The sequence below is a fragment of the Urocitellus parryii genome, chromosome 8 (genome assembly GCF_045843805.1).
Source record: "Urocitellus parryii isolate mUroPar1 chromosome 8, mUroPar1.hap1, whole genome shotgun sequence".
Lineage (NCBI taxonomy): Eukaryota > Metazoa > Chordata > Mammalia > Rodentia > Sciuridae > Urocitellus > Urocitellus parryii.
The window spans coordinates 86,269,166-86,413,344 of record NC_135538.1 but is presented as its reverse complement, the minus strand read 5'-3'; the positions used below and the strand labels follow the sequence as shown (position 1 = coordinate 86,413,344).

At 33.1% G+C, this 144,179-nt stretch overlaps 1 protein-coding gene and 1 pseudogene across 6 annotated transcripts; one reads left to right on the top strand and one right to left on the bottom strand.

Moving 5' to 3' along the window:
* Positions 1-5,093: 5,093 nt before the first annotated feature.
* LOC113184603 (glyceraldehyde-3-phosphate dehydrogenase-like) lies at positions 5,094-6,051 on the bottom strand (annotated as a pseudogene).
* A 24,756-nt stretch (positions 6,052-30,807) lies between these two features.
* Fam135a (family with sequence similarity 135 member A) lies at positions 30,808-139,257 on the top strand. Of its 6 annotated transcripts, none has more exons than XM_077801727.1 (24): positions 30,808-31,081; positions 32,680-32,768; positions 39,537-39,610; positions 41,543-41,658; positions 41,785-41,900; positions 57,211-57,290; positions 76,230-76,369; positions 76,529-76,599; positions 78,081-78,254; positions 81,872-81,998; positions 82,863-83,016; positions 86,512-86,589; positions 89,207-89,256; positions 94,704-94,859; positions 112,363-112,436; positions 113,901-114,055; positions 114,855-116,631; positions 118,419-118,579; positions 121,270-121,361; positions 121,849-121,946; positions 123,131-123,282; positions 125,225-125,335; positions 135,709-135,822; positions 137,843-139,257. In XM_077801727.1, the coding sequence occupies exons 5-24, from the start codon at positions 41,824-41,826 to the stop codon at positions 138,046-138,048; spliced, it is 4,047 nt and encodes a 1,348-aa protein (XP_077657853.1). In that variant the 5' UTR covers positions 30,808-31,081; positions 32,680-32,768; positions 39,537-39,610; positions 41,543-41,658; positions 41,785-41,823; the 3' UTR covers positions 138,049-139,257. The 6 variants fall into 6 exon arrangements, with proteins under 6 accessions (XP_077657853.1, XP_077657850.1, XP_077657852.1 ...); XM_077801724.1 differs by having other exon boundaries at positions 114,267-116,631; XM_077801726.1 differs by lacking the exon at positions 32,680-32,768 and having other exon boundaries at positions 114,267-116,631.
* Positions 139,258-144,179: the final 4,922 nt, after the last annotated feature.

Here is a 144,179-nt window from a genome sequence, read left to right as displayed (position 1 = left end):
CTTTTGTGACTGACTTCACTCACCATGTTCTCAAGACTTATCAATGTTTTAGCATGTATTAGAACTTCACTCCTTTTCATGGCTGAAAATATTCCATTGAAATGCATATGCCACATTTTGGATCCATTCATCATTTGATGAGCATTTGCATTATTTCCACCTTTTGATTGTTATGAATAATACTATTATCTGAGTCTCTGTTTTCAAATTTGGAGTCAAATATTTAGGAATAGAATCAACAGGTTATTGGTATTCCTATGCTTAACTTTTTTAAAAACTACCAAATTGTTTTTCACTGCAGCTCCACAATTTTACATTCCTACAAGGAATGCACAAACATTCCAATTTCTCCTTGCCAACTCTTGCTATTTGAATATATATATATATATATATATATATATATATATATATATATATATATATATATCCATGCTTGATGGTGTGAAGTGATACGCTACAATCATTTACTCATAACAATGGGTTTGGTCAATGACAGACAGCATATATGTTAGTGGCTCCATAAAGTTATAATGGGAGCTGAAAATTCCCATCCTCTAGGGAAGCCCTAGTTATAGCGCAACACATCACTCACATGTCATGCTATTGCTGGTGTAAACAACCCTATTGCACTGCCAGTCATATAAAAGCATAGCATGTATAATTACATACAGAATATGATCCTTGATACTGATAATAAATGGCTATGCTACTGGTTTATGTGTTTACAATATTTTACTTTTTATCATTATTTTAGAGTATATTCCTATTTTTGTTTACTATAAGACAATATGCTATATAATACTGGCAGCAGCTTCATAGATCTTGTTTACTGCATCTCTTGATTGCTTTAAGAGGCCATGTGGAGTGATTGACCTATACCATCTGTGCTGTGTAAGTGTACTCTATAATGTTCACACAGTGAAATCACCTAATGATGAATAGCTCTTAATATAAGCACGTTGATAAGTAATGCATGACTATAATTCATTGTGCCTTTTATTTGCATTTCCCTAAAACCTGAAGATGTTAAGCATTTTTGCTTATGTTTATTGTCAATTGCTTTCTATGAAGATATTTCTGTTGGAATCCTTTGCCCACTTGTGATTGAATCGGCTTTTTATTATTGAGTTTTATGAGTTCTTTATAGATTCTGGACATTAGTCTCTTATTGTACATATGATTTTCAAATATTTTTCCTATCCTGTGTGTTATATTTTCATTTCTTAATGTATTTTTTAAAAATTTTTACCTTTATTTTATTTGCTTATTTTTATGTGGTACCAGGGATTGAACCCAGTGCCTCACACATGCTAGGCAAGCACTCTACCACTGAGCCACAACCCGGGCTCCTCTTAATGTAATTCTTTGTAGCACAATTTTTGTTGATTTTATGTAGTTTAATTTGCTATTCTTTCACAACTTTTGCTTTTGATGTCATATCTAAGGAACTATTGTTTAACTCAAAGTCACAAAGATTTACTCCCTTTTTTCTAGTAATTGGATTATCTTAGCTTTTACATTAGGTTGAGAGTGTAGGAGGTGAAGTCTGGGAGATAGGCTGAGGTTGGATCATGCAAGCTCTTGTGTACCATTAAAGAGTTAGAAATTAGTCTAATTGTGTAGATAAGAATTGGAGGAACTAAGCAAAGAAATAACAGTCAGTGGATATGATGAGAAACAGTCATATTCAGCCTATATGAGGTAGAACCAAGGGGGCTTGCTAAAGAATCTGAAATACAGGAACTAAAACAAGAATTAAATCCATAAATTTTTGGTACTTAAATTGTAAAACCTAAGAAAAGTTGCAAATTTCCAAACAGCCTTAAAATTAAATTTAAAAAAATTGTTTCCTCTCCTCCTGCCCGGGGCCCATGGGAATTTGCCATCATAGGATCAGTCTGTACTTCCAACAATTCTACCCTCACCATGCCTCTGCTGATAATAATGCATATTTTATTGTACCAGTGTGCTATGCAAACAAGGTAAAAGGTAGTTATTCTTGTTCCAGGAAAGAAGAAAAATATCAACTATTTTACCATATCCATCAGAGAACTTTTCACTAAATAGTTCAGTGTTTCTGATGTCAGATATGTCTGGGGGTACCACCTCCATCCACAGCCTCTGTCTCTGAAAACTACCTTTCCCTTATTCTCATCCAATGAACCAGTCCAGACAGCCATGCTTGTACCATGTAATATCAATCTCTACCCCCAAGGCAACAAGTGATGGGATCAGGATTGTCCATGACTGGCTAGTTTATTGACAGATTAAAGAACTGATTGACAAAACCAAGCACAAACTATGGTTGCAGCAAACAGAAACTAACAGGTAACAGGGGAAGACCAGGCCACTATAAAGTCAGGAGAAGATGGCAGACCAAAAAGCAGTAAGAGAGCATGCAGACTTAGAATTCAACAATCTGATGGTTTTAGGTGGGTGTCTTGAAACCAGAATTCCTGTATTAGACGCTCTCCTACACCATTTAAAATATAATGTCAAGGTGGGGTTGTGGCTCAGCAGTAGTGCACTCGCCTAGCACATGCGAGGCGCTGGGTTCGATCCTCAGTACCACATACAAATAAATAAAATAAAGGTATTATGTCCAACTACAACCAAAAATAATACTAAAAAATAAGACATAATTTCATTTACAATATCATGAAAGGCCTGGCCATATTGTGGCCTCTGATGAATATTGGTGACAAAGTGATCTATCTTTTCCATTTCAAAGAAACAAAGATTCCATCCCAGAGTATAAGTCTATCAAAATAACTTGAGACTCTCAAGGTCATAAAACCTTCTTTCACTCTAGGAAAGGGAAGAAGGTGAAAAAGTATAACTCCTGTTTTCAAAATTCCTAACTGGTATTCCATGCTGCTTAACACTGCCATGATGGCCACCAAACTGAGAGTGGAAACAGAAAAAAAAAAAAAAAAAAAAAAGTATTTTCCTGACCAATTTTGTTTGAATCATCACTAATTTCCTAGCTGAGATCAGAATCTATTTGGTGATAAGATGAAGTATTTGAGAGTTATAAGTGTGTTATCACAATGAGCTATATTGTGAAGACAAAATAAAAAGAAAATGTGAAGGGTTATCATTAGAAATGTGTGGGAGCCTGATAAGGAAAAGGGAGCCTGGAATGTGACAAAGCCTACAGATATATTTAACCAACTGTAGCAAAACCCAACTAGCAGCTATTCTGAGCACCAAAAGATCTAAAATAGAATCAAGGAAATATGACACATCTTAACTATATATTCACATGTATATACATTTATCTATGAAGTATACCTTATATATACATGTGTATGAATGCATAAAGAGAGTTAAAAGAAGACACACCAACTGTTAATGACTATGATAACCACTAGAAAAGCAACTGGGGGTTGTACATAGGCAGAGGGGACTTGGGCTTTATTTATAATGTCTGATTTTTTTCTTTTATAGAAAGAGTATATTATTCATGAATTACTGATACAATTATTGTTTTGAATGTGTCCCATAGATTTCATGTGTTGGAAACTTAATCCCCCAAAGTCACATGTTAATGGTATTTGAAAGGTGGGACCTTTGGGAGATGATTGGGAGATGAATGGGATCAATTAATTCATGGATTCATAGCTTATCTCTGGAGTGCTTTTGTTATAAAAACCATCTTTCTGGTTTGCTTGCTTTGTCTCATCATTTGATACCTTATTCCATGCTATGAAGCAGGAAGAAGGCCGCACCAGATGCCTGGACTTTTTTAGCCTCCAGAATCATAAGTTGAATAAACTTCTTTTCATTATAAATTACCCACTCTGTGGCATTCAGTTATACCAAAAGAAAGCAAACTAAAGCAAAAACTAAACATACTTTTAATTATTTAAAAAAATATGAAGAAAGGCTTTAAAAGGAAAAAAGCAACATAAAGTGAAAATAGTTATAAAAGACAAGAGTGTGATGTTATCCAGTTTGCCAACCTGTGAATCTATGAAAACTGTGGCTTAAGGCTTACAGATCCAAGCTACCAATTTCTGACACAAAACTTAAAAATTCCTTCCATCAGCTGTTTCATTGAAATGAGAAGGGATAAGAACTGGCTAAATGGCTAAATGGCAAACTGTGTTAGATAATGCCAGATTTCTTTAGAGTCCATTTTTCAACAAGAAATGAACTGTTCTGTGCTCTTTCTCATCTGACCTTAATAATATCTGACAGATATCCGTGTTAGTAAGTTGGTAGTTGTTGAAACAGTAGTACTGATAAGGAACAGTACTTGGGGCTGGGGATGTGGCTCAAGCGGTAGCGCGCTTGCCTGGCATGCGTGCGGCCCGGGTTCGATCCTCAGCACCACATACCAACAAAGATGTTGTGTCTGCCGAGAACTAAAAAATAAATATTAAAAATTCTCAAAAAAAAAAAAAAAAGGAACAGTACAAACACTCAAAGCCTAAGGTGTCTCTATGGAATAAGTTATCCATGGACAAACAGGAAGCAACAAATAATGGGTGGCCTATTCTAAGAATTGCTCTTAAAGCACAACCTAAAACTGAAATATCAAATAATTATCCATCTTGCCATTTCACAATTACCCCAGCCAAACCATCTTAAGTTATTTATCACATAACTGAAATTTCTAACATCAAACCAAAAAGTTTCCCAACCACTTATCAGAATACTAATCATACTTTGAAAACATTGTAAAAAAATGATACAACAAAAAAAAAGAATAGTGAGAAATTCAGTTGCTTGGTTGCCAGATATCTCAAAGCTGTCCAAAATTATGACCTAATCTAAAATGTTCTAGAAGACAATATAAAATTATATTTATTTATATTCCTTACAGACATCTTGCTTGTCTGCTTGAACGTATCCAGAAGGATAAAACAAAAAATGGAAGGGATGGGACAGCTGGGTGAGGTGGGTTTCATTGGTGGTACATGACAAAGTAGGGCTCTGGAATCTACTCCCTCTTCAGAGGGTCTGGAATGAAAACCAAAGAGGGGAGATTCTTAGAGTGTTGTGGGACTGAGCTGGGGCACAAATGCCCCAGCAACTGAAGGGCTTTTCCTCTCATGTTCTTGCTGAAGCTGGTGATCTAGGGGCTCTTACTCCTTGGAGGCCAGTTGAACCATAAAGTCAACCATTCTGCCACTTGTGGACAAATTCATTGTCATCTGAGGAAATAAGTTTAACAAAATTGTCACTGAGGGCCATGCAAGGACCAGCACTGAGGGTGGAAGCATGGGTGTCACAGAAGACAACCTGTTCCTTGGTATAGCCCAAAATGTACTAAAGGGGGGCCCTCCAATGCCTGATTCACCACCTTCTTGATTTCATCATTTCTCCAGATGGCAGCTCAGAACCATAACAGATACATTGTGCATAGGCACACAGAAGGCTATGCCGGTGAGCTTCCCATCAAGTACAGAAATGACCTTACCCACAGCCTCAGCTATACAAGTGGACACAGGGATAATGATCTGGGCAGCTCCACAGCTATCACAATACAGTTCCTCAGAGGTGCCATCCAGGGTCCTCTGAGTGGCGGTAATAACATAGACTGTGGTCATGAGTCCCTCCACAATGCCAAAGTTGTCATGAATGTGCTTGTCCAGGGAGGCTAAGTAGTTGATAGTGCAGGACAATCTTGATTGCTGACAATCTTGGGTAGTTGTTGAATTTCTCATGGTTCACACCATCACAAACATGGGTTAATTTTATGGGCTAAATGGTTAGGCTGCAGTACCCCAGAGGCATCAACAGAAGGGGGAGAAATTGTGATCTTTTTAGCTCCACACTTCAAAGAAACCCTGGTCTTCTCCATGGCAATAAAGATATCAGTGGACTCCACACAACATATTCAACACCAGCCTCACTGTGTTTGATAGGGTCTTGCTCCTGGAAAATAGAGATGGGCTTTCCTGATGACAAGCTTCTCATTTTTCAGCTTTGTGCTATCGAATTTGTCATGAATCAAATCATACTAGAACATGTAGACCATGTACTTAAGTTTAGTTAAGGGATCCTTAATGGTGACAATACCATGTTGCAAGAGTTGAAGGCAGCCCTAATGCCTAGGCATCTGATATGACCTTATCTGTTTTCTCTAAACTTCACCATGTGTCTCAGGGATGTGGCTGGCAGAGCACAAGAAGACTGTCAAACAGAGAGGAGCAAAAAGCCAAAAGCAAAATTTGAGACATTTTGGAACTAAAATTAAAAGGCTATTCTAAAAAAAAAACATATAAAATGATAGAGAAATCTTTAAAATATCTAGGAGAAAGAATATAAAAGAAAATTTTTGTGAGAATTCCATTTTCTTCTGTTTTTGAGGGGGAAGGAAAGAACAAATAATTGAAGACACAATTTTAAAAGCACTTTTTTCAGTGTGCTTTTGTGTATATTACTGAATCACTGTGAATAGGTTTATGAACTTCTGATTGATTCTCCATTAATAACTACAGATTCTTTTAAAGTACCTCATGGGTCCAATTACATCCATGTGCACAATGGCTAGAAGCAGCCTAGGAATGGTGCTGCAGGCCCCAAGGCAAATGGCACTAAGTGAACTATGTGAGAATTAAGCCCATGACCTTGATCTCTGCTAGGCTATAGTCAGAGTTAATAATCAACAAATAATCGCTCTAATAATAGCAATTTTCAAGAATAACAATGAATAAAATACCCCAGAAAGTAAAATGTAATACATATTATTAAAAACTTGGACAGAAAATAAAGTATAAAGTAAATGTCTATCTCCAAATCACGTCCAAAATACTTACTTTGGACTTTTAAAATTTTCTTCCAAAATACTTAATGTTGCTATTGTTTTTAAACCTTAGATGGCTTTTAACAAAATATTAAATGAATTTTTTAAATCGTATTGCTTGTAATTTAAGTCTCTATTCTTTCAAAAGGTAATCTGTAACAAAATCAGTATATAAGACTGTAAGTTAAAAGTTCATTGCTATGGAAACTATAATAAGCTATTTATCAGAGAGAATTGTGTATGCTAAGAAAGGAAAAAGTTGGTAACTAATGAACAGATAAGCTAAGTTTTCGTTAGCTTCTGTATCAGCTGATACAAAAAAAAATAAAATTAACCACAGTGTTCAACACAAACAGCAATATTCAGCTGCAGTAACAGTGGTTCTCCCTTCAGTAGATGTCACGGTGAATGGAAGATGACAAATCGGGAGTGAAGACCTTTGATGGGTTAATTTTATGGGCTAAATGGTTAGGATGCAGTACCCCAGTATTTGGTCAATCATCAATCTGGAAGTTTCTGTCCCTGCTGTTTTGTGAGTCTTCTTACTGACTGAAGTACACCAGGTATAGATTTGAGACAATTGCAGAGTCTGTTGAGTGGAAAAAGACAGAACTGTTACACAATTTGAGGTTGGTTATTTCCATGAAAAATAAAATACAAAAAATAAGAGAAATTAATCATTTGACACAACTTCCTTGGAATATAAAGAATGACCCTACGAAGGTATTAATAGTATAAAAAGAGTTCCCCCTAAATAGTCACAAAATAATTTGAAAAACATGTAAGGAATGCAATATCAAATTAAAAATAAATCAGTGAACAGATTGTCTTCAATCTGTTGGGGGATATATTTAGCATATTTTATAATTAAATGAGCTGACTTTTTAAAGTTGTTTTGAGAGTGTAAACAACTACTTTCCTAAGAAGACTGAATTGCACTCATTATATGCACTTTTGATCATACAGATGCTGTTATGTACTGTTGAGAGACTATGATAATTTTCCTACTATAGTGTATCAATAGTTTTTAATAATACGGTTACAATCCCATTGAGGCTGTATTTTTTCATTCAGTTTCTAAACATCAAACTATTTCAAACTGTCTTTATAACTAGTGCCCTAGACCTGTACTATTGCTATTTATTCATAACAATGATGATTAGTGTTTATTTAGCATCTTAAATTTTATTGGCTTTGTATTTATTTTTATTGGCAAAATCCACAGAACTATGAACTAAGGAGGCACTTAGCTCTGATGAAAGATACTAAGGTTACAGAAATTCAAATTCTATCCTAGAATTTAAAGAGTCCTCACTCATGTATGTTAAACATACAAATTCCCAGGCAAGGAGAATTCCCAAACGGAGCTCTGGAATCTGCATTTAAAACAAGAACTTAGGGTGTTCCTTAAACTTCAAGTTGAAAATTACTGATCAACAGCCTCATTCACACATGATGAAACTGAGCCCCTGAGAGGGTGAATGACTTACCCCAGGTCACATAGCTAGATAATGACAGTGTAAAACTGATGTAGCCTAACTCTCAGGTCTGTGCTTGTCCCACCCTCCTGCCCTATTTAGACTGCCCTCCTCTAGACTTCTTGCAACAGGGGAGGTCATATCTCTAGTACTGTCATGAAAGAAAGTTCACAGACAATATTCTATACATGCTGTAGAACAAAAACTTTCTTTCTGAATTTCATTTTCTTATCTATAAAAAGAGTGGGCTAAACCTATACACTATGCAGTATTATCTTGGGAACTGCGATACTGTATGATCAGTTTTTCACTAGCTCTAGCACATGGTAGATACTCAATAAGCATTATAGTATTTTTACTAAGTACTTATAAATGGTGAAAGGGTCATTGAGATTATAATTATATACATGCTAAAATAGAATTACCAGTACCTCCCATCCCCAGAGTGCTGTAGAAATTACAAAGCATGGTAGCTAGATGATGTAAGTAAGATTTAGGAGAACATCTATGTATACAAGGGATCAAACAGAAGAAATGTAAAGTTTTAGCAAAAGAAGTAAGAAACATTAACATAACCACTATGATTCAATTTACAAAGGTTAAAAAACATGAACAAATAAAATTGTATACTTTGAAAATGCACAGTTAAGAGGAAAAACTATAATGCAAAGTCAGAAATTAATGAACAAAACACCAGCAATACCGAGCAGGTTGTTGTGAGGAAAGGCACATGGGGCTGCTGGGGTGCTGACCACATTCTACTTCTTAACCCGAATGGAAGTTATATTGGTGTTCCCTTTAAAATAATGTGTTTATCTTTTCCTTTTGCACATTTCTACTGTGTATGTATACTTCATAATAAAGCTTTTTCAATGTTTCTTAAAAGATATATTTAGTAGATAAATTCCAAAAATTCCCATTATAGACATGTGATGTGCCCCTCCACACAGACTACTAATATAATAGAGTATAGCTGTGCGACAGATTTATGTAAATATTTATCCATGTCCTGGCTCAGAGGACTCACACCCTGAAGCTGTTATGATGTTTAATTGGAAGGCATTTGATCAGAGGTTGCCAGGATCCATTCAGCACCACATATATCATCAACCTAATTCCATACAACTTACTAGTTTGGTGCTGATTATATTCTAAATCATCATAGTCTTAAAAATAGTCATGTTTTCTTGTTCCAACAATGTTTTCAACCATGGTTTCTATGGTTCCCAACCACAAATGTAGAAATAATATGTGTTCTAAAAGGGAAGATGGGTGATTTTCTGAATTCTACTAGGCTAGACGTTGTCATTTTGCTACTGTGAGAATATCCCTTTATCTATTTTGATCAAGTTCTGTATGCATAACTTGAAGACTAAAATAAAACTGTAGCCAAGATATTAAAGATGAAAATGACTATAGTTTATTATTCTGTGATTTTGAATTCATTAGCACTATTTTGATACCTACATTAAACTGCTTTGGCTGGTTTATATATGTGTGTTGTATCAATATGGTATAAAATAATTAGAAACTTAAAAACAATTTGTTTTAGAGTTGATGGCAACTGCTTCTTAAATTTAAATTCTGAAAATGTTTTCTGAAACAAGAAAATGGACCTGATTTATCAATATACTACTTTTAAATTACATAATTGGATTAGTTTTAATGAAAAACGTTACCCAAACAGAAGTCTAATTTATTTATTATTTTTAAACATATTTTTAGTTGTCAATGGACCTTTATTTTATTTATTTATATGCGGAGCTGAAAATTGAACCCAGTGCCTCACACAGGTTAGGCAAGCTCTCTACCACTGAGCTACAACCCCAGCCCAGGAGTATAATTTATATAAACAATTTAAAGAATAACAACAAAACAGACACTCATGTACCCACCTCATAGCTTAAGAATTAGGATGAACCAAAACCTGTGATTTCCTTTCTCCCCTACAAAAAGCAAACATTGTTCTGTATTTTGTGAACATCATTCCATGCAGGTTTACCATATGTATGTGGTACATGCAATTATATATATTATTTAGTTTGATATGTTTTAAGCTTTATTAAAAAAAACCATGTAGTAGTATTCTTTGATAACTTTTTATTCAGCATTATATATGAAAATTAAAATGTCAAGACATGTATATCCACTTCATTCTTTCTGAAGGCCATTTATTCAATTTATACTATAAAATTTTCATTCTTATATTCACACAGAGGCGTTTAAGTTGTTAGAATTTTTTCTTTTTTCTATTCAAATAATGATGTAAAAGTCATTTTTAGACATATCTTTTGGTTTTGATGTGCAAATTTTCCTATAGAATGAATATCAAGAGTGGAATTCCTAAATTATAAGTATGTAAGTCTTCAAATGCCTAAATATAATTTTCATCCTACTTATTTAGTTAATCTAAGAATTCTGATGAAAAAAAGAGAAGAAGTTAATGGAGAGCTATTTATTCCATGATCACAGATAGGAAGACTCAATATTATCAAGATTTCTATTCTGTCTAATTTGAGTTTCAAAGTTATCCTAATAAAATTCTCAGCAAGTTTTAGTTTTGGAATATTTGCAATCAAATTCTAAAATTTATGCAGAGAGGCAAGAAACAGCAACACAATATTAATGTGGGAGAATAAAATTGGAAAACGAACACTACCCAACTTCAAAATTTAAAGCTACAATAATCAAGACAAAAAGGTACTTGGGTGAAATAGACAAGTCAATGGAACAGAACAGAGTGTCCAAAAATAGATACACATAAATAGTTAATTAATCCTTGACAAAGGAACAAGGCAACACATACACACCATTCTGACTTCCATCTGCAAGTGCTTCTGTTTTTTTGCTGGAATGGTTTCTTTGGCTACCAGTGGCCACTCAGTGTGAACATGCAACAGGTTGCAAAAATTAAGGAATTAATGCCCTTCAGGAGCAGTCCTCAACCAACATCTGCTTGGAAGATAGTAGATAAATACTATGACACCTTCACCTTTGACATGAGATCCTCTGTGTTTTCAAGAAGACATAGCCATGCCCCAGATTTCAACAGGGAAGCAAAGAGGTAAACTCCACTCAGAATCCTAAATAGAAAACTGACACAGGATCTCACTCTCTCTTCTGCCCTCACTGCCCCCCTCACTCAATTAATGCATGCAAAATTGGGACATGTTTCCTGACTCTCTTTCTTTCCTCTTTTTTCCTCTTCCCCTGTGCCTTTTCATTCTGGAAAGCAGGAAATCTTTTAAATTTCCCCTTATCTTTGTTCCACTGTTGGAAAGCAAGCCTTTTGACTTCACTACCATTGACTGAAGAGATTCTTTTGATACAAGGAGAACTACATTGCTAAGTCATCCAAGCAGTCCTTGATTTCATAAAATTCTATCTCAAAGTTTGTCATATGCATTTATTTATTTATTTATTTATTTATTTATTTATTTATTTAGGTGTGTGTGTGTCTGTGGTGCTGGAGATTGAACCTAGGGCTCTGTTCATGTGTGGCAAGCACTCTAACAACTGAGCTATATTCCCAGCCCTTTCTTGAATTTTATAAGGTATCACTTGTCTTTATCTTTTTGTTGTTTCTGAAACATCTGTTTCACTGGTGGAAATTTAGATATTGAAGAAAAGTGAAGAGGAAAAAATAAACAAATAGAAGTCAAATGAATAATAAGGAATTTCAGGATCTGTTCCTAGAAAGATAGTTCACTTTTAAACAAATGATTTTATAAAGATTTAAAGAAACCAAAGGCAATTTGGCTTTTCTGAAGGAAAAAAGGCAGGGGGGAGGGGTGGTAGTGCTGAAAAAGCAACAAATGATCAAAAAAGAGATGAAGAGAGAACAGATGAAATAAGTTTATGGACTTGGGAATGAATAAAAGAATAAGATGAAACTACCACAAAGGTGAATTCTCATTAGAACAAACAAAAGGTAAAATGGAGTAAATAAAAATATAGTTGGAGACAAAAAAGACAGTTTGGAGGAAATAACATAAAATGAAATAAGAACAAAGATGGCAAGAAAAAAGCTGGCAAATATGGACAACATAAAAATAATCTCTATTTTGGAAGAAAATAATACACAAAATGGGAAAAAAATTAAAATATATAACTATAAGATTAAAATCAATAGATTACAAAGAATTTACTTCACTAACACCCAGAAAAAAATTGATGAGGACTAATTAATAAGACATATATTGGAAAATGGATCTGGGGCAGCAGGTGGCAGGAACTATACAGATAAGAAATAAGGAGCACACAATTTAAGACAACAAAATAGGAGGGAAAGAACAGAAGAAAATGAATTGAAGAGATATTTAGGATCCTGGCATTTGGAAGGCCAGTATAGTGTGGTTAAGAGGCCTTGTGGTTAAACTGCCTTGGTTTAGATCCATCTCTACCCTTTACTACCTATGTGATATAAGGAAGTTATTGTGCCTCCTGTGCTTCCATTTTCTTAATTTTAAAATAGCGATAATAATATCAAATTATGTAATACATAGATTGTGGAGATTAAATAATACATTTTGTCCTCTTGGAGGGAAAAATACCTTGTCTATATCCAGCACTATTAGTTACTATTAATTCCACAGAGTAAGAGAAAGGAAAGACACAAAAATGATTCATAGGTTTTAGGATTGAACAAACCCAGTACCATTTACCTAATAAGGAGAATACAGGAACAAAGATGATTTTTAAAATTCTGGGTTATAATTGATTTATTTTGAATATATTAGGATTTAGTTATCTTCAAGAAGATAGGTAAAGACATCCAGTAGGCACCACAGAACTCAGGAGAGCAGTCAGAGCTGGAGGCGAATGCAGATGTCCTTAACAGTGAGTATTGGGTAAGAACTCCTTTGTGATATAAACAATGAAAAAAGAAAAAAAAAACCTAACAGAACCTATGAGACATCTTCCTTTATGAAGGAGTACAGGGATCCTTAGAAAATAATGAAGAGAAAAATGGCAGACAAGGACACTAGAGAGCCTGTGGTCAGGAATATGGGTGAATGAATCAGCTTCATGAAGAAGAGGACACTTCCTTAACTAAGAGCAAAAGAGAATTGTAAGAGCACGTGTGGAAGCAGATACATTTGTAGACTGTAGTAGGTAAGTTAAAAGCATTCCCATTTAGTGCTTTGGTTTCATTTATAAAGTAAGAAAAAGCTATCTGCAGCCAAATGTAAGAAATCAGTGTGGCAGTGGGAGTTACAAGTATCCCCTTTCAAAAACAAAAACAAAAAAAAATTAAGCCACAATGATGATCCAACAAATACTGAATGAAGAGTATACACAGTAAGTACAATAAGTCAAAAGATCACTTTTGCAGTTTTTGTCAGCACAAAAATGTAGTGTCCTGAATGTAGAAGCAGGATGGTTAGGATGGTCTAGGATGAAGGATCTAAGGCATGATATGGCATGAAAAATTTATAGCGTATCTATTTTTGCCATTAAAAAGAGGGGAGAAAATAAATGTAGTTCATTTCTAGAATTACCTGAAGTATAATATTGGCTCATGAGATTGAATACCTGGACCCTGCCTCACGTCCCTATTGTTTGCTCAAAGATTTTAATCCTATAATAAAATCTCTCACAGCATACACTGAAAAGTATTTCCTACAATTTTTAAAAAACGAATGAAAAGGAAGCTTGAATATGCTGATTAACAGTGTAATCTAGTTATTGGAAAAAGAATGGCTGAAATATTATTGTTTCAATATCCTTCCAGCTTACTCTAAAAGATTGCATAACTGATTACATTACAAGCTATATAAAGTACAAGACTAAGTCAAAGAAATAGTCATCTCATAACCTGAGTTTTCAGTTGCAAAATAAAGTTTTGGAAGATTATTTTTATCCCCCAATTGAATATAGCTTGAAATTTTTATACAATGCACTATTAGCATAACAGGCATTTCAGAATTAATGCAAATAAATATACTTTTGTTCAATTTTGTCATCAAGAAGTTTGCTGGAAGTTCTTTTAAGTTAAAAAAGGCAGTTTCTTCAGTGATCATTTCAAAGACATGATTTATTAAATATCTCAACCATTATTCACAAAACATTACAGCATTAATGTAAAGCTCCCTAAAAGAGAATGATTACGTTCCCAATTTCCAAGGAGACAGTTGTCAATATAAAAAATATATGTAGGAAAGGGGCTGTGAATCCAGCTTAGTGGTAGAGAACTTGCCTAGCATGTGCAAGGCCCCATATTCAATGCCTAGTATCACAAAAAAAAAAAATAAATAAAAATAAAGTTAGAAAAATGTGTCAGTAAATGAGAGTCAGTATGATCAAATTGAAGCAAAGGAAGTAAGAATGGAAAAGAAAGTGATAAAGGAAGAATTAATGTAAGAATAGTGAGATGCATTTTATAAATAAAATTTATGTTGAAAATTTTTCAGAATAAGCAAGGATTCTAGGCACAAATGACAATTAGCCAGCCAGCCTCCCACCAGACAAAACTGGAAAATGGCTGAAATGTATTTCAGCAGCAGCACATCTTAGAGTGCTTTCCTTCACTTCTTCCTTTATCTGACATTCTTTCTCAAAAGTGGTCAAGTAAAAAGAGTCAAAGGCCACTAAAAAAAGAATCCATGATAAGACAAACATAGGTGTTCTGTGCCTAAAGGGAAAAAAGGGAAATGTAGGTCTTAATGGGCTATTAAGAAAATAGTTAGACTTGAGAGGGAAAGAACCTTATTCCTTAACACTTTCCATCATGATACTATTTTGTGATATTTTATTACTTCAGGATCCTCTTTTTACAATCATCTAGGTTAGATGTAGGTATAAATGATTTTCACAATAGTGTTCTTAGTAGATACATATCAAAATAAATGAATAGCTCTCTAATAACTAGTCATATAAATGGCATCTTTGTGACATAATACTAAGAGAAACTTGTTGTAATTTAAAGTAAAAATATGACTTTTTTAATCCTAGAGTAACCCATTCATCCTCAGTATTTAGATCTTTCAAACTACCAACACTTTTTTCTCAAACCAATGCAATCAATCCTTGGTTATTATTTGAATTTAAGAAAGTTACACGACAAAGAGAATATAGTTTATCATTATATTTGAAGGTGAGAATATAAAAATCTATTGAAAACCTAGCAAAGGGTGGACTCTGTTTTACTTTCAATATCTTACTGAGTGCCTGGGTATCTAAAACTCCCTATATTCTCAACTTCGACTATACATACTATTTTAACAATTATTTAGGTTCTTTTGTTCAAAGTTTTTAGATTTTTCCATATCAGGATTCTCTAGATTCCATTGTGTTATTTCCTGTTATGAAGTTATTCAAAGTAGTTTTTTATTGTTGTCTTTCAAAGGGAGACAGGCTGACCAGTGGTACTTGGGGTTATTTCACAATACCAGTTCCTTCCTGTATACACATTCACATGCACCCACACTGGCCCTACATAAGAAGATAAAGTTGACAACTCTTTGAAATCTTCAGACTATCCTTTCTTTTTGTCCTTTTTTTGGGGGGGGAGTAATTCCTCCCATTCAATTATCCTGCATTCTGTCCTTTTCCTTCTTCCTTACAAAGGGCCTGGTGTCAGTCACAGCTCCTCAAGTTCCTGAGTTACAGTGGCCTACTTCTGCAGACACAGATGTACTTAGTAGCAAAGCAAAGGAAAGAAGCAGACTTGCTTCTCAGCTGACAGGGCAATCTTTCTGGCACACCAGTCATTCTCCTTCTTACAAGTTACATCCTGTCTGTAGCTGGACTGGCCCAACAACAAGGTTGTTATTGGCTATGACTAAACTCCCTGAAAAGAGTATTTGTTGGAATGGAGTGGCAGGAAAAGAGGGTGTAAAATAGGAAGATAGGTTCTCAAAAGAGTTTAAAATGCAACCTGTCAAAATTCTGTACCATATGCTGTCCAATAAATCCTTTATTTTTTAACTATTATTTTGTTCTAAAAGAGCAATAATAGCATATGTTAGAAAAGAGAACACTTACTTCAGGAAAATATAAAGTTATATATTATTAAATTGCCAACAAAAAGCATGTTGAGGTTATTTCATACAAACTTCATTAAGTCTAATGAAATACTAAATATATACAATGACATTTAAACATGAAATGGGTGACTGGGTGGAGTTGAAAATGTGTCACTCAAATATTCTACATTGTTTGTTCTTACATACATGTCATGCATCAGAGAACTAATCACCTTATTCAGAATGAAATGACTTTTAATAACATTTGTAGAATCATTTTTTTCTAGCCAGAACAATTATTTATTGTTGAAGAGATGAAAAGTCGCTCTAATTTGCTAATATTTATTTTCTCCAGAAAAGAACCAGAAAGATTGGCCTTAAACTTAAAATGTCAACACTTGGCACTTTAGCATTCGAAATTAAGTAACTATATTGACTGACCAGTGATATTTTTAAAATTTATATTCTAGCTATGTGTACAGGTGGTTGGTTTCAGCAAAATCATAAAAAGTATACCAAAGGGAGCTACCGAGTCTTCATTACAAAATGCTGTTCCCAAATAATTTTGAACCATATGGCAGAATTTTATACAGATGACTAAATTTGCTGTCATGTTTGATTATTGTTAATAGTAAAACCAACATGAAAAGCTAGACTTTAGGCTCTAATACCTTAGAAACATGAATTTTATATGAAACTATATAAAGATACCTTAAAGTATCCTTCCTTTTAAACCAATCAACAAACAAAAGAGAAAGATCAGAGATGCAGGGAAGAAATAATACTGAGTGACATTCCATACCAGCTAGACACTGAGACAGATGCTTCATTTACCTTAGGTCATTTAATATTATATGTCTATCTGAAGATCATGAAGGTGTATAATTCGTTTTTCTAAGCCAGTATAACTTGACTCACATCTTCTTAATGCAAAGATTATTTGCTCTGCTCTGTTTTTTTTTTTTTTTTTTTGCACAGACTTTTTCTCCTTTAAAAGTTTTATTTACTGAATCACCAACTGCCTCAGGCTTGTTGTAGTGTAGTCTGAAACACTGGTTTAGTACTTCCACTTACCTTTCAAAATATTTCCAATACAGGCTACTCATTCAGTGTTCCAGGTGACATATGAGTCATTTTCCTCTTCCAGTCAACCAAGCAGGATATCAAAGGCTCCTTTATCTTTCTGGGTGGATACAGAGTCACTAAGCTTAAATATGCCTTTTGCCAATAGACTTGAGGGTTGGGTTTAGTTATTAACTTCACAAGCCTCCACCCAGCTAACTATTCTAGGAAATAATTTGGTGAGTCAGGTGTTTTTATATTCATATTTTAGCAACCAGTAATCTGCCTTAAGTGCTGTGGCTGAAAGCTGAATGCCCTGGAAATTTTGCCATCACATTTCCATTACTTCAAAAGCTCTGTGCCTAACAGATGAAAAGATGCATTGTCAATAGAATCATTTTTGTACATTTGTTTCATTTTAAAATAACATTGTTTTGTTATAAAAGGTCAAGAACTATTTGTTCATTTTGAATTTAATGAAACTTTGATCTGTTATCATCAAACACAGAGCAAGCATCCTAACTTTGGGAGAATGGAAGTGGGCAATCCTAATTGAGTCTTTGATGACTAAATATTACTGAAAAATGAGCCACTCCTCACCAGTTAGAAGAATTGCTTGCACTGTGACCATATGCTTTTCTCTCTGCTAACAGAAAAGACTAGACTCACTAGTATGTTTCCTTTTATCAGCCTGTGGTGTGGCCATGCCAAATAGTGAGACATATACCTGATCCAAAGGAGAACTTGGAAGGTGGAGAAGAGATAGCAAGGAAGAGACATAGCAAGTTGGGCACCTCCCCTGTTTAAACAGGAGCAAATATAATAGGTTCTGATCTACATGGGAGGTAATGACATTACTGATTCATAAAATGACATGAACAGAATTAAATTTGCTAAGGCTCAAAACATAAAGGATGTCTTCTTCAGGGAAAAAATTCTGAAAATCAAATAATAGTTTATTTTGTATTATATTCTTTCCATGCAATAGCTGCTAAGCCAAGCACCTTATATGCTTTTATTCACAACAAAGCTCACAACAATGTTGCCATTATTTCATATTTTACAACTGAAGAAATTTAGGACACTAACTTGTCCAGAGTTGCACAGATGAGCCAAAATTTAGATGATCTGTTTTGTTTGTTTTTAAGAGGCAGACTATGAATTCAGGTTTCTTTTCCTTTGAAAAACCAAAACTACTGAAGAGTTTATTATTTCGCCTATATAGTAACTAAAAGAAAAGTAATGTGATTGGCATGTAGCCTGCACATCTAAGCTCACAATAAGTTTTATTATATATGTTATGTATATATATATATATATATGTGTGTGTGTGTATACACATATCTAATTTGTTTTAACATAAAATTACCTTTTCAAAAAAGTCACTAAATTATAACATTTTCAAAGTAAACATTCCAAGATGATGAGAAATAACTCCATCAAAATGTAGCTAAAACTCAAGGACTAGGATGTAGTTCAGTGGCAGAGCACATGCCTAGTATGCACTAGGCCTTGGGTTTAATCTCTAGAACCACCAAAGAGTAAAAATAAAGATATGAGTTTAGCCAAAACTCATATGTAGGCAAAATCAAGATTCAGTTCCAAAGCAGTGATCCCACTGAAAATCATGAAAGAAAAAAAAGACAAAATACTCAGATTTGACAAAGATGAATTGGGATTTTGCCTTTGGAACTGAATCATGATTTTGTCGTCTTGATTTCACCTGAGAAGAGCTGGAATCTAACAAGCAAATAGGGAGCAAGAAAAGATCATACATGGGAATTTTTTAATGTAGTTCAGGAAGTGGCACCAATCACTTCCATAAACATCTCACTAATTTGAACTTGGTTATATGATTGTTTTGTAATATACAGTATATGGTATAAATATACAGTATAATATACAATATATGATACAGTACTGTTTATCATCCTGCATTAGAACCTAAAACTCCACAACAGCTGGGGTTTTGTCTTTTTTTCCCCACAGCTGTAATTTCTCAGTGCCTGCAACAAATAAACAATTTTTAATAAATATTTGTACATTGCCCCAATTATTATTATTATTTTTATAATAAAAAGATGTATTAAACTGATGTCAGGACATAATTTAACTGTTCTATTATTGTTCTGTGTCTAAAAAGCCTTAAAATAATAGATTAACTCTTTGAGAATTAAAGAATTTTATTTTCCTTTTTATCTAAGAGGCCCAAATTTTTAATTAAACATTACTGCTGACACAAATTATTAATTGTTTTATTAAATAAGATAAAAAACCAGGTACAATTATTAAAGCCTGATTTGTGCAAGGTACTATTGAGATAAATAGAAAAGCAACAGTAGGCTGGAGATATAGCTCAGTGGTAGAATTCTTGCCTAGCATGCATAAGAACTTGAGTGCAATCTCCAGCATCACAAAAGAAAGACAAGCAAAGTTGTTTTCTGTGTAAAAGGAATTTTAACACTAAAATTTATCCCAGAAAAACTCCATGTAAGATGAATACCTTCCTATACCAGAATAGTACATATGAGGCATTTCTGACTACTTTAGACAAAATATTTAGATTTCAAAAACTAAGGCCATAGATAGAATTGATTAGACCAACCTACGATCATATCTACCTTATATATTATCTCTTGCTTAATGTAATATTGTGAGGAAAAAAATCAAGATTAATAAAAGGCATGAAAGCAATAAACTGAATGGACCTAAGATTATCTTACACAGGATACTCACAGACTAGTGGAATCTATGATATAGCCCCTTTTCACAATAAAAAAGAAGAAACCAAGTACTAGAGTGCTTACACGTCTTGCCTAGTTTCACAGACTTAATGACTGCCCTTGGATTTTAATCCGTTCTCTAGATTATTAATTGAATAATCCTTTCATTTTGCCAAAATATACAGTAGAATACACCCCCTTGGACTATATGAAATACAGGTTGAGCATCCCTAGTTAAAAAATATGAAATCTGAAATGCTCCAAAGTCTGAAACTTTTTGAGCACTAACATGACACCACCACTGGATAATTCATACCATGAAATTGCTTCACATACAATATTATTTTTAAAATTGTATAAAATTATCTTCAGGTCATATATGTAATATATATATGTATGTATATACATATATATATGGTATGTGTGAAAAAATTAGTGAACAAAACTACTAGAATACACATTCTTTTCAAATGTACAGATTTATTGGAAAAAGACACAAATATCATCATCAAATTATTATTTAAAATTGGAAAGAAGAAAAGACCTTAAAAGCAGGCAGAAGGAAAAACTACCCATTACATAACTAGGAATAAAGATAACAGCAGATTTCTTGTTGGAAACAATGCAAACAAGGAAACTAGGAAACTATGGAGTAGAATGCATAAAAGATTGAAAGAATGGTCAGTCCAGAGTTCTATACCCTATGAAAATGTGTTTTAAAAACTAAGGAAAAATAATAACATTTTCAGATATACAAAAAGTGAAAGTATATATAAGAAGCGCACTTGTACTATAAGAATTTTAAAGTTTAAGAGTAAAAATAATACCAGATGAAAATCTGGAGCAACATAAAGACACACAGAATACTGAAAATGATAATTATGTAGATAAATACAAAGATTTATCATATATTTACATTTAAATTTCTTTTAAAAACAATTGACTAAAACAAATAAGAACAATGCACTGTGAAGTTTAAAATACATGTAAAAGTTGGTCAGGCAAGGTGTTACATCTCTCAGCAAATCAAGATAGAAGAAGATAGGCATGGTATCACATGTCTTGGAGTCCCAGCTACTTGGGTGGCAGAAGGATCACTTGAGCCCAGGAGTTTGGAGACAACCTAGACAACATAGTGAATTTTTGTTTATTTTGGTGCTGAGTTGTTTTTCTAGTACCTTTCTTAAAAAAAAACAAAACATTTTTTATTCTAATTTGTTATATATGACAGCAGAATATATTATATATTACATTTCATGTTACATATATAGAGCACAATTTTTCACCTCTCTGCTTGTATACAAAGTATATTTACACCATTTGTGTCTTCTTCATATATGTACTTAGGGTAGTGATATCCATCTCATTCCACCATCTTTTTTTACTCCCTTGTCCCCTCCCTCTTCCACCTCCCTCCCCTTTCCCCTATCCACAGTTTGTCTAATCTTCCCATGTTCCCACTCCCAACCCCACTATGAATCAGTACCTCCTTAAATCAGAGAAAATATTTAGCATTTGGTTTTTGGGGATTCACTAACTTCACTTAGCATTATCTTCTCCAACTTCATCTATTTACCTGAAAATGTAATGATTTTATTCTCTTTCATTGCTTAGTAATATTCCATTGTATATAATTACTACATTTTCTTTATCCATTCATCTACTGAAGGGCATCTAGGTTGGTTCCACAGTTTAGCTAAGGTGAATTGTGCTGCAATAAACATTGATGTGGTTGTGTCCCTGTAGTATGCTGTTTTTAAGTCCTTTGGGTATAGACCAAGAAGTGGGATAGCTGGGTCAAAAGGTGGTTCCATTCCAAGTTTTCCAAGGAATCTCCATACTGTTTTCCATATTGGCTGCACCATTTTGTAGTTCCACCAGCAATGTATGAGTGTGCCTTTTCCCCCACATCCTCGCCAATGCTTATTGTTGTTTGTATTCTTGACAGCTGCCATTCTGACTGAAGTGAGATGAAATCTTAGATTAGTTTTGATTTGCATTTCTCTAATTGCTAGAGATGTTGAAAATTTTTTCATATATTTGATTATTGATTGTATATCACCTTCTGAGAAGTGTCTGTTCAGTTCCTTGGCCCATTTATTGATTGGGTTATTTGTTTTGGAGTTCAGCTTTTTGAGTTCTTTATATACCTTAGAGATTAGTGCTCTATCTGATGTGCAAGTAGTAAAAATTTGTTCCTAAGCTGTAGACTCTCTATTCACCTTACTGATTGTTTCTTTTGTTGAGAAGCATTTTAGACTCTGTTTAGAAAAAAATAGAAAAGAGCCTCTTCAGCCTGAATAAGGACATCTCCAAAAATGCTTTCAGGTAACATGGTGAGAGATTAAATACTTTCCTTCTAAGATAAATAATAAAACAAGGATTACACTATTTTTATTTAAGTAAGTATGAGCAATAAAGCAATTAAAAGAAACAAAAAGCAAAACTGTCTTTATTTACAATGTTATTATCTATGTGGAATCTAATGGCATATATGGAGAAAGTTATTAAAATCTTTGGTTTTCATAAAGTTGCAGGATATAATATCAATATAAAAACAATAATATTTCTATATAGTTACAACAACAATTGGAATGTAAATAATAGATTTACAAAAACATCAAAATATGAAATTCTTATAGATAAATCTAACAAGAGATATGTGAGACCTATACAATAACACATCAAAATATTGCTGAGAGGAATTAAAGGAGACTTGAATGAAATATACAATAATGAGTTTGAACATTTATATTGCCAATATGTCAAATCTCCTCAAGTTGATCTATAAATTCAATGCAATTCCAATCAAAATCCTAGCAGATTTTTTAAATGTAGAAACTAACAAACTCATCCTAAAATTCACAGGAAATTGCAAAAGAGATTTCATAGCCAAAATAACTTTGAAAAAGAACCTGATTCTAACATAAAGCTACTGAAAGACAGTATAGGATTAGCATAAATATACATAAATAGATCAATGGAACAGAGTCCTGTGTCCAGAAATAGACATGATATATTGATTTTCAATAAAGATACAAAAGCAATTCAAAAGATAAAAGATTTGGGGTTTTTTGTTTATTTTTACAACAAATGATGCTAGAAAAAAATGGATTTCCTAATGCAAAAAAAAATAATACCTTCAATGCAATTATATACAATTAACTTAAATAGACTTTAGTTTTAAATACTAAAGCTTCAATCATAAAAGCATAAAATCTTTGTGATGTTGGGTTAGACAAAGAACCTATTAGATGACTCCAAAAGCACAATCCATAAAGAAGAAAACTGGCAAATCAGACTCCATCGAAATTAAGAACTTCTGCTCTCCTAAAGACACTATTGAAAATGCAAAGATTAGGGGAAAATAATTGCAAACTACATATCTGTAAAAGGAAGTGTATTTGAAATATGTAAAAAAAAACCCCTTCAAACCTCAGTAACAAGAAAACAACCCAAAAACAAAATGTACAAAAGATTTAAGCAATTACCTCCCAAAGTTATATGGATGAAAATAAATTTGAAAAAATGCTCCATATTGGTAGTCATTACAGAAATGCAAATTTAAACCACATGAGACACTACTACATACTTAATAGGATAGCTAACATGCTGACAAGGTTATAAAGCAACCAAAACTCTCATACAGTATAAATTACTACAATCTCTGGGGAAATAATTTGACAGTTTTTTAAAGAAATTAAACATAAACCTACCATATGATCCAGCCATTCTATTCTTAGATATTTATGTATCTATGAGAAATAAAAAGTATGTGTCTATAGAAGTACCTGTAAAAATATTCAAATCAGTTTTATTTGAAATAATTCCAAACTGGAAACCACCCAAAGATACATAATCAGGTAAATGAATAATCAAATTGTGGTACAATGGGCCACTATCCAATAATAAAAAGGAGTGAACTATTATTATATTCACCAACATGGATGAATCTCAAAATAATTGTACTGAATGGAAGAAGTTAGGCCAAAAATATGCACTGTTATGATTCTAGTCATATAAAATTCTAGAAAATGAAAACTAACCTGTAGTTTAAAGGAAGGGTTCACTGCTTGAAAAGGATAGGCATAGACAGGGAAGAAGCAGAAGGTGGAGATTACAAAGGGGCTCTAGGAAATTTTTCATGGTCATAGTATGTTCATTAACTTGGTTGTTGTGATGGTTTTATGGGAAGAACACATTTAATTGTATATGTTAAAAAAGTACAGTTTTATATCATTTATATCTAAATCAAGTTACTTTTAATATCTAAAGTAGCTTTACATAAAACACCTGTAAATTTTCCCCCAACTTTATTGAGGTATAATTGACACATAAAAATTGTATATATTTAAAGCATATAATTGTACATTAACCTTATATAATCACCTTTCTGTGGGGGCATAGTGAAAATACTTATGATCTACTCTCTTAGAAAGTTGCAATAATACATTATTAACTGTAGTTACCATGACATACATTATATATATCAAGTTTTCAGAACGTGTGCCTCGTAACTAAAAGCAAAATTGGAAAATGTTGGTCAAGGGCACATGTAAATTTTCCAGGTATAAATTTCAATCTCAGCAATATGAAATCATTTTAAGTCACCATAAAACATGAGTAGAAAAATTTAAATGGGTAACAACAAAATTCTCTATCAAATGCTAATTTTTGTATTCTCTATGGTGATGATACAACACAAAAAGAGAATCAATTGCCAAGAATATTTTCCCATAACCTGTAAAGCAAGCACCTGGGCATATTTCCTCTTCAAAAAGTTTCTACAAATACAATCACCCAAAAGCTAATGATTTGCCCTCTACTCAAATTGCTTTAAATTGCCCTTTTTTTGCTGAATAAATTGAGAAAGTGATTAAATTGCCTTTAAAGACATAATACAAATAAATATTTGATGCATGTATTTTATAATACGAACTTTTTTCTCTCTTTACCCAAATAAATTAGCAACTGATATATATTTTAAAATAAAGCTAAGAATAAACAAATTTGATAGGTAACCATGGAGGACACAAAGTATGATGAACTAGAATATAGAAACATGATTTCATTGTTGTTTCTTCTGTCTGCTATGTTCTCACCAATGGTTCCAATGCAAAAATTAAGTGGAAAGATTTTTTTTCTTCTGGATTTTAAAACATGTAAGGCTAATTTTTCTCTCTCTATTGGTCTGCAAACTGACATAGGAGTTTAGAATTGTATGTCTAATTTTTTGAGGGAGGGGATTTCAGCATTAGTTACAGATATCTATTTAAAATTCAACCAAGCTATTAATCTATCATTACTTCTCATTACTGAGGAATATTCAGAAATGTGTACCTTTTCTTTTGTAAAATATCTTTGCAATAAGCAATTTCACAACATCTCCATGAAACAGCTTATGATGATAACCATCTTACAGATAAGGAAACTAGAAATAAAGTTATACAAATTTATGAATTTACAGATATTAGTGGATATTTCAATATTTTTATCATGTGCTCAATTCATGAAGTGACTAAAAACAAGAACATAACTTTTTGTGTGTGTGTGTGGTGCTGGGGATTGAATCCAGGGCCGAATTGTGTGAATATACTATGTATACAAACAGAGATATGAAAAACTGTGCTCTATGTGTGTAATAAGAATTGTAATGCATTCCACTGTCATATATAAATAAAAAAAGAATGTAAATTTTTATCAAAATTATCCTACAATTGAAAAAGAACATTGAATTTGATGTTTTATAATCCTAAACAACCATGAAAAGTGACTTATATAAAAATGACAATAGTTTGATTTGCTAAGGGGAAAATTTTTATTTTATGCAGATATCAATTCAGGCTTAAACTTATGTTTAAATAATAATTAAAAACTGTTAAAAGATAATTTGATTATTCAGACAATATAAACAAATGAGCCCAGTAAGAGCCATCTGTTTCAGAGGCAGTATGGTGGCATAGTTTCTGGATCAGGGAGACCTGGACTAGAACCCCAGTCTACCACTTACTGGCAATAAGAGCATGCTCAGTTTATTCATTTTTACAGGAAGTTTATAATGCCTATCTGGTTGAAATCTTGTGAGGAGCAGAGATAATACACATAGAGAATTAAAACTAGCACCTAGCAGATGAGAAGGGTTTGATAAATGTTTACTATTATTAGGATCCAAAAACTGGAAGATATTATAATAGCTTATGAATCAGTTTTATTCGACCTTTACTTGCTTTCTTTTTACTGTAAAATACAGACTTAAAAATGACAAGTTTCCTTCATTTCCATTCATACTGTGTCTTAAATCCTTTCTTCCACCTTACCAGAAGAAATTTTCCACCTTTTGTCAAAGACTGACTTTTCCTTACATTTGAAAATCATTTTGAAACAAGTATTTGGAAAGAAAACTCAAACAGGACATGAAATGGAACAGATGGGAGAAAATAATAAGGGAAGCATCTAATATGGCTGTGAAGTCCAGGGTCTAATAAGTGGGAGAGATAACGTTGCAGAAACTAGAACTTGGGAAGAGAAAAAGATCTTGTGTGTGAAGGAGAAAGGAGAACATGATGAGTCCAATTTAGGATATGTTGAACTTTCAGCAGGATATCTAAATGAAACAGTCTTATGTGAAGCTTAAGATAAATAACTGGAGTTGACTTAAAGATCAAGAATCCAGATAATATGTGAGTTGTTAGAAGAGAGAATTAGTTGTCCTAATGTGTTTGCTATCACAAATAAAGTGATAACTACTATATATTCCACATTTTAAAACCATGATAAGTTTCAGACATATACAGAAAGAATAATTTCAGAAGTCATTTCTTGCTGTCACTTGATACTAGATAATTAAATTTCATAGGAATGACTCACAGGGTTGATGGTGGGAGGAATATTTTCTGTCTGACAGGCTCACTCTCAATGATCCAAACAGAAACTCTGTCACTGGGAAACCTGGGTAATCTGAGCTGCAAATTAAGAAGTTACTGTCCCTTTTCACTCTGTATAGCAAAAACTAATCTGAAGTTTAATCCATTATGCATGAGTAGGGTTTTCTGTAATATTTTATTAAAGACTATGGCATATGATATATGCATTATAAAAAATTATATTATTTAATACAGATTCAATTTTCCATTAATATATATGCAATAAGATCAAGTTGAGAATACCTAATTTAAAAAGTCTTCTTTTTTATCCCTCACTAAGCTCTCCAGCCTCCAACTACCAACCAGAAGCAACCAATATCATCAGTTTAAAAACAAAAACAAAAATACATTTTCTTTTTTGAACACTATTATAAGGAAGAAAATTTGGTAAATAAGTTTTATATCATAGTCCTTCCAGAAAGGCCATGGCTATTAAGTCATGAACTAATATTACAACATTAAGTTATGAAGTAATACATTTGTCTTTCTGGTTCATAGCTGTTACTAATCTATGAAGGAAGTCCTATAATGAAACTCTGTTTTGCTCAATCTTGTATTTGTTATTAAAGTAATATAACTTCCTGAGAATTTTTACTCTTAAGTACTGTGGGCAGTCACCTATGAATCTTCAAATGATTAAATCTTTTTAATCTTTATATGGAAACAAGTTACTTCCCTAAGAAGCAGGATTAATATTTTATTAACACTTGTTATAGTTTGGATCTGGGAGTCTCCAAAATCTCATGTGTTAAAGGATTGGTTCCTTACCTGTGGGGCTGGATGGAAGGTGGTGGACACATTAAGAGGTAGGCCTAGAAAAAAGAAGCAAGGTCATTGGAGATGTGTCCTTAAAAGGGTTATTGAAAACCCCTCCCCACACACATACACACACTCCCAATGAAGTAAGCAGCTTTCCTCCACCATGAGCTCCCTTACCATGATGTTTTGCCTTAGCATGGGCCCAAAGAGATGGACCAAGTGATCATGGACTGAAACCATAAGCCAAAATAAACCTTTCCTTCTACAGACTGATCTATCTCAGGTAATTTTTGAGGGAAAGCCAACTAACAAAATACTTTCAATAACTTATTTATTAGAGAATATTCAAAATTTTCCCAAAAACAATTCAGAATTCCATATATTAAATGCTAAAAAGAATCATATTGTTGGAAAAAGTTGTGAATAATTTTGAATACATCTTATTTCTAACTTAAATTTCACAGTTGACAGTAACCATATTTACAACAGGAATATTTGGAAAAAAATCAAAAAGCAGGGTTATTTATTTAGTGAATTAATGTCTATCAACTGACAAATATGAGGCATCTTTCCATAAGACTATTTGCAAATTTACAATATTAATTTCTTCTACTATCTGAATATTCAGCTGAGTAGATATTATGCAACTGTGAAGGAGAGATATAACCTGATCTTCAGTTTAAGAAAATACAACAGTTCGATTAAAAAACATTCTATGCTAAAGTTTGATATACAAGATAGAAAGGATTCCAAAGCTTACATCCTTTGTGCACTCAAAACCTGGATGGAAATTGCCACATGTGACCTAAGACTTAGCTTAATGTTCATTAAATGTGAAACAAAAATAATTATTAGCAGCATTAAAGAGGATGCAAAACCCAGGAAGATACATTGGAAAAAAATTTGGAATCACGAAATTTCTAAAGGAATTTAAATTATATTTAACTTATTCTCATTACATATGAGAGAAAACAGACTGACAAAGTGAAGAGATTCTCAATGTTACATAGTGTGATGCAGAAACAAGAACTAGAACCCAGGTAATCTGACAATGAGATCAATGCAAGCTATATTCTCTGCGTTTACTTCAGGAGACAAAATTTTTCTCATTTGCTTTAAGAGATTGATTTTTATTTTTCCATTGATGGAATTCCCAGGAAGTCTTGCCTAAATGCCTAGGTTAATTTCAAGTGCTACTCTTCTAGATTCCCAAACAACCTCTTCCCAAACATGCCTACTTCAATTTAACCCTTTTAGCACAACTAAATGACATTTTATGTTCCTGTCTCCCCCTATGAAATTGCAAACTTCCTGAAAGCTAAGATTGACTCAATCTTGATTGTACTCTTCAGTAACTAGCACAGTGTTTGGTACACATTTTTAACAACAACAAAAAAAATATAGTAGTTGAATTGATCTGACTCCTTCAAAAGATCACCATGATCCTTATCCACTTTTTAACCTAATATCCCCAAACAGTGGCATGCATCAAAGTGCTCTTGGTTTGAATTCAGGGTAAAGATCAGTTTCCCACTGAACAGCTTTTGTTCAAGCCCTTTTTTTCTCCTCATCCCAATCACCACATATCTCACTTCAGTAACTCTCCGGAGTAATTTTTCTTCTGGAAGTCTTTCCTGACTCATGACTTCTCTTCAATCTAAATTGGACCAATGCTTCTCCTCTGAGCTTGAATAGCTCTCTGTACATATCTGTGCATACATCAGGCCTACATACATCCAATAAGACAAGTATGCAAACACTCCACTCCACCCAAGTTCTTTTATTCATGTTGGTTTCCTCCAAGATTACTACAGTGCCTCCACATAGTAGATGATTTAAACATGTGATTTGAATGAAGGGAATATGGAACAGGGAAATAATCTTGGGACAGGGTCTATTTTAGGGATGCATGCACGTTTAAATGCAAATAATTGGTTAAGTATACTTTCTTAGGAGACAGTTGGAACCCAAATAGAAAAGAATCTTTCGATTTTGAGGATACAGTTCAAATCACAAAACAAGCAATAAAAGCCCTTATATAGAGAGGATAGTAAAATGAAAAAGGCCTATAAAAGAAGCGATAAACTAGGAACCTGAAAAGCAAGCCATTATGCAAATCCTAATAGAATGGCTATCATAAAATAACGGGGCACTTTCAATCACCTTAAAAATTCATCCAAAGATGAAGAAAAATCAAAGGTTAAATTAAAAAAAACCTTGCTAAGGTGCAAGAGAATAATGTTGGTTACTTCCAAATAAATGTACAAAGCTTTTTCCTTCTAATTAATTTTCACTGTAGTAATATATAAATAATATTTACCATTTTAACTACATATAAGTGCACAGTTCAGGGGCATTGTCTATTCGCACTGTTGGGCAATCATCACCACTATCCATCTTCCTAACTCATTTTTAACACGCAAGCCATAGCCACAATTTTCTTAACTTTGCTTTAGTCACATACTGAGCTTTACGCACCAACAAAATATTCTGCTGGGTAAAGTTCACGAACAGAAGAATGAAATAAATTAATGGGCTATAACTCAAATTCTGTTCATGGAATTTGAGAGCCAAGGCTTCCTTCAAGGGCCCCCTCCCACCCCTCTGTACGTCATCAACCAAGAAAATACATCAGCACCCACACCTAGCCAAAAACACAAAGGAGTCCCTAAAGGCAGCTGTCCCGAGCTAGGAGAAATCCCCCGCAGCTTCCTTTCCTATTGCACAAATTTGAGTAGCGCAGACACAGGGCTGCCTTCCCAGCACTGTTAGGAAGTAGTAAAGACAGAAAAAGAGAAAGAATAATGTGAGAAAAAGCTAAAATCTTAGTACTCCTCTCCTTTGCCCTCTCTGATTTCCTTTTTCCACCAGTCTTCAACCTGGTTTCAACAAACCCAAGATGAGCCCATTTACTAAAGCTCGCGCTTTTTATTGACGCAAACTTCCCATTCTCGCGGGAACTTGGGAGTGGGAGTCGGGAAGGCGAACAAATCTCTCGAAATCTCAGTTGGCTCCAGAGCTGGTGCGCCGCTGAGGATTCCGAGGGGCGGGGCGCGGAGCTTGGAAGGGGCGGAGCCTGGCTTCAGAGAGGGGTGGGAAGAGGCGGGAGGGGAAGGTGAGAGAGGACGGGGGCGGGACCGCGCGGCCTGAGACCTGTTGATCGCAGGTATTGCCCGCCTGGCCGGCTCTCTTGGGACTGAGACGACTGCGCATGCTCGCTGGCGGCTCTGGGCCAGTAGCCGAGCGGCGGTGACGAACCGGCTCCTCGGTTGCGGTTGTTGCGGTTGCTGCGATGGCGTTGTGAGTGGGCCCCGGGCGGAATGGTGCTGACCCGGGTAGGGACGTCTTCTTCCAGCTGGACACCGAGCTCTTCCATCCAACAGAAGAGAGAAGAGGTGGAGACGGTTGAGAGGTAAGCCCCTCTCTCCTCTGGGTCCTGTCGCTCCCGACACTCACGACCCCTCCCTCGGTCCCTCTTTCCCAGGGGCCAGGCAGGAAGCGGCCTCCTTCTCTTCGTCCTCTTCTCGCCCGCTCCGGCCTCTCTACCGGCTGCTCGCTGTCGGACGCAGCCCCGGGCCGGGTGAAGGTCGGTAGGGACGGCGGTTCTGGGCACTCTCCGGCAAGCCAAGGGGCCGCAGCGCTTAGCTCTGCGGGCACTCCCTGTCGCCCTGCCCCTGCCGTACGTTCCTCTGCTGGTTCTTCCTGAACCTCACGCCTCTGGTGCCCTAGCCTTCTCCTGCCCTTCGCCCCTGGCTCCATCTTCGCCTCTCTATCTCGCCTTTATCCCCCATTCATGGTTCTGCTCTTTCATCCCGTGCCCACTTGCCTTTTCGCTCCGGTGGTGTTTGGTCCCGGAGGCAATGCATATTTTTTGCTCCCCTCAGTTTTTTCCCTTTCCTTGTGCATCCTTGGTCTGCTTCTTTCCTACAGGGAGCTCCTGGCCCTCGCCCACCAGGTTTCTAGCTCTGTTACCTCCGTAATTTCTATCTTGACTTTCTTTTCCTCTTACTTTCCTTCTTTGGTACTTCTTCTTATGGTTTGTTGTTGCTGTTGTGTTTTGAGTTTTTTTGCATCGCTTTACGCTAGAGTTCATTCCATCCCGCCCCACCACCACCACCACATTACCTTCAGAGGCCCTCAATTCCTTAGCTCTTTTGGTACCCTACTTCACTGCTAGTATTGTCCCTGTCCTTCCATTCTATTCCATCCTGGCCCCATTTCTAGCCTCTAATCTTGATTTTTTTTCCTTTAAAACTCTTTAATATTTTTTTGTATAGGTTGAAACTCTTCGTTTGTTTCAGTTTTTTAAAAATTCTTGAAGAGTTCTAACATGCCCTTCTAGTCTCTTCTGCATTTTTCCTAAGCTCAGTAGCTACTCAGTATTCTTAGTTCAGTTTTCAAGTTAATGAAATTTCTTCATCTTTCTCCACCAGCTGGAAATATCATCAGAAGAGTACACCTATTGTTAGACTTACTGATTGAAGCTTTAATTTTTAAAAATTGTTTTTACTTGTCATACCTACAGAAGCAATTCCAGCACAGACGTCATGAAACTATGAAAAGTTAAAAATTTTTAAAGGCTGACCTACAAATGCACTCTTAAATTTTAGAAATTTCAGTATCCTCCAGTAAATATAGATGTCCAAGAGCAAACCTTGAATGGAATTTAACAATTTTTTACAAGTTTATTATTAATTCTGTTTTATATGTTGCTATTGCAATGGGTTACATTTTTCTGAGTGTCACTGTTCTCCTTAATAAATGTGTACAATTTCTGCTAACTTAAAAATAGAAGTAGTGTGCTTACTGAAGGAGAAATACTCAAGAACAGAAGTATTAAATTCTTGAGTTGGCAAAAGAATTTCCTAAACAGTTTTGAAAGTTTTCCCTCATTTTATTATGATCAAGATTTGATTTTAATAAAACTTCTCTATGAATAGTGGTATAGTATCTTATTTTGAAGGGATCTGCTGAAATAATTATTTTCAGTGAAGTTTGCCTTTATTTTAGGGTTGAAGATCAACTGGATTATGTATTTCATTCTGGAAATCCAAAGCAGTCCACAAACAGTAAATTCTTCCTTATGTTATCTATGTCAGGTAGGAATTAAATTTTTTGTTTCTACTTTAAGAAGGGTAATACCAAGGCAAGGGAGTGTATTTCTTGTTCAAGGTGACTTGGAGGTAAAAGGAGGTTTTGATGTTATAAAGGGCACTTTTTTTTTTTTTAGAAGAACAGAGCAATTATTTGGTATGATAAGAGTTGTTGAGATATCTGATTTTTCAGATGCAGATAAAGATTACTGCTCTTTCTGAAGATGCCTGCTCCTTTTAAAGGTATAAATGCAAGGTTTTTTTTTCATTTTTAGGTAAATGTTTATTTTTTAAAAAATTAATACCTACAGATTATGTATTGGAATGAGTTAATTCTGTGCTCTTAGAAATTAAAGTAAGAATTCATGGTGTATAGCAGGCACAGGGCTAGATGTCAGAAGACTTGAACTCATGATGACTCATGACATTGGTTTGTAGAAGACACTTATCCTCTATACCTTAATGTCTCCACCTTGTAAAAGGTGGATATTAAAGTTGGCTATCCAGTGACCTCTTCATAGCAAAGACCTAATCATTTAAACATGCTTTGGACCTTCATAGACAAAAGTTCCTATGTAAATACTTAAATTTTTGCCTCTGATTTTAAATTATATAGTAGGAATATATTGACTGCTTAAATCCTTTTAAAATCCAGTTGAAGCTTTAGATTTTTTTTTTATTTCAGATTTCTGTAAAAAATGTTGTAGACTACTAGTGAATTATGGATTAGCTTAGTTCAGTCAATGTTTATATACAGTGAGACAGACACTGCAGCATTCAATATGTAAAACAGATAATGCTCCTTGTTTGCCAGGAGTTAGTACTGAAAGGAACAATAAAAGTTATCTTTGGCTATCTTTTTAAGTGTTGGTTGTCTTGTATTTTCATTTTGTTCTCTGTAAATACAGATCCTTGAGAGTAGGTAGGTGTGTTTCAAAAGTATCTTATTCCTAGAGCACTGCCCTATGTGTCAACCAAAATTCTAAATCTGTGTATTACTTCCATATAACTGTTCACGTGAAAGTTTGCACTTTAAAATGTAAAATTAATTACATTAGGTAGAAAATTGTGTGTTGGGGGTACTTAAGGAATAGAAAGGATAAAGACTTTGCTTTGATTCCGGGTATTGAGGAAAAACTACTCAAGAGTTTTGTGATATGTACATGTGTTTATTCAAATAAATGAGTGGAGATGGGGCATATAGATTTGAAGTGAATAGCTTTTTGTTGTTGTTGTTTTGCGTACCCAGGAAAAAGGTTTAGAGATGAATAGGAATGAGAAGCAGAGTAATAATATGAGAAGAAAACATTCTTAATGAAACTAGCGGTTTTTTGAAACAAGTTGGTTTCAGCATTTTATTTTTAAGGATTGGCAGGTTTTAACAGGTATATGCTTGGTTATCAAAGATATACTAAATTAAAATAAAAATTAGTCTCTTTTCTTAACAAAAATATAATAGTGTTAGACAAATTATACCATTAAAAATTGAACTCATGATGACTTGTCCTTTTTTATTATTTACTTACTGTATGAGCTTGCATGAATTACATAAACTTTATGCTTCTTAGTTTCCTCTCCTATAAAATGGAGTAATATTAGCTCTTTCAGAGAGTTAAATGAAATAGCATACTAAAAGCTATTGGTCTAAGAGTTGGTAGACCAACAAGTTTTAAGTACCTATGTTTGCTTTTTATTTTATATTACTATTTGATCTATATTTGGAATTACCAGTAGAGAAACATACATCTTTTAAAAATATAATTTGTATATCAAGCTGTTCTCATTATCTCATTATTCTCATTCTCATTATCTCCTACTTGACTTTATGAAGTATTAATCAGGAAATCATTTTGAGAAAAATTGTAGCATATTTCCTTTTGTGGAATTACATCTCTAGATATAGACCATTCAGAATAGTGTTTTTAAATTATGTTTGCCAATATAGAAGTCTACCAATGGCATTTTGGTACATTTCTGTTAAGTTTTATGAAATGTCCTTTTACTATAGTTCTTAATTTAAACTAGAATTAGCATTTTTATATTGAATCCCATGATGTTTCCTTATGGGATGAAAGTTCATTATTCATGATTGTTTTTTCAGTGATGGTAACCAACATGCATTCTTCTTTTGCTGGGGGGGCGGGTGTGGGTACTAGGGGTTGAACTCAGGGCCACTGAGCCACATCCCCAGCTCTATTTTGTATTATACTTAGAGACAGGGTCTCACTGAGTTGTTTAGTGCCTCACTTTTGTTGAGGCTGGCTTTGAACTCGTGATCCTCTTGCCTTAAGCCTCCTGAGCTGCTGGGATTAGGTGTTACTCTTTGATGTTTTCAAATTGCCAGTAAGTCAGGCTTACTTGGAAATGTATTGTCTGTAAATGTCTAAGCAATAAAGTCAGGGCATATTGGCAATCACTGTTTAAGACCTTGGAAGCTTATGTACCCTTTACCATTATTTTCATATTTTGGAATTGAGAACCCCAGATATTTAGACTACCTTTGTCCTTACACAGGTTTTCATTAAGACATAAAATTGTTTTTCCCCCTCAGGTGATTTAGTTTAAAATGTAAGCTGCTACTAGTCCCTTTATGTAAAATTAATAACTATTTTGTTGACATGTAATAGCAACATAAAATGAAAATGTGATAGGCCCCATTTTGGTAGAAGAATTTTGAAATGTTCTATGATTGTGAGCCAGGGAAATGCTAGTGAAATCAGTAGAAAAATGTCTTTGAGTAGGTAGTTGAAAAAAATCATTGTTGGGCTGGGGTTGTTGCTCAGACTGTAAAGCACTTGCCTTAGGTGAGAGGCACTGGGTTCGATCCTCAACACTACATAAAAATAAATAAAGGTATTGTGTCCATCTATGACTAAAAATATTTTTTTAAAAAATATTCATTGTCTATTTTTCCCAGCACATTAAAAAGATCTCAATTGAAGCCAATCCAAAATATTCATTGTCTATTTTTTCCCTAGTTAACCCAGCATCTAAAAAGATTGAAGCCAACCTTCTTCTTTTAAGGTCCTCTAGCCTATAAATGAAAGTATTTTAAAATCATGCAATTGAAATAATAAACTGTTTACTTGAGTTGCATTATTTTGAATAGACATTTCTTTGCATGGAATCCTAAAAACTAAGATAAAAATCACAGTGTCAGCTATTTATTGAGTACCATGAACCAAGGGCAATGATTAATGCTTTATGTATATTAGTTCTTTAAGCTTTATCTTTTGAGTTAAGAATCATAAGTATTATTTGCATTTGAAAAAAATGAGACTTGCTTATATCGTCTGAACTAGAATTCAGATCTGTCTAATGTCAGACTTACTGGTAGACTTGAGAAAATATGGAAAACATATCCAGAAAACATTGTTTCTTAGAATATTTTTCATGAAGTGGATTATAATTTTTTTTTTTAATTCTGATTCTGAGCTTTGTTTTCTGTTGAGATAACCAATAAGAAGAAATATTTTGAGCATTGCTGGACAGATCCTAGCAACAGAAGATAGCTTGTGGTTCTTTCTAAGTTTCTCTTCCTGTTAATGGAAATAACTATGTTTTGGTAATTTTGAGAGGTAGCTTTTATTAAGTGTCACATAATGAGCAATAAAAGTTTTTCCTCTTTTTCTTTACTTTATTCTTACATGTTAAGTGAACCATGGAAATACTCTGAGAGATTACTATGATTCCTTTTGTATTATGTTTAAAAATTGTTTTTTTTCCTATAAGATTTTTATGGTATTAACACAGTTATCCAATATTGAGAATGCTTACTTCTTAATGCAGATGTAGTTCTAAAATTGGTAACAGTGTATTTGCCTTTCAGTAGACAGCTGTTTAAACAAAAATCTTAAAGAAATTGGAAGAGACAAAGCCATTAAAACTATAGTTTTGATATGTGTCTGTAAGTTGTGAGAAATTAGGATTTTATAATTTAGAAATAGTGTTTTTTACATGACAAATTGAATATAGCTATCATTTTTTGTCATTAATGTTGCATTCTGACTTCAATTTTTCTTTGAATAGCCCTTTTTTTTATGGCTTGATGGTCATTATATCTACTTCCTAGAGTAGTTCAAGTGTGAATTTCAGAATTTTGCAAGTACAAATAAAGACTCTTGAGTTTTTTGTCCTTTTTTAAATTTACTTACTGTATGAGCTTGCATGAATTACATAAACTTTATGCTTCTTAGTTTCCTCTCCTATAAAATGGAGTAATATTAGCTCTTTCAGAGAGTTAAATGAAATAGCATACTAAAAGCTATTGGTCTAAGAGTTGGTAGGCCAACAAGTTTTAAGTACCTATGTTTGCTCTTTATTTTATATTACTATTTGATCTATATTTGGTATTACCAATAGAGAAACATACATCTTTTAAAAATATAATTTGTATATCAAGCTGTTCTCATTATCTTTCCTTTGGAAGAGCAACCTTCTGCCTCAGTCTCAGAAGAATTTAGTATTCTCTTCTTAAATATTTCTGTAATTTATGCAACATAGCGTACGGCTGGTGAAATGAACTATATCCAAAGCTCATTTTGGTAAATAAGGAGCAGCAGCAAGTTTCTAGAAAGGTAATTTTCCTTACTATATGTGTCCCCTTTACCGTAATGATTCTGAAAAGTTTAGTTTTGCTGTGGATCACTTTTTAAGTGACAGCTAAGTGTGTTATACATGTGAATGACTGTGGGGAAAAAAAAGTTAAAAGCCATCTGAATGGTGGTGATTTTCAGAGTCAGGTACCTGACAGGTGGCTTGACCATTTGCAGGAGCATATAATCTAATGACTGAGCATATTTAGCTCCCACAGAAAGGAGCTTACAAGGATGGGTAGGGTGTCATGGCCTCAGCCAACCAAAAATGGACCAAAATATAAATTGAAAAGTAAGACTGTAGCTCAGCTATTCAGACTAAACTAATTAATGCAGACTTAACCAACTTAGGTGGCCAGAATTTACACCAGATATTTGCCCACTTAGGGTATATAGTTTTCATATCCTATTTCCTGCTACCGCAGGTTTGCCACCTTGTAAGTTACACAGTTATAGTCTTTTCAGGTTAGCTTGTAATTTGACAAAAATAATTCTGTCAAAAATATAACAGGATTTTTGTTTGTTTCCATTTAGTTCTGTGACAGTAATTAGATATGTTCCATATGCCGCCTTTTTCTTTTTTTTTCTGTGCACATAACGTGTTTTAATGAAGCACATCTTCATCTCTCATTTTAATAACCACTGTCATGAAATTATATGAAACAGTAGGCATTGGTGAGATGGCAGCATCCTTAATCTAAAGTATAGCACTAGATACTTTATTTTGTTAAGAAGAATTCCTTTGGGAAGAGTGCTAATTGGATGTTGGGTATTGAAGCAGGTGACTGCAAGGCCCCACATTTCTTCTGTCCTATTTCTTTCCACCTTCGCCTATCCACTAGTCAAATTCTTGCCTATATAAATACAACAAAGAACCACCAACACATCCAGTGTTGTGGCACTTTTCATATACTTTTCTGGTGGGTGTGGGATTTTTGTGGACATCTGTTTCTGCAGGTTATTGTAGACAACAGTTTTGTCCATTGTTTTGCTTCCACACAGTGGATCACTAGTATTCCAGTAGTGTGTTTCCATGTTGGCTGGTATGAAATGACTAAGCTGGTGCCATATATTTAAGGATTTTTGTTATAGCATTACTCTGATTCTGATAATAATTTCTGTGTTAAGGAAGAGGCCAAGTTGTAGTAATTAGGATCCCAAACTGAAAATAGCTTAAATTAGAAAGCTTAAATAGTAAAATGAGAAAAGTTTATTTCTCTTTCACATTGTTATATGATTTAGGTGGTAGGAGTGGTAGGGGTATGAAGAAAACTACCAAAATATTGGATCTGAGACTCAAATCCTAAGCCCATATTTTAACTATTGTCCTATACTTACATGTATTTATTGCTTCCTGATGGACAGGTGGCTTTTTGAGATCAGGAACTGAGCTATATACCTTGTATCTATTGCAATTCCTAGCCTGTAGTTGGTGTTCTATAAGTGTTTGGATATCTGTTTTATATCTGAGAAGCTAAGGCCTGGAGACTTGACCAAACTTGAGTCAGAATCAGAACCAGAGCATGATCTAAACCTTGCCCACATGAAAGTGTGTGTGTGTGTGTGTGTGTGTGTGTGTGTGTGTGAAATGATATCTTAGATGTTTTTCCATGAAATGGGGAATGACTTTTATAAAGATGGTACTTTGATAATTATTAATGACGCAAGTATTAAGGTAGAAAATAGCAGTTTGGAAGTTGGCAAAGTCAGTGCCTTTATAGAGAAAAAGTTCTGTGTTAAGTATTGTTTGAAATGTGGAAAAAAAGTATAGCAAAATGAAGCAATTTTTCTGTCAAAATATTTTAAATAGCTCTTTTTATGCGTACACACATATATAGATACAAAGACATACATATGGAATTTTACAAATTAGAGTTATTTAAAAATGATGAGTTCTATATCTTAAGAATTAATGTTTCTAAATCTTTGGTATTAATGAAGATTGTTTCGAACCTCTAAACTAAGAAAGTATCTTATTATTATACTTACATTATGCATAAGTGAATCCTTAATAGAGTTGGTGTTGATATTAGTGATATTAGTGAAACTATAATTTTTTCCAAGCCTTATCAAGGACATAGATATTTTATATAAATTTAAAATATTAATTATTTTAGCATATACAGATTTCTTTTAAGTCTGCTATTTTGTTTGAGATCTTATTGTTTGTCTCTCATAGGGGGAACAATATATTTGTAACAAGAAGCAATAACTGGAAGTAATAATGTTAAAATGAAGTTTTGATCAGCAGAGGTAAGGATATGACATTTCTTTTACACTTAATTCATGATAGATTTGAATGTTTGCTCAATTTTAAGGAAGCACTGTTTCAAGAACCATGAAGGATCTGAGATTTTACCCTACTTGCAAGATAGCAAGGTAGCCTGCCCTGGTGTTATGGATTTTAGCAGAAGACCTGAAATTCATGGGTCAAAAACAAAGATGGTTTACACTTAAAGCAGTACCTTAAGTACCAGTTGATACCTGCATATAAGTAGGTTATTTCACAGGAGAGGAACCCTGAGCAAAGAAAACCTAATCTATTATATGGACAATAAATCCATCTGACTTTTGCCTTGAAGGGGGAGACTTTATTTTTATTATATGGGACAGTAAACAGATCTTCCCTTTGTTTTAGTATAAGACACTGTGTCTGAGTTTTAAGACCATATACATGCATCTATATAAACTGAATATAAAAAATAGTCTGGAACAAAGGCTGTCAACATTTCTACGAGTAAGGCATGCAGAAATACAAAAAAAAATTATACAGAATTGTCTACCAATATTTTTTACCTTAATTTGCTGAAAAATATGTCTATTGATGAGAACAGTTGCTACTTTTTTTCTCTGAAATACTGAAAAGATTGAACTGAAGTACCCAATAGTGGGTGAGTGTCTAAACTATAATATGTTCACAGTTACATATAACTATAACTAAAAATAATGTTGTGCAATTACATTTATTGACTTATATGTCCATCAGAAAATTAAGTGAGATAAGTAGATTATAAAGTGTACATGTGATTTGATTCCATTTCTATAAATATTGTACTAATTATACTAATGTGCAATATTAGAATGTGTACCAACCATATATAGAGATATATATATATATACTAATGGATGGAATTGTTTTGGTCCTCTGTTATTTTTTTTTAACCTTTGAAAATGAATACTTTAGTCTTTTATAATGTAGAAAAAAGTTTTTCTTTCTTTAAAAATAAATAGTCACTGAAGAACTCTTAACAGAGAAAAGCCTTGCTTGGATTTAAATGGGGATTTAAAAAATTCTCATTTTGACTGGTATATTACCATTATGTGTAAAGTAAGACTACATAATAATTAGGTGGCTTAAATTTTTTTAAAAAATCTTATTTTTGAGATAAAATCAAGAATTTGTTTTAGTAACGTATTGTATTCATTCTCACACAAATATCATTAAGGGAAACATTTTAAGAGGATGTCGGACCGCCCTCCGACAGAGGTTGGGGAGAATCACTAGACCAGCTAGTGAGTGTCTCCGGGCTGAGCGAGAGGGTGAGTGTTGCGACCCGGCCGCCACCCAGCCTGGCAAAAATCACACCAAGTCCGGAGTTGAGTCAGCCGAGATGGCGCAGCAACTCAGTTTATTGTGGAGGGAGAGGACTTATATAGAGAGAGGAGAAGGGAGGTGGGGGCAAAGGCAGGGGCCAATCAGAGATCGGAGAGTCCTCCAGGTTGGGGTAGCCTAGGCACCCCAGTTACAGAAACAGAGCCCCGTTGCCCTAGTTACAGAAACAATACCCCATTAGGTATGTGTGCCCCCCGTTGCTGGGGAGTTATTCTTTGTGTTTGCGGAAGCCATATCTTGGGGCCGTTCAGGCACGTAGATGGAAGCCATTTCTCAAGCTCTGTCAGGTACATGGAGAATCACAAAACCAGAATCACAAGACTGGGGATTTCTTTTTCCCCAGCGATTGCACTTCCGTGGTCAACAGAGGTCTGAACAAGAGGACAAATCTTAAATTATAGAAAGTAGTGCTATTTGATGAGTATAGATTTTTGGTGTCTTTAGTTGGGTTAGGCTAAGTTAGGCACACTAAAGTAGTTTGCTGCTTTTTTTTTTTTTTTTTACTAGGGATTGAACCTAGGGGCACTTAACCACTGAACCATATTCCAACCCTTTTTTATTTTTATTTTCAGACAGGGTCTCAATAAGTTGCTTAGGACCTCACTAAGTTGCTGAGACTGGCTTTGAACTTGGCTGCCTCAGCCTCCCAAGTTGCTGGTATTACAGGAGTGAGCCACCACACCCAACAGTGTGTTTCATTTTTAATTTCTCCTTATGTATTATATTCTGAAATTTGTTTAAATTATTCTGGTTTTTATAAATCTGCAGTTTTATTGTACTACTCATGATATTTTTCTCCCCTTCTTTAACTAAGGTGCTGTTTCCAGGTTTATCTTCTGGGTATAAATTAAAAATGACTGAAGTTCAAGCAATGGTAGAATTTTCCGTAGAGCTAAATAAGTTCTACAATGTGGATTTATTCCAGAGAGGGTATGTATTTTAATGTTAAAATTATGTACTTTGCATAAGATAGATGTAAAGCTTTAAGTTAAATTTAATTTCATATTTTTGTTCCAGCATTTAAAAGGAAAACAGTAAGTTACATTCAAGTAATTATTTTCTGAGAAATTGCATTTGTTAAATAGATATTTGAGAATTATTCACATGGAGTTAGTGATGACGTTTGATATATTCAACATGCTTTTATGAATTTGTACTGAGCATTAAGAGGACTTTAATGAGAACATGTAAGATTCCCATTTTTGCTCTTCAAAAGCTTAGTGTAATGAGAAAAATAAGTTAATAGAATAACAAAGCACACAAGATGAAACGTCAATAAGTATATACAGGAAGTGCTTTAGATATTGGAACAAAAGGACATATTTCTGGGTTAGTCTGTTGGGAAACTCATATGGAGAGAGAAGATCAAAGTGTGAATAAGAATTGGACAGGCAAAGGATGAAGTGTGGGATCCTTTTACTGGCAAAGAACAGTATGAATCAAAATAATGGAACCAAGTCTTGAAATTAGGAATGAGCATGTTATTTTTAAAAATGTTTAGGAAATTGGATATTTTCTAGTAGAATTGCAGAAGGAAGGTCTTGTAATAGTCTGGAGAAGAGTTGATACTATGGATTTAGGTAATCATCATTTTGTTTTTGAAGGTCTTGTAATAGTCTGGAGAAGAGTTGATACTAGGGATTTAGGTAATCATCAGTAGTAAGAATAAAATTATCACTGTTACAACAAGCATTTACATGATGAAGATTGTAATAGATTAATGGTTATAGAAGAAATAGAAGCATACGGAATAGTTCTGAGACATTTTGCGATAACTCCAGATATAAATCTGAAAGCCTGTACTGAGAGGTGGTAGTGGTAGGATAAAAGTTTGGTTTTTTTTTTTTTTTTGGTCTTGGCTTTGCCATCTAATTATTGAAAAAGTAAAAACAGCTATGATATGCTCTGCTCCATATAGTCTAACATTTCAGCAGGCTAACCTGGGGTTGTTCTCATGGCCAAGGCGGAAGTTCAGGAAAGGGAGTGGAAGATGCAAGGCCCTTTGAATTAGCACTGTCATTTCTGCTGTAGTCTTTTACCCAAGCAAGTGGAAAGGGCTGGCCAGCAGACAAGGCTGGTGACAGAATGTGGCCGGGCGCATCGGTGCGTGTCTGTAGTCCCAGGTACTTGGGAGGCTGTAACAGGAGTATTGCAAGTTTGAGACCAGCCTCAGCAACTTAGCAAGACCCTGTCTCAAAAAATTCAAAAGGGCTCTGGGTGTAGTTGAGTGGAAAAGCACCCCTGAGTTTAATTCCCAGTACTGGAGAAAACTAAAAAACCTTTTTCGGGATTCTGTGTGCCCAATATGGTCTATTCCATGCTTTAAAAATACCCATATCCAAAATTGTTTTTGAAATTTTCTTAGTCTCTAGATAAAACTTCTACTACTTGGGAATCAGAATTCTGTGAGCTCATACCATACACATCCTAAAAACCATTTTGCCAAACGCTAAGAGCCTGCCTTAATTATCTTAGTGATCTTAAGGGGAAACCCTACAGTTATATCCTTGATTTGATCTTTGTCCAAGGATTTCATGTTACTTTAAAAGTCTTATAAGAGAATGGAAACAAAACAGCTTTATTTCTCAACTAGTAAGTCCTGCTTCTTCTATATTCTCTCTGGATTCTGCTTATAAAATGACTAGCTCTTTCTTTGCTCATTTCTTTCTTGAACCTTTCCTTAACCTTATACTTAACAAGGAGCCATTAGTTAGCCTTTTCAACTTTCTGCCTGGAAATTAGTTTTCTCAGTTCCAAAAGTTTCTTGGGTACATTGTCTAACTTCTTTGTAAGTAGAATATTTCATAACTATATCATATGGGTTGGCATTTTTCCAGTTTCCTAGAATTTTCTCGTATTTTCCCACCTTCTGTAACCGAAATGTTATTTTGGCCCCAAAGTCAGTGCCTCTTAAGTTTTTGCTATATAGCACACATCACGTTAACACATTCTAGTTATTGATTTCTGTATTTGTTATATTTTGCTACAGTAATGCAGCTATCAGCAGTTATCAGCAGCTAATAGCAAACCACAAACACAAAGCTTCAGTGTCATTACAACAATAATGTTAATTTTTGTTCACAAGTCTGTGGATTAGCTGAATAGTTCTGCTGATCTGGGCTGGCATGACTAATCTTTGTTGGGTTCACTCATGAATCCACAGTCAGCTAGCAGGTTGGCTGGCTGCTAACTGATGCAGAATGAGCTTAGCTAGGCAGACTCAGCTCTGTTTTCTAGTTGCATTCTGTAGCATGGTCTCATGAAGGAGGCAAGGGTCCAAAGACAAAGAAACCATGCAAGGAGACTTCTTAATACCTAGGTTTAGAACCAGCACACATTACAACTCAGCTACAATGTACTGACTAAGAAAAGTTGTCGGGTTTCTGTTCTCGAGATTAAAAGGCTCAGGGGTCACTCCAGGTAAATTGGGCTAACTGAGCTGTGCAAAATAACCACACAAGAGACACAAATGCCTTTTTCTTTGGGGTCGCTATGACGGCTCCTCTGACCTTAAAGGGTCCACAGGAAGAGAGAGAGTGAGAGCACAGGCTGACCCCTTTTATTGAGGAGAAGCTATTCAAATGAGGCAAGGGTCAGGTTTCAGGGAGCTGAATCTGTCTTCATGATGTCCACTGTCAGCAGGTTGTCTGACATCTGGGTAGACCACACCCAAGGGCACAGTAAGAGAAGGGGACACACACAAGGCACTTCCATGGAAATTTCTATCCTAAACAGGACAAGGGGTTATATTACAAAGGAACAGGTGAGCGTAGCTCCGCCCATGGGGCTGTAGCAAGACACACCCATGCAGGAGACACTATCCCTGGAACTCAAGAAGGGTGGGGAAAGCTCTGCCATATTTCTGTGACTGAGCGCCTCAGCACCCAGCCAGGGAGTCTGACTCAGTCATGTTGGTCTCTCACATGTTGGTCTCTCACAAGTCATAAGGAAGGCCAGCTCAAATGTAAGAGTTGGAGAAAAACATTCCTGTTCTTTGAAAAAGTGATTTCTAAAAGCTCATCTTTATTTTAAAATGCAGTGTTGGAGTTGAGTCTAGGAACTACTTTAGCTAGAAAACAATTTCTTTGAAAACCATTAACTGCCATTTAGAAGATACTTTTCATATGCATGTGGCTTCCTCTGACCTTTATATTACAAAGTTATTACAAAATATTATAAAATTATAATCATTCAAGCTATACTATGAAATGTTATGAAACTTAAATTATACATTGTAACTATTACTTAATACAACAAATAATATTCCAAGTAAATTTACTTTTCTTTCCAAGTAAAGAAATTTACTTGGAAAATTACTTACTTTTCTTTTGAAGTAAAACCATGTTATTCTTTTGTCTAATAAATGTTCATTCATATGTAAAACCACCTTGCTTAATAAAATCATGTTAATGTTTCTCTTTTAACTTTTGACACTCTATTATAAATAATTCAGTAAATGAATTCTAAGAGAAAATGATAGAAATGAAATAATTTAATATTCACTAGCACCTTCTTTTAGCCATTAGCTTCAATTTTCTTACTCTTTCCTCCTCCTCACACACACAAAATTATGTAGTCAGATTTTCCAACAACAGAAAAACTAGGTATATATTTATTTTTTCCTTCCTCTGCCAGTTGCATCTCTGTATACATCCTAAAAATTAGTTCTCATTGTATCACTTCTACAAAATTTAGCAATGTCACAGTCCATTTTAGCTTATCTTATATATGAAAGACTAAACAGAATAAACTGCATTACTTCCCTGAAAAAATAACGCATAGAAGAAATATGTTTTTGTGGCTCTTTGCAGCTTTCTTTCTATTTTTTATAGTGGAGCTTAACAAAATATTGTTTATAAATAGCCATTCTTAATTTCTCATATTCCATTACTTAAGATGATCCCTTGAAAATAGTGTTTTTATTTATCAGGTATTGGAAACAAGGTATGAAATAAGAAAAACAGCTTTACTTAAGTCATTATTTCATTGTGTTGAATTTCTTTTTTCTTTTTTTACATTTTTTATTAGTGCATTATAGTTGTACATAATATGTTGGATTCTTCATAGGTAAATTGGCTATATCTTTTTTTTCTAGTTCAAATTTTTTCCTGCATTATAGTTTCTAATTGGTTATTTTTTAGTTCAAAAAAAGACATTTTCTTTTTTTCTGTATTCATTTGTCTGGCTTCCTTAATAATAATCTTGTTAATTAATATACTTTATTCCCCCCTTAATATCCTCTTTAAGATTCTAAAATTAGGAAATACTTACACTACTATATTTAAGATTCTAACTTAGTTAACTTAATAATTAATTTTTCTTTTTGATTGTCTCAATTGTAGAGACAAGGGTACATTACAGAGCATCTAGTTTAAAATCTTAAACCGCTTGTAAATTGTATAAGTAATTCAAGTTTCAAAAAGAAAGTTAAATACAACTTCTATGCTAGGAGGACCATGTGATTTATTGAACAAATCAGTATACTTTTTATAGTGAAATGAGGCCCTATTTATGATAATATGTCCATACAGCAGGTGAAAACCAGAATTACTATAGGCAAATCAGGATAAGTGGGTGTCCTTATACTAATCAAAGATTTCTTAAGTAAAAATAAAGCAACACCATCATTGTTTTTCATTAATGTACAGGCTGGTTAGAGCTGGCTGGGCCTTTGTAAGTTTGATCAAGCATCTGTTCAGCTGGCAGTTTGGCTGCAGGCTGATTGGTATAAAGTGGCCTTCAAAGAGACTCCTCAGCCCTGTCATCTCATCTTCCAGCAGGCTAATCTGGGTTTATCAATTCTTACCTTTGATTGAATTGCAAAATAATATATTTGCTTACATTTGTTGGGTGCAATAGATTAGTCTTAATGTCTTAAAAAATTATTTAAAATATCTTTGTCTTTAAAAATGAGCCGATTTCTAATTAATTTTCATGGTAATTAATTTCACTAAAATTAAACATTGTTTTTCCTTAACGATAAACAAATAGTTCAGGTACTAACAATCTAAAGAAAAAATATTTTATTTTAACATTTTCCTGTCAATTTTGCTAAATGTAGTAGGTATGCAAACTCTAAAATTTGAAATTCTAAAGCATTGATCATAAATATGTTATTAAATGGAATGTAATTGTATGTCTTATAAATAGTAATATACATTGATTTTTACTATATTAGAAGTATATGATTACAAGATGGCAAACTTCCTAAATGATTATTCAAAATGTATTTGTTAAGAGGCCTCCAAAGTAAGAGGAAATATTACCTTTTATTTTATTTATTTTGGTACTTGGGATTGAACCCAGAGGCACTTTACCACAGTGCCAGATCTGCATTCCTTTTTATTCTTTATTTTGAGACAGGATCTCACTACATTGCTGAGGCTAGCCTTGAACTTGGGATCCTCCTGTCTCAGCCTCCTGAGCCACTGGGATTAACAGGCGTGTCCTACCATATCAGCTTACCTTTTAAATATTAGGGGAAAAAACTGCTGTTTGAACATTTGTTTTCATTGGCATGGAAGATAACATAATGGGATTAAATTGTAGCACAGCAATTTCAGTTAGTTGGTAAACTGAGGGAAATTTTTCCCTCATAAATATGCTACTATTTTTTATTTATTTATCCCCTGCAGGGTGTTTAGATTCATTGCAAATTTTCACTGTTATGAATAGTGCTACAATAAACATGGGAATGCATTATCTTTGTGGTTAATGACATTATCTCTTTGGAGTATATCCCAAATAGTGGGATAGATCATATAGTCTGTTTTTAGTCTGTAGATAATATAATCTATTTTTCATCTTTTGAGGAATTTCCATACTGTTTTCCATAATGACTGTACTAATTTACATTGTACAAAAGTTACTTTTCTCCACATCCCTATGAGCATATATGTTTTGTCTTCCTTATGATAACTATTCTAATTGGTGTGAAATAAGTCATTGTAGTTCTGATTAGTGAAATTAAGTAGTTCATGTACTTGTTGACCACCATTTATAAGTCATCTTTTGAAACATGTCTGTTTAGTTCTTCAGCCCATTTTTTAATTGGATTTTTGTTTGTTTGTTTGTTTTTGATGTTCAGCTTTTTGAGTTCCTTATACATTCTGGATGTCAGTTCCTTGTAGGATGAAGTTTGCAAATATTTTCTCACAATCTGTAAGTTCTCCCTTAATTCTGTTGATGATTTCTTTTGCTGGGCAGAAGTTTCTTTCTTTGATATAATCCCTTTGTGGATTTTTTTACCTTTTTTGCTTTTACCTTCATAGTCCTGTCTTAAAAAAATTTACCTACACCATTGTCACAAAGTGTTTGCTCTGTTTTTTTTCTTGAAGTTATTTCATAATATTGGGTTTAACATTTAGGTCTTTGATCAATTTTGAGTTGAATTTTTATGTAAGGTGAGAAAGAGATCTAGTTTCATTCTTTTGCATATGTATATCCAGTTTTGCCAGCATCATGTATTGAAGAGTATCTTCTCTGCATTGAGTTCTTGGTAGCTTCTCAAAAATCTGTTGGGTGCATGAGCGTGGATTAATTTCTGTGCTCTCTGTTCTGTTCCATTGCTCCACATGTCTGTTTTTATGCTAGTACCATACTGCTTGAGTTACTATAGCTTTGTAGTATATTTTGAAGTTAGATATTGTGATGCCTCCAGCTGTGTGTGTGTGTGTGTGTGTGTGTGTTTAATCACTCAGGATCACTTTGGCTATTCTGGATTTTTATTGTACCAAAAGAATTTTAGGATTGTTTTTTCTATTTGAAGAAAGACATTAGGGGTTGATAATATGGCAGTGGTAAGAGTACTTGTGTAGCATGCCCAAGCACCTCCCACTCCACCTCCTCAAAAAAAAAGAAAGGAGAGGGAAAGAAAGAGAGTTGTTCCTATTTTGATGGGAATTACATTAAATCTATAGTTTGCTTTGGGCAACAATATTGGTTCTTCCATTCCAAGAGCATGGAGTATCTTTTCATTTTTCTTGTGTCCTCAATTATTATTTCTTTCATCAATAATTTATAATTTTTTTGAGATCTTTCACTTCCTTAGTTTAGTTTATTCCTAAATATTTATTTTTATTGCTATCATGAATGGAGTTGCTTCCTAATTTTTTTTCAACAAGTTTATTATTGCTGTATAAAAATGCCACATTTTTTCCTATGTTGATTTTGTATCCTGCCACTGTACAGAATGTTAAGTTCTAACAGTTTTCTGATGCAGTAGATTCAGGTTTTTCTATGTATAGAATCATGTCATTTGTAAATGTGGATATTTAACTTCTTCATTTCCAGTATGGAACCTCTTTATTTTTTTCTCTTGCCTAATCTTAAATAAGTGTAGTGGAAGTGGATCTCCTTTTCTTATTATGTATAGTATGATATTGGCTGTTGGTTTTTCATATATAGTTCAAGTTTTATCCTGAAGGGAAGTCGAATCTAGTATCTGTTGAAGCAATCATATGGTTTTGTCCTTCATTCTGTTGGTGTTGTATCACATTTATTGAGATGCATATGTTGAACTGTTCTTATGTCCCAGGGATGAATTCCACTTGATCATAGTGTTTGATCTTTGTGCTGTTGGTTTGATTGTATTTTATTGAGATTTTTGCATCTGCGTTTGTAGTTTTGTTGTGTCTTTTTCTGGTTTTGCTCAGGGTAATCCTGGTCTTGTAAATGGAGTTTGGAAAATTTCTCTCTGCTTCAGTTTTTTTGGAGTAATTTAAGAATAATTGGAATTAATTCTTTTTTAGGATTTAATTAATTCTTTTGTAGGTTTTAACAATAAAGCCATCAGGTCCTGGATGAGAGATTTTTAATTAATGCTTCAATCTCATTATTCATTTTTGATCTGTGTAGATTTTGTGTTTTTTTCTTGATTCAATGTAAATAGGTCATGAGTGTTCAGGAATTAATCAGTTTCTTTTAAATTTTCCAGTTTCTTATGATCTTTCATATTTCTGTGGTATCAGTTGTAATGTCTCTTTTTTCCCCTCTTAATTTTAGTCTTCTTTCTTTTTTCTTGATTAGTCCAGCTAAAAGTTTGTTGATTTTTGTTTTATCCTTTAAAAAAAAAAACAAAAAACAACACTTTGATTTTGATCTTTTCTATTTTTTTAAACTTCAATTTTATTTATTTATGCTGTGTTCTTAATTTCATTCCTTCTATTAACTTTGGATTTGGTTTGTTTTTTTCTTAAATCTTTGAAGTATATTATTAGGTGTTTTTAAGATATCTTTTTGATTTTGATATATGTCTTGTTGCTATAAACTTCTCTCTTGCTTCCTTTTTTGTGGTATCCCACAGGTTTTGGTATATTGTGTTGTCATTTTCATTGGTTTCCAGAACATTTTTTTTCTATTTTATTTTTTTTTATTGCCCATTGGTAATTTAGGAGCATGTTATTCAATTTTCACTCTTCTCATTGTTGATTTGTAGTTCTAATCAATCGAGGTCTGAGAGCATACGTGACATGATTTCTGTTTTTTGAAATTTACTGAGACTTAGTTTCTGACCTAACATGTTCTATGCTGAAGATGTTCTATGTTCTAATGAGGAGAATATGTATTCTGTTGCCCTTGAATGAAATGTTCTGTAAATATCTGTTAGGTCCATTTGCTCTAGAATGTGATCAACCCAGATAGGTTTTTGTTTGTTTGTTTGTTTGTTTTTTATGATTTTCTGCTTGGACAGTCTATCCATTTGGGAAAGTGGGGTGTTGAAGTGCCCAACTATTTATGTATTAGTGTCTTTATCTCCTTTTACGTCAAATAATACTTATGTATTTGGATGGTCCTGTGTTGGGTGCAAGGATGTTTACAATTACTATGTCTCCTTGCTAGAGTGATTCTTTTATCAACATGTAATGATGTCTTTGTCACTTTTTGCAGTTTTCAATTTAAAGTCAGCCTTATCTGATATTAGTACAGCTACTCCTCACTTGTTTTTGCTTTCCGTTTGTGTAATATATCTTTCTTTTACTGATTGCTTAGTCTGTAATATCTTAATTATTAGTGGAGTTTTTAATAAAGAGCAAACAGTTGGGTCTTGTTTATTGTTGCTGTTGTTTTAAATCTATTTGGCCAGTCTGTATCTTTTGATTGGTCAATTTAATTAATGTTTTAATATTCTCTAGTAATACAAATGAAATGTTATAACAGTTTGATTTGATTTAGGTATGTTTGGGATATTCAATAATCTTGCATACTACTAATAGTAAATAATGAGGAAAATATCGTTTGGGAAATAAATTGAAAAGAAAAAAGTATTCTTTTATATTGTCTTATTTTATTTTTGGATTAAAACAGTTTAGTTTTAAACTTTGTAGCTACTACTGCTCTTTTTAGTTATAAACTGGCATCATTTCTGTGTCTAGAGATATTCTACTATAGAATAAAGAACATAAGATGTGGAAATCAAGAACAAGGATATGGATTTGAAAGTTGTATTCTTAATTTTAATAACATCACAAAATCATGAAGCTTAAATCCTTTTAGAAAAGCCTAGGAAAACTCAATAAACCAAATTATCTCAAATCCTTTGTATTTATGGTTCTGAGGTCATTAAACTCATAGAAATTTATGGTTTGATTAAAGGACTATCAGCAAAAATTAAGAAAAATTTGACTGCTTTTTTGATTGATTGACAATGATTATGTTAGTTATTTTTGCCACTGTGACTGAATGATCTGACTAGAACAATTTTAGGGGAGGAAAGGTTTATTTGAGGGCTCACAGTTACAGAGGTCTTAATCCGTAAAAGGCAGGCTTCATTCTTCAGGGATCCAGGTGAGGCAGAGTATCATGGCAGAAGAGTGTGGCAGAGGGAAACAGCTCACATGTTGCTTGGGAAGCAGAGAGAAAGACTCCACTGGCCAGATATAAAACATATACCCATAGCTATGCCCCAGTGAATTACTTCGTCCAGCCACACCCCATCTCCTTCCAGTTACCACTCAGTTAATCCCATCAGTGATTAATTTATTGATTAGGTTAAGGCTGTAACCCAATCATTACTTTTCCACACTTTCTTGTATTGTCTCACATGGGAGCTTTTGGGGGAACACCCCACATCTAAATCATAACAGATTACAACCTTAAAAACCATGATTCCTTCTCTATAATGTCATATATGAATTGATAAGTTCTATTTAAGTAGAGGTGATTGACACAAGAAACCACCTCAAGATTAAAAATTTTAAAATAGAAGGAAATTAGAGACAACATATCAAAGGGAGGAATGTAAATACTAAGCAGTATTAAAAATAGACAATATAGAACAAAATGACAAATACAAACGATTCAAAATTTTCGTGTCCATATAACTCAAATTGTTTTTGAGTTTTCCTGCTTAAAGACAGCCTTTAACACTTTAAATCCAATATTTTTCTTTTTATAACATTTATATCCCATATTTTGGGAACAGATACCTACAAATTTAAGATGCTTATTTAGAGCCAGGTACAGTGGCCTGTGTCTGTTGTGCTTGCATCTCCTGAGGCTGAGGCAGGAGGATTGCAAGTTTGAGGCCAGCCTCAGCAATTTAGCAAGACCCTGTCTCCACAATAAAAAGGACTCAGGATGTAACTCAGTGGTAAAGCACCCCTGTACCAAAAAATAAAAAATGAAAGAAAAGAAGAAAAAGTTTATTTAGTGAGTTGAACTTTTTTTCATTATAAAAGTACCTTATTTTATAGCCTGGCAATGCTGTTTGCTTTAAACTTTGTTATTTTCTGATATTATGACAGTGTTTTTTTGATAACACTTGCAAAATATACCTTTCCCTATTTTTTTTTCTTCGTGTCTTCCTTTTCCTTGTATTTTCATATTTTTCTCTTGTAAACAACAATAATGGGATTTACCTTTTACATCTTCTAGATCACCGTCTTTTTAACTGGAGTATTTAACCCATTTATATTTAGTGTAGTTATTGATATATGTGTGTTTACATCCATTCTTTTATGTTTTGGTTTTTGTATATTCTCCTTTTGATCTCTCATGTCATTTGTATTCATGATCTGATCTCTGCCAGTATTTTCAAGCTTATATTTCCTAAGGGATTTTATGTTAGCTTCTTTCAGACCTTTAGGGCAATACCAATCTAAAGCCACTTTTTATTCTTTAATGAAAAGTTTCAGACACTCACACACATCTCCTAACCTCACCAAAGGTTTTTTTTTTTTCCCACTTATTAGTGCCCTCAACCTTTTTTCAGTAAAATTCCATCTCTTACAGATAGAATTTTGTTTTTATCCTGTTAACAAAGTCATTATTTTACCTGAAATTTTTTCAAAACAATTCCTTAATATAAAATAATTAGATTTATGTTCACATTCCCTCAGTCATCTTATACATGTGTTTGTAAATTTCACTTATTTAAATCAATATTCACAAGAAATTTATAGGTTTCATTTGCTTACACATCTTTTAGATTTTTAAAAACTTTATGATTGGTGGTCTAATCTAGAGGCTTAATTAAATCCCAGAGAATTAAAAAAAATTTTTTTAGTTGTTGATAGAACTTTATTTTTTTTTTATTTATATGTAGTGCTGAGAATCAAACTCAGTGCCTCACACATGATAGGCAAACTCTCCACCACTGAGCTACAACCCCAGCCCCTAAATCCCAGTAAAATATTTGAAAAGAATCCTCAAGTGGTAGTGTGTGCTTCCTGTTTTATTACATCAGAGGACATTTAACACCTGTCTCTCTCTCCTGTTGCAAGATCTTTTCAGATGTTATAAACCTGGTGGATACATTATGAAGTTCCCTATCATTTAATAGATGCTATTCATTGAAAATCTTTGCCCATAGTCATTTTATTAAGAGTTACAAATGGTGATATTCTAATTCTGGGTTTTCTTTTGGCATTATTAACTGGGATTCTCTGAAGAATTTTGGCTCATTATCTATTTTATTGCCCTGAAATTCAGTTTGCCCAGAGTTTTTGCATTATGTTCTAGTATCTTTCAAATATGGTCAGTTTTTATTTAATGTCATTATGAACTCATGAATTTTTAACTTTGTGATGATAATATTGCATCATCATTCTTTTTGATGCTTAAAGGAATCCCTATTCAGCTTGGTTTCGGTGAACTTTCCACTGAACAAGCCACATACTAATTGATAGCTTTCTTGCTTTCTTCTCAGACTACTCCAGACTATTTAAATAACATTCCCTGCTCCAAACCCAGAATCAATCAAGGAGCCCCAGTTCCTTTTATTGGGAAATAGTATGAAATCATATGTGCTAAATGAATATATTTTTGTTGGATCAATACTTCTAGGCCTCCTTAAAGGCAGGGTTAGCAGATACATTTTTATGAGAAAATACATCATGAGTTTATACTGATTTCCAAATTCTAATTTAAGATTATGAGATTTTCCTTTTTTTCATATTAGTATTTTTTTTTTACTTACAGTGCAAATCTTGATTCCCAGCAACATAGATTGATATTTACTTGCTTTATTTATATATGTGTACAGACATATCTGTGGAAGAATAGCAACATTACTACCAAGACAATAAATATTTGAAATTTCTCTGTGGATCTCTTTTATTGCTGAGATATATCCTATAAGGAAAAAAGACAGTCAAAATTATATTTTTAAAATTACTAGAAAAAATTCTCTAAAATTGCAATCAACTAGGGCTGGGATTTTGGCTCAGAGGTAGAGTGTTCACCTATCATGCATGAGGCACTGGGTTCGGTCCTCAGCATCACATAAAAATAAATAAATAAAATAAAGGTATTTTGTCCACCTACAACTAAAAAATAAATATTTTTTTAAAAATGCAGTAAAGTAAATAACATTAAGTTAATTTGTTTTAGGGTTGTTTAGGGATTACTGTTTTGCCTTTTTAAAATATTTTTTTAGTTGTAGTTTGGCACAATTCTTTTATTTTATTTATGTATTTTTATGTGGTGCTGAGGATTGAACCTAGCGCCTCGCATGTGCTAGGCAAGCGCTCTACTGCTCAGCCACAACTCCAGCCCTGTTTTCCTTTTTACTTAATTTTATTTTGTAATCTTTATGATTCCAAATCAAAACATTTTAAGTCCAGTATATTGAGATCTTCTTTTCATCCCTGTCCTTCCTATTTCTCCATAGGTAGGTAGCTATTTCATTTTTATTATTTTTTTGTTATATTCTTTCATTTATTTACTTTAGAAAATATAAGCAAATAATAGTTTTAACCTACAGCATAAGTACATAGTATACATACTTTCTGTACTTCGCTAAAATTATCTTAGAAGTCACTCCTTTGGATAAACTGATACTTCCAGTCCTTATTATGTTTGCATGGTTGCATCATTGTAGAGTTGTACCCTTGTTGATTCATAATTCTTATATTGATGAATGTTTTGTTTTTTGTTTTATCATTTTGCTATTACAATTAATGATACAATGAATATAGCCTTCTTTAAATATCATTTAATAATTTTTGCCATAGTATTTTTGGGATATGGTCTTAAAAGTGGTATGCTAAATTAAAGGCTATCTATGTGCTTTTACTCCTTTTGTCAAATTACTGTATTTATGGGATTGCACCATTTTGCATTCCCAACAGGAGTGTAGGAGAATTCCCTATTTGCCAACACCCTTTCCAGCAGAATGTTTTGCCAGCTGTTGAATTTTAGTCAGTCTGATAGGTGAGAAAGGATATCCTGTTATAGTTTTTTCATTTTTAATTATAAATTAGAAGTTGAACATCCACATATTTGAGAATGATTTGCATTCTTTTTTCTGTAAGCTGTTTATTCATACTGTCCTTTTTTTTCTTTTTTGGTGTTTTTGTTGTTTTCTATTTTTAAATTGTTTATATTTTGAGAATATTATCTAGGTTTTAAAAATCAAGATTTAGATCTCTGAAATATATCAGCATATGCTCTCAGAACAAAAACAGCTTCATTGCTTTGCCCACCTCATTGCTATTTTTTCTTCCTGTAAATTTGGATTGGTAATGCCCATACTATCTTGTCAATTCTTCAGTAATTTTATAAGATATATTCTTATAGCTTACATTATAAATTTAGTTGTCTTTAGCAAGAGGTTGTTCTGAATAACCTACCCTAACAGCCCTTAAAATAGAAGTATTTTATCCTTTTATTTTTAAATTTGATTTTTCTACTTGATATTTTTTTCTAAAAATTTATTAACATGTACATTTTAACATTATGTTCATTTTAAATGTTTATGCTTTCAAAATATCACTGCTTTTCATAAAACATATATTTACAATAATAGATTGCTTTCATAAATGCTAAGTGAAAAGTAAACTTCATTTAAAATAATGTATTTACTTTTAGCGTTTTGCTTTTTTTTTTTCCCCATATTTTTAGTACCTAACCCACTGTCTATCACATAGCTAGGTCTTCAATAATTAGTCATTTGTGTGTGTGCGTGCATGTGTGCACTCTAGAGATGATTCAAAGTGTATGTGAAGATATATATCAGTTATATGCAAATACTGCACCATGTTATATAAGGGACTTGAGTATCTACATTTATCTAATGTCATTTTTCACAGAAATAGAAAACATAATTCTAAAATTCATATAGAACCAAACACACACACACAGACGTGCGCGCATGCACGCAAACCACCATGACCTGCAACAGAATGGCTATTATCAAAAAGAGAACAACAGCAGCAATATACCAGGTACTGCTGAGCATATGGAATAGAGGGACCTTTGTGCACCATTGGCGGAAAGGTAAATTAGTAAGCCATTATGGAAAACCATATGGAGGTGCCTCACAATGGAACTACATATGATCTTGCAGTCCCACTCTGGGTATGTATCCAAAGAAATTTAAATTCATACCAATTTACATTCTCACCAATGGTGTACAAAGGTTCCTTCACTTAACATGGATGTTGAAAAATTCCTAGAAATTTTTACTTTCCTTTGATTCCAGGCCTCTAGCTCATTTGATTTTTGTTCTTAATTATCTCACATTTCACATTTGGGATTGAACTCAGGGGCACTCAACCACTGAGCCACATCCCTAGCCCTATTTTTAATTTTTTATGTAGAGACAGGGTCTCCCTGAGTTGCTTAGTCCCTTGCTGTTGCTGAGGCTGGCTTTGAACTTGCAATCCTTCCGCCTTAGTCTCCAGAGCCGCATGGATTACAGGTGTATTAGATTAACTTTGTTATTTTAACACATATGTAGATGTTGAAGCACAGCATATTTTAAAATCTGTTTTAAAATGACTTCCTCATTTTTCTTTAGTTTTTACCAGATTCGTGCATATATGAAAATTCCACCAAGAATTCCCCACAGAGTAGAAGCCAGTTTATTGCAAGCAACAGGTAAGCCAAGGAATATTTTCAAGTTAAAAACAAATCTAGAGTAATATTATAATGGTCAATAACTTTTGTTAAACATTCCTGTTTTTTTTTTCATTATAAATATAAGATACCAAACATCATTACAATATTCCTTGTAAGAAATATATTTAGGACCTCAGTAGAATAGATTTGTTATCATGTGTTTTGGATTTCTTACCATGAACACATAGAAGAATGTCTACAAAAGCTGAATGAAAACATAGTAATAATAGAATCAATATATCATGTGAGATGGAATTTTAAAACATAAGTGAATATGCACATGTAATTTGACCTAAAATCATAAATGTATTTTATGATTAAATTTGATAATATGCATTTTGACAACATTATGTTAAACAAGTTTTTCCCTGGGCTAGCAAATCTAATTAGAAAACAGAGCCAAAAGGCAATGTAGGAAGATACAGAATAAACAAGTTATTACAGTTCTTATTTATTTACTTCTTTGGAGAGACTTCAGTATTTAAGTGTTTAAGCTAAAACTAATGACCTTCACATAATCTGTGGCTATTTTTAAGTTCCCGAGTGCAGCATATAGGTTGAGCTTCCCTAATCCAAAAAACAAAATCAAAAGTGCTCTACAATATGAAACATTTTGAGCACCAATAGGACACCACAAGCAGATATTTCCATGCTTGACCTCAAGTGACAGGTTGCAGTCAAAATGGAGGTGCACTAAATATATTGTGTAAAATTACCTTCTGGCTATATGTATAAGATGTATATGAAGTACAAGTGAATTTGTGTTTTTATTTGGGTCTTATCCCCAAGGTATCTTATTATGTATACGCAGATATTCTACAATCTTAAAAAATTAGAAATCCAAAAACATTCTTGTTCCCAAGCATTTTAGATAAGGGACACTAAAGCTGCGTTCTGTTTTATTCCATATATTTAGGAATGGTTAATGAAACATTGTACAGAGTTGCTATATCAGTTGTAAATCTGATATTACTAGCTTTCAAAGCATTATAAAAATAATACACACCTAACATTAAATCTAGTCTGAGCATGATTCAATCAATCTTTGAAACTTAATGTTTTCTGGGAATTTGAACTGTTTAAGATGTTTGTTTTTAATCATTCTATGAATATTAAACTGCTAGGAAATGTTAAATTTTGATAAACTGGACATTATGGAGAGTTGATTCTTTCTGAAGACTATCAAAATGCTCAGGAAAGTCTGTTACTTATAATCAAAAAAATATAAGAAAGATAACTTGTTCTCTGAAAGGACGGGGGTGTTCATCTTGCCTTGGCGCACATATATATATGTGTATGTGTATGTGAGTATGTGTGTGTATATTTATTTATTTATTTATTTTATGGGGGGAAGTGTGGGGTTCCTGGAGTTGAACTTGGCTATTCAACCACTGAGCTATATCCCTGGCCCTATTTTGTATTTTATTTAGACACATGGTCTTACTCAGTTGCTTAGCACCTCTCTTTTGCTGAGGTTGGCTTTGAACTTGCTATCCTCCTGTCTCAGCCTCCTGAGCTGCTAGGATTACAGGCATGAGCCACCGTACCCAGCTTGGCATATATCTTAGTGTTATATCTTATTGTCATAACAGGCCTTCTTTGGTAAGTCTACTTTCAAGAAACACAAAGGGAATGACTGATACTACAAAATACAGATTTGGCACTCTACTCTGAACTTTTTTAAATCTAGTAGATGGAATTTTTGTGCTCCATTATTATCTCATGAAATTGCCAGTTGAAAAAAATAGAAATCTCTGACTTAGTTTTGAGATATTTTTCAAGATGGAAAGGTATGACATAGATGTCAAGAAGGTTAAGTAGGTTAACTACTTTTTTTGTGGAGGAATTGAACCCAGGGTCTCATGCATATCAAGTGAGCATCCTGCCACTGAGCTACATCCGTCACCCAGGTTAATTACTCTTAAGTAATGAATTTCCTATCTAGAATCAGTTTCTTCTTTATTATCATGAAGTTTCAAGAGAAATAAAGTCAAACCTGTGAATATTAATTCCAAACAACTGAAGGTTTTCTCATGTGAGGACCTGAGAGATTTTTTGAATTGAATTATTAATATATATTAAAGTTAATATTATTGTATTTTGGTTCACTTTCATGAATCCCCCCCAAAAATGAAAAAAAATAATATTGCTTTTTGAATGTTTGGTGTGCAATTATTTAGTTAAATGAGAAAAAAATTCTATTTAAGAGAATAAGACATAAGACTGAACAATTTAGTGTAGGAAAGATTTATTTTGACTCATGGTTTCAAAGGATTCAGTTGTAGTGGGTTGGCTCCAAGGAAGAAATATCATGATGGAACGGCATGGCAGAGGAAAGCTGCTTAGTTCATGGCAGCTATGCAGCAACAGGGAGTTGATGCTTGAGAAAAAATAAATCATCCCATGGCATACCCCAGTAATTCACTACCTTTCAGTAGTTCATTCAGCAATCAGTGGATTAATCCATTTTATCTGTTTGATGGATTAATCCACTGATGAGTTCATAGCCCTCATGATCCAATCAGTAAAGCCCCACCTCTGAACCTTGCTGCCTTGAGGACCATGCTTTCCACATGAGAATTTGGGGGACATTCCGTATATGAACCATAATACAATTGAAACATTTAATTGTTAGTTTTATCATTTAGTGCCTGTTTTATTCATAGAATTATTTTTACCTTATTTTTCTCAGACTCTAAATGACTAACTCAGAGGACTAGAAATTTTAACTAGGCATGGTATTACGTGTAGTAACTTCAAGAAATATGTGGATGTTAGAATTAATAACCATATTATTAATGACAGGGGGAAAAATCTAACATTTGAAAGTTAAATCTTGTCAGATATTTAGGTTGGTGTAGAAGATAAAATTAACAATATCAGTATTTAGTTTGGTTGAATATGAAAAACAAATATGAAGTAATGAAGAATATGAAGTAAATACTTAACATATTTACTTCATGATAATGTTATATTTTCTCTTTTCTTGACAAGTTATCCTGACCTAAACTTTATGGAAACATTTTCTCTAGCTCTGCTTTTTGATTGGTGATTTGAAAGTAAGGAAGGGCATCATAAATAAATTATCAAATGACTTAATAGCAACCATGACTGTGAAATATGGATGACCTGTTAGTTTACTAATATGTGGAAAGAAAATATTTTTTAAAAAAAATAAATAGTTTATGGAAAACAACAGTCTATAAAAGAAATTCTGGTTTAAGAAAATAACCTTAGTAAGGTATAGTTTTAGCATATACGTAGAAACATTAACTGTAGGTTTGTTCTTAATAGCGTTATACCAGAAAATTTTAAGAGATTACATGCTTTTTATTTAAGTTACAGCAGTCAAAATAGTAACACAGTAACTAGATTATGGACAAGAGAAAAAAATATAGAGAATCTCTTTTGAACATTTTCCTCATTCTTTGTCAAAATAACAAAATTTTTCTGTCCTGTCTGAAATATAAGACCAAATGTGACTTTTCAAGATCTTTTTATTCCAAATTGTGTTGACATGTTTTACTTTTAAATCTCCCAATTTAGAACATCTTGTTTTTCCTGATAGCAAGCAATAACAAAGTAGAATGTCATTTGCAGATTTATACAAATAGTGACCCTGAACAAATTGTGAGACATACTATTTTTCACCAGCCAAGACCATTTCCAACATGATTGCTTTATCTTTATGTGGATGTAGATTCCACAAATTTTCAGTCTTATTTTACCTCTGGATGCCTCTGTGGTAAGGTAATCTGAATATGGTAAAGTAATCTGATATTCCCTGCCAGTGTACCCAGAATATCCCTTATCATGTCAAGTATTAAATTAATATGAAAATCATAGAGGGAAGTAGTTGATAGAGTGTGGCATCATACTAAGAGGCTCACAAGTGTTGGTTAGATCCCTTAGTAAATTTGTTAAGAAAAGGTATCTTTTCAAAAGTGTTTTGTCTTCAGAAATTTTCTGTACATAGCTTTCTTTTATTAAATACTTTGATTTCTAGCCTCATCCTTGATAACAAATATCTTTATGTAGGATAGTTTCTTTTTTATCCTTTGTGTCAATTTTCTTTTACTTATTTTCTAAAAATTCTTTTTTTTCTGAGTGCTTGGATTTTCTCTCTGCTTTTTATTACCCATCCTATTTTTCTTCTAACTTTGATTTATACTTTTCATCTCAATGTTTTTCCATAAATAATGTATTTTATCATAGTTCCTTTACCTTCTAAATATTTCTGGAACTCTTAGGAAAAAGAAGAAATAATATTGTTTTCTACCTGTGAGTTGCAGTAGGAATTACATGCTGTTTCACAGCTTTTTGCTATAGGTTTAAATTATTTCCAACACAAGATTTTGATAACAGTGAGAGATTTGGATCAGGAAATAACTGATATCATTGAAAATGACAGTTATGAAAGACAATGAGAATTTATAGGGCTTTTGAAATTGATTAATAAGAAAGCTTTCATGGACTTTGACAACAGAGAAGGATTGCTGGTTGTAAGACGCTCATTCAGTTTGAAATGATATGTACAGTTTCCATAAAATGTTCAAAGAATAACTTCTGATTTCTAGTATGAATTATGTTTTAAAATTAAATGTATTTTGTTTTGTCCGCTTTTCAATTTTTCCATCTTCGGAAAATATTTTTTATCTAATTATAGGCAAATGGTTAAAAGATCTCTTAATCTAGAAAGCTATAGAAAACCCTAATTTATTCTCTAAATGCAATAACTTTTAACTATTTCTCTAGTTCTGATGGTTACCTCTATATAGACATTGTTAATAGGCTTCATTGAGAGAAAAGTCAGTTTATCTTATTTATACTACTTCCTCTCTTCTTCACCGTCTACCTTTTAAAAGAGATGTTACTTCCTTTCTCTGACCATCTCTGTAATTTAAAATATACATTTTAAGCTCTGTGTCCTATTTTAGCAATGCTGAGAGACCCCTCATTTTTAATAAATATATAAGAAATCTTCTTTTTTTCAAAATTTCTATCTCCCCACCTTTCAGACTTTTCCTATTTCGTATCCTGTTTGTAACTCTTCATTAAGATTCCAAATGTTGGCTGGAAGTGGTGTTGCACACCTGTCATCCCAGGGGTTCAAGAGGCTGAGGCATGAGGATCACAAGTTCAAAGCCAACCTCGGCAACTCAGTGAGACCCTGTCTATAAACAAAATACAAAAACAGGCTGGGGATGTGGCTCAGTGGTGAGTGCCGCAGTCTGGCTGGGCACAAATCACGAGCCACTGAAGCAAGAACAGACTTTATTTTTTTACTGCAAGAAAAAAAACCTCACACACGCTCCTGGGGAATCTTCCCGAAAAGCCAGGAGGCTCCTGCAGGAACTCCCCGCCGGAAATATCTCCCCGGGAAATCCCTCCTCCTGCACTTCGACAACCAATGGGAACTCCCGGGGAATCCCGTGAGAACTAAAAATAGCGCGAGAACTCAAAAGTAGCGGCAGAGGCGGATATTAATGCCTTGCCTGTCAATCAATACTGTTGGCAAAATTCCAGGGGCCATACAGACTCGGCTGTGGCTCTCAGCAGTTGAGGGCCCCAGGGTTCAATTCCCAGTACCAAATAAAAGGACTCCAATGGTTGAAAAGAAGTAAACAACATTTGCATTTTTGTGGGAGCATAGAGGGAAAACTTTCATTAAATCGAAATGAATAACCAACATAAAGAAGGATGATCTTAAGTTTCTAAAAAGACATGGAATGTCTAGTTATTTTTTTTTAGGAGAGAGAGAGAGAGAAATTTCTAATATTTATTTTTTAGTTTTCGGTGGACACAACATCTTTATTTTATTTGTATGTGGTTCTGAGGATCGAACCCAGCGCCCCGCGCATGCCAGGCCAGCACGCTACCGCTTGAACCACATCCCCAGCGTTAGTTATTTTGTTATTGAGAAAACTGTGGATTTAGACTTGCAATTCTGATGTAGTGGAAGAGACCTGATAGATCTGATCATAACAGAGAAAAGCCCATGAATGCTTTATTTATAGTGGAACACCCAAAGGGACTCGGGAAGGAGCTTCTTCAGGAAAATATTATGAGAGTGGGGAAAACAATTTGTATGGAGCTTGGCAAGTTATGCCCATCTCTGGGCAGTTGCTTTTGAACCTAGGGCTGTGAGCTAAGGCAGGGTGCCAGCATGTTTTGGTCTTTCTCCAACTGGGGAATTTCACCCAGGAGTTCCCAGAAAAGCAGCTTCCCTGCCTTAAATGGCTCAAACAAAATCCATAGTTCATATGAGGATTGTAACAAATAAGGTTGTCTTGTTGCTTTGTCTTAGCAATGGTTATTTGGCCACTTGTACTAAAGGTGCAGATATTTTGAACTGCTGCAGACAGAATCATATCTTTCTTCCCTATTTTCTCCTTGAACTTTGTCTAAGAACCAACTTTTGAGGGCATTCTTTTTCTTTTTTGAGACAGGGTCTCACGAAATTGCTGAGGTTTACAATCTTTCTGCATCAGCCTTCTGAGCTCCTGGAATTACAGGCATGTGCCACTGTGCCCGGCTTCAGGGCCCTCTTTTGAGAGCCACTAACATGTTGGGATAGTTCTACTGAATTCTTAAGATTTTTCATGATTAACTCTACGATACCTATGTAATTTTATTTCCCAAGATTCTCCCTGTGGATTCTATGGAACCACTTCTAGTTTTCAAATATGATGGGTTCTAACTTACTTCATATAGTTTATAGGCTCTCCCCTCCTTATTACTTCTTTTTTTAAACCACAAATAACTCCCCTAAGGCAGCTAAAAGTTTCCTCTGCTGTGTGATTATTATACTTTCTGTAAACTTCTTTTTGCTCTTACCATGTTATGAAATTTTTCTCAGAAATGTAATTCTACAACAATCAAATATCAAGCACATTAAAGAACAATATGGAAATAAAGTGCAAACAAATAGTTAACTGGATACAATTCATATTATGTCGCTAATCTATTACCATTATCAGTAACCAAATAATCTAAACAGCCATTAGTTTTGTCTCAAGTTGTAAGGTTTTATCTTTCAGTAAACTTTGCATGGATTATGAAACTTTAATCTTTGGCATTATAAGTCTCTATTTTGCTTTCCTCAGATTCAAGAGCTTCATTCTGTCATTGTCTTTATCTTTTTACTGGCTTAAAGAGATGATGATAATTACATTGCCATTTGCTTTGGTTTTCTGAAATAGGCAGTTAAGAGATTATCACATTGTACTGAAATTATTTGCTTGAATGTTCCTATCCAAACGAGACTGGGAACTCTGAAAACAGGCATTGTTCTTATTTATGTTAATATCTCCTAGTTACTAATACTTTAGACTTAATTATGTTTGAATGAATGCTTCCTTTTCACAAAATAAACAAGAAATACCAATGCTAACTATTTAACAAAGGAAAATGGAAATGCAGAAAGATAGTGATAGAAATAAAATATAAATGGGTGTATTTATAGACTTCCAATGATGCTGTCTCTAAAATTGTAGCTCTGAGTGTTTGGGTTAGCAGATAATTGATAGGCAAAATGAAAATAGTTATTTGAACAAGGAAGTAGGGCACTAAATTAAGAAGTTAGATGAAAGGTAATTTATTCAGTACATGAGTACCTGTTATATGTGAGACATAGCACTTATTCCTAAGTTAAAGCAATATAAAGACAAATATGGTTCCTAACTTCATGGAGGATTATCATCTATCAAATATTTTTAAAAAGGAGAGTTTTAAACTCAAAACAATAAATTGAGTACACACAGATTTGGGTGTTTTTTCTAAGACCCTTTGGTAATAACAATGTAGAAGTACAACAGAACTAGAGAATCATGATTATCAACACTAATTATTCTGATTTGATTATTATGTATTATAAACATCCATTGAATTATCACACTGTACCCCATAAATGTGTACAATTAAAACAATGATTTAAAATTAATTTTTTAAAATATGACAAATCAAATACCCATTCATAATTTAAGAAATAAAGGAAAATAAAACAACTAATTGAAGAGACCTTCGGAGACCTGCTAAAAGACACGCATGAAAAACTTAATGTTCTAACTTATTGATGAAAAGACTTAATCCTTTTGTGTGTAAATCTGGGAACAAGACAAGAAATTCTTATTTTTCTATTCAAAATTGTATTAGAAGTACTAGCCAGAGAAATTATAAAAATAAAATAAAACCTTCTAGCATAGAAAAAACAAAAAAATAATGATTGCCACATGCTGGAGAGGGGAATAAGGAAAGATTGGTTAATAGGTACAAGGTATAGATAGATAAGAATGATAAGTTCTGGTGTTCTATTGCACAGTAGGGTAACTATAGTTGATAATAATGTGTATTTCAAAATAGCTACAAGGGAAGATTTTGAGTACTTCACCAAAAGGAACCATAAATGTTTAAGGTGGCAGAAATGCTGAGTACCCAGATTTGATTATATATAATGCATACATGTATTAAAATATCAGATTGTACTCTATCAATGTATAATTATTATGTACCAATTAAAACTAAAACTTTTTTTTAAAAAGGAATGGCAAAAATGTTTCAGTAAAGTTTTGAAGTATAGAAAACAAGTGGAAGCTGAACTACCTTTTGGGACAAATCCCCCCCCCCCTTCAGTTCTGAGAAGTTTCAGGCTTAAAGTCAGGCAGATATATCGGATTATGGGAAATGAGAGGTGGGCCTGAAAATTAGGGTAAATTAAATGCCTGTGATCAAGTCAGCTATGATAGCTGACCATCACATCACTGAGTACACAGTATCAGGAAAATTGCTATTTTCTGTAGTTCCAAAACCTCAGGACTTTTCTCTAAATAAATTCCTATGATGCATTAGCATTATAAAGAGAGTCAAGCATGCATTCTTTATTATTGTTATTATTATTGTGGTTAAAAAGCACATAACAAACTCTGTTCTCTTAAATTTTAAGTATATAGCACAGTATTGTTAATTATACACACATTATTATATAGTAGACTCTAGAACTTTTTTGTCTTATGTAACTGAAACTCTGTACCACTGAATAACAACTCTCTATTTCCCCCTCCCTCAGCCCCTGGCAACAACCATTCTGCTTTCTGCCTCTATGTGTTTGACTGCTTCAAATTCCAGTATTTGTCCTTTTTTAATTGGCTTTTTTCCCTTAGTATAATGTTCTTACGATTCATCCACATTATAGCATAAGACAGGGTTTCCTTTATTTGTGTGCGGGGTTATGTGTGTGTGTGTGTATCACATTTTCTTCATTCATCTATAGGTAGGCATTTAGATTATTTACACCTCTTGACTATTGTACAGATGCTTGAATGAACATGGGAGTACAAATACCTCTTTGAGATACTAAAATATTAAAAATCTTTTTTAAATTTGTATATGACAGCGGAATGCATTACAATTCTTATTACACATATAGAGCATGATTTTTCATATCTCTGGTTTTATACATAGTATATTCACACCAATTTGTGTCTTCATACCTGCACTTTGGATAATAATGATCATCACATTCCACCATCATTAATAACCCCATGCCCCTTCCCTTTCCCTCTAACCCCTCTGCCCTATCTAGAGTTCGTCTATTCCTCCCATGCTCCTGCACCCTATCCAACTATGAATCAGCCTCCTTAAATCAGAGAAAATTCTTGTCATTTGGTTTTTGGGGATTGGCTAACTTCACTTAGCATTATCCTCTCTAATTCCATCCATTTACATGGAAATGCCATGATTTTATTTTCTTATTGCTGAGTAATATTCCATTGTGTATATGTGCCACATTTTTTTTATCCATTCATCTACTGAAGGACATCTAGGTTGGTTCCAGTTTAGCTATTGTGAATTGTGCTGCTATAAACATTAATGTGGCTATGTCCCTGTAGCATGCTGTTTTTAAGTCTTTTGGGTATTGACCAAGGAGAGGGATAGCTGGGTCAAAAGGTGGTTCCATTCCTAATTTTCTAAGAAATCTCCATACTGCTTTCCATATTAGCTGTACCAATTTGCAGTCCCACCAGCAGTGTATGAATGTACCTTTTCCCCCACATCCTCGCCAGCACTTATTGTTGTTTGTATGCATAATAGCTGCCATTCTGACTGGAGTGAGGTGAAATCTTAGAGTGGTTTTGATTTGCATTTCTCTAATTGCTAGTGATGATGAACACTTTTTCATGTATTTGTTGATTGATTGATTGTACATCATCTTCAGAGAAGTGTCTCTTCAGTTCCTTAGCCCATTTATTGATTGGGTTATGTTATGTTATTTATTTATTTATTTTTTAGTGTTTAGCTTTTTGAGTTCATTATATACTCTAGAGATTAGTGGTTTATCTGATGTGTGAGGGGTAAAGATTTGCTCCCAAGATGTAGGCTCTCTATTTACCTCACAGATTGTTTCTTTTGCTGAAAAGAAATATTTTAGTTTGAATCCATCCCATTTATTGATTCTTGATTTTAATTCTTGCACCACAGGAGTCTTATTAGGAAGATGGAGATTAAGGCCTACATTTTCTTGTATTAGACACAGGGTCTCTGTGTCTAAATCTCTGTGTCTAAATGTTTCTAAATCTTTGGTCCATTTTGAGTTGAGTTTTGTGCGTGGTGAGAGATAGGGGTTTAATTTCATTTTGTTGTATATGGATTTCCAGTTTTCCCAGCACCATTTGTTAAAGAGGCTATCTTTTCTCCAGTGCAGTTCTTGCCACCTTTGTCTAATATAAGATAATTGTAGTTTTGTGGGTTAGTCTCTGTGTCCTCTGTTCTGTACCATTGGTCTACCAGTCTCTTTTGGTGACAATACCATGCTGTTTTTGTTACTATTGCTCTGTAGTATAGTTTAAGTTCTGGTATAGTGATGCCACCTGCTTTCCTCTTCCTGCTAAGGATTGCTTTAGCTATTCTGGGTCTCTTATTTTTCCAGATGAATTTCATGATTACTTTTTCTATTTCTATGAGGAATGTCATTGGAATTTTGATCGGAATTGCATTATATCTGTATAGTGCTTTTGGAAGTATAGTCATTTTGATGATATTAATTCTGCCTATCCAAGAGGAAGGTAGATCTTTTCATCTTGTAAGGTTTTCTTGATTTCTTTCTTTAGGGTTCTGTAATTTTCATTATATAGATCTTTCACGTCTTTCATTAAATTGATTCCCAAGGTTTTTTTGTTTTGTTTTGTTTTTTGTTTTTTTGAATTTTTTTGAGGCTATTGAGAATGGGGTAGTTTTCCTCGTTTCCCTTTCTGAGGATTTGTGACTGATATACAGAAATGCCTTTGATTATGGGTGTTGATTTTATATCCTGCAACTTTGCTGAATTCATTTACTAGTTCTAGAAGTTTTCTGGTGGAACTTTTAAGGTCTTCTAGGTATAGAATCATATCATCAGCAAATAGTGCCAATTTGACTTCTTCTTTTCCTCTGTGTATCCCTTTAATTTCTTTTGTCTAATTGCTCTGGCCAGTGTTTCAATAACTATGCTAAATAGAAGTGGTGAAAGAGGGCATCCCTGTCTTGTTCCAGTTTTTAGAGAGAATGCCTTCAATTTTTCTCCATTTAGAATGATGTTGGCCTGGGGCTTAGCATAGATAACTTTTATGATGTTGAGATATGTTCCTGTAATCCCTAGTTTTTCTAGTGTTTTGAACATGAAAGGGTGCTGTATTTTGTCAAATGCTTTTTCTGCATCTATTGAGATGATCATATGGTTCTTATCTTGGTTGGTAGACTTTTGATGGTGTCTGCTATTTCATCACTTGAAATTGGTCTTTTAAATTTTGTATATCATCCTGATTCAATTTGGGCAAATTACATGACTATAGAAATTTGTCAATGCCTTCGATATTTTCTATTTTATTGGAGTACGGGTTTTTAAAATAATTTCTAATTATCTTCTGTATTTCTGTAGTGTCTGTTGTGATATTTCCTTTTTCATCACATATGTTAGTGATTTGATTTTTCTCTCTTCTTTATTAGCATGGCTAAGGGTCTGTCGATTTTATTTATTTTTTCAAAGAACCAACTTTTTGTTCTGTCAGTTTTTTCAATTGTTTCTTTTTTTCAATTTCATTGATTTCAGCTCTGATTTTAATTATTTCGTGTCTTCTGCTGCTTTTGGTGTACATTTGTTCTTCTTTTTCTAGGGCTTTCAGATGTAATGTTAAGTCATTTATTTGTTGACTTTTACTGCTTTTAAAGGAATGAACTCCATGCAATGAACTTTCCTCTTAGAACTGCTTTCGTAGTGTCCCAGAGATTTTGATATGTTGTATTTGAGTTCTCGTTCACCTCTAAAAACTTTTTAATCTCCTCCTTGATGTCTTCTGTAACCCATTGTTGATTCAGTAGTATATTTTTTGGTCTCTAGGTGTTGGAGTGGATTTTATTTCTTATTTTATCACTGATTTCTAATTTCATTCCATTATGATCTGATAAATGCAGGGTAATATCTCTACTTTTTTATGTTTGCTAAGAGTTGCTTTGTGTCATATTATATGGTCTTTTTAGAGAAGAATCCATATGCTGCTGAGAAAAAAAGCATATTCTCTCATTGAATATTGGAATATTCTACATATGTCAGTTAAGTCTAAGTTATTGATTGTATTATTGAGTTCTATAGTTCTTTATTCACCTTTTGTTTGAAAGACCTATCTAGAAAGAGGTGTGTTAAAGTCACCCAAAATTGGGTTGTGGTCTGTTTCACTCTTGAACTTGAGAAGAGGTTGTTTGATGAACATAGCTTCTCCTTTGTTTGGGGCATATATATTTATAATTGTTAAGTCTTGTAGGTGTATGGTTCCCTTGAGCAGTATGTAGTGTCCTTCTTTATCCTTTTTGATTGACTTTAGTTTGAAGTCTACTTTATTTGATATGAGGATGGAAACCCCTGCTTGCTTCTGCAGTCCATGTGAGTGGTATGATTTTTCCCAACCCTTCACTTTCAGTCTATGAATGTCTTTTTCTGTGAGATTAGTCTCTTGGAGGCAGCATATTGTTGGGTCTTTTTTTTTTTTAATCCAATCTGCTAGTCTATGTCTTTTGACTCGTGAGTTTAGGCCATTAACATCCAGGGGTGTTATTGAGACATGATTCATATTCCCAGCCATTTCTGTTTATTTTTGGTATTTAATGTGACTTGGTTTCTCCTCTGCTTAGATTTTCCTTTAAAAGTGTAATCCCTCCCTCTGCTGATTTCATCATTGTTTTTTATTTCCTCTTCTTGTTCTGTAGTGCAGGCTTTCTAGTTGTAAATTCTTTTAACTTTTATTTATCATGGAAGGTTTTTATTTCATCATCAAATCTAAAACTTTGTTTTGTTGGATATAATATTATTGGTTGGCTTCCATTTTCTTTCAGAGCTTGGTATATGTTGTTCCATGATCTCCAGGCTTTGAGGTCTCTGGATTGAAAAATCGGATGAGATACGAGTTGGTCTCCCCCTATATGTGATTCTTCTCTCTTGTGGCTTTTAAGATTCTATTCTTATTCTGTATGCTAGGCATTTTCATTATAATGCGCCTTGGTGTAGATCTGTTGTAATTTTGTACATTTGGTGTCCTGTAAGCCACTTGTATTTAATTTTCCTATTTGTTCTTTAGGCTTGGGAAATTTTCTGATATTATCTCATTGAAGAGATTATGCAGTCCTTTGGTTTGAAACTCTGTGCCTTCCTCTTTCCCAATAACTCTTAGATTGGTCTTTTGATGCTGTCTCATAATTCATGGTTTCTAACTTTCTTCACCGTGTGATCAACTTTATTTTCCAGATTGTTTACTTTGTCTTCATTAGCTGACGTTCTTTCTTCCAAGTGATCTAGTCTGTTGGTTATGCTTTCTATTGAGTTTTTTTATTTGATTTATTGTTTCCTTCATTTCAAGGATTTATGACTGGTTTTTTTTTTTTTCAGGGTCTCTCTCTCTCTCGATGTTATCTTTTTCTACCTGTATTTGCTCTCTTGTTTCATTGTTGGAGTGATCAATCTTTGCTTGTATTTGCTCATTTAGGTCATTCTTTAATTCACACATCATTTTAATTATGAACCTTCTGAACTCCTTCTCTGACATTTCATCAACTTCACTGTCTGTAGGTTCTGTTATTATAGTATCCTGGTTTGTTTGGGGCACTTTTTTCCCTTGTTTTTTCATGTTGTGTATGTGTCTTCCTTTCTTGCTGTGTGAATCTGAGATATTACAGTTTCTTCCCTAAGTTCTTATAATACCCATGCAGAGTGTCTGTACCTCACCTTGATGTTGGCTTCCAGACCCTGCTGTTGTCCTTCAATGGATGCTACTGCATCCTGGATCTGGGACCTGCATAGTTGGAGTGGGTTGATCTGGGCCGCTGGGCTTGACCCTCCAGTGGTAGTCTGCTGGTTGGAAGGAGCAGTCCTGCACCAGAGGCTAGGCTCTGGAGAGTATCTGCCCTGCCAGGGGAGGGGTTAACTGGGCCTACTGAGAGCCTGGAATCTGCGTGGGCAGGAATGGGAGGTCTGGACTGGATCTCGGCTCCTGTGGTAGTCCACTGGTCAGAGTGTGATCCTCAACCAGAGGCTAGGCTCTGGCAAGTGTCTTCCCTTCCTAGAAAGGGGTGGACCCAGCCCACTGTGCACCTGGGCTCTGCACAGGCCTGTGTGGGTGGGTCTGGGAGCTGGGCTTGACCCTGTTTCTAATTCTTTGGCATAAATACCCAGAAGTAGAATTTCTGGGTCTTATGTGGTTCTATTTTTAGTTTTTTGAGGAACCTCATAATATTTTGCACTGTTGGATTCTAATTTCAATATATACGTAAGTGCTAATCACGTTCATAATACTATATGAAGTAAGAAATATGTGAGACATGTACCTTGCTTTCAAGAAATATCTGTTCTTTTCAGATACATTGGCTTACGCTTATAATCCTAGCTATGGGTGAGGCTGAAGCAAGATATTGGCAAGTTCAAGCCCCACCTGTGCAACTTAGGGACACCCCATCTCAAAAATAAAATAAAAGGATTGGTGATGTAGCTCAGAGGTAGAACAGGACTGGGGAGAGGAAACTTCTCTTCCTTCTTCCTGAAATGTTCTTTTTATCTTTATTTTACTCTTTTTCATAGCATTTCAATTCAAAAACTATATTGTCAGCAGCCTCTTCTCACTCCACAAAGTTCATTTCTGTTTGTGTAGCATTCTATCCTCTCTTAACACTTGATATAGGTATAGTTTGTGGAATTATATGAGGTCACATAAAATAATTTGTTTGATTTAGTTGAATTCACTCTGTTTAACTTATAATAATGCATGACACAGTAGTTTTTATTGTGAACTGTGTTATACATCTTGAAATTATATAATAACAATTAAAAAAAATAATGAATACCCAGGGATTCAACGCTTTAAGAAATTTACTACCAGTATCTTCAAATCCTCCTGACTTTCAGAATGCTCATCCTGTCTTTCTTGTTAATAATCCTTTTGCTTTCTCTATAATTTTATCACTTATGAATGTATCCCAAGGAAATACCTGGTTGAGTGTAGCAAAACTGAATAGCAAGCACAAACCCAGTTGTGTAAGAAAGCTGAAATACTACTGCTATTTTTAAAAGGCTCTGTTTTAGTCAGCTTTTTCATTGCTATGACTAAAAGACGTAGGAGGAAAAGTTTATCTGGGGGCTCATGGTTTCAGAGGTCTCAGTCCATAGCCAGCTAGCTCCATTCCTTGGGGCTCAAGGTGAGGCAAAACATCGTGACAAAAGGAAGTGGCTCACATGATGATCAGAAGCAAAAAGGGGGCTCCACTCACCAGATACAAAATAATACCACAAAGGCATGCCCTCAGGGACCTACATCTTCTAGCCGCACCCTACCCACCTTCATCCACCACTCAGTTAATCCCATCAGGGTGATTGATTCACTGATTGGATCAAGATTCTTATTGCCCAATTGTTTCTCTGCTAAACCTTCTTGCATTTTCTCACACATGAGCTTTTGGGGGACACTTCACATCTAAACCATAATGGGTTCCCAGAATAAGAAAGCTGAACAGTTTCTGGGTTATAGTATACTATATATCAAAAAGGTTTTAAGATTCCCTTTGAGGAAGTTCATTGATAATATCAAAAATGTAGAGTTCACCACATTAGGGGCTTCCAGCAAGGCTATAATATGATAAAGTATTGGATATCCAAAATATTAAATCAAAACTTACCTTCCTCCAACTCTCAGCAGCATAACAAAGTAGAAAAGATACCCTGTAAGGCAATGAAAAGATGATGTAAGGCAATATACAGCAATCTTATTAGGGCACCCTCCAACAATCCTAGTACTGAAAAGAATCTGTTCAAGTTTTTAATTTGTCCTTAGGTGGCAGCAGAGATGAATCAGATGACAGACTTTAACATATCTATCTTTTAAGGCACACCTAATCCAGTCTTTCTTCAAATGTCTGATAGGCCTCAGTTGAAACGGGGACTGATTTTTGAGAATATACATGGGACTTGTCTCTTTGATCTTCACTTTGGAGAGATGACAAGTCATTTGATAAATAATCTTTGATGTCACCGTCTATTTTTCATTATTGTTCAAAGTTCCCTTGTCAAGAACTATTAAGAAGGTCTGGGATTGTGGCTCAGTGGTAAAATGTTTGCTTAGCATGTGTGAGGCACTGAGTTTGATCCTCACCATATTGTGTGCGTCTACAACTAAAAACAAAATTTAAAAAAAAACTATTAAGCTAAAATTTTACCTTGTACATTGTTGAAAATTTTGTAGCGTTTCCATGTTTCTTACATTTTGTAAGCAGAAATACTAAAAAGTCTGTAATACAGAATAACAAAAGTAAGCTTTTGTAGCACACATCTTTGGAAATTATAGTATCTTATTCTACAGCATAGGGTAAACTTTTCACTGTCCAGTAAAAATAATGATATTATTGACCTCTGGTGCAAAGTTTAGACGGGTTTTCTTCTAACTACTTATAAACGATAGAAGTTTCCTAAAATTAGAGTTCCTTAGTTGTGGCCAGAAGCCCATTGCATGCATAATACCCACCTTGGTCTGCCTGCATGTCATTCTCTTAGGTCTTGCAGGAGTGGGCATAAGGTGAACTGATATAAACAAAAAGTTCATATTGCTTGCTTTTCAAGAATTATAAAATATTTCTGTCTTTTGACCAAGAGTCTTATTTCTTCTGTCAACATTTATGAAACTGTGGTAGGCTAGCTTGTTAGTTTGGTTGCATATAGGATAAGTTCTTGAAAGTTCTTAAATTGTCAGAGAAGGCTCTTGTCTATCTCCTATCAGTTTTCACTGGAGAAGAAGAATATAGCTACCAGCTTTTTAGGAGCACAATAGAGGAAAAAAATCTGGGAATATTTGCATTTAGCATATAATATGCCTATACTCGTATAATTGTGCTCCGAGTTTTGCCAGGTGACTTTGAGTTCAGAAGGCTTCTGTATTATCCTCTCCAGAGAATAAACCTCTTCAGCAGGATTGAAGAAGGAGCAGCATGCAATAGGGGAAAGAATCTATTCTGTTCTCTGCTGAACAATGTTTTCTTAAGAAAACATTGCCTGACTTTTCTGTTCAAAATGCCTATCTTACTCATCCTTCTTTGTTCTCTCTTTTTTCTCCATAGTAGTTATTACTTTCATATTGTATTATTTACTGATTTTTTAAAAATTCTCTATTCCCCTTCCCCATTAGAATATAAGCTTTATGAGATCAGAAATTTATATTTCTTTTTAATTTTTTGGTACCAGGGATTGAACTCAGGGGCACTTGGCCACTGAGCCACATCCCCAGCTCTGTTTTTAATTTTATTTAGAGACAGGGACTCATTGAGTTTTTTAATGCCTTGCTTTTGCTGAGGCTGGCTTTGAACTTGTGATCCTCCTGCCTTAGCCTCCTGAGCCCCTGGGATTACAGGCATGTGCCACCACACCTGATGAGATTTTTATTTCTTTCATTTTATTATGTATCCCTAACACCTAGAAAGTACCTGGCACATAGTTATTCCAGAAATATTTGCTAATTAGATAAGTGAATACATGACTAAAAGGAATTTTTATGTCTATTGCCCTTGCTGTTGGTTTGAGAATAAATTAAAATGTTTACTATCTGTAAATCAGTGATATGACTTTTTTAAAAGATTCATTGCTATCAGTTAAGCAGTTTTCACTGAAGATTATTGTTAATCATTCCATAGGAATTTAGAATCATTTTTTATCTGATGTTAGAATTCCATTTAGAACATTTCCAAAGGTAGTTTTTTATGTTTGAGTGTTTCTAGCATTCTTACTCAACAAATACTGAATGTTTTATTGGTAGAGCCAATGGAGTTTGCTGAAGAATTTGATGTGAGGCATGGAGAAAAGAACATAATTTACAAAGATCACAGGTCTAGTAAGGGACAGAGCCAGATTTTACGTCTAAATTCTGTGTTCTTAATGACTGCTGCTATGCTGCTTCTTGATGAAGGGGCGGGGAGCTAGCAAAAAAGAGTAAAAAGGATTATCCTATGAATTAGTTGTCCAGAAGGCCAAATTAGAGAAGTACTTCAAGAATGAGAGAATATATAACTGTTACATGCTGAGTTTAAGTCAAGTAAGTGATGGTTAAGAATTTTCCATTGAATTTAGCAAAGCAGAAGTCATTTATGCTCCTGATAAAAGCAACTAAATGGGTGAAAGTCTAATTGAAGTGCGAATTATTGCCTCATTTATCTTTTCAGATCAGGTCTAGTCATAAGACAGTTTTATAATGATTATAATGTATTTATTTGTTTTGATCACAGAAATTAGTGAGCTTTAAGAAATTCTCTAGTAGTTCTATGTAAAGTTATAATGGAGTAATCAAGGTTACAGTAATTTAAAAGAATAGTACTTATACTATTGTATTTTGTCTTTTATCTATCAATCACATATCTTATCTGTTTTAGGTATGACTTTAGCCTTTCCGGCTTCAGTTCATGATTCTTTGATTTGCAGTAAAACATTTCAAATTCTGTACAAAAATGAAGAGGTCGTTTTAAATGATGTTATGCTCTTCAAAGTCAAAATGTTGTTGGATGAAAAAAAGGTAAACATCTCTTCATTTATATTTAGATACATATTTTTTTAAGACCTTAAAGCATATTTCTTACTATTTTAGTGTCAATATTAATGTATATTTCTAACTTTCTAAGATATATTTCTAACTTTCTAAATATTCATAAAGTATTTCGTAATTTCCCTTTAGATCGAAGAAACCCTTGAGGAAATGAGTTTTCTATTATCCTTGGATCTACACTTCACAGAGGGAGATTATTCGTAAGTATACTAGTCAGTTAAAAATTGTGTAGGTTCTTATTCTGTTATATGTTAGATTCCCCATTTTCTTTTCAGAATTCAGCCTATCCTTTCTTGTTTATTTTGAAATACTTCTATTTTCTGGGAGAGTCTCCTGAGAGTGATTAGAATTACTCTTTTGTGTTCAGGCTGATTCCTTCAACTCCAGATAGCAAAATCAGATAAGATGAAGATATAAGACTCTAGAAATTATACAGCTGACATAATACCACTACCATGAGGCATTTAAATATAACTGCAGTATTATCCACTATTTCATAGGCAAATATTTCTTGGTGGTATGAGTTATGCCTTCTTTAGGTGTGCCTTTGTTGATACTCTGAAAATTATCAAGACTGATGACTCTTAGGCTTGACCATTGTTTCTGTCCTGGAGGAAGTTTTAGGGCTGGATACCCTGAACTTGCCCATATACCTCGACATCTAAATATATATTTTAGGCACAAATTGTGCTTCTAATCATTTAAAACAAGACTCAGAGATCTATTTAACCATTTTCTTTTTGGAGGCCTTTCCCCCCTCCGTTTTAAATGAAGTTTTAGAACTACTTCTTCAAAATTGTAGATAAATTCAGGCTGTATGTAAGACTGCATAGTCATATTGTTGAAAGGACTCCTTTAGGTTTCCTTTTCATTATCATAGAGCAGTAAGAATGTTTTATTTCATTAACTACTGCTCCTCTTGTTCATTAAAAGAGTTTTGTAAGGTTACTTTGTTTGTTTAACAAAGTCAGAATTCTTTAAGTGGGGTAAGCCAAATAAGTATAGGTAGTTTATTAGCTGTAAGTAGTTATAATGTGTGTATTTTTAAAAGGTATAATTTGGATATAATTTTTATGACATAGTTTTATATTTTATATGCATAAATGTAGCGATAGACTAAATATAATAAAAATATTTTATAAATAATAAAGACTTGCCATTTTTAGCAGCATTTAATAAAGTAAAAATAATTTGAAGTATCATTTTGGATTTTTATACTAGATTTTAACCTATGTTATACTGCAGTCTGTTAATAAGCAGTATTCCCTATGGAGTAAAATATACTTAAGATGAGATTAATTCCTGCAGTTTTAAAAAGGACTCATTTTAATAGAGGATAATTATAGCCTATATCATGGACTAATAGAGAAGTGCAAGTAAAATCTGGCTACTTTCTTGATATGTTTCATATTGTTGCTTGATACAAATTTGATGTTTCTAACATGTCTCTCATTCTGAATTTTTAAAAAGTAATTAAGCAGGGGCTGGGATATGGTTCAGTGGTAGAGCACTTGTCTGGTGTACGTGAGGCCCTGGATTTGATCCCCAGCACTGTAAAAGAAAAAAAAAAAAAGTAATTTAGCATATGATTTTCGTAGTTTTAGTTTACCATACAAAATGTTAGCCTTAACTAAACATTGTTTTCCTAAAGATTTAAATGCAATTGTGTTGCTTTTTATAGGGCAAGTGATCTGAACGCCTTACAACTAATAAGTAGCCGAACATTAAAGCTGCACTTCAACCTCTACAGAGGACTTCATCATCATATTAATGTTATGTTTGATTATTTCCACCTTTCTGTTGTGTCTGTTATAGTCCATGCATCGTTGGTTGCACTACACCAGCCACTAATAAGGTAATTTTAACCAATACCCTATCTTAGTAATATCTTTCATTTTTATAAGAAAACATATATTTTGATAAAGATAATGGAAAAAGATTTTAAATTCATAACTAGTAAGAAATACTTATACCAGTGGCTCAGGAGGCTGAGGCAGGAAGATCACAAGTTCAAAGCCAGCTTCAGCAACTTAGCAAGGCCCTAAGCAACTTGGTGAGACCTTGTCTCAAAATAAAAAATAAAAAAGGCTATAGATGTGACTCATTGGTAAGTGTCCCTGATTTCAATCCCTGATACCAAAAAAGAAAGAGAAAAAAAAAAACAACTTTCATTTTATACAAACATGATAAAATGATAAAATTTAAAGAGTATGGGACCATTAGGTTGATGATATTTTTTCTTATAGAAATATAGAACAATCTTTTGTCAATCCCAAATGAGTTGATTAAATGAAGGAATGCAATCCGGAAATAACCATATAACATTGTTTAGTCTATACTTGTTTTTTTATCCAATACTATACTGTTATTACTTCTTTTCTGGGAAAATGTATAAATTTTTTCTTAGTTTTCTTTGTTTCTTTTCTGGATGGGCTAATTTTGTCTTCTTAATGCTAATAGTGTACAGTAATTATTGCTTTCTAAGTCATTAACCAACTTTATGGATTTTTACCTAGACTTTTAAACTATATCATACAGTTTAGTGTGAAGATATAAAATTTTTCTGGATCATAATAAATCTGTGGTAATAATTTTTTCTGACCACTTCTGTGGGAAGACAAATTGTCTTTTGCTATATACAATTCAAGCCCTTCAATTCATACAGTTAAACAGCATCCTTGTAGTATGGGCAATTGATGGACACTTCAAGTCAGTTATTTCTATGAAAAGACCTCAGATGGATTTGGTTTTTGAACTATCTACCCTCTGTGACACAAATCTGATTCTGACAGCTATATTAGGAATGATGCTTAAGGGATACCATGGTAAGTTCATTTATCAGAAAGCTAAGTCGGTCAATTTGTAGAATTAGCCTCAGAATTTATGGAAGCCAACACAATTTAACATACTAACTACAAGTAATAACCTCTTATGGAATATCTCTACATTGTTTTAAAACCCATAATTGAGAATATTTTCCATTAAATTGTTCCCTCTTCTCTTACATGAAGATAATTTTCACATATCTCTTTTTGGGGTATAGAGTCAAGAATAAGACTATTCTGATTTGCTTTGCCTTCATGTTCTGTAATAAGCTCTGTAAATGATTGCTTTACTATCTTTGTCTTACCTTTTAGGCCTTTGAGAAGCTGTGCTCAGTTGCTACAGCTTTTTAAGCAGGAAGGTGTTTGTTATAATTAACTTTATTATAAACTTCAAAAAAATTTGGAAATTGTTCCAGAATAGATTAGTGTGTAATAACATTTTAACTGAAACTTCTTTGACAAGAAAGTGGTTTCTGTAAACTACAAGTGAAGTAATATAAAAATATTACTTTTATATGAATTACATGCCAGGTTTTACTGCCCTAAGTTTATAAATATATTGCTATAGTTTTCTGAATCTCGTTTTTGTAGTTTCAGTAGAAGTCCCTCATTAAATTGAGTAACTTAAAAAAAAAAAGAAACTTCCAAGACTATCTTTATAAAACTAGCTTAGTTTTTCTCCTGAAAAATATACAAACAATTCAAAATTTAGCTCAATAGCTCATATTCTTAATGTTGCTTTTTAAGACCCTAATTAAATACTGATAGTCACCCCACTAATCCTTGGTGGTTAAAAGTGTGCTTCCCCTGGCAATGCAGCATACTAATAGGAGAAGCAGGTAGCTCTTCCTGGAAGAAGACATTTTTGGCTCACAATTAGAAGCCTAGAGGCTTAACTGTCAGCTCTGATTAATAACTGGGAAAGAAAAAAAAAGGTGCTTATAACAGCTTAGGATACTATGCTTCTACTACTTGCCACGGACCCTTAGGTCTACTCTCTTGCTGCTAGAACTTTGCCTTGAAAGCAGCAGCATTTTCCCCTGCCTGTCTTTGCCTATAAGTGAGAAGATGGAAAAGGGACACAAAGAAAGGGTAAGAAAAAGCTTTTGCTGGTGGTGTGCTGGTAAAGGGGTCATGTGTAAAGGTAACATTTTTTGCTATAGATGTTTCAGCAAGTTTTTCTTGAAGTTTATTATACATGGTTTTTTAATCCACTAAACAGATTAGAAAAAATTAATTTGTAAATTATCTTCTTAAAATGTTATTTATTTTTACATAATTTTTTATTTTAAAATAATTTCTATGGTTAATGAACTATAAACCTTACATTAATTATGTAAAGTAAAAGGGTGTAACATTTCTTTGTTTTTTAACATTACTGCTATCTTATATTTGAATTTTTAAAAGTACCTTTATGATTCTTCTGAAAAACATTGTAGCAAGTAGAGTTTACTGACTTACAGCTCTCTTTTGAGCAGGATTATAGGTTATTTATTTTTGCAAAGCAAATTAATTTTGCAGACAAAGGCTACTCTTTACTATGGCAAAACTGATTTATTTTTTCTTTTTCCTTTTGCAAAACTACCAAACAGTTCAAATACTTTTGGCTTACTTTATCTCAAATATAATTGTAAATGATATTTATATATTGTTATAGTTTTCTGAATCTCGTTTTTGTAGACACAAATGTGTCTTACTTCTATGGAATTTATGGAATACTAATGGTAATGTTAGTACTAACAGAAGTAGTTTATTTACTATTTGATAGAAGTGGTGCTTTGAAACTCTTAAGAAAATTATCTTAATAAAGTTCAAAGCATTTTAGTAATGAGAATTAAAGGAAAGAACCATCTTTTTTTTTCTGAAACGGGTTATTAGGTAGCGTTAGTAATTTTTTATTTTTTACATTTAAGTGGGAACTCTTTATTTTTGTAAATAGCATCCATATTTAATTGTTAGTGTTTAAAACTGCGTAACTAGTTCTGACAGATCAATATTTCCAAATTAAAATTTGATTGTCATTTGCCATTGAGCTACTATAGGATCCTATCCTATTTTATCTTTAGTATGCTTTCAGACTTCCTGAAGCCCAAAGATAGACAGTTATCAAATATCTAGCCTTAGTTTTTTTTAATATTCATTGTATTTTTTCATAATTTTTCAGATTTTTAAAGGAAAATAAATTTTAAAATACTTTAGAACTTAACAATCTTACAAAACCTTTGCTTTTCATGGAAGCTATTACATAGGAGCTGGTGATATAGATGTAAAGAGCATCCATATTTGATTGTAACTTTTAAAACTGCATTACTAGCTCTGACAGGTCAATATTTGCAAATTAAAATTTGTCTCTCATTTGCCATTTAGCTACTCTAGGATTCTACCCTGTTTTATCTTTAGTATCCTTTGAGACTTCCTGAAGCCTAATGATAGACAGCTATCAAATATCTAGCCTTATTTTTTTATATTCATTGTATTTTTTCAAATTTTTCAGATTTTTAAAGGAAAATTAATTTTAACATACTTTAAAACTTATAATCTTACAAAACCTTTGCTTTTCTATTTCTTTAATATTTCTTTTGTAAATAACTAAATTACACTAAAGTAGACTATTAAGACAATAATAATGTAATGCTTATTCCTTCAGCTTTCCTCGCCCTGTGAAGACTACTTGGTTAAATAGAAATGCACCAGCACAAAACAAAGATTCTGTGATTCCAACTCTTGAAAGTGTGGTCTTTGGTATTAACTACACAAAACAGTTATCACCAGATGTAAGAATTGTATATATTTATAAACCTTCTGTTTCCTCTCATTTTATTTTTAACTATTTTATCTGTGAATATGATATTTCCTTTGTTAATTATTTGGTCTCAGTAACTTAGATATCTAATTAAATATAATTGTAACAAATTGGTTAGTTCCAGTTATCTAGAATGAAAACTAACCTAATATTTTCAAATTTTACCAAATTTAGTGAACAAAAAGATCTTTAAAAACCAGTTAAACTTTTAAGATTGTGACTATCAGTTCTCGGTCCCTTTAACAGAACCGGTTGAATCTTCCAAAGGAGATTGAAAGAACAGTGTCCAAATTGAGACCCAACTTAGAGTAGTACAAGTATAGCCATTACTATAAAAGGAAGAAGGACTTTCACTGTAAATGCAGAGTGTCTGTCCCTCAGTCCTAATATGAATTTCCTTTTACCAAAAATGATAATGTAATCTGCTTGTTTATAAAAATCCACTGTAACATTGTGTGTTGGTACATGCTTGCAATCCCAGATGCTCAGGAGGCTGAGGCAAGAAATTCAGTGTTAGCCTTGGCAACTTAATGAGACCCTATCTCAAAAATTGTTTTAAATAAGGGTTTGGGATGAAGATTAGTGGGAGAGCACTTCCGAGTTAAGTTCCCAGGACTGTTTAAAAAAAAAAAAATTCACTCTAATTGAAATTACTATAGTCACATTTTATTGTGTTTACTTTTATGAACAACTCTAAGATACTGTTGAATTTCTTATGTGTTTTATAGTAACTGTGGTTAGCAAATGCTTAGTATATCTTTTCCAAGTTTCAAGTGGAATATATTTAGATTATTGATTACTAATATTTTGTTTTCCAAATTTGTTCTTTGTTTAGGGTTGTAGCTTCATCATTGCAGAGTCCTTCCTACATCATGCCTATCGTTTTCATTATACACTTTGTGCCACTTTGCTGCTAGCCTTCAAGGGATTGCACAGCTACTTCATTACGGTAACAGAAGAGATTCCCTCTTGTCAGAAACTAGAACTGGGTATGTTAAAAGTAGCTAGACCTGTCCTACAGTTCAAATCATTCTTTTACTCTTTTTTGCCGGTTAAGAGCTTTGCCTTAGTTTTTCTATACTAAAACTATACTATTTGTGTGCTTCATTTTTACTTCTCTCTCAATTCCATCTTTTTCAACCCTTGTTAGTTACTTTTTGCAATATAAAATTCTTTGTTATAATATTGAGAAATAACTTCTCAATTAGTTTATTTGAAATGAGTCTTTTGATAGATTTTTTAAAATCATATGCCAATGTAATGCTCTTTAAAATGTAATCAGAAATTATACTAGAAAGTAAAATAATTATCCGTAAAATCATTGGAAGGTGAATTCCAAATATATAACAGTCTAAGCAGATTGTGGGTACTTGGAATATTTTCATATGCATTTGATTTTAAGTTAGCTCAGATCTCTATTCCTTTTATGTTACTTTAGGAAATAAGAGCATTACTCTGTATTTTAACAAACATTTTGAAAATTACTTAAATCATTTAAAAATAATCAAGCTTCAGTTTTAGTCTGAGTGGTGTCTACATATATGTTATAGTACATAATAAAAATCATATTGCATTGATTTTATATAATATTTGTAGTTCCCAAAATGCTTTTATATACATCCTTTTACAGAAGATAAAGTACTGGGATTGGCAAATAAGTTTTTTTCAGACTTTCTATGGTACTTTTATAAGCTTTTATTTTCAAATACTAGCTCATAAAAGGCACAAATATCTCTTCAGAATTATTTTATCATTATATAATTGAAATTGTTTTTAAAATTTTACTTAAATCTATATTATTTATATATTTCTTTTTTCCTCTAGGATCTCAAATTTTAACAATATTGATGCATTATTAAAAATATTGATGCATCACTATTACTAAAACTAGTTCATGGGTTTGAAACTAATTAGGCTATTTTTTTAATTGTTACAAAACAGTTGCAAGGATCAGTACTTACCCCACTTTAATTCAGCCCTCAGAAAATGCTGGAAATTGTACCATTGACTATCAAGGGATTACTCTAGTGATTTAATTAATTCTATTAATCAGTTCCTTTCACACATTCTTCACTTTACTAGGCACAGGTATTAAGTGTTCAGAATGCTTGATTCAGTAATCTACACAGATACACAAGCAAAAGGAAAATGTGTTTATTCTTTTTTGACCATGTATTCTTCCTCAGAACAAAACTAGTAGTGTGGAAAAGATAACCTTTTGATCTTAGTCTCTGAAATACTCTTTTTTCCTTGCTATTTCATGTACTTTGACTTTCCTATTTCTTTTACAAAAATTCCTTATAAGACTCCTGCCTCAAATATAAATTGTTTAAATGTTTTCTTTCAAGAATGAAGAAATCATTTATACAGTAGAGCTAATTTAGTCTTTTCTTTATCCTCAATTAATGGAAAAATTATGTTTAAATTTTTTTAATTTTGTAAAATTAAAACTCAAAACCATTTTCTTAGAAGAATATAGTGTCAAATACTATAAAAGAATACTGTAATTAAATTCAAGGAGGCATTATCATTGTGCTTAAGCAAATACATTTGGAACTATTTCTCTCATTTTCTCACTTTGCATCTATCAATACAAAGTGGTTTTCATTTGTAAGTAAGGAGATTGAAAAAAAATCTGATATGGTGCATAAGTCAGAAAGGAAAGGTGAAGACACCCAAAAGGCAGGGGGTGTGAAGTTGCTCTAGGAATAACACCTCCTATCAGTGTAATTCCCTTGGGCTTTTTATTAGCACTTACTGTGTCAGTCTCTGTGTAAGGTGCTGAGGAAAGTATAGTCTCTGTATTCAAAAAACTTTGACTTCTTTTCCCTCTCCTTTCATAGCAACTATAATAAGAAATCAGCTCAGCATTGGGATGGGCAGGAAAAACTTACCTGACAAAGCAAGGCTTCTTGTAGTTTTAATATGAGATAAGCCTATAAATGCCTTTGTAAAGATGTCCGTCTGCATGTAATATTCAAGTTGATGTAACATTTAATATTTACAAATGAAAAAATGCATGAATCACATTTTTAACCTAGGGAAAAATATTTCTAACAAATTATTTTATTGGTAAAATATATAATTAGTAATTAAGCAAAAACATTTTAAAATCAGAGCCTTATTTCAAATAGCATAGACAGTGGTAGCACTTTATTAGTATTCTATTAATATAACTTCAGCATGATAATTCATTAAAAATTAATATTTTTAATTTTCCTTCAGGTAAGGATGGCTTTTGTTATATAACTTTGGGCTTATTTGTGTAATATAGGAAATCATAATTTTAAAAGCCCTTAAATTTAATTTCAGGAGCCAGTTACTAAATGAATGTAAACTGTATTCCAAATAACTTACTTAATTATTTTATCAGATAATAAAATTCTAAAGTAAACCCAGTTGGTTTTAGATAATTTAATAGTAGAAATAGAATAAAATTATTAGGGTCTTACACTTATATTTACTCAAAATACATTTGTTGGATGGATGGATGTATACATGAAGTAGTACAATACAGTTTCATTGTTACTTGAAAAAATATAGGTATCAACACATAGCTATGACAATTTCCTAGGATTTTTTAAAATCAAGACTCATCTTCATTAAATAATTACTGATAATACTTTTTGTACTTAAACTTTTCTTTACTATTTGTGTTTTCTTCTTTTCATTATATATTTTAGTTTATTATTAAATATATCCAGAGAACATCTAAAAATGTTCCTAACTATTCAAAATAAAAATATTTGTTATATATTCTGAACTTATCAACAGTTTATTGTTATACTAGCAAAATAAGATTTTAGACACTAACATATTTTTATAATATACTGTCAACTAAGCATCACTGTATTTACTAGTTTTAGTAAATGGATATAAAATATTGTTATATTTCCTTTTTTTCTTGAGTTTTCAAATAAAACTTAAATATACTTAAAATTCTTAAATTCTATTATGCTTTGAAAAATTTATCTAAGCTCTGTTCCCAATTCTTTTTTTAAATAATACCTTGAGGTCTTTTCTGCTTTTTGCCTTTTCCTTTTCTCCTAGATGAATGATGTACATTTTTTGATGATATTAGTTGAATATTGGTTTGATGCAAGGAGCTCTACTGAAAATTAGAGTCAAGACTTCTGGAATCTAGGTTTTGGCAAGTCACATAACTTGTGAGCCCTAGTATCTCTACTTATGAAAGCAGGGAGTTGACCTACTAATCTCTGAGAATCCTGCTAACACTAAAATTCTAAGTCAGAGAAATTAAAACATAAAAATAACATCAGAATATGGACTGTTGAGTGACACAAATATCTTAATTTTAAAAAGTAATATAAAGTTGAATGTACATCATTTGTAATTCTGATAAGCTAATTAACTAACTGCACTGTCAGATCAATACTAAATCTGTTAACAAGTTGGAAAATTCTAGTAAATTTTGTTGTAAAAGGAGTATAGTAACTAGTGCTGTGTACAATCCTTATAACTAGCCAAGGCCAACATGCAGGTCCTTTATCAACGCCTTCTCAGAAGAAAACAGCCAAGAACCCAGAAAGACACCTGTGTAGGTATGTTTACAAATAGGTTAATTAAATAATCCCTTTTAATTAATATGGAATTTTGCTTTAGTATAAAATTCATTAATTTATAAATATAGTTTATTACCACCACTTTAAAGAACTTACTAGTAAGATCATTTTTCTTTGTAGATAAATTTGGGTTAATTTCTTAATTAATTTGTAGTACTGAATTTTTTTATATAAAATGAAAAATGGTAATTGCAAAGATCTCTTTGACTGTTTCAATAATCTTTTGAGTGTCTATAAATACCACTTTTTCAAAACTGTATATTGCCAGAAATTGGTTAAATTTGCTTATCTTTAGATAGGTCTAATGGTAAAAACTAAAGCTAGTTTCATGCATTGCAGAGATAAAAGAGAGAAATATCCTCAGTATTTGGTTTTGTGGTTTTAGTTAATTTGCTTTTATTTTTGTTGTTCTAAGTTAAAAAAAATAAATAACATCCAGTCACTAATATCCTGATATTACATATGTTAAGGGAAATTTGACCTAGCAACCCCACTTCTGACAATCTTATCATAAATATATATGTACAAGCTTTTAAGTATATATATATGTATATGTGTATATATATATATATATGTTTTATATATGTGTATACATATGTTTATGTTTTTATATATACATATGTATATATATTTATATTTATATATATACACACACAAGCAAGTTTATTGCTGTATTGTTCTTTGTAACAAAACACTAAAAAGATAATGACCATTATTTGGGCAAAGAGTGGAACATGGAAGAAATTATGATGCACCCACAGCAAGGAATGTAGTCATTTAAGAAAATGCTTTAAGAAATTTAAAATTTTATTTTACTTTAAGTCATGTAAGAAAATTCTGTGTAGGACCACTGTGAGAAAAAAGATGAAAAACAATGTATACACACAACCTTGTTTTTAAAAAAGTTTTACTCATAAACACGCACATACACACACACATGTATATTTGAAAAATGTGAATATTTTGAAAATATATAAATATTTTGAAAAATATGTAAGGCTATGTTCTAAATTGTAACTCTGAACAGGCAAGAGGAGCCAGTCCCCCCAAAACAATTTAAATCACATTTATACATTTCTATAAAATTGCCATGTTGTGTCATATGTCTCTTTAAAATAAAATATAATTAAAATGGCATTTTAAACTCTCTAAATGATTTTGAAATATTTCAAATCTGACTTTGAAATTATCTTGTGCTTTTATATATTCCTTAAGATGATGTTTGCATTGAAGTAACTCTCATTAGCTATAATTGAAATCTACCCTTTTATGCTTTTAGTCTTTTGTATGTAAATGTTACAAAAATGTGTTAAACTTAAAAAGTTTATTTTTTTAAATTCAGAGGTAGGCTATATAACCTACAGAAGTAATTTTAATGATTTTCTTTTATCATAAGAAAAGATCATGAGTACTATGAAATCAGTTGTTAGCATAAGGAAGTTGTGATTTAATGCAGACTTTGCTGATAATTAACTTTAGTTTTGGAAAATACTAGGTTAGGTATAAGGTTTCACTATTAGGTAAATCAGTTTTACATAATTTACCTAATAATGAAGAGACTTATAAATTCAGCTAATGAGTGAATTTTAGGATATCGTAGACTGTATTCCTGCTTTTGTATGAGAATAATCAAGCTTGCTTTCACAACAAGATGATGAAATTTTGGGTGATCGTGACTCTGCCTTTTTAGTACTTAAAACTATAGTTTGTTTGATTTCTAGTTTTAAAAAGGTTTGATTTCTAGTTAAAAATTCAGTATATCTAAAGATGATATTTTAGGTCTTAATGTAATTCGTTCCTTTATAAAAAATAACATTTTTATATACCATTAGTTTTTGTATTCCCTTGTAAGTATTGCCTTTTTTAATTGTAAATTATACATTGCTTATAGATCATTGTGGCATACATTAAATGAATCAGGATTGTATGGCAAAAAATTGCTTCACTATAAGAATTTCTTATTGAGTGTGCTGGGAATGTCACTCAGTGGTAGAGTGCTTGCCTGTGCAAGCCATGTGTTCAATCCTCAGTACCAGGAAAACAAACCAACAAAAAATCTTGTAGAAAACTAAAGTTTATTAAACTAAGTTAGTAGCCAACTTTTTATTGAAAAGGATTCTGTTGCCCATTTTCATTAAATAGCCCACAACCTAGGTATGTTTTAAATATGTTCTATTTTCAAAAATTTATTTTACCTTAACTTTTATATAAAAAGCAAAGCATAATCACATATAACAAAATATTAAACTTTACTGTAAATTGTAAAATATGAAATGCAGAAAAACTTAATTATGTTTTGTCTTTTCTATGACACTGTTTTACAAGTTACCTACATATATAGTCAATATTTTCTTGACCGTGTTGGCCTCTTGTGAGAACTGAAACACATTAATGATCAGAACATTGAATTAATAATCATATTACCTAATTAATTAATGTGTTTATGAAAATATATTACAGTGAAATTTTATTGAATGTAGCCAATATATTTCTCAATCTTTTGGTTGTTTAAAGGGAATTTGTTTATATAATTTCAAAGGCAGTTTTCAGATCTAACACTTAAATATTTCCTCTAATTACTCTTTACTCCTTTCAGAGGAAATGGATGTAGAAGCTCGTCTTACTGAACTATGTGAAGAAGTTAAGGTACTTGGATTTTTAAAATTCACATTATCAAGTTATTTGAATGGTTTCTGTTTTTCTATTGTAAATATTTTGTCTAAGAAAACTTAAATTATTTATCTTACTTAAAATACAAATATAATTCAGTTGATCATGGTAGAACCATAATTTAGTTGATCAAAATAATTTGACTTCAGCATAAAATTATCATTTTAAAAGTATATTAATTCGCATTTGAATGAAGTATAAATAAAGCACATTACTAATCAAAAGTATACATTTTCTTCTACTCATTCAAATTTTTTTGGACATGTTTTAAAAATATCACTTAAGGGGCTGGGGATGTGTCTCAAGCAGAAACGCGCTCACCTGGCATGCTCGGGCGCTGGGTTCGATCCTCAGCACCACATAAAAATAAAATAAAGATGTTGTGTCCACCGAAAACTGAAAAATAAATATTAAAAAATTCTCTCTCTTAAAAAAAATCACTTAAACTTGTATATCATGTTTTTTATTTTAAAAAATGACATTTTAAAAATGACAAATTGTGCTTAATTCCCAGAATCACAAAGGAAAAAAAAGGCAGTTCTGATTCAACAAAACAATTTTTATCATCCTTGCAGTTAAATTGAATAGATTTGTTTTTCTTTTTCTTTTTTTATTTTTCATTGTTTGTTTATTTATTCTTCTCTAGGAGACTAAATGCTTTAACTATTTAAGTTCACTGTGTATTCATTTTGGTCAACTATATTAAAGATAAAATCAGAGGCTTGAATCAACAAACTTATGTATTTTATGTGAAGTGTATTTTTGCTTAGAAACTTTAATGAGGATTTGGGGCTGAGGATATGGCTCAGTTGGTAGAGTACTTTCCTCGCATGCAGAAGGCCCTGTGTTCAATCCGCAGCACCACCCCTCCCCCCAAAAAAAAAGAAGAAAGAAAATTTAATGAGGACTAGATTCTTTTGAAAAAGTTATTTACCTTCTCCTTAAAAAGTTGTTCACATACAAGATATATATGTAATTTTGTATTCTAAGAGGATTTCCCCACAATTCAAATAAGTATTTTCTTTACAACCAATGGTCTTATAATCTTTGCCCAAAAGAACAGTAAATACTTTATAATCTTAAGATGTATGCAGTTAGTATGAAAATTTCTGGAGTGTTTCACTGAAAGATTGAAAAATTTGAATGAATTAACATATTATACTATGGCAAGAAAAATAATCACCGAAAGATATCAGTTTGTCTCATTAATCATTTTAATGAATTGAAATCAAATTCCCTTTTGGAATTTAAACTTGTATTTTAAAAATCTTTTCAAGAAACATAAAAAAGACTAAGAAAAGCTTTAAAAGTAATACAAATGTCGAAGTATTTGTCCAACCAGATATTTAAATATATATAAAACTACAATAAGAGAAATAGGAAAATAGTTTTTCTTCTCTTAAAATGATAGGCAAGTCAGTCAAGTTAAATAGCACTGAAAGACATCAATTTGTAATAACTAAGTATATGATAAAATATGATGAACATTGGGATTATAAGTGATGTAAGCTTTAGCCCTTTGTGCCATACCAGAGGAGTAGTTCTAAATGGACTAAATAGTTAAATTTTCAAAAAAATTAGAAATATAAGTAGTCTATTTTGGAATATAGAATGACTCCTTCAGACTAATAGTAAAGTACAAAATAAAATAAGCTAAGGATGATCCAAAACTCCTTTATAACAAAATACACTATAAATTTAAAGCAAGCCATATATTAGAGAACAATGTTTGTAATATTTAAAACAGGCAAATGATTACTACTCACAATATATAAGGAGCTCCTGTGTACCAATTTCAAAATAACACCCTTGGGCTGGAGATATAACTTAATCAGTAGAGTGCTTGCCTCACATGGACAAGGCCTTGGGTTCAATCCCCAGCACCACAAAAAAAGAAATAAATAAAAAATAAAAATAACACCCTTGTTAAAAAGAGATACACAGAGGGAATATACAAATTGGCAATTCTTAGAACAATTTAAGCTACTTAATTTGATACTTAGTATTACTGAAAAACAGGAAAATACAGGTTTAAATAAAAAGTTTGATTGGATTGGGTTTGACCCAGGAAATTTGCAAAAACAAGAGTGACTGCTAATCTCAATTGTAGGTAAGGATAATAGGGAAACTAGTAATGGCATATGTTGTTAATGATGGTTTAAATTAATTTTTTTAAGGTAACTTATCACTCTGTTTTAAAAATATTTATTTAGTACATGTCACCTCCCATGCAAGTTATTTAAGATTCTGTTTTATAAAAGTACTCACATGTGTACACAAATATGATAAAGAATCTCATGGATTATATAGACTCATATAGTCATTTAAAAGAATTAAGTAAATCTCTATGCATTGACATGGATTACTTAAGAAATATTTATTCAGTGAAACTCCACATCATGTACAACCATATGAATAGGATCCTAATTAGAATAAGTTATACTCCATGTATGTAAAAATATGTCAAAATTTACTCCACTGTGTATTTATTGATCTATAATGCCAGATAGTGTTTTCATGCTGAAAAGCTCTTTATGTTAAAAGTAAATTGATGATAAATATGAACTTATATATATAAAAAAAGTTATAAGCTCTGTATTTGATCATGTTCATGTGATTACATTGAAAATAATTTTTTAGGTTCTTAATAGTAATACAGAAAAGAATAGCATGAGAATTGTAAAGGGGAATTTTATCAAAGTAATTCATATAGTATACGATTATTGCTAAAAAGTTTGTTTGGGTACCCATATATAAGTTCTTGTATGTAAATGAACATCATAAAATCTTACAACATCGCCTAAGGTAAAATTTTAACAACAAAGAGCAGACAAAAGCTATAATGACTATATTAAGAGTTTTTAAAAATCAGTAATAAAACATGTAATTAGTTTTTAATATTAGCCCAAAGTAGACACCTAATTACAAAAAAGGTTAATAAGTATATGAAAAATATTCAGTCTCAGAAACTATCACAGAAACAAACATTTACTCTGATACAATTTTTAATCTGTCAAATTGGCTGCATTTTTTTTTTTAACAGTGTTTCTTGAGATGTGATGAGGGTACAGACTTGTATACCTTGTAGATCTTTTTCAGAGATTAGTTTGGTGGTATGTATCCAAAAAAAAAAAAAAAAAAGTATCCTATCTCAATCTATACCAAAGAAATACTCAAAAGATTCATATGATTATATACAATGTTGTAAAAACATTAACCTGAATTATAGCCAACAGTAAAATGGTTAATGAATTATGGGATACTCATTATCTAAAAAAGTTTGCAGCCTTTAAAAAATGTTTGATGATGTAGGAAAACAATCATATTGTGTTCTCTGGGGAAAATGGTCTAAAAGCATATGTGATTTTAGATTTTGTTCTATGTATATAACAAAAAAAAATTGAAATGATTGTTCTGAAAAATGTATATGTTTAAAATAAGATAGTGAATATATAAAAGTAAAGTCTCTTTGTCTTACATTTATGCATATAAAAGATCTTTTCAAACTTAATTATGATTTCCATTTTTAAATAAAAATAATTTTATCATTATTTATTTTGAGATGTATTATTAAATATTTGTTCAAACCAGAGGAGTAATTTATGTATACTTGAAGGGATATTCTCTCAGAACCTTGGTGCTGTGATCCCTAGGAAATGAAATAATAAATAACATCTAGATAGCCTTGTTTTCAGGAAAAAGTAGAGAGAGTAACATATATCTACTTGTATGTAGACTATACTTGGTACAGTGATTCTTTCATTAATTACACAGTGTTATCTAATTACTCTCAAATGTTTATCCAACTGTTTTTCTTCTAAACTCCATTAAAATAATCCTTGGGACAATAATACTACAGGTTTCAGTTTATGCTAGTTTGTTACATTTTAATCTCTGTATCTTGTTTTAATCTCTGTATGTTGTTAATAGAGGCTTGAAAAGTCTTTTAGTTTCATTTATAAAATCATTTCCTAGAGCACAATCTAGTTTCTTAATGTTAACAAATCCTTATTTATCTGTGTTTTCTCTGTTTGCTTCCATTCCAGAATTCTAAGTTTGCCAAAAAATTTGGGGGGGCTTTTTTCTAAATAAAGCCTGTTAATTTCTCATTCATTCATTTATTCCTTTAGTAAATATTTATCAAATTACTACTGTGTGTCAGTAACTAAAGTTATAAGAACAGATAGTATGTAATCATAATGCCTTCACTTCTTAATTTTGCTTAATTTTTGTTATATGTTATCAGTAGGATAAATCAATGGAAGCTTTTTTTGGATGAGGAAAGAAAAATCTGCTAAACTGTAAACCTCAAAAAGAAGTGAAAATAAGTAGAAGAATCATGTAATATATAGCATTGGGGAGTATATAGGTGGTAATTAAAACTTTGGGAGTGAATTTCAGCATTCCTGTAAAGACTTGACAACTACTACCATTTCCTAGGAAAATGAAGTCATTCATCTGTGTAGTTAAGATAGATTTAGTGTTACCAGTAATTGAAATGCAAATTTTTACACCAAGATAATGAATTAAAGAATATCCTGCCCTCATAACAAAAATATCTGCCCCCACCAGAAACAATCATTCTGATTTATAGTCTTTTATTAGTCTTTATTTTTTCAAGAAAACTAGTTGCATTTTATAAGAGTCTTCATGTCATATTAAAATGTAGTACTCAACTTTCATGATCAGTTCACATGAATAAAAAATGCAATAATTTATTACCACTTTTAGAACATTGCTAATAGTATTTTATAATGGTGTGTCTACCTGTTTTCTCATCTATTAATCTTTGTATCTCAGGAATATACATGCCAACATTTTTAAATGCAATTGAAAAATGTAGTGGATAAATTATATGTTAGGAAAAAGAAAGCAAATGGTTAACAAGTTTGTATAAGAAATACCCACAAATGAAACAGAACCTGACAATATAGAAGTGAGAGGGAAAACAATTTTCCCTTTTCCAAAAGTATTTGAGTCCATTTTGAGGAATTGTGTGTATTTTTAAGTGTTTCACATAGCTGATTGGGGAAGAAAATTTTAAGATCATGTTATCTTTCAAAAATATTTGTAACTTTCATTGGGATTTATGCATTGTATTTAAAATTCCTAGTATTTGGGTGTTAGAAGTTGATCATTCTATATAAAATTTTGATGGATAATTTTAGAGTATAGTTGATGTTATTTCAATAATAAAATACCTCAGATATTAAAATATTGGTCAAATTATTAAAAATTGCTTTGGTAACTATCAGTTAAGTAGAAAATCATTGGTCAGTTGGTCTTTCTCTAAAACCCTGTGTCTGCATATACATATTTCTTTTTTAAACCAAAAATTTGCCTTTGTACTAATATTCTGAGCAGCATAATTATATGTATTGCAAGTCTCTAGAAGTAGTGGCATGTTTTTCTTGTCATTTCAGAAAATAGAAAATCCTGATGAACTGGCAGAACTTATAAATATGAATCTTGCTCAACTTTGCTCACTTCTAATGGCTCTATGGGGACAGTTTCTGGAAGTTGTAACACTACATGAAGAATTAAGAATATTATTAGCACAGGAGCACCATACCTTGAGGGTAAGTTAAAGAAAAGTAGTATTCAGAAATTTTAATGAGTATTATTTATCTTTAGAAAACCCTTATGAATAAAAAGTCTGATTGATAAATCAGAAAAGAGACATTTATCATTGTTTTATTTCTAAAGTCAATACAGTTAAGTATATGATTTCTTAGTAACAACCCCTACTAGTTAAAATTCCCAGAAGAATTAAAAATTAATATAAAGTACTTCCATTCTCTTCATCAGTATCACAAATTACCATTTTGGCACATTTTCACTTTCATTCCCTCTTTTTGGCTGGAGATATATACAAATATATTCATATATGTATTTTTTCCTTTGCCATTTGATAATTATAGACATACATTCTTTAGTTCAGCATATATTTCCTAAAAACAAAGATGTTCTTTCATTTAACTATTAATATGACCAACTTTAGACTATTTTATTTTGTACAATACAGAGACCTAATATATGGTCCATATTTAAATTTTACTATTTGCCTTAATCATGTCCTATATGACAAGTTTTTCTTCCTATTTCCAGGATCAAATTCCAGATCCTACATAGCATTCAAATTTAATGTCCCTTTAGGTACAGTTAATCTGGAATAATTTCTCATCTTTTCTTTGTCTCTAATGACTCTGATTTTTTTGAAGAGGTTCAGTAATCAGGGGCTGGGGATGTGGCTCAAGCTGTAGCGCGCTCATCTGGCATGCGTGCGGCCCGGGTTCGATCCTCAGCACCACATACAGACAACGATGTTGTGTCCGCCGATAACTAAAAAATAAATATTAAAAATTCTCTCTCTCTCCCTCTAAAAAAAAAAAAAAACTCTCTCTAAAAAAAAAAAAAAAGAGGTTCAGTAATTAGTTGGATAGACTATCCTTCAGTTTGGGTTTGTATTATAGTTCCTGGAGATTCATTTGAAGGTTAAGATGATACAGTGTTAGTATGGATACATTTTATTTCTTTTTCAGCAAGTAAGTTATATTTTTCTTGGAATTTGCTCAAGTCATTGTTACCAAGTAGTTAGTTCATAAAGTCCTTCAATCATCTTTTTAATATCTGCAAGATCCATTGTGTTTTATTACTGATATTAGTTATTTGTGACATCACTCTTTTTTAAAATATTTTTTTAGTTGTAGTTGGACACATTACCTTTATTTTATTTATTTTTATGTGGTGCTGAGGATCGAACCCAGCACTCACATGTGCTAGGCGAGCGTTCTACTGCTAAGCCGCAACCCCAGCCCCTCCTTTTTTAAAATTTATTTATTTATTCTAATTAAATAATATGAGAGCAGAATACATTTTGATTCATTGCACACAATTGTAGCACAACTTTTCATTTCTCTGGTTGTACACAGTGTAGCGTTGTACCATGTAGGGTAATGATGTCCATCTTATTTTACCATCTTTCCAACCCCCATACCCCTTGCCTGTGCCCAGAGTACATCCATTTTTCCCATATCCCCCACCCCTTAGCATCCACTTATCAGAGAGAACATCCAACCTTTGGTGTTTTACAATTGGCTTACTTCGCTTAGCATGATATTTTCCAATTCCATCCATTTACCTGCAAATGTCATAATTTTATTCTCTTTTAATGCTGAGTAATATTCCATTGTGTATATATACCATAGTTTCTTTATCCATTCATTTATTGAAGAGCATCTAGGTTGGTTCTACAATTTAGCTATTGTCACCTTTTTCTTGACTGGTCTTCCTGCAAGTTTGCCATTTTATTAGTATTTTCAGAGAACCAACTTTTAATGTTAATTCTGTCTCTTGTACATTTTTTTTCTGTTTGATATTTTGTTTATTGTAGTAAACAGGATTATCATTGAATTTTGTAAATGGTAATAATGCTTTCTGACTCCTATTTATGCAATTCAGCAGGAACTTTGATCATAAAGTGTCTTGATATTCTTAGAATATAGTGCTAAACATACATTAACCCAGAGCAGTCCAGAGGGCATTCATTGTTTGTAGAAGAACAAACTTAGCCATAACAAAGTGTATAGGTTGTCTGATGATAGGTTCTGAAGCAGCACAGTTGAGCTGAGTCACAGAAATGAACCTCTGATAATGAAATCTTTCTTTTTGTGTGAAAGCAAGTAGTGAAACAAAGAATTAGACTAAAAACAGGAAATATAAATCTGTACTTGGAAAGAAAAATACAGTAAATTAGTTTAATATTGCTTCAATATATTATGTATCAAGATTAAGAAAGTGCAGATTTTCATATTACTGAAAAATTATATCCCACTGGACCATACAGACTATTTGTACATGAATGGTCCCCAATGGCCATATTAATGAAAAAGATTAAAAGTCTCCATGATTAAGCAAAAGATATACAAATCGAAACTAAGAAATTGAATGATTCGACTTATAAAAAAGCAAAATAATAACTGTAATACTGAATTTTGTATGTGTCAAGAACTGTAGAATCCGAGGTTTCACCCTACTTATAGCATACCTAAGGCTACCATAGACTGGTCAGAGATAAAGGATCTCATAGTAATAGCAATAACCAAAGTATTGTCATTTGTGTTGGTTCTCCAAGCCTCAGTTTCTACAATCTAGTACAAAGAAGGCCAAGTTCAAACCATTGAATTGAATTACAGGAGAAAAGTCTTTGCTTATGGACCCCAAATATTTTAAGTATGTATGTATTATGATGTATTGTGGTACTGTGGATTAAGCCCAGGGGTGCTCTACCAGCTATATCCCCAGCCTGCCCGCCCCCCTCTTTTTTTTGAGATAATGTCTTATTAATTTTCCCAGACTGGCTTCAAACTTGCAATCCTCCTGCCTCATCCTCCCAAGTAGCCAGAATAACAAGCATATGGTGACAAGCCAAGCTTTCCCAAATATTTTATAATAGACAGTAAATATCTTTACTCTGAACCAAAGTCAGTCTTTATCTATCAAGGTTGTAAGCCATCCTGCCTTTTGCTTCAAAGAGAGACACATCTCTGTCTTCCCAATGTTTTCTCAATATAAGTATTCTTGAAAAGATGGTCTCTTTACAGAGAAAGTCAGTGCTTCTGTTCCTGAGACTTGAAGAAGTACAGTAGACGCATGAGGAATTATGAGTTTTGTTGTATTATAATGTTTCACTCTATAGCATCAGAAGTGCTATATTTTATGTTGATCATAACTTGTGCCTGGAATAATGTTATAAATCTAGTATTAAGGAGATCATCATATTCACTTTGTAGAGAGCCATATCTTATGCTTTGTGCTATCATTACAGATTTGTATTTTGCCTTGTATAGGCTCTCCTTAGGGCTGCTGGAGTTAGATAAAATAACAGTTAATTTGGCATTCTTTTAGAGATGTTTTATTTATCTTATACCAACTTGTATAAATCTTTAGTTCTTTCATGACAAATGTTCATAAATAATGTTGCTCAAGCCAAATACATAGGGTTGTCAGAATGCCCAGTTAAATTGAATTCCAAATAAATAGCAAATAATATTTCAATCTAAGTATGTCCAGTGCAATTCTATCAAATAGCATGCAAAAACATCAGACTTTTACCTATTTTATATATTTTTATATAAATAAATTATGCCTGATATAGAAAACAGAATTTCTTGGTCATAAAACTAATTTTGAGATTGTTTTTCTTGTGTAGAAACAGATTATGGTAAACTTAAGGTCCTACTCAATATGTATGTGTCTTTGTGGTTCTAACCTAGAGCAATGAAGCCTAAGTTGATATGGTGATTCTGCTATTCTGTTGCTTAATATTAATGTGATATTGTTCATTTTAACAATTCAGATTAATGTACCTTTCCTTGGACTATAAAATGGAAATCTTTTATAGACCTTCCTAAAATAATATTTCAAACTATAAAGTCATCTGAGAGAAGTTTGAAAAATCATTATATGCAAATTTCTTTGCCCAATTTTGCCATCTGCTTTATTCATAGTTGTGTCCTTCTTTGCTTCCCTGCGTTTATCATCTTTGTTAACTACAACTTCTTTATTCTTTTTATTTTTTTTTTAAGTTCATAGCAACAGGTTTGTTACTAACCCTTTTCTGAAATTGTGATTCTATGGGACCACTGACCATAAGCCCAAGAATTAATCTACAAAACAGGAGGAGGGAAAGCATTTTCTTTTGTAGTTAGGTAGAAGACATTATTATGCTTTTTTTCTTTAGGTTTTAATAAAAGCTTATTTGTGGACATTGAAATAGGAATTTCATATAGTTTTCAATTGTCAGCAGATATTATTCCATTTTTGAAAAACTTCCAACCATTTAAAATGTAAAAAGCATTTTGGATGTTTTTTACTTCTTAGAATGCTGTTTGAAGGATAATTTATTTATATATTTTACTTAACAAACATATATATAGCAATTATCTGCCAGATACTATGTAATTGATTTATAAATGTTAACTAATTTAAATCATCAGTACAATCTCATGGCTTGTCACGGTGGTGCATGCCTGTAATCCCAGCAATTTAGGAGGCTAAGGCAGGAGGATCACAAGTTCAAAGCCAACCTCAGCAAAGTGAGGCACTTAGCAACCCAATGAGACCCTGTCTCTAAATAAGATACAAAATAGGGCTGGGTATATGGCTCAGTGGTCGAGTGCCCTTGAGTTCAATCCTTGGTACCCCCCGCCCCCGCAAAAAAAAGAAAAATTAAATTAAAACCTCATGAAGTAAATATTTTATCATACCCATTTTACAAAATAAATATTTATGTTAGGAAGGTAAAATAATTTGGCTGAAATGGTAGAGATGGGATGGGAACTCAGCTGATACTTTGCATTTCATCTTTTTTTTATATATTTGCAAAATATCAGAAATGAAGTCAAGACTTCCTTAAAATGGATGGAATTGGAGGGCATTATGTTAAGGAAAAGAAGCCAGACATATAAAGAGAGAGGTACCACATGTTCTTTCTTAGATGTGGAAGTTAAAACAAACAAACAAGAAATCAACCTGAATGCAGAATACTGATTACTTAGAGGTTTGAAGGGATGTGAATGAATAAATCGAGGCCAAATGGGATCATTGCACATTGTATGCATGTATTAAAATATCACACTGAATCCCATTAATATGTAGAGTTAATGCATGTTAATGAAAATGTAATGCATGTTAATGAAAAATGTAAGGGAGCAATGCAGAGCAATAAAATAAAAATAAATAGAAGGAACAGGAGCAAAGTTCAGTGGTAAAACCTTGCCTAGCATAGTCAAGACCTTAGGTTCAATCACCAGCACAGCAAAAATTTAAATTTAAAAAAAAAAGATAAAGGCTGCAACCAGAAAAAAAAATTAAGACTTCAAACAAAAATGTAGCCCAGCCTTACAACATTGAAATGTCATTTGTTATAATACTGGTTTCCTTTGCTATTTATGTTTTACAAATAAAATAAAAAGAAATACAGTCTCCGGGGTGGAGCTGTAGTTCAGTGGCAGAGCGCTTGCCTAGCATGTGTAAGTTACTGGGTTCGATCCTTAGCACCACCATAAAAATAAACAAAGACATGCTGCCTGGCTTGGTGGCCCACACCTGTAATCCTAATGGCTCTTAAGGTCGAGGCAGGAGGATCAAGAGTTCAAAGTCAGCCTCAACAATGGCAATGTGCTAGCTACTAAGCAACTCAGTGATACCCTGTCTCTAAATAAAAATGCAAAATAGAGCTGGGGATATGGCTCAGTGATCAAGTGCCCCTGAGTTCAATCCCTTGTACCTAAAAAGATAAAAAAATTAAAAAGAACATGCTCTCCATCTACAACTACAAAAAATTTTAAGAAGCAAAAAATATATATATATAGTCTCAAACATTATTTTTAGTGATTACCTTGGTGATATAAAATATGATTTAGAATTTTTTTCAACTGAATTTAAAGAAAATGTTCAACTTTACTATATTCACTGGAATTAATAATAAAAAATGCTTTGAAACACTAAACATTGACACTGATGGTCTAATAGCTAGAAAATCAAAACTACCAGAGTGGTAGAGGCAAGAGGATAGGTCATATGTAAGCTAATGTCTATAGTAACTATTTCCTAAACTCAATTTTTGGTTAATTGAGGGGGATTTTTTGAGAAATTTACATGACATATCAATCATTTTAGCATATACAGTTCAGTGGCATTTAGTATTTCACAGGATTATACAGTCATCAAACCATAACCAATACATTTGATCACCCTAAAAGGAAACCCTATGCCCATTAAGCAGTCACTCCTCATTTTCTCTTTTCTCCCTTCTATTGTAAGCACTAGTCTCATTTACTTCTTATGGATATTTCATATAAATGTATTCATATAAAAGGTTACCTTTGTGTCTGATTTCTTTCACTTAGCATAATGTTTCAAGATTCATCCATGTTATTGCATATATCAATAATGCATTTTTTATTTTAGTGAAATTTCATTGTATGGATATACAATGTTCTTTCACCTCTTTGCCCATTGATAGACATTGGATTGTTTCTACCCAACGTAAATAGTGATGCTACGAAAATTTGTCAGGAAACATTTGTTTGCATACCTGTTTACAGTTCTTTTGGCTATATACCTAGGAGTGGAATTAGTAGGTAAAATAGTAATTCTCTGTTTAACTTTGAGGAGCCTCCAAACTGTTTTCTGTAACAGTTATGCTATTTTTTCATTCCTGCCAACAATGTGGTAGGATCCTGATTTCACTACATCATTGTCAGCACTTATTTTCTGCTTTTGTTTTTGTTTTGTTTTATTATTGTCAAACTAGTGAGTGTGTCATGGTATTACAATGTGGTTTTGGTTTGCATTTCACTGATAATTAACAAATGTCCTTGAACACCTTTTCATGTGTTTATTGACCATTTTTTTGTCTTTTTGATGAAGTGTATACTGAAGTCATTTGTCCATAATTTTTTTGGGGGGAGGAGTATGATGGATTGAACCCAGGGGCACTCAACCAGTGAGCCACACCCTCAGCACCCCCCCTTTTTGTTTTCCTATATTTTATTTAGAGACAGAATCTCTCTATATTGCTGAGTCTGGCTTTGAACTCATGATCCTCCTGCCTCCGCTTCCTGAGCTGCTGGGGTTACAGGTTTATATCACTGCATCCAGCCTTCACCCATATTTTATTGTTTGTGTCTTAGTTATTGAGTTTCAGGAGTTCTTTATAAATATTCTAAAAACTAGACCATTACACATGTATGACTTGAAAATATTTTCTTCTGTACATTTTCTTTTTACTCTATTGATAATGTCCTTTGATGTATAGGACTCAGGAGAATAACTTTTAAATTCATTATTTAAAGATATCCTATAAAGTAAGACTAATTGCATTCAACAGTTATTTTCATGATTAAATTTTTAAATCTCTAACAATATTTTATTTAATTGAGGAGAGTATTTTGCTTATAACTTCTACTAAGCCAGTTTTCTTGGAATCATTAAATGCTAGGGGAAGAAAAAAGGCTTTCATAAATCTAAATCTGATTAGTATGTATATCTCTATCACTATCATGCCTGATGTCAGTATATATTTGATATTTAAAAAATTAATAGCCCTCAGAAAGGCTTAACCCAGAAGCTTTATAAATTTGAAAGATCTAAATTTAATTATAAAGTCTGTAGTGTGTGTGTGTGTGTGTGTGTGTGTGTGTGTGTGTTGCTAGGGATCAAAACCATAGCCTTGCACATGGCAAGCAAGTGCTCTTCCACTGAGTTATATTCTCAGTCTTTTTATAAACTCCAATCTTGCATTAACATTGGTGACATATTCTGAAAACCAGCCAATATAGAAGACATTTCCTTTATTTTAGAAAATGACCTTATATCTGTTTTCAGTTAATTTCCATACCCTATAAACAATCCTGCCCTGATGTTACTTTTCAGAACCTTTATGAACAGAATTTGTATTTTTTGCTTCACATTTAGATTAGTCCATGTTGCATTACTTTCCATTGTGGAGTGTAGTATTCCATTGTGTATGCCAGAGTTGATTTGTTTTATCTCCTATTATTTGATTTTTTTTATTATTCTGAGTGAAGATGCTGTAAACATTCAATAATAAATCTTTTATGTTGCTTGAGTACCTAGGAGTGGAATTGCTTGGTCATTAGGTAAATTTATTTATTTATTTATTTTTTATTGGTTGTTCAAAACATTACAAAGCTCTTGACATATCATATTTCATACATTAGATTCAAGTTGGTTATGAACTCCCAATTTTACCCCAAATACAGATTGCAGAATCACATCGGTTACACATCCACATTTTTACATAATGCCCTATTAGTAACTGTTGTATTCTGCTACCTTTCCTGTCCTCTACTGTCCCCCCTCCCCTCCCCTCCCATCTTCTCTCTCTACCCCATCTACTGTAATTCATTTCTCTCCTTGTTTATTTTCCCATTCCCCTCACAACCTCTTATGTGTAATTTTGTATAACAATTAGGGTCTCCCTCCATTACCATGCAATTTCCCTTTTCTCTCCCTTTCCCTCCCACCTAATGTATCTGTTTAATGTTGATCTTTTCTTCCTGCTCTTCCTCCCTGCTCTGTTCTTAGTTGTTCTCATTATATCAAAGAAGACATTTGGTATTTGTTTTTTAGGAATTGCTAGCTTCACTAAGCATAATCTGCTCTAGTGCCATCCATTTCCCTGCAAATTCCATGATTTTGTCATTTTTTAGTGCTGCGTAATACTCCATGGTGTATAAATGCCACATTTTTTTTATCCATTCATCTATTGAAGGGCATCTGGGTTGGTTCCACAGTCTAGCAATTGTGAATGTGCTGCTATGAACATCGATGTGGCAGTATCCCTGTAGTACGCTCTTTTAAGGTCTTCAGGGAATTAGTCCGAGAAGGGCAATAGCTGGGTCGAATGGTGGTTCCATTCCCAGCTTTCCCAGGAATCTCCATACTGCTTTCCAAATTGGCCGCACCAGTTTGCAATGTACAAGAGTCTATTGATGTGGTGAATAACATTTATTGATTTCCGTATATTGAACCATCCTTGCATCCCAGGGATGAATCCTACTTGATCATGGTGCACAATTTTTTTGATGTGCCTTTGTATCCGATTCGCCAGAATTTTATTGAGGATTTTTGTATCTAGGTTCATTAGAGATATTGGTCTATAGTTTTCTTTCTTTGAGGTATCTTTGTCTGGTTTTGGAATCAGGGTGATGTTGGCCTCATAGAATGAATTTGGAAGAGCTCCCTCTTTTTCTATTTCCTGAAATAACTTGAAAAGTATTGGTATTAATTCTTCTTTAAAGGTTTTGTAAAACTCCGCTGTATACCCATCCGGTTCTGGGCTTTTCTTGGTTGGTAGTCTTTTTATTGCTTCTTCAATTTCATCCATTGATATTGGTCTGTTCAAATTGTGTGTATCCTCCTGACTCAGTCTGGGCAAATCATATGACTTAAGAAATTTATCGATGTCTTCACTATCTTCTATTTTATTGGAATATAGGTTTTCAAAATAATTTCTAATTGTCTTCTGTATTTCTGTAGCATCTGTTGTGATATTGCCTTTTTCATCCTGTATGTTAGTAATTTGAGTTCTCTCTCTTCTCTTCGTTAGCATGGCTAAAGGTCTATGGATCTTATTTATTTTTTCGAAGAACCAACTTTTAGTTTTGTTAATTTTTTTCAATAGTTTCTTTTGTTTCAATTTCATTGATTTCCGCTCTGATTTTAATTATTTCTTGCCTTCTGCTACATTTGCTGTTGTTTTCCTCTTCCTTTTCTAGGGCTTTGAGATGAAATGTGAGCTCATTTATTTGTTGGTTTTTTTCTTTTTTTGAGGAATGACCACCAGGCGATGAATTTCCCTCTTAAAACTGCTTTCATTGTGTCCCATAGATTCCAATATGTTATGTCTGTATTTTCATTTATCTCTAAGAATTTTTTTATTTCCTCCTTTATGTCTTCTGTAACCCATTGATCATTCTGTAACCCATTCAGTAACATATTGTTCATTTTCCATGTGATGTAGGATTTTTCCTTCCTTCTTTTATCATTGATTTCCAGTTTCACTCCATTATGATCAGATAAAATGCATGGTATTATCTCCACCCCTTTATATTTACTGAGAGTTGCCCTATGGCATAATATATGGTCTATTTTTGAGAAGGATCAATGTGCTGCTGAGAAAAAAGTATATCCATTTGATGATGGTTGATATATTCTATATATGTCAGTTAAGTCTAGGTTATTGATTGTGGTATTGAGTTCTATAGTTTCTTTATTCAACTTTTGTTTGGAGGATCTATCCCATGGTGAGAGAGGTGTGTAGAAGTCACCCATAATTATTGTGTTGTGGTCTATTTGATTCTTGAACTTGAGGAGAATTTGTTTTATGAATGTCGCAGCACCATTATTTGGTGAATAAATATTGATAATTGTTATGTCTTGTTGGTGAATGGTTCCTTTTAACAGTATATAATGTCCTTCCTTATCCCTTTTGATTAACTTAGTCTTGAAGTCGATTTTATTGGATATGAGGATGGCCATCCCTGCTTGCTTACGAGGACCGTGTGCGTGGTATATTTTTTCCCATCCTTTCACCTTCAGCCTGTGTATGTCTTTTCCAATCAGATGTGTCTCCTGGAGGCAGCATATTGTTGGATTTGTTTTTTAAATCCATGGTACCAGCCTATGTCGCTTTATTGGAGAGTTTAAGCCATCAACATTTAGAGTTACTATTCATATATGGTTTGTACTTCCAGCCATGTTTGATTATTTATCCCTTTTTTTAAAAAATTTTAGTTTGTTTCTCCATGATTATCTTTCCCATCGCTCTCTGTCTTTACCGAGGCACTTCCCTCTGATGGTTTTGGTTGTTGTTTTTCATTTCTTCCTCGTGTAGTGTTTTGCTCAAAATGCTTTGCAATGCTGGTTTTCTGGCTGCAAATTCTTTTAACTTTTGTTTATCATGAAAGATTTTTATTTCGTTGTCATACCTGAAGCTTAATTTTGCTGGATACAGAATTCTTGGTTGGCATCCATTGTCTTTCAGTGTTTGAAATACAGTGTTCCATGACCTTCTTGCTTTCAGCGTCTGTGATGAAAAATCTGTTGTTAATCTTGTTGGTTTACCCCTGAATGTAATCTGCCTCTTTTCTCTTGTAGCTTTTAATATTTTCTGTTTGTTCTGTATATTGGATATCTTCATAACACTGTGTCTTGTCGTTGGTCTACTGTGATTTTGTGTGCTCGGTGTCCTATATACATCTTCAATTTGTATATCTGTTTTCCTATTTTATTTCTGGAAAGTTTTCTGTAATTATTTCATTCAGCAGGTTACTCATTCCCTTGGTTTGAATCTCAGTACCTTCTTCTATTCCAATGACTCATAAGTTTGTTTTTTTTATGTTATCCCATACCTGTCGGATGTTTTTCTCGTGATTTTTTTACCAGCCTTTCTGAGTTGGCTAGACTCTTTTCAAGATGATATATTTGTCTTCATTATCTGACGTTCTGGCTTCTACTTGCTCCACTCTGTTAGTGATACTTTCAATTGAGTTTTTAATTTGGTTTATCGTTTCCTTCATTTTTAGAATTATTGTTTGATTATTTTTTATAATCTCTATCTCCTGATAAAGATGCTTAACTTCTTCTTTTATCTGTTTATGTAATTCATTCTCAATGTGTTCTTTCACTGCTTGAATTTGCTGTCTCGTATCCTCTTTAAGGTTCCATTCCATCTGTCTAAGGTGTTCCTTGAGTTCTTTATATGACCATTTTTCTGATGACTCCAGGTCCTCCTGAATATTTAGGCGGTCCTGCATTGTTTGTACTCCTTTTCTTCCTTGCTTTTTCAAGCTGCTCATGTTGCTTCTTGTTCTGTTTGACTGCTGAGTTACTGTTTACTCCTATAAATTTATTTGATGCTTGGGAGGAAAGGTATTTGAAGGGAAGGGAAGAAGTCCCTAAAGAGAATGAGAGTAACCAGGTAGAATTCAAGGAAGGGGGAATAAGAAAATTGAAAAGAAATGAAAAGACAAAAGAAGAAAAAAATAGGAAATAAAAAAAGAAAAAAAAATTTTAAACAATAATTATAATAATAAAAAATAAAAATTAAAATTAGAAGAAAAGAAATTGAAAAAAATTGAATAATAAATTTAAAAAACAACAAGAAAGAAAAATGAAAATGAAAGAAAAAACCCAAATCAAAAAAAAGAAAAAAAAACTAATAAATTCAGTCTTAGAGTTTGATTAACTTCTCTTCTAGCAGGTGGCGCTGTGCCCACCAGGCCAAGTTTCTCCTGTCAATATGTGGGAACCAATCACTGTGCAGCAGCTCCTCCTCCCAGACTGGGCGAGTCTCCAATCCTGAGTGCCTAGGGCCTCCTCTTGTGTCTAGTCACTTCCCCACTTTTCCTCTAGCCAGGCCCCTCTCACGGGTGCCGCTCGCCACAATACTGGCTACACGCCAGGTCTGCTGCTCCCAGTTGCCCTGTTTTCATGAACGACTGGGCACACTCTCCCTGTCTGCCATTCCCTCAGACCCTACGTTTGTAGAGCTTGGGGCTGAGAATCCTCAGCGAATTTTACTTGCCCTCTGGTAGCCACGCCCCCAGTAGCTGGTGCAGGAGACCTCAGGTGTCAGCACTGGTGGGAGCGGTAGCTGGGAGTTCCGCGCCGTGGGTCCCGAGCCACGTCTGATTCCCTCGGTCTGGCTATCGTGATCACGGGAGAGCTGGGAGGGGCCCTTAAGGTTTCCCCGATGTGTGGAGAGGGAAGGCTAGGTGATTACATACCTGTAGCCGCAGGTTTCAATGAAGTTATCTCCTCCAAAGCAGTCTGGTGACGTCAGTTCTCTGCCATGGTGGTAACTCTTGCAAATGGCGACAGTTCGTTTCCCTTTGCCGGGTGACCAATGCAACGGGTGGGTCCTTACTGTCTCTCCCAAGCCCCGTTTCAAACCTGTGGCCACTACCTATGAAGGCTCGGTTGGCATTTACCTCCGTAGGATCAGAAGGGCTGACCAGTTGTTTCAGCCGGATGGATTAGTGCTGAGTCACAGCTGTTTGTCTGCGGGAAGCAGGCAAATGGGAGCTTGAATTCAGCCGATCTGGGCTCAGTGTGTGTTCTGAGAGGTCCATACTGATAGCCCCAGATCCACGTCAGCTCAGCATTGCCTAGTGATCCTGAGCAAACAGAATTTAGATTGTTTACGACTCCCTATGCCCGCACAGCTGAAGAGGTCAGAGACTTGATCTCTCCGCGCCTGCCGCCATGTTGGAATCCTCTGACATCAACAAATTTCTAAAAACATGATCGACCCAAACTGAATCAGGAGGATATAAACAATTTAAACAGATCAATTTCAAGTAAGGAAATAGAATACACCATCAAAATCTACCAACCAAGAAAAGCGGATTCTCGTCCAAGTTCTACAACACCTTCCAAGAAGAACTAGTACCAAAACTTCTCAAATTATTCCGTGAAATAGAAAAGGAGTGAACCATTCCAAACTTATTCTGAGGCTAGCATCTCCCTAATACCAAAACCAGACAAAGACACATCAAGGAAAAGAAAACTTAAGACCAATAGACTTAAAGACAAGAATCATATAATTATCTCAATAGATGCTGAAAAAGCATCCGATGAAATACAGCACCTCTTCATATTCAAAACACTAGAAAAACTAGGACTGGTAGGATCATACCTCAGCATTGTAGCTTTCTATGCCAAGCCCAAGGCCAACATCATTCTAAATGGAGAAAAATTGGAAGCATTCCCTCTAAAAACTAGAACAAGACAGGGATGTTCTCTGTCATCACTTCAATATAGTCCTTGAAATTCTAGCTAGAGCAATCAGACAAAAGAAACTAAAGGGATACAGATAGGAAAAGAAGAACACAAATTAGCAGTATTTGCCAAGGTTATGATTCTATACCTAAAAGACCCAAAAAATTCCACCAGAGGATAGGAAAGATGGTGGAATGAGATGAACGACATTACCCTAGGTACATGTATGATTACACAAATGGTGCATCTCTATACCATGTACAACCAGAGAATTGAAATGTTGCCCTCCAGCTGTCATGTACAACTAAGTAGAAGAAATAAAACAAAAGAAGGTATGGAGGTACCTTGAAGTCATCGCTAAATGAAAGAAGCTGATATGAAAGGTAATTTAAGCTATATAATTCTAATTTTATGACATTCTAGAAAAGGAAAAACCAAGAAGACAGTAAAAAGATAAGTGGTTACCACAGGCTCACAGGGATGGTGGAAGGGACAAATAGGTGGAGCACAGGGCATTTTCAGGGCAGTGAAACTATTCTGTGTAATATTATGATGAGCATGATGTAATATTATGATATAATGTTAAAGACTAGAGAATGAATACTTGATAGTGAACTTTAGTGTAAACTATGGACTTTTGTTAATAAAAGGTCAGTATTGGGGCTGGGACTGGGGCTCACATGTGAGGCACTGGGCTGAATCCTCAGCATTACATAAAAAATAAATGAACAAATAAAGATATTGTGTCCATCTACAGCTAAAAAAAAGGTTTTTTTAAAGTCAGTATTGGTTTATCAGTTGTAACAAATGTAACAGTAATATAAGGTATAAAATAATAGGGGAAGTGGAGAGGTAGCAGGGCAAGAGAGGCTGTAAGAACTGTTACTTGCTGATCATTTAGGTTTTTTTGCTAAACCTAAATCTGCTCTTAAGAATAATAGGCAATTCTATTTTTTAGGTTTTTTTTCTTATTATTCTAACATCTGGATTATCTTGGGAATCGTATGTACTTATTGCATTATTTTCTTGATTGTGAGTTATATTTTCCTGCTGCTTTGCATATCTAGTACATATTTGTCAGTGTTACAAATAGTTGCCTTATGTATTTTTATCAGTTATATAGTTACGTTCAGGGCAAGTTCTATACCAATTTTTCTATTATGGTCTAAGAAGAAATTTAAAATAGACATTTTCAAACCTGGCTAACCTTAGAATCACCTAAGGAACTTTTTAAAAAAACAATGCTGATTGAGGTTGAGGTTGAGGTTACTGTTTTAAGTTCTCCAACTCATTAATAGAGTTAGACTGTTCCCTAAATATGATCATTCTGCTAGGAAGAGTGATAACTGAAATTTGACTCATCCTCATTGGAGTCCAATTCCATCTGCCTCTACAGTTGTTCATTTTCCCTAGTTTAATGTGCTCCTTTAAAACAGCTGTGGATTGAGAATCAATGTAAACTAGTTAGAATTCTATTTAATAGTAAGCATAAATCAGCTTTGTATAATAAAAAGACTGTATGGTATTCCTACTGTGAGTGTAACACAAGGACTTAAAAAACATTTGTTCAGTAAACATCTGCAATATGCCTACTTTTTTCAAGGTAATTTAAATATTATGATCTATGAAATATATACTCTGCACTCAAAATTGGACTCTAACCTCCATGAACACAAATAAGTTTGTACTATAATAAAAATGTTACTAATAATTATACTGTAATAAATGATATGTTAGTAATTCGAGCAATGTATTAGGAAGAACATAGATAAAGGAGCATTTAACTCTGTAAAACATTAGTAATAAATTCCATTCTGTGTCCTCAGGGTTTTTTTTCTCTTCTGGATTTTTGCTAAATTTTAAATATTGATGCTGTCAAATAAGTGAATTCTTTTTAAAATTAGGATATATCAGAAAACTCATTTTTATAAACATATACCAAAGCAGTAATATATATTCGTCATATCCGAAGTTTAACTTTTTTTTTTAATGTAAGTCATTTGCCTAAAATTAAGCTGTATTGTCATCAGGTGGCAGTCATACCTTAGTTGTGGCCACACAGCACAGTTCGTAACCTTATTCATTATATTATCACCCCAGAGTGGTAATCATTGTGAGAGAATTGAGAAACTTGTGCGTGCATAGAGGATAGGAAAGATTTCTGATAACATGAAGTATGAAGTCGAAGGGAATAGATAAGTGGTTTGAAGCATAAGATTTGGAGTTGCTCAAATCTTTATTTTAATCCAAGTTTATCACTTATTATCTTGCCTCTTTGTGATTAAACTCTTTGGTTTGAATTTTCTCACTTATTAAATGGAGATAATACCTCCTCCCTTGTATTTTTTATGGTTTAAAACAAAGAATGAAAATAAAATACTTAGCATAGTTTTATGAGTAGGATACTATCAAGTATTGATAGTTATTTTAGGAATTACCGAAAATAGAAAGAAAAGGAAAATCAGCTCACTAATTTTGCAGGTCCAGCTACAACTCTAGGAATCCAGATAACTTAAAGATAAATTCCTTCTCACTTTATAGTCCCCAGAGAAAACATCTCGAGATAGACAGGCAGATAGTTTTGGTTTTGGCTTTGGTTTTTCTCATCTTCCCCTTTGTGGATGGAAAGAAAGAAGACACAATTGGAATGCATTTGAAAGTACAGACACAGATGGGTGCATCCACCTCAGTGTCTGATACTTGCCTCTCCTAACCTCCCTTACTGACTTGTCCTTCTGAAGAGTCAGGCTCATCTGCTCAGAGAAAGAGGTTTAGTAAGTCATGTTTGGCCTGATCTTGATGACGAGTAAAATAGATCTCTAATTCATGTACATATTTATCCAAAGAATCCTAAATCAATTTCCCTTTAGAAGAGAATCTTCAATGTAATATAATTTCAAGATGTAACCTAATTATCTCTCCTCTATACTCCAAACAAGATATATTTTTCATCTCCAGTAGTTGACAGAGCTTTTCCTTTCATTATTAAAAATAAAAGGATCAAAATATAAATGTAGTGGAAGAAATATTCAGCTAGATTCAATATGTATTTACCAAGTACTTTTTTAACATGCAAAACTATGTTTTAGAGACTACAAGGGTCATCAAAACATTGGTCCTGTTCTAACAAACATTACACTTTAGGAGGTGGTATGATTTGCATATACAGTTATTCTAAGGCAAAATGTAGTGAATGCTCTAATGGAAATTATAATAGATTATATTTATATGCACTTGTCAGATTATAGAGTGCTATCATATATATTCTTGTTTGTTCTTTATAACCCCATGTATAGAACAAGTATTAAATATATTTTGAAAATGAAACATCTGAAACTCAAAGATTAAATGCCTAAAATCACAATACTTCTATGCTAAGTCAGACAGTATAGTTAGCATATATTTGAAAGCCTGGCATAGAGCATGGAGAAAGCCACCTGATAGCTAGCTGGTTTTTCATTGTTTTTCCCATGTACTGGGCACTATTGTAGATACTAGAAATGTAGTAGCAAATAAGGCAAATAGAATCCCTTCCTTTAAGGAAGAGAAATGAGATCCAAAACATGAACCTAAGTTTCTCGCTGTAGATTCTGCTGTTCATTTCATACAACACAAAAATACAGTGCTTTGTCAACAATGAAGAGGGAGAGAATTCTCACGGGTTGTTATGCAAGGCCTAATGGAGGCAATTTCTTTCCCTGCCATTCTATGCCAGGTTGACTTTTTAAGTGTGCCATGTTATTAATACTCCTTTTTGGAATTCTCTAGGTTCGAAGATTTTCTGAGGCATTCTTTTGTTTTGAACATCCAAGAGAAGCTGCCATTGCATACCAGGAACTTCAGTGAGTAGCATAAATCCAAACTTAAAATGATGTTGCTTCCTTTCACATGGATATCTACCTCAGAATTTATAGAAAAAACTAGAAGAATTTGAAGTTCAGAAATCCACTCTTTATTAAATCTTCAGAGAGATGCATAATTTACTTGCCTTGCCCCTCTCTTCCCTTATATCAGATTCACTGTAATCTGTAAATATAGCCATGCAACTCTGGCTTCAGCCTTCCATTTGGCCATCTTATTCTGTCTTTATTTTCACAGGTCAAAATCTCTTATATTTATCATTGTGAGTTTGGGTAGTCTGGCACTACCTTTTGCTATGTAATGACTTACAGTTAAAATATCCAGAATAAATGCCTTCCATTTTTCCCACTGAATATATTTAGGTCTGGTATTCTTTGGCTTCAGAGAATATTTTGAGGATGTTATGCTGAACAAAAGAAGGCAGACATAAAAGAATAAATAGTGTATGATTTTAAATATATGAAGTTCTGGAACAGCCAAAATTAAAATGAAAATAGAATAGTGGGTCATCTTGGGGTTTATCTGGGTTGGAAAATTGGGAAGACATGAGGAAACTCTGAATAGATTGAAATGTTCTATATCATATATTCACTTGTTAATCTTACAGCTTATATTTATATATTCCAGTACCTAAGAAAAACTAAACAATAGTAGAATGGAGGGATATGTAGTGAATGTTGAGGTATAGATAGAACAAGAAGGGCAAATATTAATTGTTGATACTGGGTAATCGGTACATTTCATACTATTCTGTTTACTTGGATTTGGTTTAAATTTTATATAACAAAGGATCCTTTAACTGTTTTGTATTAGAAAGTTACATACTGCCAGGCACAGTTGTGCATGCCTATAATCCCAGCAACTCAGGAGTCTGAGACAGTTGGATCTCAAGTTTGAGGCCAACCTCAACAACTTAGCAACTCTCAACCTAGTGAATCCCTGTCTCAAAATAAAAAATAAAAAAGGCTGGGGATGTAGGTCAGTGATAAAGCGCCCCTGGGTTCAGTCCCCAATGCCAAAAAGAAAATTAAATACTTTGTTTTAATAGCTATTAATTTTATTGGTCAATATGTGTTAAGTAAAGGAGCTACAATGGAGTGTAGTTTTTTCTCTGTTATCAAATAATTGGTAAGCATTTTTCTTACATGATTGGAAGTTTATTCTATAAGCATAGATACTCATTTTGAAATAACTTAAGAAAGTATACAATATAATAGAAATTAATTTGTCAATAAACTATAATTTTGTGTCAGTAATTTATTGTCTGTCAGCAAACCAGAATTTTTATCTTACCAGTTTATGTCTATCCAAGAAGCTCTTTCGTAAGAAGAGTATGTCTTGAAGAAAGGGAATAGGAATGATAGGAGAAGAAAATAGGGTAGACTGTAAAGTGGAGTTGGGTATAATTTTTTTTATTACAATCTGACTTAAGAAATATTTTTCAGTGCTCAGAGTCACCTACAGATGTGCACCGCTATCAAAAATACTTCCTTCTGCAGTTCTCTTCCACCCCTACCTATTGAATGTAGTGAATTAGATGGAGATCTCAATTCATTACCTATAATCTTTGAAGATAGGTATTTAGATTCAGTTATTGAAGGTAAGTATCATCTAAAATAATATAAGCTATGTGTATAATTTTTAGCATATTCTTTCTAATATAAATAAAACCATTCCCTAATGTGAAACAACTTTTCCCTTTCAATTTTATTTGTTTGAGGCTATTAGAAAGTTATAGTTAGAAAAAATAGTCTTAATCATGAGTTCTCACACTTGTTTTAAATCTAAATCTTTTTTTCTTTGGATAAAAGACTTAGATGCACCCTGGATGGGAATTCAGAATCTTCAGAGATCAGAGTCCACTAGAATGGATAAATATGAGACTGAAGAAAGCTCCGTAGCAGGACTTTCTAGCCCAGAATTGAAGGTCAGACCTGCTGGTTCCTCCAATATTTGGTATACAGAAGGTGAAAAGCAGCTAACAAAATTTCTAAAAGGAAAAAATGAAGAATCAAATAAATCCAAAGTTAAGGTTGCTAAGCTCATGAAAACAATGAAACCAGAAAACACAAAAAAAATAATAAAACAGAACTCTAAGGATTCTGTGGTTTTGGTAGGCTACAGATGTTTGAAAAGTACAGCATCAAATGATCACAATAAATGCTTTGAAGGCAATCCTTCACATAGTCAGAAGGAAGGTCTGGATCCCACAATATGTGGATATAATTTTGACCCAAAGACTTACATCAGACAGACAAGTCAAAAGGAAGCTAGCTATTTGCCAACTAATACAGAGAGAATTGAACAACAGTCTCCAGATATTGAAAATATTCAACCAGACCAGTTTGATCCTTTGAACACTGGCAGCCTAAATCTTTGTGCAAATTTGTCCATTTCAGGTAAACTTGATATCTCCCAGGATGGTAATGAAATTATACACATGGAACAAAATCTGACATCCAGAAGTTCATCAGACGATTGCCATGATCATCAAACAACCCCATCATCAGGAGTTAGAACAATTGAAGTAAAACCCAGCGATAAAGATCCTTTCAGTGGAGAAAAAATAACTGTTAATATAGGACCTTTGACTGAGCTTCAACACGATGAAATATTTGTAGATGATTTTTTACCCTGCTTTGAGTCCTTAGAATCTAATGGTAAATCTAAATCTCTAGAAATAACACTTGAAAAGGAAACTTTGCAAGAAGCAAAATGTTGTCCTATTGGAGAATCATTAGCTAAATTAAGAAATAATATGCCTGCTCCTTCTACAAAAGAATATCATATTGTAGTAAGTGGAGATACAATTAAATTACCAGATACTAATCCCACATATGCCTCGTCTAGATTTTCAGATTCAGGTGTTGAAAGTGAGCCAAGTTCTTTTGCAACACATCCAAACCCTGACATAGTCTTTGAAACTGTGCAAGGGCAAGGTCCTTATAATAATGAAAGATTATTTCCTCAGCTTTTGATGAAAACTGATAGTAACATAAAATTTTCATTAGGAAGTCATTGCACTGAGAGTACAAGTGCTTTAAGTGAAATACAGTCATCTTTGACATCTATAAACTCTCTACCTTCTGATGATGAACTGTTGTCACCTGATGAAAATTCTAAGAAATCTATTGTGCCTGAATGCCATCTAAGTGATAGCAAAAGTATATTAGACCTAGGAACAATTGATTTGCCAAAATATGATGATACTAAAAAGTCAAGTATTATTTTGCAACAGCAAAGTGTTATATTTTCAGGGCATTTGGATAGTGAAACTATAGCAATACATTCCTTAAATTCAAGCACTAAAGACGCTTTGCAACTTGTTTTTTCAGATAAAGATACTTCCAGTGATGCGAAAAATAGTTGCAGCTCCAAACCTAACTTGGACACTATGGGTAAAGGCTCCCAGAGTCTTGATAAATCTGATAACTCAGCAGGAACAGCAGTTATGTTAAATTCAAAACTAATTTGTTTAGGCACTCCTTGTGTTGTTTCAGGCTCCATTTCTACTAATGCAGAAGTTAGTGAAAATAGAACTGTGGAAGGAAAAAATAGTGATACATTAAATATCAAACAAATATATTCAGAAGCTCCTACAGTTGAAGTTGAAACTGATCTGGGTACAAGTGACCCTTTTTCAGCTGGTACTGATATGGTAAAGCAAGGGCTTGTGGAAAATTATTTTGGTTCTCAGAGCAGTACGGATATTTCTGACACATGTGCTATTAGCTATAGCAATTCAGTTAGCCCTCAAAAGGAAACTTGTGAAAAAGGAATTAGTGATCTTCAACAGGAACAGGGTAAAGAGGAGGAGGAAGAGGAAGAGCAGGATCAACAAATGGTTCAAAATGGTTATTATGAAGAAAAAGATTATTCAGCTTTGGATGGAACAGTAAATGCTCACTATACAAGCAGAGATGCACTAGAAGAAGAAGGACTTATAAAATCTGAAAAAGTAAACAGTGACTATCTGAGAGATGGTATAAATGTGCCTACCGTTTGTACTTCTGGTTGTTTGTCCTTCCCATCTGCACCACGAGAGTCTCCTTGTAGTGTTAAATTTTCTTCTAAAAGTAAATTTGATGCCATTACAAAGCAGCCAAGCAGCATTTCTTACAACTTGACTTCTTCAATTTCCTGGTATGAAAATTCACCAAAACCTCAAATACAAGCGTAAGTAATGGAGCTTAACAGTATGTGCTACTAAATATACATTGATCATAAATATATATATTAAAGCAAAATCATAAATATATATAGAAGATAAGATTTATTTACATGATAAACATTAAATTATCATTTTTCCAGTACCTTTCCCAACTATTCTGTGTCAAATTTTTCAGACAGTATATAACTGCTTGTAATATTTACTTAGGTAATATTTATAAAATGTCACATATCCATATAGATAGATACAGATATAGATCATAAATAGTGCCAAAGGGCTGAATGCCCATTTTGGTCTCCAGTTTCTATAGTACAAAAAGTCTTTCTTTGAATAGCTATCTAAAATAGATAAATGAACCTTGTTATACTGTTTTACAGAGAGGTAGTTTCCAAGTGATTGTCCTGTTTCTTGGCTAGATGTTCTTGATATAAATTTTCTACTGGTAATTTTATGTTAGAAGTCAAAACCCTTTCATCATCATTACCCCATTAACTTCCAGACAAAATCTGGGTTTCATGAGAATATATAGGAAATAAGGACAAAATAAGATCTAAAGCGCCTAAAGCTAGTGAAACCCACTGAGGTGAATATGGCCAATTTAAAAATTGTAGTATATAAGCTAAGAGGCCAAAGATTATGTACCACCTGCTGTGTACCTCTCTTTGTCAGAGTCATCAAGAAGAGATGGTGTTTATGTTTTCACCCAGTTTAAGGTTCATTAAATGCTGCTTTTTCCCCCCCTTAATAAAACATAACTTTTTCTTTTTTTCTTTTTAGTTACAAATGACAGTAGAATGTATTTTGACATATCATACATACATACAGTGAAACTTCACATTCTTGTGGTTGAATACTAAATATGGAGTTAGAATGGTAGTGTATTCATATATGAACATAGGAAAGTTATAGCTGATTCATTCTACTGTCTTTCCCATTCCCTTCCCCTATCCTCCCCCCTTCATTAGCTTCTTTAAGTTACACTTTGTTATCAGTCTAAATGATATGCTTTTTTGCTTTGTTTGGTTTTTAATTATTTGTGGTTACATATAGACAGCATGCCATATATATATATATATATATATATATATATATATATATATATTTATGCAGTGATAAGGATCAAATCCATTGTCTCACACATGCTAGGCAAGCACTCTGCCACTGAACTACAGCCTCAGCCCCCATACAATGTTTAGTAGTAATAATTTTGTTTGCAGTCCCCAAGTTGGTTAAATATGTCAGTCATGCCAAATGAGTATGTACCTCCAATTATATTTAGTCACATACCCCTTTTAATTCTCCTTCTCTTTGATAATTTTTAGAGAAAAATGCAAGTAATCTAATCTACTGAATATTTTATCTACAATTCTCACTGTTATGTTATATAGAATAGATTCTTCCCTTCCATTTATATAAGATTAAAATGGAACAAAGAAGTTAAAAGATTTATTTACATGATAAACATTAGATTACCATTTCTCCAGTACCTCCCCCAGCTTTACTAAATTTTTCAGGCAGCATAACTGCTTCTAATATCTTCTTAGTTGGCATTAAAATAACATTTTTAAGTGACTTCAGACTCAAAGTGTTTATTATCTTTGATCAGCAACAAAAATCAACCCCCCCCAAAAAAAAATAGACCTGTGCTTTTTAAATTATTTAGGTGATCCCGTATATTTTTTTCATGATTTCAAAACCACATATTGCTAAGTTTCTTCCTCTGCAATTCTAGATTACCTTTTTGGTTCTAAAAACAGAGTATGATCCTTAATAACGAGTATCTTTACTTCAGCTTCCTTCAGGCAAAAGAAGAATTAAAACAACTTAAACTCCCTGGGTTCATGTACAGTGATATTCCTCTGCTGGCATCCTCAGTACCGTATTTCAGCATGGAAGAGGAGGATGGTTCTGAAGATGGAGTGCATCTCATTGTCTGTGTTCATGGTTTAGATGGTATGTGACATCTATTAATGTAACCCATAGCAACTCACTTTCTTTCCTAAATAGATCTCATTTAGTTTTATTTACTAAGTGTAATATTAAATTTTTTTAATTGTTTTTAATTTTTAAATACATGGCAGCAGAATGCATCACAATTCTTATTACACATTTAGAACACAATTTTTCATATCTCTGTTTGTATATAAAGTACGTTGACACCAATTTGTGTCTTCATACATGTACTTTGGATAATGATGTCCATCACATTTCACCATCATTGCTAAACCCCTGCTCCCTCCCTTTCCCTCCCACCCCTCTAAAGTTCCTCTATTCCTCCCATGCTCTCTCTCCCTACCCATGAGTCAATCACCTTGCATCAAAGAAAACATTTGCCATTTGGGTTTTTTTTGTTTTTTGTTTTTTTGATTAGCATTATCTTGTCCAACTGTATCCATTTACCTGCAAATGCCATGATTTTATTCTCTTTTATTGCTGAGTAATATTCCATTGTGTATATATGCCATATTTTTTTAATCCATTCATCCACTGAAGGGCATCTAGGTTGGTTCTTTAAGTAAATTTTGCATGAAACAGTATTTTGGGTTTTTCTTCTTTTTTTCTGTCTTCTCTTGGTTTTTTCAGCTGTTACCTGTATAGGCTAGAAAAATCAATATACCTATGAATTAAGGTTGATGTTTAAGGCATATGTTATTTCTAAATACCAGGCTTTCATGCTGTGACTTTCTAAAAGATACTTTGTTTACTCAGCAAGTTTTTTTCTAGATGTAGGACATCTTAGAAAAAGCCAAATGTTTCTGGACCAAAAGGGTATTACTGTATTATAATGTCATTCTTTAATAACAAACTAGATTTTTAAAATTTGTTCTTTTTAGTTATACATGACAGTAGAGTCCATTTTGACATATTTATACAAACACGGAGTATATCTTATTCTAATTAGAATCCCGGTCTTGTGGATATGCATGATAATCCACTGAACATCCATTCTCCCTGCCCCCCACTTTTTGTGTGTTAGCATCCACATATCAGAAAACATTCAACTTTTGATTTGGGGGGATTAGCTTATTTCACTTAGCACAAGTCTCCAGATCTGTCCATTTACTGGCAGATGTCATAAAGTCATTCTTCTATAAGGCTCAGTGTGTGTGTATATATACACATTTTCTTTATCCATTCATCTGTTGTAGGTTGGTTCCATAGCTTTTGTGAATTGGCTGTTGTGAATTGAGCTGCTGTAAACATCGATGGGGATTCATCATTGTAGTATGCTGATTTTAACTCCTTTATAAATATCCCAAGAAGTGGTATAACTGAGTCAAGTGGTGGTTCCATTCCTAGTTTTTTGAGGAATCTCCATATTGTTTTCCAGTGTGGTTGCAGCAATTTCCAATACCACCACCATATCCTCTCCAACATTTATTGTTACTTGTATTCTTGATAATGGCCATTCTGACTGGAGTGAAGTGAAATCTCAGTAAAGTTTTAATTTGCATTTGTCTAGTTGCTAGAGGTGTTGAACTTTTTTTCATATATTTTTTGACCATTTATATTCTTTTGAGAAATGTCTGTTTAGTTCCTTTGCCCATTTATTAATTGGGTTATTTGTTTTTTTGTGTGTGGTTAGGTTTTAGAGTTTCTGGAAATGAACACCCTGTCTGAGATTCATGTGACAAAGATATTCTCCCATTCTGCAGGCTCTCTTCACGTTTTGATTATTTACTTTGCTGTGAAGAAGCCTTTTAATTTGATACCTTCCCATTGATTTTTTTATTTTACTTCCTGTACTTTAAGAGTCTTAATAAGGAAGTTTGTTCCTAAGCCAACATGTTGGAGAGTTGCGCCTACATTTTCTTCTAGTAGGTATGGAATTTCTGGGCTACTTCCTAGGTCTAATTCACTTTGAGTTGAGTTTTGTGCAGCGTGAGAGGTAGAAGTTCAATTTCATTCTGCCACATATGGATTTCCAATTTTCCCAACACCATTTGTTGAAGAGGATCTTTTCTCCAGTGTAGTTTTTGGCACCTTTGTCTTGTATGAGATAACTATGTAGGTTGTCTCTGTCTTCTATTCTCTTCCATTGGTCTTCATGTCTGCTTTTGTGCCAAAACTATGCTGTTTTTGTTGCTATAGCTCTGTAGTATAATTTAAGGTCTAGTATTGTGATGCCTCCAGCTTCACTTTTCTTGCTGAGGATTGCTTTGGCTATTTGTTTTTTTACAAATCAGGAATAAAGCAGTTACCTCTGTAAATACATTAATCATGAAAAATCTAAAATATAAATGTTAGAAGGGTAAAATAAAAATTCAACAATTGATAATGACGTTTATATTGCTAGTAAACCAAAGAAATAAAATCCACTAATTTTTAAAGATAATTTCATATTTATATATCATATCTGTATTGTAAAATGTTTTTAGATTTTTTAGTTGATAATTATTAAAATAAACTATCCTAGGTATTTAAGTGTGTTTTCTTTCTCTCAGTCTGTACCAGTACCACTAAAGGAAGTCAATAGATTAAATCTAAGGCTAAAATGCATTAAACATTTCTTACACTGTTATTGTATCTTCACAAATGGTATAGGTCATAAATTTGACTTGAGAAACTATAAAAATATATGATGTTATACTATGTACATTTTACTTTATCTCATCCTTAAAATATCATTTTTTATTTTCTAGGTAACAGTGCAGATCTTCGATTGGTTAAAACTTATATTGAACTTGGACTACCTAGGGGAAGAATTGATTTTCTGATGTCTGAGAGAAACCAGGTACAAAATGGCAGTGTTTTCAAAGGACGTAAACATTTTTGTACCAGTTTCTACATAAACATTTGCCTGTTACCATGTGCCTATAGTAAAAACAATTTTTCTGATTTCTATGAAATTTAACATAAATAGATATCCAAAAGAGTTATATGGTTTTCATTTGACTTATGAGTTTCCTTCATGTATGTAGCATTTCCAGAATTTCATATTTATATACAAATAATTGTTAATTATGCCAGTATATGAAATAGCCTTATATTTAATACTAGTAATAGGCTAGACAAAGAACACTGAACATTTTTTCCCTAGAAACGCTCATTTTAATATAATGAGTAATACATTCACTATTTTGCTAAAAAGAAAATTAGACTTGAACTGTTTTCAGTACTTAAAATAAAAATGTTTTATTATTTATTATTTTATATTTGGTTAGTTTTTATGTGATGATATGTATTTTAATGTGAAATGTGTCTGTTTTACTTTTATTTAGAATGATACCTTTGCTGATTTTGATAGCATGACTGATCGCCTTTTGGATGAGATAATACAATATATTCAAATATATAGTTTAACTGTCTCAAAAATAAGGTAACTTCTATATTATACCATTTATTTTTATATGTCTATAAATTACAGAACAGTTTTTAATAGTATTATCCTAATCTGAAATGTAGAAAACAACAACTCAGTTAAAGAGAAATTTAAAAAATGATTTTAAGGAAAGTCCGTATTATATGATTTCATTTTCATGCAGTATCCACAAGCAAGTCTGTAGAGTCAGAAAGTAGATTAGTGGTTACACAGATTTTTTTTTTCCTTTTATTTATATATGACAGTAGAATGCATTATAATTGTATACAGCACAATTTTTCATATCTCTGGTTGTATGTAAAGTACGTTGACACCAATTCGTGTCTTCATACATGTACTTTGGATAATGATGTCCCTCACATTCCACCATCATTGCTAACCCTCTGCCCCCTCTCTTCCCTTCCAACTCCTCTGCCCTATCTAGAGTTCGTCTATTCCTCCTATGCTCCCTCTCCCTATCCCACTATGAATCAGCCTCCTTATATCAAAGAAAACATTCGGCGTTTGGTTATTTGGGATTGGCTAACTTCACTTAGCATTATCTTCTCTAACTCCATCCAGTTTTAAAAAACTATCCAATTTATCATATAAAATATCTAGAAGCATCTAAGGGATCCCAGCGCATAGAAATAAATGTTTGAGAAGATGGAAATGCTAATTACCCTGATTTGATCATTACACATCTATACATTTTTTAATTATTGCACTGTATCCCATAAATGTACAAAAATAAATGTTGTTAAATTTTTGTAATTATTTTTTTCCTAAACTGTCTAACTTTAAAGTATAGACCAGTCTATACTTTCTCCTAAGTTGTCCTTTACAAATAAGTTGAATTATTTTGTTTGTAATCATGAGAAGTAAATAATATGTGTTATAGCCTTAAGAGGTGAATTTATTCTCTAATCATTCTTAAATGTATTTCTACAGTTATAAACTATAAGTAAAAGTTTTCTGATAAATAATATTTTTCTATAATCATTTAGGTTATATGACAATAGGAATCTTCTACATTCTTTTTTCCTTTAAATGTCATTATTTAAAGTATTAAAGCCATAATTTTAAAACATATTAGAAATTTTCAAATTCTTACTATCTTATAATATATGTATAGTATATCAGCTTCAGTTTTTGTTCCTAAAACTAATACTGTGGAAGAAATGTCTTTTTTTCTCTTAAAGCTTTATTGGACATTCATTGGGCAATTTAATAATCCGTTCAGTGCTTACAAGGCCAAGGTTTAAATATTACCTCAACAAACTTCATACCTTTCTGTCTCTTTCTGGACCTCACCTTGGTACTCTGTATAATAGCAGCGCTCTTGTTAATACAGGTAAAAAGTTTTATTATACTATACAATAAATATGGCATATGCAAAAAACTTAAAATACAAATTTAATGTTTCCTGGTATTTTCCAGCCAACTTGTCACATACTTGGAATTTCATGAAACAAAAGATACAGCTAATTTCCTGTTTTGTTATATACATGGTGTATTTTAATAAAAGTAATTTCAGAAAATAAATATAACATATTGAGATGGCATTTGTCAACAATCACAAGAGTCTTTTTTGTTTTCATTAAATTCTAAATATCTCAGCAAATATTTGTCTTATAAATAAGCTATTCTGTCACTGGAAAACAGATAACAAATATATTTAATATGACAAAAAAATTATAGAAAATGCTAATATTTTTATTTTGGTTTGGTAACAATTAAGGAATAAGAAAATAAATTGTGTCAGGAGCAGTGGTACACAATTATAATCCCAGCATAGGCAGGAGGATCACAAGTTTGAGTCTGCCCTCCATAATTTAGGGAGACCTATTTCAAAATAAAAAATAAAAAGGTCTGGGATGTAGCTCAGCAGCAGAGCACCCCGGGATCAATCTTGGTACTGGAAAAAAATTATATATATATAATATATATATATATATAAAGTTAATCAAAAGTTCTAAAGAAATTAAATGAAAATTAAGACCTTAATTTTTAACTAGTATAAATATTCTCATTGTGAACTACCTGGTGCTTAATTTGCCTGTTGATTTTTTTTTAATGGTTTATAGTTGTTTAGTGATTGATTTCTTTCAAGAGAAGAAACTAGATTTCATTGCCTATTTGATTAGTTCCCAAAATCTTTATTTCTGTTTTCTTTTCCACCTTTTATTGACAAATCATACCAGCTTCCCTTGTATCCCATTTCAAATTGGCAATTTCAAAGCACAGCCAATTGTATATTTGTAGTTTCAAAAACAGGGTGTGAGAAAAATGAGATCCTTAAATAACACAAAATAGAATCTAGCATGAATTAGATGTGGTATTTTTAATTTTTTTTTCAATAAACTCTTTCCCAGAAATACTATCAGATTTAACCAGTTAAAGAGTTATTTCCCTTTTTCTTCTTCCATTCTCTTGTGAGAAGCAATGAACATGGAAGTGAATATTTTCATAATCTATAATATTAGTTCCAGAATTATTAAGATTTTATTTAATTTCTATAAAGGGAAGATGTATTTAAATATGTGCTATTGATAATAAAGAAGTACAATTAAATATGAAACAAATTACATTCAGCTGTCATTAGAAAACATGAACCAATTGCTCACTTTAAAAGTTGGTTCTGCTGGGTGTGGTGTTGCCTGCCTGTAATCCCAGCAGCTCCAGAGTCTGAGGTAGGAAAATCTTGAGTTCAAAGCCAGCCTCAGCAACATAGAGGCTCTAGAGCCAGTGATAACCCTGTTTCTAAATAAAATACAAAATAGCGCTGGGAGTGTGACTCAGTACTTGAGTGTCCCTGAGTTCAATCTCTAGTACCAAAAAATGTCCTTTTGTAGTTAGTTAGTTTACTGTAACTTAACGATAATAATCAATAGACTACAAACTTGGTGCTTAGCCATTTGTTTCTATTTTGCTGTGTTTGCAGTTTTTCTCCCTCTACTATTTATAACTTAATCTGATATATCTAAAGGTACTGTTTCTCCAAATTTGTTCTTCATATGCTATTTATCTGTTTCATTACTGAATGGGATAGAAACTCTCCTTTAAGCATCATTAACCCATAGTTAACCTATACATGTATATGTTTATATTTGTTATCAGAAAATGGAAATATTTTACAAATATTTTTATTAAGCAACAAAATATTAGTTTGAAGGGTATTATTTTTGAAGTGAGTACGTATTCACATAAGCTTCTACCTTAGTTCAAATTAATAACACTGGCATATGTTACTATATATTTCCCTTTATACTCATATTTCTTATATTCCTCTCTAGGTCTCTGGTTTATGCAGAAATGGAAAAAGTCAGGTTCTCTTTTGCAACTGACTTGTCGAGATCATGCAGACCCTCGCCAAACTTTTTTATATAAGCTTAGTAATAAAGCAGGTAAGTTTGTAATAAGTTTGGAAAACGTGAACATGAAAAGTTTTTCTAAATAAACCTATAGCAAATAAATTATCAACATGTTTTCCTGGTGATTAAAAAAGTTACATTCTACTATAATTTCATAATAATGATATAGCAGACTCAAAACTGAAACTAAGTAGTTGGTAAGAGTAGTTTTTCTGTTTTTCATGTAATTATATTTATCTTTTATGAGCTCTACTGTATAGTTACTTTTAAATTATCCTAAAAATTGTAGCATTGTTAATTCAATGCCAGCTTAGTTAATCTATATATTTTTTAACAAAACCTTTCTTGTCCTAGCCCTCCTGTCCTTCTAGCTGTTCCCCATCCCAATCCTCAACCCCTTTTATGAACTTTCATATATTGTTCTATCTTTCTGCTTCAGGACTATCAAGCATTTCTAACAAATGTCAGAAACTGAACTATTAATAGTTATTCCTTCTTAAGTTACCACTTTGAATTTGCCTTAGATTCCTCTTTCTCATTCATCCCCACACATCTGCAGTGTTGTCAAGTCCTAAAACTTTTAGCTTTCTTAGGAGCTAATGGGTATTTTTCTTCCTTTTCTTTGTTTCTACCTTAGTTCAACCATTATCACTGTTACTTAGATTATTGCTTTAGCCCTAAACTGGTTACCTACCTCTTATATGTTCCCTTTTATCTAATCTCATTTCCTCACGAGATAAAATTAACTCCTAAAAATTAAATCAGAATATTTATTAGTCCTCTTTCAAAATCCTTCCTGGTGCTTTGTAACATTCAGGATGAAGTCAGATTTCAAGAATAAAGGCAGGGCTGGGGATGTGGCTCAAGTGGTAGCGCGCTAGCCTGGCATGTGTGCGGCCCGGGTTTGATCCTCAGCATCACATACAAAAAAACTTATAAATTATAATATTATTAGAAGGGTCAAAGCAAGTCTTTTGAACTTTCTTTTTGTTGTTATTGTTGTTGTTATCTAGTATGTTGTTAGAAATGAGTAATTAATTTCTAGAAATTTGCTATACCTGAAGAGCAGCTATAAAATAGAAATTATAGATTGACATCAAAAACATAAATCAGGAAAACAGAGCAAAGGAAGAGAACACTTAACTAATTTACTAATAGCCTTTTTTCATGTTTTAAAACAAAATAATCATTTCTCTTTCATATTTTATTCTGCTAAAGTTAAAAAGTCTCAGATTCCTTAATCTGCTTATTGCTTCAGGTTCTTCTGAATAGCCCATTTCTATGCTCTTGGAAAAAAGCTTAAAATTCTCTAAATAAAAAAAATTCAGGGGCTGGGGATGTGGTTCAAGCAGTAGCACACTTGCCTGGAATGCGTGCAGCCCAGGTTCTATCCTTAGCACCACATACAAAAACAAAGATGTTGTGTCCGCCAATAACTAAAAAATAAATATTAAAATTCCCTTTCTCTCTCTCTCTCTCTCTCTCTCTCTCTCTCTCTCTCTCTCTCTCATCTTTAAAAAAAAATTCAGGTTTTATCTTTTTCTCTTTTTTATTTAAAGAAAGTCTTTCCTGTGGGTCTTGCTTTTGAAACAATCTTTTCTTCTGCAGAGTATCAGTAGTTAATACCTTTTCTTTATTGAAAGATGTTCATTATTTTTAAATGAAGAAAGCAATTTAAAAGCCTAAAAAATGTATGACTTAAAACCATTGAGAAATACGCTTTTCTATAAAAATCATATATTACATATGATATTGCCATTTTTGTTTTATGAACACAACAAATCTGGTACAGGTTTACAGAAAAGGTACTCTTAAAAGGAAATTATCTTTTTTGATTAAGACAGTATAATTATAAGCATTAGTTACATTTTTATAGCAACATTTGACCCAAAATAAACCCAGTGACATTCTACAAATTGCTGATAAAATATATACATTATTTACACAGTATAAATATGGCATATTAGAATTTCAGCTTTGAATATCAGGGGAAAGAAGAATATAAAGAATCTAGCAAGATGATGAAGGTAAAATATATGGATTAGGTGGCACTAGTGTTGAAGTAGTCAGGATTATCCTATTAGAGCAGAGAGATGTCATGGACAATCTTTAACATTCCATAATTAGGGCTCAAAAATAGCTAAATAAGAATGTATTTATTGTTAAAATTTCAAAAGCAAAAATATCCTTATTTTAAGATCTTCCTAAAGGATTCTATTCAGAAACTCCTTACCAGCTGTTGAATTCTGACAAGTAAAGTACAGCAATTAAGGAATTCTCCTGCCGCGCTACTATGGCACAAGATAATTTTTTTCCAGAATGTTAAAGTTGTTTAATAATAATCATCATTTTTTTTTTAATTTATAAAAAACATTTTGTTTTTCAAAGTGCATGAAAGAATCAGCAACAGCTAACATTGTTTTGGAAAACAAATTTTTAGAAGTGGGGGCTGGGGATGTGGCTCAAGCGGTAGCGCGCTCGCCTGGCATGCGTGCGGCCCGGGTTCGATCCTCAGCACCACATATAAACAAAGATGTTGTGTCTGCCGAGAACTAAAAAATAAATATTAAAAAAAAATTTTAGAAGTGTATTTAAAATAAATGAGTAAAAATAAGAAATATTTAATATTGTTTAGAATATATCCATTTAAAAAATGGTTTACTGAGCCTTATCACTATTACCATTCTGGGCTGGATAGTTCTTTGTTATCAAGGATTATCACGTGCATTGTAAGAATGTTTAGCAGCCTATACTCTCTATATGTCAATAGAATACACCTTTTTCCCTCAGTTGTGACAACCAAAACTGTCATTAGACACTGCTGAATGTTCCTTGGGGTGCAAAAGCACAAGTTTAGAACCACTTCTTTAGCCAGTTCTAGAGAGTAATAAACATAAAATGACTAAATATGAATTGCTTTAAAACTTATTAGAAGAGTGGCCAAAGTTATCAGGAAGGAAAACTAAGAATGAAGATGAGGGGCTTGGGCTGAAGCTCAGTGGCAGAGCACTTACCTAGCATGTGTGAGGTGCTGGGTTCAATCCTTAGCACCACATAAAAATAAACAAAATAAAGGCAACTACAAAATTTTTTTTTTAAAAGAATGAAGTTGAAAGTTGCCATTAAGGTGTTTTTACATGAATTGTGTTTTAATATAGTCCCGGGAAATATTGAAGATTTACTTTAACCTCTTTTGCAATTTTGAAAAATAACATAATACTTGGAAAGTTTTCTAGTTAAATTATCTCATTCTATAGTTAGGGGAATCTTGTCACAATCTTCCAAGTTAAAGGTGACTTTTTAACAAACAACTAGCCACTTCACTTCAGGGGCTGAGTGAAGTATTAATCCACAGGCCAGTTGACCAGGAATCAAGGTAGAGGCAGAGAAGAGAACTTAGAATATATGGTTCCTATGTTTACTAGCTGGGTTTCAACTAAGATGAAATATTTCCATAAAACCTATCAGTATTGCAACTCTGGGGACTGCCATGGTTCACTATGAGTTTCTGCTCTGCTTTACCCAACTGCCAGATAAGAAATTAAAACCAAAAGAATCAAAAAGGGCCATAGTGTATTTAACTAATGTGGTCCTTGTCTTGTCTAATATTAAAAAAAAAATCTTTCTGTGCAAAAGCACAATATTAATACATTTTTGTTGAAAACTGTTATAATTGATACTGAGTTTAAAATTTTTAAGGTACAGTATTGTCTTTGAAGTCACATTTACAACTATGACAACAGTGTATTTATGTCAGTATCTGAATTTTTTATATATTTTATCATTGTGAAATCTGAGAGTGAAAAGGTATCTTAGAAATCCTCTGATCTCATTGTTATTGATTTGTATCCTTCCACTGAGCCACCTAGACCAGTGGACCAAAGACACAGACTTTGCCCTCTAGGCTCTCAGTCTTCGGCATTAATTCCCAGACTGAGTGTTCTTTCTCTGAAGTAGCATATCATATTCCTGCAAAGAGCTATTTTTAAACAAATTATATTTAATATAATTTTATTTGGAAAAATATCATGACTATTATTTCTATGGAGTAAGCTAAAGAAATAAAATTTGATCGGTGGGGTATTTATAAAGAAGTTATAATGATCGGGGCTGGGGATGTGGCTCAAGCGGTAGCGCGCCTGCCTGGCATGCGTGCGGCCCGGGTTCGATCCTCAGCACCACATACCAACAAAGATGATGTGTCCGCCGAGAACTAAAAAAAAATAAATATTAAAAATTCTCTCTCTCTCTCTCTCTCTCTCTCTCTCTCTCTCTCTCTCTCTCCTCTCTCTCTCTCTCTCCTCTCTCTCTCCTCTCTCACTCTCTCTTTAAAAAAAAAAAAAAAGAAGTTATAATGATCATGTAATCTGGCAAATGGATAATTAATTCATATAGTATATATTTGAGGGTGACATGATGTTTTTTATGCCTAAATGTATACTACTGTTCCTACTACATATCATAATAACCCAGTAGAAAAAAATGGCAAAAGAGGCAAGCACTTAAAAAAAAAGTCAATAAACAGAAGATTTATTTTAACTTTAAATAATGAGGAAAATGTACATTTGAATAATAATTATTTTTGCCTATTGGTGAAGATTTGAAAGATGATATCCAGTACTAATGAGTATGTGAAGAAATAGGCACCTTTATATGCTAATGCTGTAAGGGAAAATTATATGGCTTTTGTGGGGAGTACATTTATCAGAATTTTAAGTATGGACTCAGCTATTCCCCTTTAGGAACTTTTCCTACAAAAATCCCATACAAGGGCTGGGGTTGTGGCTCAGTGGTAGAGTGCTTGCCTAACATGTGTGAGGCACTGGGTTTGATTCTCAGCACCACATATCAATAAATAAAATAAAGGTCCATTGACAACTAAAAATACATTTTTAAAAAGTCCCATACAAGTAGATAAAGGCTGTTCATTGGTGTGTGTGTGAGAGAGAGAGAGAGAGATCGAGAGACCTATATGTCCATTAGTAGATCAGTAAGAGATATAGAAATTTAATCATGGAGATACCAAAATAATCATTAAAAGAAAGAGAGGTACCTATGTTTGTATGAACATGAAAAGCTGTTCTTAAAGATTAAGTGAAAAAAATCAAGACACAAAATAGTGGATGTATATATACTATAAATCCACTTACACCTTAAAAATTAAAAATAAACTTGGCTGGGAGTGTGGCTCAGAGTGCTTGTATAGCATACATAAGACCCTGAGTTTGATCCCTAGCCTACAGTCTGTCAAAAAAATCTTGTGTACATGTAGAAAGGAGTTTAGAATGATATACACAACTGGTAGCTGTCTAATAGGGATGGGCAAGAGAAAGTAGTAAAGGGGGACACTTTTTAAAGTAGAGAAAACTACCCAGTGAAATGACTTGAATTCTAAAAATAAGAAGCAGGGGCTGGGGCTATAGCTCATTGGTAGAGCTCCCACCTCACATGTATAAGGCACTGGATTCGATGCTCAACACACATAAAAATAAATAAAGATATTGTGTCCAACTACAACTAAAAAAAAATTTTTTTAAATTAAAATAAGGGGGATAGGAGAGGACCAGTTATGTGTCATCTATTCATGACCCTTTAGAAACTAAAGCTTCAGGACCACGTAAATAACATTGAAAGTCTAACCCATTGATTGGTTAGTCACCATATATTTGAGAGCCTACTAGAGTGTCAGACACCAAGCACAAATATATATTTGTTTTTAATTATTTGGAGAGAAATTGATAACGTTTTACATAACTTCCTTAAATACAGAACACTATAGTTTAACCTAATCTTAATCATCTTTTTTCATATCAGGGCATTCATAGCAAATTATTATATTTTAAAGTACAATGGGGGAAACCATTGTGAGGAAAGCCAATACACCAACCAAGGGTTACAGATTGCTCCCAACAGGGGGGTCTCATCTGGGGTCTAATTTAGCCCTGCCCAGTTATATGAGAATGCTGAGGATTTCAGTTTGTGGATCTACCCACCATTACTGCATACCATAGAAAGTTCTTGAACCTGCTGATTTGTTTATATTCAGTAACATTAGTTTCCATAGTGAGCTGAAATAAAATAATATTCTCAAAGTAGAATATTGTAAGCCTAAACTAATAAATCTTTGGATCCCCAGTCTTTCCCCTGAACTAGAACCATCTCTTGTAAACTCCTAATTACCACTGAAATTTAAATCCAGATTTTGAAGTTAGAGACTACTTAGGTAAATTGAATGGACTTTATCCTGTAAATATTAGGGCAACAATAGTGATCACTTTTGAAGAAAGGTATATTCTTTATAGTTTAAAAGCTTAATCTGATACTTTTAACTGACAAATATGTAGTCACTTTTTAAATTTTGTGGTTTAAATTTTATCATAGATGTGGAATTTTCTAAAATATTATATTGAAATCAGTTAAATTCTACATCCAAAAATTAAAACGTAATCTAAAAGTAGTGTATAAAATAAAATTAAAATTTCAGGAGAAAAATTAGTAGTAGTGAGAATGAGAGTAATTTTGGTAGGAGGAGAAAGCAATCTTGTTACTAGCAGTCAAGCCCACATTAAAAATAAGCAAAGGTTTTAAAAGGAAAAATTTAATTTTATGTAATCTGATCAGACTCAGAAGCAGCAGCTTGATTGTTTGTCTGCTAAACCTACAGAAATGATTACAATTTATACAAACCGAAGCCAGGGCTGGGGTGTATTGGCAGAAGCCTACAATTCCAGAGGCTCAGGAGGCTGATGCAGAAGGATTGAAAGTTCAGAGCAAGCTTTAGCAACATAATGAGGCCCTGAGCAAGTTAGCAAGACCCTGTTTCAAAATAAAAAGAGCGGGGGATGTATCTCAGTGGTTGAGCAACCCTGGGGTCAAACCCAGATACAAAAAAAAAGCCAAGTGAAATATATATGTAGATTTAGTTAGGCTATTCTAGTCAAAGAAATGCCCCCCCCCCTTTCTTAGTCATGCAAGCAAATGCGTAGTTTATTTCTCGCCATAAGTTCAGGAACACTCTTTCAACCTGGCAGTGAAGGTGGAAAGAAAAAGACATCATATAGATGGAGCGAGCAAAATTGATGACTTATTAGATGGAGAGGAATTAGAAATTAAAGATGATCAATATTATGTATTTTACTAGAATGAAGATAGACATAAAAATAAAGAAGTCAAGATAACAAGCAAAAGTTTAGAAGTAGAATTTGGTATTAAGAATAGTGAATGCGGGGCTGGTAAAGTGCTTGCCTCACCTGTGTGAGGCACTGAGTTCAATCCTTACACCACATAAAAATAAATACAATAATAAAGGTATTGTGTCCATCTACAATTAAAAATATTTTTAAATAAAGAGTAGTGACACAAAGTTTCATGACAAATTATTTGACAAGAGATGCAGACCTGAAATTCAGAGTCAGATATAAAAATGATAATTAGATAATTAAAATTAGATAAGTGCGTTCCGTAAAGGAGAAATATCATATATGCCTAAAAGCAAGGTAAGGTTCCCCACACCCAAACTATCCCTAAGAAAAAAAGAGCTATCATATTCAAATTGCTTTAAAAATCCCTGATACAAAATGATCTCTCACTTTATTTTGACTTGTTTGAGACACACATATTGACCTGAAAACCACTGTTTTTTTGAATGTAGATTTAGGCTACTGACAATTAAGATTTGGTCAAATAAGATGAGACTTAAGAATTAAGTTTTAGATTTTTAGCCATGTCTAGGTAATTGATGAGTTTGAAAGAGCAATTTCTACACAATATAAGAATTCTTTGAGTTCAGTAAAGAATAGAGAAAAAGAAGAGAAGGCAGACAGAATTCCTGAAGAATCTTGCTATAGAGCAGTGCTAGGTATTGGATTAGTAATTGCAGAGGAGTACAAGGTCCTAGGACAGATTCATTAATTGATACTTTTTTTAAGATGGGAGATATATATTGATGTGATGATCCATAGAAAAGAGAAAATGATGCAAAAGAAAAAAGGTACAGCTGCTAGAGTCATGTCTTTAGTCAAGAGAGATTGAGGTCAAGTATATGTATTAAAAGGCTAGCTTTAGATGGAAGAATAGACAGTTTGTTGGTAGGAACAAGAGGAAAAGTAGAACATGAAGATACAGGTATGACAGGTTATTACATGCTATAGAGGGAAGTATATGGAATTTCTCTTTTGGTTCTAGTATATTCTCACTGAAATAGAAGGCAAAACCATAAACTAGGAGTAAAGAGGGAATAGAAAATGACAGTGGTTGGGATAGGTAGTCATTTTAAAAAGTGCAAAATGCACACTGGTGAACAAGACTGCTACAATGTATATGGTATACTGCTCCAAGTAGCGTTATCCCTGTGGATTATGATGTGACTGGCATTCCTGATATTGTGGCATGTCCCTTTGTGGAGAATGTCACGGTATGCTTTTTAAACAAATGAAAAAGTCAGTGGCACAAGTGGTATATAACTGCTTTCATGCAACTTGGGATAAAATTTCAGTAATGGTGTTATTCTCACATTCAGAAAGTACAGTGCCTAAAAGAGCTTGGATACAAGTGAAGATGATGAACTGTTGACAGCAGTTTTCACATTTTTTGGCATATTTCCCCCTTAAAAGAATTTTGAAAAATATGTAACCCCTTATACTCATCAGGTGATGCTCAAAATTTTTTCTATTCATTTCAGTAGTTGTAAAGAATATATTTTCTAGTGTGAGTGTATATGTATACTTTAACTATTTTCATAAAAATGTAAAGCCACAGCCAAGCTCATTAGAGTTACAGATTTAACTCTCAGTTTATGCAAAATGTGTAGAGTAAGGGCCAACTGGCAAAGCCATTTTTTATTGTAAGTCAGCCAAATCAAACTTAATTTTGATCAGAAAGAAGTTAAGACTTCATATTTTGCTTGGTTCCCCAGAAACTTTTATTCCCTGGGGTCATATACCTTAATAAAACTGCAGTTGGCTGAAAAAATACTTTTATTTAATAAAGTAGGAGAACAACAAGTCATTTTTAGATAAGAGCTTATATGGAGGTTGAGATCTGGAAATTAGGTTTTTTGAAGCTATGCAAAAAAATTCTACAACATGGAGAGACTTGGATTATCTAAGGTGTAATATCTATCAGTTGGAAGATAGGTGGATGCTACTAAGACAAGTGGCACGGATGCTGATAAAGGCATGGATTTCTAAACATTGACAAAAGTTTGTTTCATAAAATGTGACAATGAAAAGGAAAAATATAATTTTTTTCTTAAATACATGTAATTAATTCCTTTACAGATATTTGATGATTTCACTTACATCTCTTGAATAGATTTTTTTCAAATTGTCATACACACACGAAAAAAGTATTATCATCTCACTAAGAAAAAGGGAGGATGGCCTTATTTGGGGCATAGATAGATAGTTTAATACAGTCTCACTTGCTCACCTGCCTCTTTGTGTGGGTCCACAGTTTATCGAAATTAGGATCCTTGATTTCTAGGGGAAGAGAGCACTTCTACATAGGCCTCCTATATTCAGAATCCACAGTAGTGCCCAATTGGCCTATGTCTAAGAATCTAAATTTCAGTAGACGTAAAGTACCAAAGTTTTACTCTAGAACATTCCAGAATAAAATTTCATACACAGCCCAATTCTAATGAATTGCCATTATTTAATAGTCACATAAAATTTTATTTACCAGTCCAAGCTAAATAGCAAAAGGAAAATATCCCTGGTACTAAAGAGGTCAAGTATTAGTATGGTTTTAGTATCTAATGAATTGACCAGCAAAGTAACCCAAGGTCCTAAGCTCTAAATTCACCTAGTTTACTTTAAAAAAAAAAAAAAAAGAAAGAAAAGAAAAAGAAGAGGGATCTAACAAAAGTCTGTGGATGAATCATGAAACCCATTATTGCTATCAGTGAAAAATCAAAGCATATGTTCTCCTGATATAGTCAAATAACAAAATATGAATAATAATAGACATGAATAAAAATGGGACGAAATAGTCAGCTTTAAATGATCTTAAATAGGGTGTTTGTTTTTATGGAAGAATGTAATTTTGTTTCTTTGGAAATATCTCTAAATATTAAAGAATATCCTCTAGAAGGTAAGAATGTCATAATATACTTCCTATAGAACTTTAGTCTTCATGTATTAATTTCTCCTCTACCACCTCATTACAGTCCTTGCTCTCAGTGCAAACACACACTTCTACTATCACACAAAGACTATATATATATAATGAAGTTTGCTTTCTGTAGAGAAAAATATGGAAATTTGAAGAAAAGATCCGTAAGGTATAAAAAAAGTTATATACAGTATACTGAGAAAAGAAATTTATTTTTGGTTACTTAATATGGTACTAAAAAGTTCTTTGAAATCTAATTTAATTATTGCATTGTAATTGTTTTCTATTCCTAGGGCTTCATTATTTCAAAAATGTTGTGTTGGTGGGATCTTTACAAGATCGCTATGTTCCTTATCATTCTGCCCGCATTGAAATGTGTAAAACGGCTTTAAAGGACAAACAATCAGGTAATTAAGTTAATTTGAAGTATTTCACAAGTTTTATCTATGAATGAACTTTTTCCCCACATTTTTCAGATAATCACTTTCTCTTACCCTTCTCTTTCCTTTGCTTCATTTTCCGTCTACTGCTATTAATAGGTAGTCTTCCTCCATTTTTCTTAATTTCTTTTCTTCACGTGTGTAAATTCTTCTCCATTTTGCTATCTCAAAAATAATCCATACTTTGTTTTCCTCTTCATTATTAAGATTGATGATTGTGTAATGGTTAAGCTACATGTTTTTCTGTATCTTATTTTTACTGATAGTGGTGTGTGTGTGTATGTGTGTGTGTGTGTGTGTGTGTGTGTGTGTGTGTGTGTGTTGTGTTCTTTTGCTGTTTGCAAATAACAAAGAAATTTAAATCATAACTATTGGGAACTAAAAGAAGACGGGATTCTGTTTGTTGTATAATTGTGAGGCTTAGAGATGCCAAGTGACTTATCTAAAGTCACTGTTTAGAGCAACAGCCTATCTCCTACCTACCAGGTCTCGGCTACCTCCCAGTATTCTCAGCTTCTTTTTTGAATGAGGCTGACTGCAAAGTCTTGATCTTTTGCTATTTCCACATTGTGACAGGTAACAACTACTCCTGCAGGCAGGGACTCTTAATGTACATTTGTGATGAGGCAGTGCCCAGCAAGATGCCTAGCACATAGTAGATACTCCATTTATTTAACAAATATTGTACACTTGCAACATAGAATAACCTTTTATTTTTTAACTTTACTAGCAAAGGCTAGAATCCACTTAAAGAAAAATTCAGAAGAGATTTAACCTTTAGATGGGTAGATAAAACTAGATAAATGTCCTTTGTTTTAACAGTGAGATTCTGTTGCATTGGGGAAGAATCTATTGAAGACATGTTTGGAATTCTTCCTATGTAAATACTTTTAAAATGGCATGGTACCACAATTCCAACTTGACTCTGTGAAAGCTAAAAAAAAAGTGGAAGTAGAAAGTTTTTTTTTTAATGAATTTGTGTGATACTAATCTTTCTTTTAAACACCTCTCCCCTCTTTCTCTGACTATACTTCTATATAATCTTCCTTGTCATTCCTCAGGACTTTATCATACCTTTCTTCTGAAATGTAGTATCTACTTCTAAAATTTAGAGGTTCTAAGGAAATGTTAGCATTCACCTATTAGTGATGTGTAGTGCATAAGAATAATAAATAATGATTTGCCCCTTATGAGGCAATTGGTACATTTATGTATTTGTATATCTAATCTTTATCTTTCTTGCTTAGCATGACCTTAATGAATCCATTTTAAGAATTAGCCAAAAAGAGAGAAGCACAGCTTTGATTCCCCCCCACCCCTTTTTGGTACCAAGGATTGAACCCAGGGGTATGTAACACTAAGCCACTTCCCCAGCCCACTTTGAGTTCCCATAATTAGTGACTCACTAAGTTGCTGCCATTGGACTCTACTTGCAATTCTGCTGACTCAGCCTCCCGTGCTACTGGGATTGCATTTGTGTACTATCACACCCAGCTGGAGCAAAGCTCGTATTGTCCTAACTGTAGAAAATTGCTGTTCTTTCTCAAAATAATTTAGAATTGCTAAATGCCATAGAGACATTTTTAAAATACTTGCTATAGAATAAAGTTTTTTATTTTGCTGTACAAAAACATTTTATCATGGCCAGCTTATTTTCATAATGGTTTAATGAGTTATAGGTGTCTTAATGTTGAAGAAACTATTTGCTTTGTTATATTCATTCCTTTGAGTTAAAAATATCAAATTGGCAAACATAATGTATAATAAACTTGTTATTTTTATGTGGCTGGATAAATAATGGGATTACTTGTATTTTCTGTAAAATAATCCTCAAAAGGATGGTTAAAGAAAATAAAACCTTTAAAAAAATATTTATCTGCTTTCCATGAAAATAATATATCTAAATCTTATAAATTCTGTAAAAGTTGTCATAGAATTGTTTTTACTTGCTCTTGTGACATTTTCCTTTATTCTATTTGTTCCATAGGACAGATCTATTCAGAAATGATCCACAACTTGCTTCATCCAGTTCTACAAAGCAAAGATTGTAATTTGGTTCGATATAATGTCATCAATGCATTGCCCAATACAGCTGATTCACTTATTGGGAGAGCTGCACATATAGCTGTTCTTGATTCAGAAATATTTTTAGAGAAATTCTTTCTTGTTGCTGCCCTAAAATATTTTCAGTAGGATAAAAACATTGTTAGAGACTTTACAGTTACCTCATTCAACAATGATTCAAATAATGTATTATAGTTAAATGTAGATGCTGATAAGTTCTAAGAAATATTTATACCTTTTTATATGGAAGATAATTTATATCATCCATGTGTAGAGCTTTTTAAACATCAACTTTTCTTTCTAGGTAATGTGGCTGTGCAATATTTTTTTAATTTTATCTTTTTACTTTTCTATTACTTTTTCATATATTTTGCTACCTGAGTAATTCACTGAAATTTTAAACCCATATGTATGTCTGATTGTTTATTATTGGCTTTTCACAGTCCTTACATCAGACTACATCATATTAGAGTCCATTCTTGCTAGAATAGCATGGGATTTTAAATTTTCTAGTTTGGGGTATTACTTAGTTAACTATAAATTTTACTTTTAACATTTTACTGTGTTTAAACTGGAAATAAAATTATGGCTGCTAAAATATATTTTTCAAAATCAACTTCTTTAGTCCTGAAATGTACTATATCTTTATCATATGGTCAAACCAGGTAGTTCATACATGACAATACTATAAAAGTTTTCTATAATGTCATTACTGTTGCTATTAAACATATGTCATGCCTATTAAAATATATTTTCTACTGGTAATTTTAACATTATTTCTCATGTTGATTTTTATTACTGGAAATTTTCATGTTCATGTTAGCAGCATATAAAGATTTTGAATGTTTGAATGCCCTCTGCCTTGATTTGGTTGGAATTTTACTAAATTTGGTAATGTTGCTTGACTTTTCTGATTACACTTCTTTATCTTTTTTCATGGACTTCCTCATATGTATATAATAATTAAATGTTGAAATTTATGAAATACTTTTATGAATTTAAATAATTTTTAAATATTGTTAAAATTTATTGATCTAAAAAGTAATGTAAATAAAATAATTCATGTTAAAATGGGAAAAATAATTAACTTTACATGTTTGGTGATACAGATGCAAATGTTTTTTGATATATGGAGATGTTGAGTCTTTTGACTTTACTAAAGGTGCTGAATAGCATTAAATTCACTATTTTCCTTTCCTGTTTTACTTGTGAAAATAATAATGCACTAAGGGTGGATGGATGGTCTATTTGCATTCACCATTTATAATGGACAGAAGGTTTTTATAAGTATGTATTGTGTAATCGATGCATGTTTATTTTTAGCATCGTGTTATTGCCTCTGGTGTTATTAAATAAATGACTATCTGGAGGAAGAACTCAAACACTTGTAATTATTTGCTTATTCTTAGAATATTAGAGCTATAATAGTGAGGTACATTACATTTCAGTGAACAATAGCATATGTCATATAGCTGAAGTGGTAAAAGGCTATATCACCTGTAATAAATACTCTTATTCATACAACGAAATCACCTAATAACACAGAATGTACCCACATCATGAAGCAATACATGGCTGTGCACATCTTTATAATTAGATACACTAAATTTATTCTGTTAGCCAACTTTTCATTTGTATCAAGTAGGAGAATTTTGATTGATTTTAATAATTATTTATTTTTTTAAAAGTACTCAAAATTTTCATAAGTTAACTAGGCAGTAATATACCAAGGGCATTATAACTGGAAAACATAAATATATTTATTTTCTACCCCTTTTTTACCACATATTTATCATCTTCATATATGTTGACCCTCAGATGGAAATATCTTGCATATTTTAAGTTTAAATAACTTATATGCATATCAAAGGACTTATTCATAATCATACAAATAGTACTTAGGGGTAAATTACTCTTAGGATCATTATTGGTTGATTGGTTACAGTTATTTAATACAGTTTTTAAAATATCAGTGATCATTGTTTAAAAACATAACGTTTAGTTTCTCATTTATCAGGAAAAGTCATACTGTCCTCCAAATGCAGATTGTAAGACATGAGGTGGGGTTCTGAAAGAAGGAAAAATGATTATCTGACATGGGTGATTGTCTCTTAGAGAATAGATTTCATCAAAGTATACCAATAAGGCTTCTAAGTTGCAAACAACAACAAAAAATATACGATTAACTTCAGCAGGAAAAAAAAGAATTTATTGGAAGAATAGCAAAGTAACTCACAGAATTGATGGAAAGTCAAGAACCAGGTTTGGAAAACAGAAGCCAAAGGAAGCTAGATGAACAAAATCATAGGCAAGTTCTAACTTTAAGAGAAGCTGGGATATTAGGTGTACTTTTGGCAGCAATACCCCTGAAAACTGGATTTCAGATACCTAATTTGAATCACTCATTTAAGGCCTAGTGGGACTGTCCAGCTAATCAAGTTGAAGTTTTGTGCCAGTGGCTATTAGGCATCAAAGATAACAAGTGTATCTGATCTTCTGTTTCCAAAGTAGAAAATGAGACCAACAGGATTCACCAAACACACACAAAAAAATGGGTTTGGTAAGAGCATCAATTATAAAAGCATACCATAAGTCAAGGATAAGCCATCGTTTATCAACATCTATGCATTATTCTCTCCACCTTTATACATTTAAAATGCTTCTCCTAAAATTCTACTACTATTCCTCATGTCTAGGATCCCAGTGTTATCCCTTCTGATTCTCTGATTCTGTAATGATCTTAATAGTTTACAACTCACAGAATTGTGACTTAATCATCACCTTTATAAACAATAATAGTATAAAATGGGGAAAACAAGGCAATTAGTTGCATAAACATGTATAAGCCTCCAAGAAAGAAAATAAAGCTAGATCTGGGCTTTGTAACAAAAGCTTTTCTGGTGAGACTGACCCAAGACATTTGTAAAGATAGAAATTGTGAGGCCCCATTACATACCAACTGAATTAGAATTTTCAGGGTAGTATATGAGTAGTAGCATGTTTCATGTCTCAAACTTCTCTGATAAAAAACACATATGGTAAACAGTTTTCTCTGGTTATGAGTCTAGGTGGTTATGATTTCTCACTACTGCCACCTATCCTATTGAGTTCAAACAGCACCTCAGTTGATCAGATTTCTTTATGTAGTGAATAACCCAAGGATCTATGATATGGGTGGTCTTGCCTACATGTGGTTATAATAGTCTGTTTAAATTTTGCAATTCAGGGGCTTGGGCTGTAACTCAGCGGTAAAGCACATGCCTTGCATGTGTGAAACACTGGGGTTGATCCTCAGCACCATATAAAAATAAAGACATTGTGTGTCTATCTACAACTAAAAGAATATTTTTTTTAATTGCAATTCAACAAGATGCTTCAACATATGATATTGTGAGAAGATATTCTAGAAGATCTCCTGAGTTCTAGTTATACTCCTCCCTATTCCCTTTTCCCCATGGTCATCAGAGCCAGTCACTACAGTTAGCACCAAAATCACATTTTCTGTCCTCCTTTCCTAGAGGAATAAGCTAAAAGCAAGCCAGTTGCTCAAACTCAGGAAGAGTGCAATTAAGCCAACTTCAAATTTACAGAAAATGTTATCATATCCCCTGTGGGAGCATTCCGTTAGATATAAAAACTGCTATACCAACAGAACCTGAAAGCATGGAAATGGATGACAAGAGCAGTAAAAGTTCTCAGATTTTATCAAGCTTACAAGCTAACAGGTTACCCTGCTACAGTTTCTTGGATGCTAACAGGAGGCTATTGGGTAAAAGACAAACAACTTTATTAGAGCAAGGTAATGGCCAGATGTCGGCATTTTTGCATCAGTTCCTAGAGTCACAGTTCCCACAGTGTGGTTTAGAGAGCCAGGTTCAGCTGTACACATAGTGGATTGCATTACAGGAGAAGAATATAGGAACAAAGACCAAGCCGATTTTGAGAAAGCCAAAAGCAAGCCAGATTATCCTCAGGGAGAGAGGCAATTAAGTGATAATAATGCTACGACTGCCTTGGTCAACTTAGGTGACTAGTACTCAGTATTAGGAGACAAATAAGCTTTGCAATTTGGCTCATTTGGCAATAATATGCTGGGACACTCAGGGTACATGGCAAATTATCTCCTCTCCCCACAATGGAAAGCAAAATAAATGGTCAGTAATTAAGACATAAGAGTGAGGTGTTGATCCCTCTTTGCTTTTTGGACTCATTCTGTCAACAGAAGAGATGTCACCAAGAACTAAACTTATTTGTAGCATATGATAAATCCTTTAGGACAGCACCCCAAAATTAGTATTCTCATATAATTCCAAAACTAAACAATAGGGCTGTACATCATTCTATAAGACTAGCATCTAGAGGATGAAATATAGTTTTTTTGGTAAAAGACAATGTTGTATAGGATGCTGTATTCAGTATAGAGTACAAGGTATTCAGTAATTCCACAGATGGAATGGCATATATAAAAGGTGGATAGGTCAGGGAAAGAATCCCAAACTCAGCACAATTTTCTATTCCGATAAGAATAAATGGCTACTTTATTCATGTTAGTAGGATTCCATTGTAATCAGACCTGTTGCCCAAGCTATCTACTTTATATGTGATCAGGGGTCAAGTTGTCCACTTTAGTTGGTAAGTAGTGGTGCTAACTAATCAGTTATCTCATGGGAAAGACTGATAAAAGTACATGATTCTGCATTAGCCACCATGGCCAGGTTTGTTAGTGGGTCACTGAGCAAACACAGCTGTGAGGGAGGAAAGAAGTTAATAAATGTCCACAGAGTGGGTCATTGTGGTAGGTAGCTCTTTTGTAATCACCTTTTTAAATGAGAAAATACAGCAAAAGTGGTGGAATGTCTCTACAAGAAAACTGTCACTTCCATTTTGAGGAATTTTTATTGCTCTTCAGTCCATTCATTCTTTGGAAAGTCAGCTGCCATATTGTAAGATCACATTTGGAGAAGAAGCCCATGTAGCAAGGAACTAAGAGAAGATTCCAGTCCTAATACCCACAAGGAACTATATCATTCTGATAAACACATGAGTGAACTTGGCAGTTGATCCTCCAGTAGTGTGCTTTCATATAAGAGTAGAACTCCAGGTAACAGCTTGCCTGCAACCTCATGTAAGATGTAGAGCCAGAAACTCTGAATTTTTGTGTAATTTGTTAGAAATCAATAAATAAAATAATCGTTTGTTCTAATTAAATGCTCTTCTGCAATGGGAGCCTTTTTTTTTAACATTCAGTGGGATCCAAATGTTCTCATGCTTTCAAGAAACTTTGAGGAGTCCTATTCCAAAGAACTATCTGAAAAACACTTATATACCCAGTTCCTTACCTTTTGACTAAACCAGCCACTGCCCATGAAAGTTTGTAGATCTTTATCCCAAGCCATATCTCCTTTCAGATCAAAGTTTATAAGAGGGGCCAGGGTTGTGGCTCAGAGGTCAAGCACTTGCCTAGTATGTGTGAGGCACTGGGTTCAATTCCTGACACTACATGAAAGTAAAAACAAACAAAGGTATTGTGTCCATCTACAAAAACTGAAAAAAAAAACTTTAAATGTTTATTTTAAAAAAATGTATAAGAGCCAGACAGGTGGCTATGCCTGTAATCCCTATAACTTGGGAGGCTGAAACAGGTGGATGTCAAGTTTGAGACTAGCCTCAGCAACTTAGTAAGTCTCAGTCTCAAAATAAAAAATAGACAGGGCTGAGGATGTGGCTCAGTGGTTGCTGAACCCAGGATTCAATCCCCAATACCAAAAAAAGAAGTGTACAAGATAAACTAAATTTTGTTCTTTAGGAGGACATTTTTCCCCCTCTGCTATCCATTGAGGACCTCTGGTAATGGGCTCTCAATGCTAAAAACATCTCATTGATAGATTCATTTATTGAGCAAAGCCATTTGTAATGAAACTTTGAAATATTTTTTCTCAGTCAACTGGTTATATGAACTCAGCATTAAGCACTAAATATAAACTGAGCATCAAAAATGTTACTTCAGCTGGGCACAGTGGCACATGCCTTAATCCCAGCAGCTCCGGAGACTGAGGCTGGAGGATCATGAGTTCAAAGCCAGCCTCAGCAACAGAAAGGACTTAAACAACTCAGTGAAACCCTGTCTCTAAATAAAGTACAAAATAGGGCTGGGAATGTGGGTGAGCGGTTGAATGTCCCTGAGTTCAAGTCCCAGTAACCACCCATCCACCCAAAAAAATGTTATTTCAGAAGTGTGAGCAACCTACTAATGCAAATTG

Excerpts from the sequence above, each read along its gene's own strand:
- Fam135a (XM_026391327.2), top strand. The coding sequence starts at position 41,824 with ATGACTGAAGTTCAAGCAATGGTAGAATTTTCCGTAGAGCTAAATAAG. Across the intron at positions 41,901-57,210 it reads GTGGATTTATTCCAGAGAGG|TTTTTACCAGATTCGTGCAT; the intron begins GTATGTATTTTA and ends ATTTTTCTTTAG. Across the intron at positions 83,017-86,511 it reads TTGTCAGAAACTAGAACTGG|CCAAGGCCAACATGCAGGTC; the intron begins GTATGTTAAAAG and ends CCTTATAACTAG.